Source organism: Vipera berus (genome assembly GCF_964194415.1).
Source record: "Vipera berus genome assembly, chromosome: 2".
NCBI lineage: Eukaryota > Metazoa > Chordata > Lepidosauria > Squamata > Viperidae > Vipera > Vipera berus.
Genome location: NC_138203.1, coordinates 56669405 through 56813583, shown reverse-complemented (window position 1 = coordinate 56813583; position 144179 = coordinate 56669405). Strand labels below are relative to the sequence as shown.

Below are 144179 nucleotides of genomic sequence, written 5' to 3'. Positions count from 1 at the left end.
AATGTTTCATGTGGGAATAGCAATAAGAGGAGAAGGGAAAAAAGGCCTTTGGTTCCTGTTGGTTGATTTCACCTAGGTAGGGCTCACCTGACCGCTTGGCTTGAAACAGTGGCAGAGAGTTGGGAACAGGAAATTTCAGATTGGGCAAGTTTTCTGCTGATTTGAAGAATAGGTGGGGAGTGATTCAGTTCTCCTGTATGGAAGGGCTTGAGGCAGGTAACCTACAGGTTCCAAGCAAGGAGAAGAAGAAGAAGTTGGAAGGGACCTTGGAGGTCATCTAGTCCAACCCCCTGCTCAGGCAGGAAGCCCTATACCATTTCAGACAAATGGCTGTCCAGTCTCTTCTTAAAAACTTCCAGTGTTGGAGCATTCACCACCTCTGGAGGCAGGTTGTTCCACTGGTTAGTTGTTCTAACTGTCAGGAAGTTTCTCCTTAGTTCTAGGTTGCTTCTCTCCTTGACCAGTTTCCATCCGTTGCTTCTTGTCCTGCTTTCAGGTGCTTTGGAGAATAGCTTGGCTCCCTCTTCTTTGTGGCAGCCCCTGAGATGGTATTGTTTCAGGTGGCTTTCTCTGATTGGAAACCTTCTAACAGTTGGGTTTCTGGTGTCCTTGAACCCGGGGGTATTTAGAGGACCAGGCTCAGAGAATATAAAGAACCTAAAAGTTCAGCCCTAAGCTACATAAATTCTACAGGTAGTCCTTGACTTATGACCACAATTAAGCTCAAAATTTCTGTTGCTAAGCAAGTGAGTTAAGTGAGTTTTGCCCCATTTTACGAACTTTTTGTCACCGTTAAACGGATCACTGCAGATGTTGTGAATCACAGGGTAGTTAAGTGATTCCAGCTTCCCCCATTGACTTTGCTTGACAGAAGCAGGCTGGGTAGGTTACAAATGGAGATCACATGACCCCAGGACAGTGCAACTGTCATAAATACATGCCAGTTGCTAAGTGCCTGAATTTTGATCACGTGTCCATGGGGATGCTGCAACTCTTGCGTGAAAAATGGTCATAAGTCACTTTTTTCTGTGCCATTGTAATTTCAAATGGTCACTAAATGAATGATTATAAGTCAAACACTACCGATAGTAACATTAGGTTGGCCTAATGTTCCAGAATGGTTGGCCAAGTAAATTGGGCATTTTGAGAGTTTTAGTCCAAACATTTGGAGAGAGGGGCATTAGGCTAAAAAAAATATATCTGGTTTAGAGCTACTATTGTCTTAAGAGTAGTAAGACAACACATAGCTTGTTATTAGTCTATGTCAGTGTTTCTCAGTTTGAACAACTTTAAGATGTGTGGACTTTAATTCCCACAATCCCCTAGTCAACTAGGGGGATTCTGGGAATTGAAGTCCATACATCTTAAAGTCACCAAGTTTCTGTGTATCTGTTAAGTCAGTGAGCCATAAAGTTTTCAAATCTTTTGTATGCTTCCTGTTAGGATTATGTGATTTAGAGTAGCTGCCCCCTTTTCTTACTTCTAGGCCACTTTATGAAGGTATAGCTGTGAAATACAGTTTAAAAATTGTGAAATGCTACTGGAATTCAAGTTAGCATTCTGACGTAATCTGAATCTCCTGGAGTTGAGTAGGTCACCATTTTGCATTGTGCTCATGATTCTCACTCATCATACTAATAAATCCCTGCAGTTTTGAGATTGTAAGGGCAGTATAGACCCACTGGGGTCCTCTCCTAGCTTTTGGTAGCTATGACATGGGTTTTAAATGGAAACAGATGAGGAATCCAATCTCACTAAATTTATATATGGACTGATCTGATCTATGTTTCACAGACTAACACAGCTTAGAAATCTTGCAGCTCTGTCAGTTCTGATTGGCCTGACATTTCCTGGCTTAAAACACATCAAAATAAATTTAAAAATGGATGAAAGTAAATTTGACATATATTTACACATTTAAGTGTAAATTTTCATGCAAGTTAAAAAGATTTAGTTTAATGCAGAAAGAGGGTGGAAAGAATTATACACACTTGTGAAACTATATTTTCTTAAAATACTGACTCACCAATTTTTAGGAGGAATCATAATATGCAAGAACACAATATTACAATTGTGATACAAATTGGATATAACTATTTAAATCATCTTGTTCTAGCAAATACTACCAGATACCAATACTTGGGATTGAACCAAAATCACTGGCACTATTTGCATTATATTGTTATCAAATTAATTTACCAAAAAACATTTATAGTCACATGGCATTAGCTAAATTGGACTAGATCAAATAGTATTTTTTTAAAAAAATATTTTCATTCAGAAGCAAGAGTATGCAATATTTATTTAAAATAAAGATAGAATTTTCAAAAATATTTCAATAAATAGGCAAAGAAAATTACTGAGGTTATACAACTAGTGCTTAGTATAAAGTTAATAAAGATTGAACACATCAGACAAAGATTATTAAGTTATTTTTATGATATGAAAAAGATTATAAATCTTTGAGATCAGTCCCAAAATCTCCACCATGTTGTTATTTGTAAATGCTAAAAGAGAAGAAAAAAATAAGCAGAAAAAATAATCTACTAAAAATAGTATATGTAAGTATTTGGTTTCTCTTTCTCCTTCTTTGCACTTTGATTTACAGTGTTTATAAACATAAACTTTAAATACTGTACTCTAAAAATTTATATTTGTCTTGCTGTGTGATATATATAGTATATAGGAATGGAAGCTATTTTTGCTTAAATGTAGTTATTCTTTTATTATGTATACACACTATTCATTTTGCCCTTGCTGCATATTCTCCAGGTTTAAGTTCCCAAGGCAATGTTTGTTTTCCAGCCAGTGAATACATGGGCAATTTTGTGAATAGCCAATGTGGTGCAATGATTTTTTTTTCTCCACAGTTGCCACTCAGTGAGTTAGGTTGGACTGAAAGACAATGATTGGTCCAAAGTCACACTAGAACTTGGGGGAAAAAATGAATGAAAATTCAGTGCACTCTGCTTTGGCCAGAATATAAACCAATTAAAGAAAAGAAGAAATAAAGCTATTTTAGTAGTCACGAAAAATGGCTACCATGAGAATGGTTGGGCCAGGAAGTCTGGCAGGAGTACATTGCCAGTTTGTCACATTAATTATTTATGGCAAAAATGTGCTATCCTGCTAACTAATACCAATTTTCATGCTAGTTTCATCAAATTAATAGAAAAAATATAATCAACAAATGTAAACAATGGATATTTTATGAAATTATTAAAGGAACTAATTTTTAAAAATATGATTGCCAGATAAAACGGTTGTGAAAAACAACTTGGGCTATTTAATCCACTAACATAATTTTACTAAAGGAAAAGCAGTATAAGTTACAAATCTTAACTTGCATTTTTTGTAGCTTGTTCTTCTGTTGCATTTTCCCCCCCTTAAAGCTACAAGAACTTTTGGCATAAAGACTGCTGTAGGAAACTCATTTTCTCTTACATTGCCCAATATAAATTTATTTAATCTGAAGATTAATCATTCTACATTTTAATCATCCTTTAGTAAGACTTGGTAACTTTCATGCTATCATTTCATTCTTTGTGGGTTTGCTTTACTTTTTGCTTAATAAAGAACTGGGATGCTGGAAAAAGTGCTCAGTTCCCTACTGTCAGTTCAATAAAACAGTCTAAGTGCAGTTATCTTTATCTTTGTTATGAATGATTTACTGTGTTCACATGAATTCCATCTAAATATGTATCTTCCCTTAGGAAGTTGAATGTTATGAACAGCAGATTTACAACAATCCTTAAGATGCTCTCCATGGAGTAGAGGGTGCAGACTGCCAGCGTTTCGTATAGTATAACCAGGAGCTGGCAAAAGTATATAATGTGTGAAAAACAGTAATTTATTTAGCTTACAGTTGTCTAGAATATGCAAATATTAAATTCCTAAAAAAGACAAAAATGAATTCAAGTTTTGGAGGTGGAAAAGTGTGCATTCATATTCTGGCTTGAAATAGTGGTCATTGTATTAATTATGGATCAGTATAATGGATGTAGATGTTATCCAACATATATGATCACTATCTTTCTGGGAAGACTAGCCCATGGGATCAGGCTGCTTGCCTTCTGCTAGCGTGCCATTTCTATTTTTTGAATGAATTAACTGTCCTACTGTGCAGTATCTCACTGAAGTAATCATGAGTTAAGGCTAAGCAAGTTTTCATTTAACCAAGACTTAAAAAGATTTCAGAAGATGTGCATGCAGTCCCATAGCCTGTTCCACATCATGTAACCACATGTAGGTAAGGACTGCATTTACATATTTATTGATGTTTTGTGATAACTACAGCATTTACTCCATATTAAAAATGCCAGGCCCATTCAAATAGAACATCTTCCTGGAGTAGATGTACCGATTTTTTCCGGATAGGGAAATCATAATATATGATTACTAGAAATCCCTGTGTGATGGAATGTGTGGTTGACCTTGGGGAACAGAGGAAGAAATGTTGCCTAGGAAACAATCAGACAAGAGAGGTACTAGCTCCCAGTGGCTTAACTGTCTGAGATGGAAAGTGGGACGTGTCCTAATGTACCAAGCAGTTAATAGTGGCAGTGGGAAATTTGCAATTTTAGCTTGCAAGATGCTGTTAACTTGGCCCTATAATAAAGTGGAATCCAATCATCTAGACAACCTGTGACCTTGTCATCCTTTGAGACAAAGAAGTCTGATGTGACCAGAATGAACCTTAATTTTTAGGCCAACTATATATTTTTTTCACCCCAATGCTGGATGGTCCTTTGATCAAGTCTAAGACTATATGTCATAAACAGAAAACTAATTGTAGTGGCAAACAAACTTCATTAATAAGTCAATATTTACTTACCTAAACAGATAAATATAATGAGCATGGCTGTGCAACAAAACAATGGGGGCTGAAGTGACTACCATCTTCCTGCCAACTTCCCCATTGATTTTGCTTGTGGGAAGCTGGCAGTGAGCATCGGAAATTGTGATCATGTGACCCCAGGAATACTGCAATGGCCACAACTTCGTGAATAAAACTGGTCTGAACGCCATGAAAATTTAAATTCCACAGGAGTAATGGAAACTAGATTTTTATGCATATGTAGCAGATTAGTAGTATATAGATTTCTCATGCCTATAATAATTTTTCCCTTCTCTCCTGTTCAGCACAGGAGTAGCTTTCTGCTGCCAAACAAATTTTCCCAGTTCAAGCTGATGCGTCTTTCTTAAATATATAAAACCAGCATTAACTTCCTGATATGCAAATCTTAAATGAAAAAAAAGTGAACTAGTAATGTCACAGAAGAATTAATGGAGCTATGAAACATTTCTAAAGAAAAAAGATTCTCTAGAGTTTGGAGTGGTGAACTGCACTATTCCCATTTAATTTTCATTAAAACATTAATGGTTTGATGTGACCTTATGTTTCAAGCTTACAGAATCTTATAAAAGATAAATAGGAAATTGAGCAGTGAATGTGAATGGAAAATCTCAAACTGTGAGCTTTTATTCTGTAAAAAGATCCTGTTACGCAAGTATGAGAATCAATAGTAGCTGTATTATTATGTAGTCTTAATACCCTATGTATTATGGATGCAGTAAAACATATCCCTGAAAAGCAAATGTAGCACAGCTATTCATTCCAGCTATCTATACTCCAAAGGCCCATCTAGACGATTAACAAAATTGCATTTTGCCTTTAGTGTGACATTCTAATCCTGATCTACTACCAGAAGTGTTATCTGTAGAGATGAATGAAAGTCACCACAGTAGTTCCAATCCATCATTGCTCAAGAAACATGATGTCAAAGAAATTTTTAAAAAGTAGATTAATGAAGAAATTGAATGAAAGAGACTTATGAATGAATATGCCCAACATTGAAATGTACTAAGAACAGGTTTATTTCTCCATCCTTAATATTTTGAAATTGTTAGTAGGACCAACCATCAATGTCCTATTTGCCTTTTTGAAAAAAGCTGATGATCTGTGATCATCCTCTAGATTCCTAGGAATATGTCTTTTGATTTGATCCAGGTTTTTCCCCCCTTTGGGTGTAGTGATAAGGATATTGAATTGCAAACGGGGAAACCCAGATTTAAATCTAGAATCATGGTACTCATAGGATGAGACTTTGGATGATGTGGAGTATTAGAACCATTTTATAAAGCTTTGGTAAGACAACTTACTAAGAATAAGAATACTGTCTCCTGTTTTGGTAACTATATTATAAAAAAGATGTTGAGACTCTGGAAAGAGTGCAAAAAAGAGCAACTAAGATGATTAGAGGGCTGGAGACTAAAACATGTGAAGAACAGTTGTAGGAATTGGGTATGTCTAGTGTATGTCTAGTGTGTAGTGTAGTGTAGTGTAGGGACGCGGTGGCTCAGTGGGTTAGGACGCTGAGCTTGTCGATCAGAAGGTCGGCAGTTTGGTGGGTCAAATCCCGAGTGCCGCGTAGCAGAGTGAGCGCCTGTTACTCGTCCCAGCTTCTGCCAACCTAGCAGTTCGAAAGCACATAAAAATGCAAGTAGAAAAATAGGGACCACTCCGGTGGGAAGGTAACAGCATTCTGTGCGCCTTTGGCGTCTAGTCATGCCGGCCACATGACCACGGAGACGTCCTCGGACAAGCGCTGGCTCTTTGGCTTTGAAACAGAGATGAGCACCGGCCCCTAGAGTCGGAAACGACTAGCACGCATGTGCGGGGGAACCTTTACCTTTACCTTTTTAGTGTAGTGAAAAGAAGGACTAGGGGAGACATGATAGTGGTATTACAATATTTGAGGGACTGCCACAAAGAAGAGAGGTCAACCTATTTTACAAAGCACAGAAGGCAAGAAACAATGGAAACTAATCAAGGAGAGAAGCAACCTAGAATTAAGAAGAAATTTATTTTTATTTTTTTTATTTTAATTCCATTTATATCCCGCCCTTCTCCGAAGACTCAGGGCGGCTTACAAGCTTAGAATTTCCTGATGGTGAGAACAATTAACCAGTGAAATGGCTTGCTTTCAGAAGTTGTGGGTGCTCCATGAGTGGAGTCTTTTAAGGAGCGACTGGACAGCCACTTGTCTGGAGCAAGAGGTTGGACTAGAAAACCTTGCTTGAGCAAGAGGTTGGACTAGAAAACCTTGCTTGAGCAAGAGGTTGGACTAGAAAACCTCCAAGGTCCCTTCCAAGTCAGTTATTAACTTTCTCTACTTCAACCAATCTCATGGGTGCGATCTTGTGAAGGGGATCTCTTTGAGCACTTTTCAAGAAATATAGATTATACATATAAGAAAAGACTCACCCTTGAGTCTGCTTTGCCTCAATGTTACCGTCCAATTTCACTCATCCTACGTTTGCATCTTTTTTTTTAGAAGCTGCTTGCCTGCATACAGATATTTAGTAGGTATTCACTTATTAGGTAAATGCTTCTTCAGGGTCTCAGCAATGTGAGGTCCACTCCAACACTTCATTGTAGTTTATCATCAATGCTTAGCCAGTTGCTTATAGAAACATTTAGAATTTACACCTACTTGTAAACTTTCTTTTCTTTCGAGATAGAATTCCTTCAGTTATCAATTATGCAAGCCACTGAGATCTCTTCTTAGCTCACCATATCCCTTCATCTGCTTGCATCAATATGAAGTGTTTTTGCAGCTAGAATGGAGTTGTTTTTCCTATAATTTTCATATAAAATGTTTATTTCAATTTATTTGTTGCTATGATTAATATTAAGTAGGTCCTTCAGTCCCTAGGCTTTTGGCCATCTGATTAGACAAACCTTTTTTTTTTGCAAATAATACACATTATAATGAATTTGATTTCTTCAAAGAATAATGCTTCTTTTTACTGACTGCTTACTCTTTCTGAAAAATAGCTAAAATTAGTCAAATCTATTTTTATCCATCTTAGATGTGGTCACAAGGTAATGCCATCCTGACTAATTTGTCCCTCCTTCAGATATAACAACTATGTATTTTACTCAGAGAAGGCCCATGTAAAAGTAATGATCCTCAGATTGCTCACTTGAAGTCAGCATTTCTTTGTACAGTCATCTGTAGCCTTACTTACCGTACCCTACTCTACCCTACTTTTCCAAGCCATAAAGATTCTTTTTTTTGGCTTATATTATATATTCTTATGATAATTATGAAGGAATTGGGTGGGCACCATGCTCTCTCTTAATAGATTAGAGATAAGGATGTTAGGGGGCTAGAAAATGCTTCAATACTGTTCCATATTCATGCATGTACTCAAAATATCTTGACAGAGATTCTTGGAAGTGCATAAATACACCATTCTTCCTTTTCAAGTATTTATGTATATTTGCAGAAGGAGAAGATTTATAACACTGTACCCGGTCATTGTCACAAATGTATCCTCTGAGTGTTCCTAATTCTCTGTCTCTCTCTGTCTCTCTCTGTCTCTGTCTCTGTTTGTGTGTGTGAGAAAAAGATTAATAGTTTCTCTATATGGACACCAGAAATGATAGCATTTTGATCTATTATCTTTAGCAGTGCTTTAGATCAAGAATGAGAAATAAGACTTTTGCATACTTTTTCAATAATGGAAGTAATTGCCTGACAATAATTTTAAATAATAAAAAATAATAGCATATGAATAACTGAACCTACACTTACATATATAATCCTTTGGTACATTTTTATGTACCTGGACATATGTGATACATAATTGTTTCATTGGATATTAAGGGGCAAAAATCTAAAAATAGAATCAGTTTTACTCCCACATTATAAGTGCAATATTACAATCAGTTTTTAATGGATACTTTCAAAGAATTCGTGAAAATACATGATGGGCCTGGGTGTAAGCCACGGTGGCAGAGTGGCCTGTCCTACATCTGCAGCCCCATAGAGGTGAGAGCTCTATGGGGCATGCTTCACCCAGAGTGGGTCCTGGACCACCCCCAGAAGCAGAATCACAACCCATCGTGAGAGGATGGGGAGTGGCCTGCTTCTGGGGTTCACCCAGCCAAGTGGCAGTGGTTGGATGACAGTCCAGATACCCACCTACCCGACTAGACCCTCCTTCCAATGCTCCACCCAGGGGACCGCCTTCCCAATGCTCCCCAATGCTCCCTATGCTTCTCCAATATTCTAGCATAGATCTACTCGCCCTCAGGAGTTCCCCCCTCTCCTGGGTTCGTCCTGCCTTCAATACATCAAACCTCGATGACGGGCCCGACCATTGGGCCTCTGAGAGATGGCCAGGCAGGGTCAGGGGCCTTCATCACAAGACCAACAAGAGGCCCCTGGTTAAGTTTCTTGTCAAGTTTTTTGTCGGGTTAGGGAGGGGGGCGGGAAAAGAATATGGCTGCTCGGGAAAGGCAGGCCTTCCGGCTACCATAACGCAGGCCAGGCCTACGACCAGTCGCGATGGTGAGAAACGAGGACCAGTCGCCGACAATACCCAGTGGCGTACTGACGAACATCCTATTCCCAGGATGGTGGGGAACGGCAGAAGGTGCACAAACAGAGGGCCGTATCGTCACCGGGAGTGTCATCTCCGCTCTGTACAAGCGGTGAGACGCTCCGACCCTCTGTACTTCCCCGGAGGACCCGGGAGCGAAGGTGTGCAGCCTCCTATGCTAAGGCTGGTCTACCTGAATGCCAGGTCCGTAGCTAACAAGGCTCACCTTGTTCGTGACCTAGTGAAGAGCGAGCATGCGGACCTGGCTTGCATCATGGAAACCTGGCTGGGCCCAGAGGGTGGTGTCCCTCTGGTTGACCTCTGCCCACCAGGTTTCCAGGTGCTGCACCAGCCTCGGACCCATGGGAGGGGCGGGGGAGTGGCAATTATCATCAGGGAATCCCTTAGCCCGCGAGAGACCACCGTCCCTCAGATGGTCGGGTGTGAGTCTCTCCTACTGAGATACGGCCCGGGGGCGCAGTTGGGCCTGCTGCTGGCATACCTACAACCTAATCGTGCAGCGGCAGCCCTGCCCGAGCTACTCGATGTCCTCTCAGGGTTGGTGGTTGAATTCCCAAAACTCATGGTCTTGGGCGACTTTAACCTACCGTCCCTGGGAGGATCGTCCGAACTGGCTCGGGAGTTCATGGCTTCCATGGCGGCCATGGACCTGTCGCAAATAATTTCTGGACCGACTCATGAGAGAGGCCACACCCCAGACTTGGTGTTCTTGTCTGGACGGTGGCGCGATGATATCGGTGGGGGTGCCACGACTGTTACGCCCCTGTCATGGACTGATCATCACCTCCTGCGGCTAGACTTCCCCTTTGCCACCCCCTGCCGTGGGTGCGCGGTGCCAACCAGATGGTACCGCCCTAGGCGCCTAATGGACCCTGATAGGTTCCAGGCAGCGCTTGGGGACGCACATGCACTCCCTGCTCACAACTCGGTGGATGCCTTAGTGGAAGCCTGGGAAAAGGCAGCCACGGAGGCTCTGGACCGAGTTGTACCCTTGCGGCCTCTGACCCGGCGCAGATCCCAGCGAGCCCCATGGTTCACCGCGGAGCTCCGGGAGATGAAGCGTCGGAGACGGGGCCTAGAGAGCTGTTGGAGATCCAGTCGATCCGAATCCGACCGATTGCGATTAAGAACCCTCACCAGGTCTTATCTCGCTGCGATAAGGGTGGCAAAATCCAACTACTTTTCCACCCTCATCACGTCTGCAGATAATCGCCCGGCTGCCTTGTTCAGGGTGACTCGCTCCCTACTGAACCAAGAGGTAAGAGAGGAACCCTTGCAGGGTCGAGCCGAGGAATTCGGTCAATATCTGCTGGATAAAATTGCTCGGATTCGAACCGGCCTGGACTCCAACTGGGCTGAGTTGGAAGAACAAGACATGGACAGTCTTGCCAACGTCATCTGGGAGGAATTTGATCCTGTGACTCCTAAGGAAGTGGACAGGATTATGAGGAGGTTGAGCTCCTCCACATGCTTACTGGACCCGTGCCCTTCCTGGCTGGCTTATGCAGCTTGAGAGGGGACACGAGGCTGGTTCCTGGCGGTCATCTCTGCTTCTCTGAGTGAGGGTCACTTCCCCACCGCCTTGAAGGAGGCGGTGGTGAGACCTCTCCTCAAGAAGCCCACCTTGGACCCATCCTCATTGAATAACTTTCGTCCAGTCTCCAATCTTCGCTTCCTTGCGAAGGTTGTTGAGAGCGTGGTGGCGCACCAACTTCCTCAGATCCTGGATGAAGCGGTTTATCTAGACCCGTACCAATCGGGCTTCAGGCCAGGCTACAGCACGGAGACGGCATTGGTCGCTCTGATGAATGATCTCTGGAGAGCCCGGGACAGGGGCCATTCCTCTGTCCTAGTCTTATTAGATCTCTCGGCGGCTTTCGATACCATCGACCATGGTATCTTGCTGCGACGCCTCAGGGGACTGGGAGTGGGAGGCACGGTTCTACGTTGGTTCTCCTCCTTTCTCCAGGGTCGCTCGCAGTCGGTGCTGGCAGGGGGACAGAGGTCGACCCCGAGGCCTCTCGTTTGCGGAGTCCCTCAGGGGTCGGTCCTCTCGCCTCTCCTGTTCAACATCTACATGAAACCGCTGGGTGAGATCATTCGCAGCTTTGGAGTAGGGTACCATCAGTATGCTGATGACACCCAGCTTTTCATCTCAACTCCAAACAACATCAGTGATGCCCTCGACGTGATGTCCCGCTGCCTGAAAGCGGTCCGGGAATGGATGGGGAGGAACAGGCTTCAACTGAACCCGGACAAGACTGAATGGCTGTACGTACCGGCAAGCCAGGATACTCAGAACATCCCATCCCTTAACATCGGGGACAAGTTACTACCACCTGTTGATAGGGCCCGCAACCTGGGTGTCCTCCTAGACTCGCAGCTCTCCCTGGAAGATCACATAGGAGCTGTGACCAAGGGGGCCTTCTCCCGGGTTCGACTAGTTCGCCAACTACGGCCTTATCTGGACCTGGATGCCTTACGTACAGTCACCCATGCCCTTGTGACCTCTCGCCTAGACTACTGTAACGCTCTCTACATGGGGCTGCCCTTGAGATCCACTCGGAAGCTTCAACTGGTGCAAAGTGCAGCGGCACGGACACTCTGGGGAGCCTCCCGATACTCCCATATCACACCTCTCCTCCGTGCGCTGCACTGGCTTCCAGTTGCCTTCCGTGTGAAGTTCAAGGTGCTAACAATGACATACAAAGCCCTACATGGCATGGGTCCAGACTACCTACGGGAGCACCTTCTGCCAATGTCAACACCCCACCGCCCTGTGCGCTCCCACAAAGAGGGCCTCCTCAGGGTACCACCGCTCAAGGAATGTCGACTGGTGGCGCCCAGGGGGAGGGCATTCTCAGTGGGTGCGCCAGCCCTCTGGAACTGCTTACCAACTGAAATCCGGATGGCCCCCGACCTCCGCACCTTCCGACGCGACTTAAAGACTTACCTATTCCAACAGTCCGGCCTGGCCTGATAGCTCTGACAGCTTTAATTGGGGTCCCAGTTTGTTTTGCTTTGATTATTGTTTTCAATACTGTTTCACTTTGTTGCCTGTCCTACTCTGTACACCGCCCCGAGTCCCTCAGGAGAAGGGCGGTTTATAAAAACAAATAAATAAATAAATACATTCTTAATGTGTGCAGGATTTATATGCATCTTTCCTTAAATTGCCAGGAATTATTTTTTAAAATCAGATCAGCAGATCATAGTTCTTTGTCAGGTAAATTTCCCTTGTACAGTATTTTTAAATGCAAAAAGACTCTTATTTTTTTTTAAAAAAAATATTACATTTTTAATTACTTTTTTAAAAAAATAATATTGTTTGTACACCACTTTTTTTCTGATGCAATTTTTGATCAGGGAATAGTATGGACCATCCGATACTCGAGTTGGTATCACATGAAGTATCAGGAAAATAGATAATTTCCAGAGGAACTGTGCCAGAAATATTTTGCATCCTTGACGGAGGCACACTGCTAATTTAGGATATGTCTGCTCATAATCTTAACAGCATATAATGGATCCAGGCATGCTAAAACATGTTAAGTAGACACAGTAAGTGGATTAGCTTGTTGTAAAAGAAGGAATGTGGAATTCATCTTCACGATTTCTCCATCTTCCTTAAGCCCTGAATTTCTAAAAATCTGCACTGGAGGGCTCAGTCAATCTTATGGCAAGGCATGAACCTCTAGAGTTGAGGGCTGGAGAAAGGAAAGGGGAACTAGAGTAGAAAGATTGCTTTTATAGTAAATGTCTTCTGGATTCTGTGCCTTTAAGAAATGGAAGGAATCATTTTGTTTATTGACTAGTCAATCTGAATCCCAGTCAAAATAATGCAGTTGTGAATCCTGGATCCAAATCAATTTAATACAAATATGAATTGGGATCCAAATCATTGTCATAATATGTAATTTTATAGTAATAGGAACATGTTTACCTCCTGTGTGAAAGGAAACGTCATTACATATGCATATACAACATAGAGAACTCCTTGGAGAAAGGAATTTGGGGGCAAATGTAATTTTCCTCTGATATCATGGGGAGGAGGAACAGGAAGAGCAGAATGAAGTACCATGTAAACCTGGTTCTAAGGAACTGAGTTCTAGTAACAAATATGAAGTACCATATGCCCCCCCTTATCTGCAAGCTTCGTTCTCTGTGTTGGATTTTCTACTGCACCTTATAACCACAACACTTTGGTCTTGTCAAAAGCCAAAAAGTATAGAGGTGGACAAAATGTCAGTGGCACCTTGGGAGCAATGGTCCTCTCAAAGCTGGACTATTATCCTCGTCTTTCTATACTCACAAATATCACTGGCCTTGCTCTGGTTGTTACTGAAAGCTTCCAAAATAAAGATACTACCTGACAGTAGTCAGACATTGGGCTGTTCTGTGACAGTCTGCATTTCTGTATGAGCTGCCCAAAATCCCTGTAACAATGTGACAGCAGGGGAAAAAAAATCTTCTTGATGCACCTTTAGTGGCAAATGACTGGAGGTGACATTTGCAGGTGCATAGTACCCTTCCTAAGTACCTTGCGCATTTGGTGAGAAAAAGACATGTTAAGATACATACCACCCTTCCACAACTGCCCCATACATCGTTTTATCTAAAGATGCTTTTAAGTGAATTTAAGGAGAATAAAATATATCATTCTCATCACATATTTACTGAGATAAGAAACTTCTAAAAAGGATCAATGACATTTTGCAGTGTGACAGTCCATGTGTCTTTCTCTTCTTCTATGTCGGACTTTCAGCTATATTTTTGGTAAGAAACACTTAGCTGCATGTGAAGAAATTTAACAAATGGAACTTTTTCTTGTTGTAGGGACAAAATGTCAAACAAATTTTGGGAAATTATATCTCTTTGAATCAAACTATAAATTTTGGGGACATTTATATATTTTAAAACCGGTGTAATAAGAGTGTTTTACTGGTAGAAATCATCTCTTTTGAAGTCTTTCCAACAGGATAAGTCCAATGACATTGTAGAATGTTCATTAAATCATACCATGGCAACATCCATTTTAATACCACATGTAGGTCAGATGGACATGATTCAGACCAATTCTGCTTGTTACATCACTATAATTTTAGACTGATTCAGTTTAGTTCCCCAAGTTACAAGTACTTCATCATTACAGAGACATGTCAAGGTGTGTACTTGTATAAATGATTGTACCATTGCTAGAAATTTCCTTTGTTGAGGTCAAAGCAGCAGTGTAAAATCTACTGCATTTTGAAGGAAAATATAGTTTGTGAACAAAAGCTGACAGCCTGACAGCCATTTTTCTGATGTCAGATACAATATGATCCCCAAAGGTATATTTCAGATGGCTGTGTAAAGACAGGTTTCTAACACTATCTGGAAAGTTAAGCATGAATAAAACATTTTTTGAAATTTGATCTCCGTTTCTGTTCAGGTATCAGGAGCCGATTCCAGTAAATTGTTAGTTCACGTAACTTCTGTCATCCTTAGGTTGGCAAAAGGTCATCATTCCCATTGCACTGATATTCTCACTTTACATATGAAACCAAAGAACCTAGTCAGGATAGGAGAAATTCCTGATTCACATTTTCCTTGTTTCAATTGAAGGTGGAACAGATGCAGAAAAAAATAAGTTTAATTTCTGGCATCTGTAAATAGGGGTTTAGAAATTTCGGTCTGAACAGTTTCCGCCAAACAATGTTAACAAACTAGGTTAGAACAGGAGCCATTGGAGGGAAGAATGATTGCTATTAATTTTATTTTTTTAAAGGGAATAAGAGGGAATGACAGGCAAGTAAGTAAGTAAATAAGGGTCTTCTTTTTGTTTCTGATGAATTTTGGTGGTGGAGCACTTCTGGGAAGTTCTTTGTTTTTTTGTGCCTTTGGGTTAATGTTGAATCCTAGTGACTGCCAGGATAAGTCCCTGCAATTGTCTTGGCAAGATTTCAGAAGCATTTTGCCCTTGCCTTCTTCCCCAGGCAGAGAGTGTTTGACTGGCTCTAGGTCACCCAGTTGGTTTTGTGCTTAAGGCCAGACTAGAACCCACAATCTCCAGGTTTCTAGCCTGGTGCCTTAATCTCCTCACCAAACTGGCTTTTGGGGAGTTCAGAGAATCACAATAATAGGGATGTGGGCTGAAAGAGACTTGAAGGTTATAATTTGCTCTTTCCTGTCTCAGATGTTATTTAATATATTCCCATTCCTGACCTGACCAAACTTCAACCTCCTCCCCTCCTAACAAATACTAAAGGTGACACTGTTTAATTCACCTTATCTTGACATTGCGATGAGGTTTAAATATACTTTGCAGCCAGCATGGATCCAATTCACTATGATGTCTGAAGCTGTGTTTCAGACTAAGAATTGTATATAACGTGACTGGGCTACAATATAAAGAGTAGAAAATGCCAAGCCAAAGAAAGAGTGGAAGAACTCAAAACAGATTAAATTAATTAAACTTACACAATGTGGCTAACAGTTATTAGTACATAGGGAATAACAACAGTTGTACCAATTGGCCCCATAAATGGCAACTTTCAATGGGGGCTTTGGGGGCTGTTACAGTAGGCCTAGGGAGTTCTATCTGTCCGTAGAACTTCATTATATGTACATACAGAAACAGATACATAACACTTAATGTGGATATAGAAAGTAAAACATTTTTGAGTCAATTCCTTATGACTTTACTGACCTACAGTATCCATATATTTTAATGGTGCAATATTCAGTATGGAAATGATTTCCCACTGACTTCTTCAGTGTGATTCTAAAATAAGCAGTAATTTAGAAAAATTACTTTCTTTTGCAACTTTATTGATATGCTTACGGTATTATAGGAAATGGAATAACTCCTGCAGAAAATCTGTATTAAATTTGGACCCAAAACAGGAGTCTGATAGCAACTTCTCTAAATTGATCTTAGTTTGAAAATTTAGTTAGCGTAATGGTAGATCATAGACAAGTATACGTGTTATTATACTTGTTTAATAAACTGTGGCAACTGTTAGCCTTTGACGTAACTTAGAATCAGCAGAGATTCAAGATTAGACGAAATGATTTCATGCAGTCTAGCTTTAACTCATTGATTTAAAATTAAATCATATACTAAACTATTTTATTTTGAAATTATAGAAAAATAGGTTTTTTCTGCCTTTTCTCTTGATTCATTTTCATTAGTTCTTATAGTATATTTACATAGTCTGAGACGTCCTCGGACAAGCGCTGGCTCTTCGGCTTTGAAACGGAGATGAGCACCGGCCCCTAGAGTTGGAAACGACTAGCACGCATGTGCGGGGGAACCTTTACCTTTACCTTAAGAGTTTTGAATGCAACTATTAATTGGCATCGGTTTAAAAATAGCAAACAAATACATTTAACATTTAGTCTGCTTTCCAATGCAGAATCGTCGTATCACAATATCTTCTGTAACGTGGGCAAGCTAGGAGCACTTCTTACAAGCTACAGTGTGATAACTCCATCAAAATAAACTATCTGGTCAACATATTCAGAAAAAGGAATAAAAGCAACTTTTCTAAACATACCTTATGAACACTGATTCAGTGTGGTCCATAGGGCTAAGGCAACAGACTTGATCACTTGATTTGCAGAAGCTGGGTTGAATTTTGTAATGAAAATCTGAGTCACTAGAAGAATGCTTTCGCCTCATCCTTTTAACAAGGTGAGATTGGTGTTGAAAAATAATGAATTGGTATGGCTTGCCTTTCCTTTAGCAAGTACTTGTACAGAACAAGCAGCTGCTGCTATCTGGGCTGGTTTTCTTATGCTCAGTCTAGTTCAAGCCAGAGCTTTTAAGTTAATAAGTTACTTATATAAATGACATCACCTGCATTTTACTTTCTCACTGGTAATGCGTTATTCACCTGTCTTAATAGGCGCAGAGTAAATAGTTTTATTAACTTGAATACTAAGATTTCTTTTCGCATTAAGATGTTACTGACTTTAGAACAAAATCTCTCGTCCACTCTATAATCGTCAGCTCTCCAAAAGATGTAAAATGTTGCCCTTAGCCACTAAATGATGTCTTAGTTTGTTTTAAGCAATGGTCAGTTTTGTTTCAGACGGGACACTACTGAACTCATTGATATCAATGGGATCAAAGCTATGTAGCAAGGCAGATATTTCTTATTTATCATGTTAACCCAGGATTGGAGAAAAAAATAATCTTTTTGGCTTCGGAAAATTTTCAGAACTAAGGCACAGATAAAGAGATTGGGGAGTGGATTACCTATTGTTTCAGTATTTTCTTAATTATAATGATGAAACTCATGATCATGCCTAGTTAGAGTAGGGCAAGATGTGAGGCTACTACACCTGGGGGAAATTACACCTCTGCTCCAGGTTATATCCAGAGACCTCCGACAGCCTATAGTGGTAGCACAGTACAGGTTGCTCCGAAAGCACCAGGAAAGAGATTTCCTTTCCTCGTCTATACCTGTATTGAAAGAGGAGGATGCCCTTTCATTTCCAACTAGTGAGACTGACTGCCTCTCAACCAATGCATTGTAATTGGCAGCAGGAGAGGGTGATCAGATTTTCCAAACATTGGTAGGGTGATCTTATCTGGGCTACAAGCATCTGGAGAGGCACTAGGTCAGACATGTCAAACTTGTGCCGTCACGTGACGTCGCGTGACATATCGGAGCTTTTTCGCCATTGCTGGCAATGGGGTGGGCACGGTTTCTTCATGACGCATCCGGCCCATGGGCCAGCAGTTTGACACCCTGCACTAGGTGATATCAAACAGTTTGAGTTTTCTGAAGGTCTTCACCACCACCTGTATTTTCACACCCCAGGTATAGTAGCTTGTATCCCCTATGCATCTACAATGATAGGGCTCCAGTGGTGGGATTCAGCCGGTTCGCACCACTTCGGCAGAGCCGGTAGCTAATTTTCTGTTGCCCAGGCCCAGAATGGACTTCTAGAAGCAGCATCCACACAGAGAACTGGTTGTTCACATATCTGAATCCCACCACTGTAAGGCTCTGTATATTCCAATAGCTTACCATTGTTCCAAGTTCAACCACTCCCTCCAAAACTGCAATTTGCATATACTTACTTGTTTTCTCCAGTGAAGAGTTTACTCTCCGGCTTTAGAATAATATAAACTAGGAAAAGAGCAGTGGGTTAACCAGCTCAATACAATTTGAGTAATGTCATTAAGAACAAGTGATATTTTCTCAGAGATTTCAGAGGATCTGCAAAGAATATCAGCTAATTCCCCCGCCTTCCCAAAATCACAACTAGCAGAAAAAGTGTCCTCCCATTTGATCTAGCAGAACTGCTCTTATCAGTGGGGAAAAAAAATGGCCTGATAGAGGTAACATAGAGGTAGTATGATAAAGGTGAAGGGAAGTTCTACTCCAGGGCAAATTAGCAGATACTCCAAGAAAAACACACAAGATAAATAAATATTTAATTGCACCAATTAAACAAATAGTATAACCCCAATTGCTGCTGATTATTGTACATGTCTAAATAATAAGCTTAGGCTCTTACTGCCAGAGGAAGTGATCTGGAGATTATAGGCAAATGCTCTAATTTCTCACTGCTAGGAAGGCCAAATTGCTTCCTGTGTTGTCTTCTTCTCTTTTGGGCAGAGAGTCCCATATAAATTGTTGAGTTCTAAATGACGTTAAGCAAAAAGAATTTTCAATAAATTGCATCAAGCCTAACAGTGGAAAATAAAGTAAGCTCTTGGATATGTCTTCAAAGGCAACTTTTTTTATTAGTCAACTTTTTTACTGTGATGGTTGGCCCATGTGTACTGAGACCAACTCAGTACACTGGGAAGAAGAGGTATATTTCCATAGAACAGGTAATTCCTTCATCTTTTGCTTTCTGCTGAAGTTATTCCTGTAGAATTTTCTTTTCATCTTTTTCAGACAACATCATAGCAAAAGATTTCCAGGCAAATGCAGAATGCAGTAGATTTTGAAAGTAATAATGTAATTTAATTATGCAGAAATAATATAATATACTTTTTATGCCTTATAAGGCTTCTAGGGGAATTTATAATTATTATTTTATGAATATTTTAAGTATCTGGGATACTTACATTAAGGGAACATTCTTAGTTTGTATGCAGAAATATAGGTTTTTTTAAAAAAATCTTAAAATTGGTATAAACTGATGGTTTACAAGTCTCATTAAATTTTTGAAACAGAAAGAGTGTTGTAAACATGAATATAACTCCAATATTAGTATATTTGTTTAGAGATATGTCATGCCAACACACATAAGCACATTATTTTAAGCAGATTACTATGATATTACAGAAGGAGTAATACCTAGATTTTCTTAAACTAAATTATAGCTGTCTTACTGTAAAACGGTGGGATTTTTAACTTCCCTAACCCTCAGTTTTTTCATTGGGCATATATTTTTATTTCGATTTCTGTATGACATGTTCTCATAACATGTGTGATCATGTTAAAAAAACCATTTATGGGCATCATTAGATCCATGTGAGCATTCTGACATCAAGCCATTATATTTCCTGGATTAAAGGGTGTCAAGGAAATTGTTCAGAAAAAACATAATTTGGTCCTGTCATTCACATAATGACATATATTCTGGCATAATTCCAGTCTGAAAAAAGTACATAAATATATTTCTTTGAAGTCTTAGGCAAACAGGGAAATTAATACTTTACATCAACTTATTGCCACCAAATGCCAAAAACAGGCAAGGGGAATTTATCATTATTTGAAGAACTGTGATTTCTTCAGCAATAAATATGTGTTTTAGGTTTTCTATCTTGGAACATCAGTATGTATTTGCATTCTATTTTTGAGATGGCTTCATATAAATGTAATGTTAAAAGCATTATTCAATGCGGTATCATGTAGTCAAGAGTTTAATGATGTGTTTACAAATCTCTCTCTCTCTCTCTTCTTTCTCTCTCTCTCCCCCTGTGGATATAATTTACTTGGACTTCAGTAAGGCGTTTGATAAAGTAGATCACAATCTACTACTTGATAAGATAGAAAAATGTGGGTTAGACAGCATCACCACTAGATGTATTCGTAACTGGCTGACCGGCCGTACTCAGCATGTGGTCTTCAATGGAACTGCATCTACATGGAGGGAAGTATGTAGCGTGTAATGGGGTGTCTCAAGGCTCTGTTCCAGGCCCAGTGCTCTTCAACATCTTCATCAACAAATTGGACGAGGGGATAGATGGGGAACTCATCAAATTTGCAGATGACACCAAGCTGGCAGGAATAGCCAACACTCCATTAAGATACAGGAAGATTTGGACAGACTTGAACATTGGGCGCTATCTAACAAAATGAAATTCAATGGTGAAAAAAGTAAGGTTCTACATTTAGGCAAGACAAATCAAATGTACAGGTATAGTATAGGGGGTACCTTGCTCATAGTAGTAACTGTGAGAGCGATCTTGGAGTCCTAGTGGACAATCAGTTAAATAGAAGCCAGCAGTGTGCTACAGCTGCCAAAAAAGCCAACACAGTGCTAGGCTGCATTAACAGAGGGATAGAATCAGGATCACGTGAAGTATTAATACCACTTTAGAATGCCTTGGTAAGGCCGTACTTGGAATACTGCATCCAGTTTTGGTCACCACAATGTAAAAAAGATATTGAGACTCTAGAAAGAGTACAGAGAAGAGCAATAAAGATGATTAGGGGACTGGAGGCTAAAACATATAAGGAACGGTTGCTGGAATTGGGTATGTCTAGTTTAATGAAGAGAAGGGTGAGGGGGGACATGATAGCAGTCTTCCAATATCTCAGGGGCTGCCACAAAGAAGAGGGAATCAAGCTATTCTCCAAAGCGTTTGAAGGCAGGACAAGAAGCAATGGATGGAAACTAGTCAAGGAGAGAAGCAACCTAGAACTAAGGAGAAACTTCCTGACAGAACAATTAACCAGTGGAACAACCTGCCTCCAGAAGCGGTGAATGCTCCAACACTGGAAGTTTTTAAGAAAAGATTGGACAGCCATTTGTCTGAAGTGGTATAGGGTTTCCTGCCTGAGCAGGGGGTTGGACTAGATGACCTCCAAGGTCCCTTCCAACTTTATTATTATTATTATTATTATTATTATTATTATTATTATTATTATTATTATTATTATTATTATTATTATTATTATTATTATTATTATTATTATTCTATCACTTTTTGCTGTAGATGGAAAAAATAAACTATTTATTTATTATTTATTTATTCTGTATTTGCTGATTAAAAAGGCTTCAATAAGGGAAGAAGGGAATCATGTAATATAATTTTAAAAGGGAAGGGGAGAGAATAAGTCTATTTCTAACTAGGATTGGAATTTATTTCTTTCCTTTCTATCCATGCTACGTTTTCTACTTTTTCTTTTATTTTTTCTCCTTTCTCTTGATTTTATGTCATTTCATGGTTATCTTTTACTTATATGAAAATCTCTAATAAAATTTATAAAGAAAACATCTTACATTTTAAAAAAGGCTGTCAGGTTATGGTTTCAATGGCCTATAGCAGGGGTCGGCAACCTTAAACACTTAAAGAGCCATTTGGACCCCTTTCTCAGAGAAAAGAAAACACCGGGAGCCACAAAACCCTGCTGTTTTCCCCCCCCCAGCACTCCACCGCTGCTGCTGCTTACCCCCCATCTCCCGCGCGGAGTACCCTGCCACTGCTGCTTTCTTTTTCTAACTTCCCCTGCGTGGAGTGTACCCTGCCACCAGTTTTCCCTCCTACCTCCCCTGTGTGGAGCACCCTGCTGCTGCTGCTTTTCCCTCCTACCTCCCCTGCGCCAGTGCGCCCTGCTGCCGCTTTTCCCTCCTATGTCCCCACTTGGAGCATGCCCTGTTGCCACTTTCTTCTCCTACCTCTCCTGCGCAGAGTGCCCTGCTGCTGCCACTTTTCCCTCCTACCTCCCCCATGTGGAGAGCCCTGCCACTGCGGCTTTCCCCAGCAGCAAATGTGGAGTTTGGGAGGCAGCAGCAGGGCATAGCCCAGGCATGGCCCAGCAGCAAAGCTTGTCCTTCCCACTCAAGAGGTTCCTAGAGGCTCCTCGGCTCCATCCGAGTTGAAGAAAGCAGAGGCGCAGCAGTGGGATTGCTCTCAAACAATAAGAGCCGGGTGTGCTACTTGCTCGTGTGCACCCGCTTTATTGAGAGCAATCCCGCTGCTGCGCCTCCACTTTCTTCATGTCGAATGGAGCAGAGTGGGGAGGAGAATGAGGAGGAGAAGAGTGGTGAGGCTTTGTGCCAGCCGGCCGGTCAGGTGAGGGGTAGGTCAGGTGATGGTGGCTGGCAGGCTGGGGGGATCATGACCACTGGGGGAAATCTGACAAGCCTCATGGCAGTGGAATTGGCATCTCCCCCCACCTGGCCCATTTCCATGGCTCCGTACAAGATGCTTGGCAGAAACACACACCTCACATGCCCCCGATCGGACTCACGCGACACCTTCTTTCCAGTCCTCCGTCACTTCCTCCACCGCCGTGTGCAGTCTTACAAACAAAAGAAGCTTGTGGGCAGTCCCAAAAACTTCTTTTGTTTGTGGGACTAAAAAAAAAGTTCAATCAATCAATTCCAACTTCGTGAGATCTTTTTTTTCCATGAGAAGTTGGAATTGATTGATTGAACTTTTTTTTAGGTGGCGGAGGACTGGGAGCCCCGGCGGAGGGATGAAAGAGCCGCATGTAACTCCGGAGCCGTGGGTTGCTGACCCTTGGCCTATAGAGAAAGACAAAACCTTTCAATATGTAGGCATAGCTTGGAAATAACTATTCTAAATTAAGTTCAAAATGCAATGTCTTCTCTTTTTTTCCTAAGAAGAATTCATAGTACTTAAAACCTGTGAAATTTATGTCTCTATTGGAAGTGAGATAGTGACACAGAAAATGTATCAGCACAGTTTCAAGGTCTCCAGGATCAAAGAATGCTGCATAAGAGGGCAAGGTCTCCGTTGATCTACAAAGGAATGTGTGAAGTGAACAGTCTGCCTGTATCAATCTATCAGCTTGGTAACTGAATACTGTTGAAGAGAACTTGACATAGCACAATATTTATCCATCAAATCTAATGCTTATGTCATGCTGAGAGTTATCAAGCACTATTTGGAGAAGGATGTGTCCCAGAAAATTAATAAAGGAATTTTGCAATGGATCTTGACAAATATTAGATAGCTTATATTCATTACACTTTAATACAGCCATTTTACTATTTGTATGGAGGATGAAAGATTTTTATAAATGAAGTTTCAATTTGCATTGTAAAAAAATTGAATCCAGACTGCTGAATGTACGGCTGCCTTAAATCAGTGCCATCTGGCTGGACAGGTAAGCTAGTTTTAGACTGCATTTACATATTGAACTAAAGTCACAATTTTCTTAATCATTGATTATTTTGTAAACTTCAATGGATTTATCTCATGCAATTTGCTAACCTGTAAATATTGATTTAAGAGCCGCAAAGACCAAGTTCACATTCTACAGCTAAGTCAAAATCAGACCAACTGAATTATGGTTTAGCAGATTATGTATGCATTGTCTTTGTAGCATTATAGCTAATGCTATATACCTTTTAATTATTTCCTTGAAAGTAATGCCTGTAACACAATGGGTTTTAATTCTTATGAAAGAATTATACCTTTGGAATTAGATATATGAACGTACTCTTTTACTACATTTGTAGTGGTAGTTGGTTTAACTTGCAATTTGCCTATTATCCCTCCCCCCCAATACAGCCATAAGACATGTTGGGTTGAGAGAGTGACTGACTCAAAGTCCCCCAATGAGCTTCCATGGTTTAGGATGGACTGCTTCAGCTCCTAGCCTAGAATATTAATGACTACACTTTACTGACTTTCATCTCTCCAGATGCGTTCCAAAGTTGATGAATGCTCTACAGAATTTCTGGGGGTTATGAGAGGTAACAGTGTAAAGGAAAGAAAAAGAAAAACTCATTGTGGATTTCATTTGTTCTGTGTGTCACTTGCGTGTAATAAAGCATTTCAGATCTGTAGCTGATTGCTGTCAAGTGCCTACATCATATCCTTAAGGCAAGACACGGCATTAGACCTTCGCTCGTTTCGCCGGGACCTTAAAACTTGGTTGTTTGATCTTGCTGGCCTGGACTGAGGGGGTTTTAATTTTAATTTTAATTTTAATTTTAATTTTAATTTGTTTAATTGTGGGCTAGTCTTATTTAATTCCATTTTAAAGTGTACTTATTTGTATTGTTTTAACTTGCCCTGTAAACCGCCCTGAGTCCTTCGGGAATAGGGCGGTATATAAAATCAAATAAATAAATAAATAAATAAATAAATAAATAAATAAATAAATAAATAAATAAATAAATAAATACACTCCATGGATATAATAAATAAGTAAATCAGATCCTCCTTCACTTCCTTCTTTAAGAAAGAAGAATTCTTTACTTCTGGCATCTCTGGCCCAGCTCTAGGTTAAGACCAAGCAGGCACTGATCTAGGATTGTAAACTTAGTGAGCATGAATGTTTCCCCTCTTTCCAAATAATTCCAAAAATGCAAATCTTCACATCAGCATGAGGTGGCACCATTACTGGTATGACTTAGGGATGCTATATATTCTGAAACCATGGTTATCCAACACAAGTCTTTGATTGACACAATCTATCAGATCTAAACTGCAATAATCCAGATTTTTGCACCCTAGACCTGGTAGTTAAAGATTCATATACTACATTGTGATAAAGCTTGATTTAAGTATGGTTTGCTTACCAAACCACAGTGGCTGGGTCATACATAAACCTTGAACCATGGTTCACAAACTATAATTTCTAGATTCATCCCTTACATTAAGAAGAACCTGAACCATTTAAAGCTTAGCACTAAAAAGCTCACAGCTGAGATGAAAACAGCTCCACTTCCCTTTGGAAATGCAAACTTGCTTCTACTGTTTCCTGATGCGTAAATTGCTTGTGGCGAATGAAACCATATACACAAATTGAAGCAATAGTTTATTTGTTTTACTCAGCTACAAAAATGAATCAGCCCATAAAAGCAAGAAGCCACAAGATTCTTCGAAAAATACTGCTGTTCTTAGGTATGAGAGAAGTTCATCTCTCAACAAGGTTCCAGAAAGGCTGGAACCTGGCTGGCATTTCTCTCTTAATTATTCAAGGGCTTTCTTCCTGAAATCTGAAAATTCCGATCTAAGATTGGGATCAAGAAAGACCCCAAATGAATTCGGCAGTTTGGCGGGTCGAATCCCGAGTGCCGCGTAACAGAGTGAGCGCCTGTTACTCGTCCCAGCTTCTGCCAACTTAGCAGTTCGAAAGCACGTAAAAATGCAAGTAGAAAAATAGGGACCACTCCGGTGGGAAGGTAACAGCGTTCCGTGCGCCTTTGGTGTCTAGTCATGCCGGCCACATGACCACGGAGACGTACTCGGACAAACGCTGGCTCTTCGGCTTTGAAACAGAGATGAGCACCGGCCCTTAGAGTCGGAAACGACTAGCATGCATGAACCTTTACCTTTACCTTTTTAAACCCTTTTGGTTCAAACTGAACATCCAAATATTTTTTTAAAATCTCCTACAAATTTATTGACTATATATTTCATGACTTTACCCAGTCTCCTTTTCAGCCTTCAACCAGGATTTACTCTTGAGACTTTTATAAGATTGCAAGAGGCCCAGAATCAAACTGTTCATTTGAACATTCCCTCACTATTTTTTCCTGCTGTTTTTCCCTTCTTTTGCAATATTTTTCATCTACTGATGCAGTAGCCTCATAAAATGGCATGTGGAAGGAAACTTGTATGTTGCACTTAAAAAAGCTGATTTTGTTGTTTTTTTTTACCCTGGGCTCATGCAGCTGCAATTGTGCAAACCTAGTTGACTTAAGGAGTGCAAGGAGTGTATATCCCTCCCTAGGCAAGCTGGATTATCTTTTTCCCTTTGAATATAGTGTAGTTCCTTGTGTAGCCCTTCTTGCTGTGTTAATGCTTTAGTTTGATGAATAATACGGATCCAGCTGATCGTTTCAAATGCTAAACTCTACTTTGAGCACCTGTAGTTTACTGGTAGTGAATTTATCATACCACCACCATGACAAGTTCCAACATTCTGCAGAGTATTCTGGTCCCTGTTTAAACAATTAAGCTAGGAGGAAAATAATACTATACTGCATATCCTCCAGAAATTATTTAACCCTTATTGATTTTGGCAAGAGAGCTAAGGCTCTGCTGAACTTTTCTCCATTAGAATGATGGGAACTCTAAATGGCTTAGCTTTGGCTGGACAATGTAAATTCTTTTGATTCTAGTTGAAAGCAGGGAGCCATCTGAAACTTCTGTAGCACCACAGGACAATTATGCCATCTACTGTTCTACTTTAAGAATCACATTTCATTTGGATTGCTATATTTACTAAGTAATCCCATAATTTTGCTTAGCATCAATTTAAGAACAGTCTTTATAAACCTCAAACTATAAAAAAGTTTCCTGTGGAGAGAAATGGAATCATGTAAGTATACAAGGAAAGCTAATTCAGTGAAATATAACTGGTTACATGTATGGTATGAAATATAGCATTGATCTGTATGACAAGTCATTAAGTGAGGGAGAGAAGCACATTATAGAATTACAAGGAATCTTGGAATCATTTTTTTTTAAATTTTAATTCCATTTATATCCCGCCCTTCTCCGAAGACTGAGGGCGGCTTACAAGCTTAGCAGTAGCCGTCATTCTATGTATATACCTGCTTATTAGGGCTTTCGTCACCCCCAAGCGGCATTATTACAAAGTCAGCTTAATTGCCCCCAACAATCTGGGTTCTCATTTTAATTTGATAGATTATTTAATTCCAGCCAATTTTGAAAGCCTTTAGATTAATTACAATAGTTGTGTTTATACTGATGGATACTTTTGGTCTCCACACTATAAAAAAGATGTTGAGACTCTAGAAAGAGTGCAGAGAAGAGCAACCAAGATGATTAGGGGACTGGAGGCTAAAACCTATGAAGAATGATTACAGGAAATGGGCATGGCTAGTCTAGTGAAGAGAAGGACCAGGGGAGACATGATGGCAGTGTTCCAATATTTGAGAGGCTGTCACAGAGAGGAGGGGATCAACCTATTTTCCAAAGCACCTGAAGGCCAGACAAGGAATAATGGATGGAAACTGTTCAAGGAGAGATTCAACCTAGATATAAGGAGAAATTGTCTGACAATGAGAACAATCAAATAATGGAATAGCTTGACCTCAGAGATTGTGGGAGCTTCATCACTGGAAGCTTTCAAGAAGAGACTGGACTGTCATCTGTCAGAAATGGCATAGGGTCTCCTGCTTGGGTGGGGGGTTGGACTAGATGACCTACAAAGTCCCTTCTAACTCTTGTTTTTCTATATACTCCAAATTGTTTTATTTCAGGAACAAGTGGTGTAGGGTCCATGGACATTTTCCTTGGCACCTCTCAGGCTTTCTCCTCTGTAACGTATTTTTTAAATAAAAGAAAAGAGGCCATGGAAACCTGGCACTTTGTCGTCTACAACATCAGTCCCTAGAATCATCTTTGTTTACAAGAATACTTTAGAGCAATAGGTAGATCCAGGAGTAGACATCCATAGACAATAAAACGAATGAATAACAAAAGCACAGTGCTTTTTACTATACCAAAAGCAGGATCCTACAAAGATCAGTGGCAGGGATTATGGTTGAGGCAGGCTGACAGATAATCCTTGATTTATGACTGTAATTTACTTTGGAATTATGGTTGTAAGTTGTGGCAGTCACCAAATGGGTCACCATCTGAAGATGGCACCTGATTTTATGACCTCTTTTGCAGCGGTCATTAAGTGAAACACCATAGTTTAACAATAATGAATCTGTTGTTTGCAATGGACAAAAAATATCACAAATTATGGTCACATGATCACAGAATGCTGCAAATGGTCCTAAATACAGGCTGGTTGACAGGTGCCCAAAATGTAATCATGTGACTATGGCCGGGGTGGTGGTGGAGGGGTCGATCATTGGAATGATGAATCCAAGCAATAAGTTACTCTGGGAAGGTCCATTGTAAGTTTGAACAGTTGCTAAGCAACCAGTTGTGAATCAAGGACTACCTGTATTTATCTTGTGTTTATTTATGTATGTATCTCTGTTCATGCATGTGTATTTATGTGTGAGACAGAGACTGGTTATGACAACTGGAATTTTCTGAACAGGCAAATTGCCCAATAACACATTTTACGATACCTCTACCACAAAATGTTTCCAAGTAGTCCAGATGTGCCCAACAATCCCCAAATTTGCTTATCCATATTATGTACACTTTTGCTCCTAAGATGTATGAACTATAATTGGTCACATTTAAAGGCCTGAAAATGTCTACAAACATAGTCCTGGGATTTAAGAGCTAGTCTAATTTTTGAAGCTTTAATTTGTTAATCTAATTGCTGAAAATTTTTAACCACAAATCTTAAAAGTTTTAGAATAATCATTGTGCAACGTGCATATTGGTTTACTATATATATAAACTAGCAAATACTTTATATGGTATTTTGTGCAGTCATAGCTGGTATTATCTGAGTAATAATCTGATAGGCAAAGGGTCTTTAAAAATGGTGCTGAAGTTGGTTTATAGGCATCTCTGTGCCTATGCAAGATAAGGACTCATGGACTATCCTATACTAAGAAAAAATGAACCTGTAATATGTATTAGTGAGTCTGACTGTACACTTCTTACAAGTGCAAACAAACATCAGTTCCCTTTTTAATTTGCTTCTTCCTTTCTTCATATACCATTCTGAATATACTATCCACTGAAGGTAAAGAATATTATAGCCAAATTCATACCTACATAAATAAATGAAGGAATGGAGATGAGATTCTCCTCTCTTAGAAAGGATGAATAATCCTATTTATTTAGAAGATTTCTTTTTTTTAGAATAGGGTTGCTCAGTTCAAATGATCGGGACCCTGTGCAGCATACATCAATAAAATCTAAGAAAAACAACATTACAATTAAAACCAACATCGGCAGGAACAAAATCAAAAGGACAGTTTCAGCACACCGACCCATTTGTCATCCTGGCCATGTGCCAAAGGGAAAAGCCAAGTTTTAAGAGCCTTGCTGAAGACCCAGAGGGTCTGGGCCAAGTGAATTTTTGACTGAATAGAAGTTTCCGTGTCTGCAGAGAATAGCCAAAAAAGTAATAGCAATACTAACAATAAAAGCTAGGCAGGTAAAATGGCTTAGTTAGTGATTCAGCCTCTTGGATAACCACTCTGCTTTCCATATCAAGCTTCTTGGTATAGACATGTAATTCACCTACGTATTAATCTTTATAAAACTGTCTGTTATCTTAAATTGTATGGTCCTTTGGCAAAAAGGACTGCATCTCAGTTTGTTGGGGAAAACGCCAGCGTTAAAAACGAGTACTTCTGATGCCAGAAAGTTAGCAACTAGAGACCAATGTTTCATTTTTAAACATTCCCATTTGCCTGCCCTGTAAAAAAAAAAGAAATGTAGTAGGAAGTGCCTAAAGGCAATCCAACAGAATAGAAAATTGGGAGAATGAAACTTGGATAAGGGCTTCAGATGTGAATTGTGGGGGCAGATGATCCTGAAAGACAGAGAAAAGAGTGTTAGGAAAAATATGAGTTGTTATCAAAAAGTGACCATGTTTTGCTATGACTTCTATACATCTCTGCCTTGTAGTTGGGTTCTGGGGCAAATCATTTGTCTTGTCACTTTGTATTTCTATGAAATGACTGACCTGTGGCTGGCTGCACCTACAATGACAGCCATTTGGTATTTATACATCCTGTGGTGGCTGTTTTTTTTTTAAGAAACCTGTTGCCCTTAAAAACAATAACAACATTGAAATGTACTTGCCAGCACAAAAAAATTGAAATTACACTTATGCTGAATAAAAACTGTAGGTCTTATCACTGACATTGTGGAATGTATATATAACTTTATCATTTAATTTTAGAAGATCATCAGAGATTTATAATTGACTGGACACTCTAACCTTCAATTCTATCTGCCTACCTTTGCTTTTGGGTACAAACCCCAAGTGTACCAATGTGTTACAAACACACACACCCAAAAAAACCACATTAAAGAAAACCAATACTGACGGGATAAGCTACTGTATAGAAACAGAGGGCAAAAACCACTTCCTTCTAGCACTTTTTTTATAGTCAGTAAAAAAATGTATGCAGGAAAACAACTCAGCTCAGACAGCACCAAGGCCTCCACATTAAAGACGTTCAGATGCCCCACTGAACATGATGTCACCATATAAATGTAAATGAATTGGCTATAAAATTGTTCACTAAATAGAACACAGCTGTATAATAGCAGTAAAAAAAACAAATTTAGGTGTTTTGGAGGACTGATTTATTTTTCTCAGCCTCTTTGGTTTTTCCCCCCTTATTTTCTCAAACTCTGAGGTTTTATTGTATTTTCACTGCTATTATGGACAGAATGGATGTAAAGCAGACTCGACTGAACATATTCAATAAGCTCTTAATAGCATCAGCAGATGATGCTGTTGAGTTTAGACAAAGGAAACTGAATGGATTTTTCTATTAGGTGGCTCTGGTCAATGTGGAAAACAGCCCCCCCCCATCCTGAAAATCAGTCACTGAACATCAGCTGAAAGACAGAAAATTCATAAGTTACTTGGGAGGTTCTTAAACCAAAAGATATTTAATTACATTAATCAGAACAAAATGGATCCCCCTCTCAAATAATCAACTTGGCTTAAAAAAAAGTGTGCTTCCCCCCACCTCCTTCTACTATCTCTTAGTTTGATGAGAGTTATTACTTATAACTTTAAGTTAACTAATAATCAGAGCTTTTCCCAGTGAGTCTGCAGCCCTGTGCACTGAAGCACACACCGTGACAGCTGCTTTTGCTGGAGTTCATCCTTGCTGATTTACTCCAGTCAATAATGTTTGCTCCTCTGCTGGTTAAGGACATGGCAACGATGGTCCACTCGGTGTTACAGAAGCCCCAAAGGGAAGGAGAAAAAGATCAAAAGTCCCTTCTTCTGCATTTTTATTCCAAAGCCTACTTTCAAATAGTGATTTTTGGCAGGGGTAGAGAATTGTTTCAGGCAGCTGGAGACAATTAGGTACTGGTGCTGTTAATGTTTACTTTGGACAAATCGAATGTTGCTGGACAAGTCTCACAAATAATTCAACGTTCCTCCCCTCTGTTCTGTGATGTTCTTATTTATGGGATCCTTAATTGATTCTGGGATGCTGAGAGAACGCTTCGGCAGCCAACAGAATGATTCTGAGCAGATTGAATTGTAAATAACCAGATGTTAGTGGAATTTCAGACAGAGGTCACTGTAGGAAAACACAAAAGTGCTTGCCTTTTCACTTTGTCGAGGCACTTCTTGCCGGGTGATGTCAATACCTCATTCTAATTGACGCACAATACCAAGACACTAATTTAATATTGTCTAGTAATCAAACAAAGCAGCAGGCCAGGCAGCTATTGCCGCTTTGTGTGAGAGAAATGGATTGCTTTTCTGCAAGAGCGTTGACTTGCAATCTTCAATGGGGCTGGAAGGTGGGGGGAGTGGGTAGGCAGGAAAGTATCAATAATTGACTTGGAAATTAGTGCATAGCACTAATACGAGGTGAAATAAAATGTGGGGCATTTTCAAGATACTTACAAGGTTTAAGAAGCAAAAAAGGTGATTGCTTAGAAGAGAAATGTGACAACTGTTTTGAAAAGACAGCCCTTTTCTTCTTTCAAATAGAGTTGTGTCCATCCAACCAAAACAGTGGTGGATAAAAATGTCAGATCCAATCTAAATTTTCGACTGAGTGTGACCAACCTCATCATCAACCTATCTGCCTTTCTTATTTTAGTCTCAGCTAAGCTGACACATTTTAAAAGTAAATTATTTTGGAAAAACCTAGCAATATTAGTCTTTTACTATAATGAAAACACTTAGGCTTTGGATCAATGTTTGCGTTAAAATAGAATCTTACTTATTTGTACTATTTAATTATTTAGGTTGATTATTAAATTGAAACATACAAACATGAAATCAAGACCAAACACACACTTTCAAATACTGTATATATTCTCTCACACACATACAGAATCCTTTCCATATGTATTACTACTCACTACTGAGACACATTTTATTACTGTTGCTTTATTTTCTAGATACTGAGATCCCCATCACTCAGATTCATAGACTTTTGTCACATTAATGATGCAAATAGAGATACCAGAAAAATTTTGGTAAATAAAACCCCCTAACTCAGTGTAATATCTAAACTGAACTTCAGGATCACTTATGAAAAGTGGAGTTTAAAAGACCATTTAGAAAATGTATTAAATACATATCACTCTATTTTTATGGTAAAACATCTTGCTGCCATAATAATGATTTGACATAACATTTATTCAGCTTTATTTTTAAAGACTTGCTGACAAGCCATCATATACCTAAAATTCATTGAAATTCAGGGTTAATTGCGCATCCTTTTTTCTTACGTATCTATGACTTATATGCATTTTAACCTACTTGATATTCCAAGATGTAATTCATGACTTTCAAAATCTCATCTAGATCTTAGGGATAGTAGGAATAAAAAGCTTGAGTGTGTAAACCTGGTGCAATTTTAGTCTAAATTTATTTGATCACTACTATTATTAGCAATCAATTTGTAGACCATCAAAAACTGCCTGATGACTTGTAATGATTGGGATTTGAGTTCTGTAATCTGAATTTATCTAACAAGATAATTAAACATTTCAAGCCAGTTCATTTACAGTCTGGAATGGATTATTGTTCAGAACAGGAGAGTTCTTTCATCACCATGCATGGCTGCATTTCCCCAATTTTTGTTCTACCGTGTCTTTCAAATCTCGTATCTCTGTCTTTGGCATAGCAATTAAGGCTTTAAAAAGATTTCGTTGTCCTAGGAACCAAGAGAAAGGAGAAAAGGATGAAATGCTGAATAAGGCAAAATAAGGCTATGTGATGGAGAAAAGCACTCAGAAAACTTAATTAAGCTGAGGGAACAGGCAGCTAGATAATTAAAATGAGGTTTAATTTTATACTGGATGTGTTCTGGGTTAGTTTTGCCCGAGACTAAGGGGAATGTCACATTGAGGAAAGAAAGTCCCTCCCTTTGAGCAGAGTCTCAGAGAATCCTCATTTAGGTGAAGAAACATGTCTCTTGCTTTTTCCATATAATGAAATAAAAGATGTGATGAATTTTTTTGGCTAAAATCTCTATGGCCCAGCAAGCTTCAGCCAATGAACTGGATTAAATCTCAGATACTTTCTCCTCAGATATTAATAAATCCTTCAGAGGATTCAGAAGCAACGAAGGTACTGACCAATGGTAGGGTCTTCTTGGTGATTGCACCTCAACTTTGGTCCTTCTCCTAATAATGATTTGCCTAACACTATATTTGGAGTGTAAATCAAATCTTTATTTCTTTGGATTTATAGATTTGCTTTCCCATTAACATTCTGTTACAAGTTTCAGTTTGTTTTTCTCTTTTATGAATGAAAACCACTTTTGAGAATTTGTCTGGAGGGCTAATATGTGCACTGGGATCAGAGAAGAAAGTGGTTTGGTATTATGTATTTCTGGAAATATCACTTTCTACATATAATAATCCTTTCTGGGCTGAATTATGCTAATAATGAAACATTACTCTGAACTCCTTTGCATTACCTATAAATATATTTTGCGTTGAATGCTGCATGTACTAAAAAATAAATTTGAACAGGCACATCATCAACTCTTGACAGATTGTTTGCATGTATTGATAGTATGGTGCACATTTTCCACCACGCTCTGCTACACTTAGAAACAAGCATCCTGGGAGTTAAAGTGTAAACACAATCTGTGTCACTCAGTTTATGTTCAGGGTCCTGAAATTAAGTCCTTTTCTTTCTTTCTTTTTTTAATTGGCTAATGTTTACAGACAATTAGATGTTTGAGCCACTTGCTCAACAACATAATGTCATTCCAATGGGTTGTCTTAATTGGGAATGGGATCTATAAAATGTATTTTTGCTTTGCAGTATTTAGCCTGGGATTAAAAATAAGTAAATAAATATTTAGAATGAGATAAAGTTATAAGGAGACATTTCAGTAGAATCACAACTAAAGCTGTCATGTTATAGTCTCTGATTGTTTATTCCATAACATTTTTTTTAATCACTCCAAGATCAGAAACTCTGTTCCATTCTTCGATGGGGAAATATATTGGAAGAAGCTTTCTGTTTGCTCAGTCAATTTCTGAAATTGATTCTTTCTGGCATGAAAAGGCCAATATTAAGAGAGTCCCAGAAGTGCATGCTGGCCATTGAGTATAATAATGTTTGTAGGGGGTATGTTTTCACTTCATCCAAAACATTCTTTTGCTCTGCAAGATGGAGAGTTGGTGTAAATACATTCTCTCCTATCTTTTCTTTGTTTCACTCTACTAAGAGAAAGAAGTCGCTTTAGAAACTTTGGAGATTCCATTGTTGGATTGTTGTGTGTGTGTGTGTGTGTGATATAGAATTGACATGCCCTGAGCTGAATACGTTGGTGTGAACACCTTTCGTACCCTTTTACAAGTCTACATTAATTGCTGTCAAATTATATCAAAACCAGATAAAATCCATTGAGAAGCCAGGTGAACTTTCCTGGATCTATGGCTCATTCTTGGTTAATGAACTCATTTCTCCTGCACATTCAGACCAAGGCTATGTGATTCATTTGCAGTCTAAGCACCAGGTGCTGATTTTGGCAGCAGGAGGCCTTCCTTGGTATAATGTGGCTCTATCTTGCAGCTGATCAGTTATGCATGATCACACTTCCAGTTAATTGAAAAATATCATCCTCAGTTAAAGTTTTTCTCTTGGATGCCTAGCAGTGTTAGTGAAGTCCTTGATTATTAGAGAATGAAGTGCATGGGGCAAGATCGTTCATCCTAGGGTCACTCATTTTATATGGTTTTTCTGTGGAAAGGCTTCTTTTCTGCAACATACACTTGATTGACTCCACTTTGCTGCAAATTACCTTCCCAATTAGACCAATATACTAGCAATATTATAGTTTGAGAATTATATTGCTTGCCTATTTTTTAAAATCCTCTTAAGATATAACATATCTACACATTCTTGGATTGTTCATTAATTTTGCCAATTTTGAGCCTTAAACAAACAAACTCATTCTTACAGAAATTTTATGAATATATATATATGTGTGAATACACACACACACACACACACACACAAACATATATATTCTTAATAATTTTAAAAATACGAATCCGAGGCATATTTACTTAAAGTATAAGATCTTTGAACACCGGGATGGATAAAAAACAGTCATTTATTGCTAAAAGATCATAACAAGCAATAAAAAGTAACCGTTTAAAGCATATCTACCTAATCTAAGCTTTCGCTGGTCCTCTGCCAGCATCATCAGAGAAAGCATTGAAGATTTGAAAAACTGTTGGTAAGGCCTGTTTGGTTTCGTGCTCTGCTCATTGGCCACATGATGGACCTTACTCTAGCCAATCGTGATTATTCTGACTGTCTCACATCGCTTCCCTTGCAATCCGGTCTTACTGTCCCTTTTTTTTTATCTTTCTCCTCCCTATCTGTTTTGGTTTTACTACCTTAACTGCATGATTGTTTGTCGTCTGTTCCTGTTTTTAATCGTGCAATAACTCCCGAAGATTGGAGGTGGATAGAGCAAGGGAAGAGAAGACAACGTCACGCGCACACACAAACAGATGGAGAGCACCCGGAAGACAGGAGCTTAACAGGAATGGATGGATGGACAGGCACAATGAACAGAAGAAAGCGACCATCCCAAGGCCAGGAAAATAACCAGTGAATGCGTGACCCATCGAAAGAAATACAGCAAACAGAGGATAACACAACTCATACAAAAAAGAAGATACCGATCATGCAACAACTAGCTGAGAAGACAAGGAATGATCTGAAGACAACCCCAATTGAACAGATATGGGCGAACCAAGGAAAGAGAGCGCTGCAACACACATACACACCAACACACAAAGAACGTCCAAATACAGCAAGATCAACTAAATCAGATAGTAGAAAGCAAGGGCAGCATATGAATAAACAAAAACATTGGGGTGGCTAGTCCAGGGATCAGATAAAGATCAGTGGATAAGCACTGAAAGAAAGTCATATGTTCAAGTGAATCGGGGTGGGGAGCTGTTTGCAGAAATCACAGAAGGGAGTCAAGAGGGAAACCCAGGCATAGCACAGAATGGTCAATCATAAGCAAGGAGGGTAGAGAAGGAGGACACAGAGAACAAGGAAATACAAATACCAACAGCTATGACATTGGATGAGGAACAACAAAAGAAAACAAGTTCAGTTAAGGTAGTCAAACCGAAACAGATAGGGAGGAGAAAGATAAAAAAAAGGGACAGTAAGACCGGATTGCAAGGGAAGCGATGTGAGAAAGTCAGAAACAATCACGATTGGCTAGAGCAAGGTCCATCATGTGGCCAATGAGCAGAGCACGAAACCAAACAGGCTTACCAACGGTTTTTCAAACCTTAAATGCTTTCTCTGATGACACTGGCAGAGGACTAGCGAAAGCTTAGATTAGGTAGATATGCTTTAAACCAGGAGTCAGCAACCTGAAACAGTGAAAGAGCCACTCGGAACCAGTTCCCTCACAAAAGGAAAAACTGGGAGCCGCAAAAAATGTGTGCGCATGTGCGTACATGCGCGCATGTGCAGAACAGGGTTTGACTGAAGAGTGGAGCCAAGGCAAGATATGCACCTACCCTGCATATTTGAATTGATTGGTTGAACTTTTTTAGTCTCACTTTTTTTTTTTGGACTGCACATGGCAGAAGACTGGGAGCCACAGGAGATGGCTGAAAGAGCCGCATGCGGCTCCAGAGCTGCGGGTTGAAGACCTGTGCTTTAAACGGTTACTTTTTATTGCTTATTATGATCTTTTAGCAATAAAGGACTGTTTTTTATCCATCCCGGTGTTCGAAGATTTTATAAGTATATATAAGTATACACACACACACACACACACACACACACACACACACAACTTTTCTTTCAGAGTGGGGTTATAGTACTTGGTTTTGAGAAGTGCTCAGAATTTATTTTTAAATAGATTTAAGATGCAACTCAAGAGGGTTCACAGAAGAGGTCAGGAAAATCACAATGTCAGCTGTGATTTTACAATCAAAGCCATGCACATAAAAATGAGTAGGGCTGCAATTGCACAGTTCTGGCTGTCTGTGCTTGACATTTACCCAGCCTACCCTGCTCCTACCCCATAGATTATTCTCTTCTTTTTTTAAATACGTATTTTTTAAAAAAAATCTCTACAAATGGAATTGTAATAGATAATTACTGAAGTTATACCATTAATGCTCAACATAACACCAATAAAAGAGACTAGAGTATATTGAGTGGTTTTCATGTTTTTTAAAAAGTATACGTTTTTGAGATTAATGCCAAAATACCTACTATATGATTATTATTTATAAATTATAAAAAATAACCCCAATAAGTAATGCAAGCAAATATTGATTTCTATTATATGTCAAATTTAAAGACCAACCATCTTATTTACTGAGTAACTTAATGTATGACCTTTTTCTTCTTTATAGTGCAATCGATCTGCAGTGACTATATCATAAACTTTAGAATCCATACTCTAAGTGTTTATATTCATCTTGTTGCATAATATATAATTTATAAGGAAGCCATTCTTTCTTATGATACTCTGTTTCTAAAGAAATATGTCTAAGAATGCCCTTTCATTTATCAATAATTTTTGCTTAAATAAAAATCTGTTTCAGGCTAAATAGATAACTAGACAATGGTTCTGAAATCTGGATGGTCTGACCATAATTTTTAAAAAGTTTTCAATTGATCATATCTTTTTGCTTAATATTGGATTATTATTATTTGGATTTGGTTTGCTTCCCCATTTTATTCTCTTTACTAACCAGAGAATCTGATGACTAAACCAAGCTCACTTGATGAATTTTTGACAGAGAGAAACTTGATTAGATATTTATTTTTAAAGCGTGATTTATATTTAATTATTTTAATAATATATTTAAATATTGTAAGACTCAAAGAGTGTTTTGGAGTGTGTGGGACATAATAAATTAAATAATAGAATACTGTACTATTACTACTACTACTACTACTACTTTTAGCAGGACTAAAAATATCTTACATTCAGATGCTTATTTATGTAATTTAGGAGACTGCTGAACTCCCTAAGGCTATTTTAAATAACTCACCTTTCTTTTTTTTTAAAATCTTCTATTTTTATGTGATCATGAGGACTGGAAACATATCAAATAAAATAAAGTTCTGCATATGTGAAAATGTACTCAAACATAAAAAAACTGTCTGTAAAAAGTGAAATTTAGGTGTGGATGAAATGACTCTAATCTAACAGAGATAGATGATTAATCAGGTTTCATGTAAATCAAATCTCTGGTGAATCATTTTAAAGGCAACTAAAAATAACCAGCAACACTCTTGTCAAATAACCCTGGCATTTGCATTAGGCAAAAGAAAAGCTTTTAGTGAGAATCACTGACTCATGAGTCATGTTGCTTACTAAGACATCACTTGGTTTTTGCCCTACAATTAATTAAAACACAAGATAACATAATGTTTTGTTTTAATGCTTAAACTATGTTGTCATGAAAGGAGGATAGAATAGGAAGATCAAAATATCTAGAAAACTTCAGCACGTTATAGAAAAGTTCTATGGATATTTTGGTAATTCATTAGAGAAGAAACCTCCAACTTACAAAATAAGGCAACGATAAATAAACTTATTTGAGAATGCTGAACAACTACATTGCTAATGCATAACAATATAGTGTATGCTAACCTAGATGCATCCATGTTCATACATAAAGAGTTAAAGAATTCTACATCCCACTCAAATTAAAGCCATGCTTCCAATCTGGCTGTGCTATTGGACCAACATTTCCACGACCATTTAATAAATATAAATGCCATTTAATAATAAATTCAATCATGATCCATGATTGAAGCCAAAACCTAAATTCAAGTAGAGTGCTTGGTGGTCTGTATTTCCCTAGAAAAGTTCAAGAATTTATTTCCAAGGCACCAAGAATGCAAATTAGATAATTTCGCTGTGGTCAATTCCAGACAACCAATTGTCAATTAAATTGCCCTGTCTACCAGTAGTCTTTCTAGATGAGTGGGTCAACTTATTCTCCAAACCACTTAAAGGCAGAATAAGAAGCAAGGAATGGAAACTAACCAAGGAGAAAAGCAACCTAGAACAAAGGACAAATTTCTTGACAGTTAATTAATTAATCAGTGGTATGTCTTGCCTCCAGAAGTTGTGGATGCTCCAACACTGGAGGTTTTTAAGGAGAGATTGGACATCCATTTGTCTGAAATTGTATAGTGTTTCCTACTGGAGCAGGAGGTTGGACAAGAAGACCTCCAAGGTCCCTTCTATTCTGTTCTATTTGTAATACAATGTATATGTCCTCCCAATTAAGTTTCTCCCAAGAGGAAAAGTCTTTTTTTTTTAAAAAAAGTTAACATTTTGTTGCTAGCATTCCTATTTACATACAGATTTTTGCACTGTGTGGGGACAGCCTTTGGATGCAATACTTCCAAAAATTGGCTTCAGTGTTTAGCTTAACCAGTTCATGTTTAATCAGGACAAAAAGACTATTGCTTCTGATGTATTGGTATTTGGACAAGGATTATTTAGATCTGATCTTGCTTCACTGCCACCATAATATCACGAATAAAGATGTCAGGGCCTGCCTCTCCAATTCTGCTGCTATATCACCATGACAATGAAAGTAGTGTGTCCAAAACATTTGTCTGTATTGTTTACAACTTTTGCATCCATGTGGAAGGGATGCTATAGCAAGTAGTTTTATTTTTGTTCATAACAAATAGTTGGAAGGATACTCCAATGTTTTCAGAAAAAAATATTGATTGATATCCTTTGCTACATTTCTAAACTTGCTAATACAATTTTGTCTGGTTATGTTGCAGCATTTGGATATCTGAAGTACAAAAGAAATATAAAAAGTTCAAAGGTTGTGGCTGCAGTGGTTTTTATGGTGCTTTAAAAATCTCTTTGACCAAAGTGACTGAAGGATCAAGGAAATGAGAATGTACATCTTGGAAACAATGCCTATCAGCTAATTTTCCAGGTTTTTAAAACCACAGTGTAAATCTATCCTCAGATGCAGTGTCATTATTTCATGGGGCTATTGACATTATATTCCTTTTGCCTGACTGGACAGACCACTTGTCCTTGACCTCCAAGGTTCCTTCCAACTCTATTATTATTATTATTATTAAATCTTATCATACATAATAATTAGGAAGTGTACTTAACTTTTTACCATTATACTTAATGTCCATAATGCATTCTCTTTGTAGATTTGTGCGAGATGGCTGTGCTCTCCTGGACAAGGTGCCTTGTACCATAGAGATGACTGCTATTTAGCTTGTCAAGTTGGTATGATGACTTTATGTTGCTTTGTTAGAGGTATTCTTCTAGCCCAGGAGTGTCAAACTGCCCGCCCGCGGGCCGTACATGTCATCTGTAAGCTGTGCCCACCCCATTGCCGGCAATGGCATAACTGTCATGATACATTGCACAACGTCATGTGATGTCATGTGTTTGACGTGTCTGCTCTAGCCCTTGCACTGGAAACACTTCAAGACTCTTCTGTGTAGAAGTATAGCCCATGGACAGAGCTCTAGTCTGATTTCTAAAAGAAGTAGAACACAACGGGGCAGCTTCTTTTGACTTTTTAGAAGCAGAGTTGCATTGCTTCATCAGCCCGTTCATCAAAATAAAGCACTTTTGGAAGCTTCATACAGGCCTGTATCTTCAGCATCCTGTAAAGAAAGTGCCAGAGAACTTGTAGCAATATAATAACAAAAAGTAGAACATATAACTAGAGTTCTATATATCTCGTTATAAATCTGAAGTAAGCCCTGTGAAATCAACATATTTTTGCTACTTCACAAACTCCACTGAGGAGGGGAATTCAGTCGGCATTAAAGAGAAAATGTTAGGATTGTTAGACAATATATTCTGCTATGACATTTATGGCCCCAGCGAACCATTTCAGTGCACTGCAGTAATTAAAAACTCATTTCACGGAAGCATATTATTCCTTGATTCACAATTATTGTGTCTTTCAAGAGCCTCCAGGACCCAAACGTTATGAAAACATGACACTTCCTTTATTTGCATGATTCCTAACAAATCTTCAAAGGAGCTGTAAAATCTTTCTGAAACAGACTGATAAGAATCATGAAAAAAAAGAGTTGATACAAGCATTTTAAATGAAAATAATTAGGCCACAGTGGATGCTTTCAAAGATTTAAGAGTCATGCAAATATATGAGTACATTCCCTCTACCATTAACTAGCATGCCAGAGCCATATATTTAGGAGTGAAACTCTACCTTCATTAAAATCTCAAAATCCTAGATTTGTGAAGATTGTTTCATATTTTTCCCCTTGCTGATTAAAGCCTATGATCTATTTTCAGTCATGTGATTTCTAAAAATATATAACTCAATGATCCTGGTATAATGTGCTCAAGCAAACTTGTTGATTCTGGTGCAATTTATCCATAGTTGACTTTCTGAATCATTAAAGGCATAAATAGGCTCTGGTTTTTTTTTGCTTGCTTGTCAGCGTAAGTACTATATTAACTTATTTTAGCATGGTTAGCTATAGAAATTTCTCAGCGGATTATTTTTATCGGGTCTCATAACAGTTGTTGGACAGAACAAGCTGGGAGCCATGGCAGTATAGTTGGATGGTTCAGATCTGGGGAGACGCAGGTTCAAATATGAAGCATACCAGTGAACTCACAGTGTGACTTTAGGCAAGCCATTCTTGTTCAGCTGCACTTACAATATTTCACAGGCTGCTGTTGTTGAGATAAAATTAGCTAAGTGCTGCTTTGATTTCTCAGAGTAAAGGCAGGATAAATTGCCTGTGTAACGTTGATTACAATTAGGTCTTTGTTTAGGTCTAATCCTTCTTTCCTTATTCAAGATGCACAGAACAACAATTTACGCCTTAAGAATGTCTTTGGAAACAGAATGTTGACAGCAAGTATTGTTAGTGCTGTAAGGTAATCCAGCAAGAACCGCAACCAGGAATACTAACTCTATTGTAAAGTTTCATTACTAGAATCCTGCAAGTCTGAAATTATTTCTCCCCACCTTTCCATTTATGCTCTGAAAAACTAGGGATGGCTCCCTTCTGAAACATTTCACACACTTTCCCACCTTCTGCAAGCTATCCTTTACCTTATCCTTTGCCCAGTTTGCAGCTCTTCCTCCGATTGCCCAAGATCATTCCCATGTATTATTAAATCATTTTTGCAAAATATACTGCGCAAGATATTTGCTAACTATCACCAAGGTCATGAAGCACCTATGTACCAGAAGTCAATCTAGTAATACTCGTCTATGAGCCGTGGTGACACAGTGGTTAGAATGCTGTACTGCAGGCTACTTCTGCTGACTGCTGGCTGCCTGCAGTTTGGCGGTTCGATTCTTACTGGCTCAAGGTTGATTCAGCCTTCCATCCTTCAGTAAGATGAGGACCCAGATTGTTGGGGGCAATAGGCTGACTCTGTAAACCGCTTAGAGAGGGCTGTAAAGCACTATGAAGCAGTATATAAGTCTAAGTGCTATTGCTATGTCACTTTCATGCTCTTTAATATTTCAGCTTACCCTTTTGTTTCTTTTCTCTCCTCTGGTGAGTAGACATCTGAACAACCTTCCAATATTGTTAGAAAATGTGTGAAGTCTTATATACAGTGTCAGAACACAGACAGCAAAGTTTCCACAAAAGAAATCAAGAACACGATCAGTCGATTTCTAGCTACTTTAGCAGAACATATTCTATAAGCACAGACACATATTCATTCACTATAAAAGGATGTATAGTAGATATGAAGAGATAAAAAGAGAACATCCTTTTCCTCTGGTCAGATGGAATAAAGAAAATGGGAGATATTTTTTTTTAAAAATAATTTTTATTAAAAAAATTTATATAGGTAACAAATATATTCAAAGAAAGAAAAGTATTGTAAACTAAATGTGAAAAAGAAAAAAAGGAACAGAAAATAAGATAGAAAAAAGAACAGAAACATAAATATGTATGAATGTGTGTGTTTGTGTGTGTGAGTGTGTATGGCTTATGATCTTCCTCTCAGCAGTTATAATTCTAATCAAACTTCTCTCTCTATGATTTCAGCACAATTCTCTTCTTTCTAATTATCAAAACTGTAAGTCAAAACCATTTTATTTCTTATACACAAAGTCTATAAGGGGAGAATGGGAGATTCGAGAGAGCCCTTATGGGATAATCTCAGCTTTTCTATTGCTACATTTCCATCTTTTATGAATAATTGTATCAGTGCTGATTCTCAAAAGCTTTCACACTTTATTTTGACTTTGTACCTCTCTGACTTGTTTTGACTGATCAGTTCCTTTCTCAAAGAAATAAGCCTTTGCTTACCATGCAATCAGAATGGATAGGTGTTTCCTTTAGTATTTATAAAGAGTAGAAATACTATATTCAGAAAATTCAAGTATATATTTTCTCTCAAAGTGATGAAATATTGTATCTCATTGTAGGATACAGAAACATGCTTTAAAATAAAACACAAAAAATAAGGTTAACTGCAATCAGGACATCTGGCAGACCTTAAGAAAAGGTTTTTAGGAACATTAGTGTTGGGACTTATAGAAAATGTGCTAAGTAGTGGATATTTTAGTACATTTTTGTGCATGAAGGAAAAAGGCCCAGACTCTATGAAGACATGATCACTTGGTAAATTTGAATATCTGAATCAAATGTGTTCCAGAATTTATGTATAAATGTTACACAATAAATCTATCTGTGTACTGCCTAGACTTTATATTTGTTTATTTATTCAATTTAAATAGCTACCCACTCGACACATGACTCAGGGTGGCACACATTACCAATAAATAACAAGAAATTCATACAAAACAAAATAGAAGACCATTAATAAAACACAGATACACAAAATTTCAGGAAAAAAAATCAAATCAGAGACATCTGACATTGGGAAAATAACCAGGCCTTGAGAGCTTACTATTACAAATGACAATAGCAAAGAGATAGAAGGCATCTCCTGGTGTCTGCCATATAACATTGCCTAAGTGATGGGACCTGGAGCATGCTAATTCCCTCAGACTAGCAGAAACAATAATAGAGAAACAATCTTGTAACTTGTAACTTGACCCTACACTATGGAAAGCTTTATAGATCAGAATCAGCATCTTGAATTACAGCCAGAGGTTCAGTAGTAAGCAATATTCCTCATGGAGTAGGGGTACTCTATGGGCATTAAAAGACACACCTATATTTACCTATGGCATTGCTTTTTCTCCTAACTGCAGCTTTTGAGTAGGCATCAAGAGCAGCCCAATGTAGACTACATTGTAGCAATCCAATTGTGAGCTGGCTATGGCATGAGTCACCAAGTAATGTACAAGTTGTAGCTGTATAAAGGGCCTTGGAGCTATAGTGCCACCTGCTCTTTGATCATGAACTTTAGGAGGATCCCCAGATGACACACTTGGGCAGTGCAATCCTATTTAGAACTAAAGATGGAAAGTCTCTGGATCCAGATGGAGCCCACTTCCACAACCACTTGATCTTATGAGAGTATATTCTGAGCCTCTTCTCCTTCATCCAGGTATCTACAGACACAGAGACAGAACCTTGAAGGTACAATTTGAAGGGGAGAGGATTAGATGTATAACTGATCATCATCAGCATACTGTAGACATCTAAACCCAAACCAATGGATGATCTCACCCAATGGTCCCATGTAAATAAGAGCAGAGAGCAAACTGAATCCAGAAACACTTTGGAAACAAGAAATTAGATTAGATTTCTCCCATACCTTCAAGATCAACTGGTCCTTTGAATAGAAGACTTACAAAGAGATATATAAAAGACAAACATGTTTACAATCTTCTTATGGATTATTTGCACTGCAAATATTCATCATGTTTGGGATCAGAAAATCATATCCCAATGATGTTTGTGGTTAGAGCAAAAGAGCAACTTCTTTAAGAGAAGGTGAAATTTCAACCATCCAGATTCTGCAGGGTTTGGGTGATTTAATTAGGTAACATGCATATTTAACTTAACAAGCTTAAGTCAGAACAGTTGAATCAAACTTTCTCAAGCAATGGCAAGTAATTTATAACTTAATGGCTGTGTAGACGGGATTTTTTTAGATGCAGTGTGTGTTTTATTTTAAAATGTGCTAAGATTATATTTTATTTGAAGCTACCCTGCTCTTTCTGTTGAGGCTTAGGACTTTCTACTCTCAGAACATAATAGAACCCAATATTTTTATATGTGTAGTATAATCATGTGCAATCATCAAAGTACCATGCATACTAGATGAGACATTTTTGAAAATTCCAATAAATCTAGTTCTCTGATATACACTTTTTGAGTTTATCTCTGTAGTGTTTGAAATGAACCATGAGTAATACTTTATGTCAGAGGTTCCCAAACTTTCTCAGTTCCCAGCAGCCTTAGTGTCTCCATAATGTTTCACAGCACTCTATGGCATACAGTTTGGGAACCACAAAACAGAAACAGTGAACTCACAGGGGTGCCATGGGATAGTTTAAATTTTTGAAACATAGCAGTCCTAAGCTAGTAGTTAGCACAGTGTCTGACAGATGTTGAGTACTGCTGCGTTTTCTTGAAAATTTAAAATATCCCCGGGGCACTGTGGTGCATGCTGCTCTGTGCTCTTGTATTCAGAATTCTGTTCAGTTAACTGTAATTCTAATCTTTCCAAAGAAATAGCTGTGCCAGTTCTTGGTGATAACAAAAAGCAAAAAAATATACCGGTAGAATATTTTGATATTCAGACTTTCTCTTTCAAGTAAAGAGAACTAGGAGAAAATTTCACTGAAGCTCATGTACAAGCCAAACTGATGTAAAAAGACCTACCTACAAATATCTGTTGTGTACCGAGGGATGCTTACTTTGTCATATCCTGAAGGGAGAGGTTTCTTGTTGCTCAATGTATAAAATTGTTGCTTTAATGTATAAGCTTCATATAAGTCTCCATCCTGCTTTTCCCTTTTGTGGCTTTTAAATCTGGTGACATGCTGGCACTTAGAACAGCCAGAGCAAATCTGAAAAGTGCCATAAAAGGTGCAAAGCAAGCCCACTGCCAGAAAATTCAAAACTTTTTTCAGGACTCAACAAACACCAGGTGAATGTGGCAAGGGATCCAGGCCATTACGGATTGCAAGGTGAATCCATCAAGATGTGAGGACGACACAGACTTTCGAAACAAACTGAATACATTTTTGGTAGATTTGAGGCATCAAATATAGCTGCTGTTACATCAGCTATAAAAGTATTATGCAGTGCATAGTTGGTTAATTTTCTTCTAGGGATTATCATATTGTGCTGCCACCATGTGGTCGTTTGGGAACTACAATATGTTCTGTTATGTTATTCTGTTTAGTCAATCCCTCCCATTTTGTGATGTACTTCCTCCTTCTTGTTAACCTTGAATATCGTATCACTTCCTGGACACCATTACATGTAGTCTGCTCTCATGGTAGGACCATTACTGTCTTTGACCTTGAAATACCATCCATTTCATCATCTGCCACACCTTGTTGTCTGCTGTAAACTTCTCTGCATGCAATAAAGATCTTAGTGGATGACAAAAAGGTATTTTATGAGTTCAGCTATCTGGTAAAGACTGTCAGCAGTGATTATATCTACTTATACAGGCCAGGCACTGGGGATATATCAGCAAGGGGATATATCACTATACAACAGTTGGAGTCAGAATAAATAGTACTCCTGCTAGGAAAGCTGTGCCCCATCCTGATGAGCAAGTGCAAGCTTTGATGTCACCTCTGTCCATAAAACACTGCAGAAAGTTAACATTCAGAAACATCCCTGGACATGTCTTCAGGGAATGCGCAGATGAGCTGGCTTGTGTTCTCACAGATATTTTCAATCTCTCATTGCAGCAGGCAGTGGTCCCATCGTGTTTTAAGATGGCCATCATCTTACCAGTGCCAAAAAATTCCACAATTACAGGCCTTAATGATTACCGTCCAGTTGCACAGACATCCACCATTATGAAATGCTTTGAGAAGCTGATAAAGGAGATTATTGTATCTAGCCTCCTGCCAGCATTTGATCTGCTTCAGTTTGCCTACCAACCAAATCGCTCTACGGAGGATGCTATTTCTTCTGTTCTCCATCTGAGCTTGAAGCACTTAGAGGAAAGAAATACGTGCATTTGTTGTTTGTCGACTTCAGTTTGGCATTTAACACAATCATTCCCCAGCATCTAGTAGACAAACTGGGCCTTTTAGGCTTAAACACTCCTTTGTGCAACTGGATTCTTGATTTTCTTACCAACAGGCCCCAATATGTGCGGGTTGGAACAAATACCTCTAATATCATTTTCTTGAGCACAGGTTCTCCTCAGGGCTGCATCTTAAGTCTGCTGCTGTTCACCCTGTTGACCCATTACTGTAGTGTTAGGTTTACCACCAACCATATTGTGAAGTTCGCAGATGATACAACAGTAATGGGCCTTATTCATGATGACAAGGTGAAAGCTTATTGCCAGGAGGTTGAGGGGTTGGTGAACTGGTGTAAGGAAAACAGCCTAGTTTTAAATACCAGAAAAACCAAAGAGATCAATGTCGATTTCAGAAAAGGCAGGCACAGCCACACTTCTCTGTGCATTAATGATTCACCTGTAGAGATGGTTACCAGCATCAAATTACTGGGTGTGCAGCTAACGAGTAGGCTGGCTTGGTTGCTCAAGTGAGAAACTGGTGAAGCGGGCACAGCAGCACCTGCATTTTCTGCATTGCATGAGAAAAGCACATCTTCCTTCCCCTGTCCTGACCAGTTTCTACAGGGGGATGATCAAGAGCATCCTATCATACAGCATCACAGTCTGGTTTGGAAACATCACTGCTTCAGACAGGAAGGTGGTGCAGAGAGTGGTGAGAATGGCCGAAAAGATCATTGGCAGTTCCCTCCCTCCCATCCAGGACATAGCACAGAAGCGTTGCTTGAGCAGGGTCCGTAAGCTTATCTGGGAGACTACACATCCTCTTCAAAACCTGTTTTCCTTGTTACCTTCTGGGAGGAGGCTTTGTGGTAGCCATAGCAGAACATCCAGATTCAGCCATAGATTCATTGCATACAGCATTAACCTTGTGAACTCTCAAGCTTCCTCCTTCCGTTATATATTCAAGATGAACAGTATTTAATATTTATTTGTTATGTATATGTATTTATTTATTTATTTATTTATTTATTTTATTACATTTATATACCGCCCTTTCCTGAAGGACTCAGGGCGGTTTACAGGGTGATTAAAAAACCAAGATACAAAAGTTAAAAACAAATTTTAAAAAATTATATTTGTCCCTGCATAAATAAAACCCCAGTTAAAATAAGATTAATCCTCAGCCTGGGCCAGAGAGCTTGAAGAGCCAGGTCTTCAGGCCCCGGCGGAATGAACGGAGGTTGAGGGCAGTCCTCAGCTCCACTGGCAGCTGGTTCCAAAGGGCAGGTGCCCCCACTGAGAAGGCCCTATCCCTGGGTGTTACCCGCCGGCAATCTCTTACCGGTGGCACCCTGAGAAGACCCTCCCTGTGGGAGCGCACTGGACGAAGGGAACTTGATGCCGGCAGCAGGTGTTCCCTCAGATATCCCGGACCCAAGCCATTTAGGGCTTTATAGGTCATTACCAGCACCTTGAATCTCACCCGGAGGGCAACCGGAAGCCAATGCAGCTCGCGGAGTAGAGGTGTTACATGGGAGTATCGGGAAACCCCCATCACAACTCGCGCGGCTGCATTCTGCACCAGCTGAAGCCTCCGAGTGGTCCTCAAGGGCAGCCCCATATAGAGAGCATTGCAGTAGTCTAAACGGGAGGTCACAAGCGCATGAGTGACTGTGTGTAGGGCATCTCGGTCCAGATAGGGTCGCAACTGGCGCACCAGGCGAACCTGGGCAAAAGCCCCCCCTGGTCACGGCTCCTATATGGTCTTCAAAATTGAGTCGTGAATTCAGGAGGATGCCCAAGTTGCGAGCCCTATCAATGGGGGGTAACACCTCACCCCCATCGTTAGAGATGGAACAGTCTGGTTGACCCGAGATGCCGATATGCACAGCCACTCAGTCTTGGCGGGATTGAGACGAAGCCTGTTTCTCCCCATCCAGACCTGGACCGCCTCCAGGCACCGGGACATCACGGCGAGGGCATCGCTGGGTTGGTTTGGGGTGGAAAGAAAAAGTTGGGTATCATCAGCGTACTGATGATACCCCACCCCGAAACCACGAATGATCTCACCCAGCGGCTTCATATAGATGTTGAACAGGAGGGGCGAGAGAACCGACCCCTGAGGAACTCCACAAATGAGAGGCCTCGGGGCGGATCTCTTCCCTCCCATCAACACAGACTGAGAACGGCCCAGGAGATAGGAGAACCACCGTAAAACGGTGCCTCCCACTCCCAACCCCCTGAGACGCCGCAGTAAGATACCATGGTTGATGGTATCAAAAGCCGCTGAGAGATCTAATAGGACCAGGACAGAGGAACAACCCCTGTCCCGAGCCCTCCAGAGATCATTCACCAGCGCGACCAATGCCGTCTCCGTGCTGTATCTGGGCCTGAAACCCGATTGGTATGGGTCCAGATAATCAGTTTCCTCCAGGAACAGAGGAAGCTGATGCGCCACCACACTCTCAACAACCTTCGCCAAAAAGCGAAGGTTGGAGACTGGACGATAGTTATTTAAAACAGCCGGGTCCAGGGAAGGCTTCTTGAGGAGGGGTCTCACCACCGCCTCCTTCAAGGCAGCAGGGAAGACACCCTCCTTCAAAGAAGCAGTTATTACTGCGTGGAACCAGCCTCGTGTCCCCTCCCGGGCCGCATAAGCTAGCCAGGAGGGGCATGGATCCAACAAACATGTGGTGGTGCTCAGCCTCCCCATGATCCTGTCCACATCATCAGGGGAAACATGATCGAACTCAGTCCAGATAACATGCTCAAGACCGTCCGATTCCTCCACATCAGACTCTGCCCAGTCAGAGTCCAGGCCGGTCCGGATCTGAGCGATTTTGTCCGCCAGATGATGACTAAACTCCTCGGCTCGTCCCCATAAGGGTATCCTCCCTCACCTCCTGATTAAGGAGGGAGCGAGTTACCCTAAACAGGGCAGCCGGGCGATTATCTGCGGACGCGATAAGGGCAGCAAAGTAGTTAGACTTTGCCGTCCTTATCGCTGCAAGATAAGACCTGTAGGGATGTGGGTCTATACATATAGTATGTTTAGATGTGTGTCATGTATGTGTTTCACTCTGAGAGTGGGCAACTAAATTTCATTTTTGATGTGTGCTGTTGTGCCCACAATAAAAAAATGACAATAAAGGTTATCTTATCTTATCTTTTCTGTTGGCCAGCCAACATGAAAATGAGATGAATGGATGTGTGACTGAATGGAAATGAAATGCACATTAACTGGGAGAGGATCCATTAATCTTTTCCTAGATGAGGCATTACATGCTTTTCTTTGCATTGGCCAGACTATCTCCTGATTATATCAAAAAGGGTAACTCTATGGCCTTTTCTATCTGAGAAAGAAAAACAGTTGCTTATCCTTATCTTCACAGTCTTTCAGATCATCAATTTCAAGAGTTCTCATTAAAGTCATTTCTGAGTATTGCTCAATGTACGTAGATAATACCTACAATTTCTCCGTGCCTCTCCTGAGCAAAATCTGGGAGCAATGGGACAATTTTCCTTTGTGATTGAATATCTGCGTTTGTACTCATGGATATAGAAAAGGAACTTACCCATAAGGAACGATTATGCTTGTGTGTGTCCAAGCATGTGTGCTTATTTGTGTAATGAATATTTTAATTATGTCACAGTTCAGAGAATAGCGCATAACTGCTTTGTTTTTAGAAAGGGCCAAGATCCACAGCTAGTAGACCTGTTCTCTTATTGCATTTTATGGAAAGGCTAAGGGATATCTGCTCTGTATTGAATTAGATCCTGCAGTGCTTCACTAATGCTGTTAAGCGATTACAGTAAACAGCAGGGGTAACACAAGCATTCCATCTTTGTATTTGATGTCTCTGCCAGGCAAAAGCATCCAGTCCACTCTCATCTTTTCCTTCCCTCCTTTACATGGCTTTTTAAAATGGGATCAGAAAACAATAGCTTAAACTGGGTAAAAAGAATTAAATTAACTGGAACAAAAATAGTAAACTGGAACCTGTTTTTTGTTTTAGTTCCAGATTACACGTTGCAGTACATTGATCAATAATGAAAGCCACATGTTTTTCCTGAGGTGTTTTTTCCCCTTCTGAGACTGAATTCAGATAACAAGCTTTTACTTATTTTATTCACTTCATGCAGCCTTCTTTAGGGCTTATATGACATGCTGGGTACATGATATGAAATTGGATTGCTTCTACTAATAGACACATGGAGGCCAATAGTAGAGGAATAAAACAATTTTTATGTAGATGTAAATGTTGTTCAAATTGTACATTTTAAAACTCATTCATCCTTTGGACAGTTAACTAATGGAAAAAGCCAACTGGGGTCATCTGAGAGTGTGGTGGCGCATCAGCTCCCTCTGTTCCTGGAGGAAACTGATTATCTGGACCCGTACCAATCGGGCTTCAGGCCCGGACACAGCATGGAGACGGCATTGGTCGCGCTGGTGAATGATCTCTGGAGGGCTAGGGACAGGGGTTGTTCCTCTGTCCTGGTCCTATTAGATCTCTCAGCGGCTTTCGATACCATCGACCATGGTATCCTGCTGCGGCGTCTCAGGGGGTTGGGAGTGGGAGGCACCGTTTTACGGTGGTTCTCCTCCTACCTCCAGGGCCGCTCGCAGTCGGTGTTGACAGGAGGGCAGAGATCCGCCCCGAGGTCTCTTATTTGTGGAGTCCCTCAGGGGTCGGTTCTCTCGCCTCTCCTGTTCAACATCTATATGAAGCCGCTGGGCGAGATCATTCGTGGTTTTGGGGTGGGGTATCACCAGTACGCTGATGATACCCAACTTTTTCTTTCCACCCCGAACCAACCCAGTGATGCCCTCTCCGTGATGTCCCGGTGCCTGGAGGCGGTTCAGGTCTGGATGGGGAGAAACAGGCTTCGTCTCAATCCCGCCAAGACTGAGTGGCTGTGCATATCGGCGTCTCGGGTCAACCAGACTGTTCCACCTCTAACGATGGGGGGTGAGGTGTTACCCCCCGTTGATAGGGCTCGCAACTTGGGCGTCCTCCTGGATTCACGGCTCAATTTTGAAGATCACATAGGAGCCGTGACCAGGGGGGCTTTTGCACAGGTTCGCCTGGTGCGCCAGTTGCGTCCCTATCTGGACCGAGACGCCCTACGCACAGTCACTCATGCGCTTGTGACCTCCCGTTTGGACTACTGTAACGCTCTCTACATGGGGCTGCCCTTGAAGACCACTCGGAGGCTTCAACTGGTGCAGAATGCGGCCGCGCGAGTTGTAATGGGGGTTTCCCGATACTCCCATGTAACACCTCTACTCCGCGAGCTGCATTGGCTTCCGGTTGCCCTCCGGGTGAAATTCAAGGTGCTGGTTATTACCTATAAAGCCCTACATGGCCTGGGTCCGGGTTATTTGAGGGAACACCTGCTGCCGGCATCAAACGCCCTTCGCCCAGTGCGCTCCCACAGGGAGGGTCTGCTCAGGGTTCCGCCGGTGAGAGATTGCCGGCGGGTGACACCCAGGGATAGGGCCTTCTCAGTGGGAGCGCCTGCCCTCTGGAACCAGCTGCCGGTGGAGTTGAGGACTGCTCCCGACCTCCGATCATTCCGCCGGGGCCTGAAGACCTGGCTCTTTGAGCTCTCGGGCCCAGGCTGAGGAGAAAATTTTAATTTGGGGTTTTTAATGTACAGGGTGAATTTAATACTTTTTAACTGGTTTTAACTTTTGTATGTTTTGATTTTTAATTCCCTGTAAACCGCCCTGAGTCCTCAGGGAAAGGGCGGTATACAAATGCAACTAAATAAATAAATAAATAAATAAATCTGAACAGCTGACTGGATTTTAGGGTTGGGAATCACACCATACAGTATAATATGGAAATGCATTATTATGCAAAGCTATTCTAAATTTGTTGTTTTCACTTAAAGAAAATAATTCCCCCCGAGGTGAAATGGTAGCATTTTTTTTTGTTTTTTCTGCTTATATTTTTGTTCATTCTTAATACTTTTTTATATTTTGCAGAAATATAATGGATTAAAAAATATCTCCAGGAACCTTTATTGCAACCTGCGGGTTTTCTTGTTTATTTTGAAAAGCTTTTTTCCGGTGAGAACACGAAGTAATTTTTTCTTTTCACTAGAATTCCTACTCCCCTCCTCCTTCCCCTCTTCCACTAGGTTTCCCTCTCTTCTTCTTCCATTGTTTGCAGATATCCAAAAAGATAAAGCGATGATTAAAAATGCTGATCATGACCATCTGCGTGTGTGCCCTGTACACTGTCGGTCTGCTGTTGGCTATCAAAGCTGTATCATCAATGTTCTTTGAAGACTAAGCAGGTTGGACATGCAATTTAGATGAAAAACAATTACTTTGTGTTAGCTTGCTTTTGGCAAGAGTAGTGGGGCTCGTCTGGGAGATGGAAACAAAAGTCACTCTTCATCTTCATGAATTTCAAATGAGGGGAAAAGAGAGAAAGCAGGCAGAGTGTCATCTGCCAGGAGTCATTCCATATCACCTTCCCCTAACTAGCTGCTTCCTCAGAGGAATACGCTTTGCCTCTGTCACAGGCTGCAGGGGAAGAGCATTTATTTCATCTTCTGGAAGACAGATAATGCTAATCATTTTATCATAAGAATATTTTAGTAGTCACCTTTGTCAGGGTATTTACATTTTAAAAGGCAACCACAACTGGGACTAAATTCATCATTCAAAAGCAAAAGGTTTTTGTTCAACTCTGAGTGCTCAAATGTCACATTTATAAAAACACAGAAGCTGGTTTGGGGCGAACTAGAGGGTAAACCCGAGTGGGGTGGGGAGGCAGTGTAGGAAGGAAGCCTTCTTTGTGGACATTAGTAGTTCTTTATTTTGTTTGTTTTCTTTGTTGTTTCCTTAAAAGGCATCACCTTTCAAAAGACTATTTGCTCCAGCTAGCCAACTAGCTAGCACTAAACACTAAATCTTTTCTGAAGTTGGACCATGTTGCAGAGGAACAGGTGTTAGGTATACACCTGTCCGGCCACCTGATTGGCCCAACCGCGTGGCAGGAATCCCTGGACACTGGGTTGGGTGACCAGGGCTAGCGCGGGAGATCTGAGCCTATGGGTTGGCCAGCGCCAGGTACGCCTGGCATATATATACAGGCAACGGGGCAGGTAAGGCCAGTTCAGCCACGTGTACCTCAATAAACAGTTAACCGCAGTCCGCCTCCGCGTGATCACTCGCCCGACCGGACCAGACACAACAGCCTACGAAATAACATTTCTCCATAACATAAGGATATTTTGTACACTGAATATAGGACAAGAGCAATTATAATTTCATTATGGATTGCTTCAGCAATATGTACAGATCAGCATAAGATAGGTTTTGCAGAAGATACAGAGTTCAGAAGAGATATACTGCTGTGGATTCAGCCAAATGTTCGAACCTCCCCCCCAGTTAGTTGTTGAAACCAGTACCCTATAGGGCACTTTGTCAGGAACCTCATTGTTTTTCATCAACAATAAAGTCATTGGGGATATGCCACACTTTGCACTAACCTATTGGGTCCACTACAGTGAAGCATAGTCAAAACAGAGTCTCCAGTGCTATTACAGACAGAGCCAACATTTGCCTTATCAGAAACACACTAGTGGTTTTCCTTAACCTATTCATAAACTTTCTTGCAGCTTGAATTCCTTTCAGTATTACTGTTCCATCTGCCTGTGTAAGATGTACATCTTTAAAACTTTGACCCACTCACCAAACAAATATTGTTATTTCTGTGTGAATAGCTTTGATTCTACCAGTGTTGGCAGGCAATTTCAGCTCTTTGTGTGGCTTTTTGTCTTCCTACTTTGCTATCTTCACCTTGTTTCAAAAACAGCTACAATACAGGCTATAAATCTCTATTGTGCTATGATTCTGGGATTGGCCAAAGAGCTCAGTGCTTTTAGACACAATGAAGGGTTAGTGAATATGTAGTGTGAATAGGTTTCTGCATTTCCACCTATTTAGCTCAACGAAAAGGATCAGTATGCAGGGGCCTCTTCAATAAATAATTGCTTCTGGGTTTCCGAGGAAATACATATACATTTAATCTTAGTACAAGGAGCTTACAGCAGAGAACCTAAGAAACCACTAATAAATGGAAGGCAGGAATGGGAGGAGGAGCTTTGAAGGATTTTTTCTAATGTGCCAGTTTTTTGTAACTTTTTAATAATATTGATTAGTGAACTGCATTGCAGAATTCATGGAAGTGTGTATTTCAAAGAATAATTAAATAAGTTTGAAATAAGTTTGTATCACTTGTCATTTAAATGAATCTCCCTTCCCTTCCCTTCTGAATAGCAGCAGTCAGAAACTAAATGATCAGATCTCTAGATTGAGTGATTACTTTGTAATAGATACTCATGTTGAGCACAATTAGTTGAAATTAAGACTCTTGTGACTCATTGTTTTCTGCAGAGAGAATGAAAAAAAAACCAACAATCTGTGGCTCCCTTTCAATTCAATAGGATAAAAATTGTTTAATTGGGCCATCCTGACAATTAGATGTATCAAATATATCGGCAAAAGGGTGCTACATCATTAACATTGGCTTCTTTCCTGCCAGGAAGAACCCACATTAAAAACCTGTTTTGCTATTTTAAGCTGTGACAATATATATCAAGGTAAAGAACTTTTTCTTGTGCAAGTAGAAAAAAAATCCATAAGATATTCAGCACAAAAACAAAGTTTAGGTGTTTTTTTTTTTAAAAATGGTCCTGGACTTGTGCCTTAAGAATGTTCTGCAGGAAAATGGACTCCCACATATGTTTTCCACATCTTAATTGCAGTTTCCATAAAACATTTTCACAAGAACATTTGCTATTTCTGTGATTGGAAACATCTTAAACTATAGTCTTAAATTCTAAAAGAGAGAAGGCATTTTTAATTTTAAGGAGTCAAATGATTGGATCTGTTGTGATATTACTTACAAAAGCTGTCCTTTGACAGAAAAATATTTTTGTAATACAAGGCTTGGGTTTTTTGGGGGGTGGGGCATACTCAAAATGTCCACAAAGACTTCGTAATTCAATGGCAGAAATAATTAGAATTAGCCCAGTTCCTGTCTTGGATCTCCTTTCCTTTTTCCCTTCCTGCTTTTCCTGGATATTTTGAATTTTAAATGAAGCCTTATTTTAACACAGCACATGTGTCTTATATTGTAATAGAAGTAGCTGAAAAGAAGCAGTTGCATAAATGGTTGATGGAAATTGATTTGACTCTCACTGATGGTAGGTAAACTGAATTAGAGTTACTCTGGGTTCAGATTATATGATAAACTGCACGAAGTCAAAATCAGTTTGGAAACTACTTGACTTTTAGCAGCCTCCATGGAGTAAAAGGCTGTAGGGATCAGTAGGTAAGAAGAAAGCTAGCCTTACTCTTATAATATAAACAATGGTTTACCTTTATCATGAATGGGTTCATGCATTATACTCAACCATAAACCTGCTCATTATGCCTTAGCATAGCATAGAATGGAACTAGATCACATAGATCACTTGGGATATGGCTTACTGAGACACTTCATTACAGATCCTACAGCACGGTTGTCAACTTTGCCACATCACATGACGTGTTGCGATGTATCGTGGCTTTTTTTTGCATTGCCGGAGAGGGGGTGGGTGCGGCCTCTATATGATGCAACCGGCCCGTGGGTTGGCAGTTTGACACCCCTGTCCTACAGCAATGATAATATCAGAATAACAGGCTAACAGAGTTGAAGGGACCTTGGAGGTCTTTTAGTTCAACCCCTGTTCAAGCAGGAGACATTTTGACACGAAGAGGATCCTCCACAAAGAAGAGGCAAGGCCCATGGGCGCTGACAAGGGTGTTGCCCATTAATCAGCAAAGAGTCCCTGCCAGGCACTAAAACAATGTGATGCACTTTTTCATCTTTACTCTTTAGAAGTATGTTGCCATCTCACATTATGAATTTGCTGTAAAGAGCTATTTTGCTGCTTAAAATGAAATGCCTAAGAAAGGAAAGAAAACATAGCTTCAACAAATTTACAGAAAAGCTAGAACACCCGACGGCTTTCCATATTTGGAATTCATCCATTGCAGTGCTTTTTTTGTAAAAGAAAAAGGTGCCGGAACTCACACATGTCATACAACCCTCCTTGCCTACCATACAAGGTTCCATCCAAAAAAGGTGCCGGAACTCCGTTCTGAGCGTTCTATGAGAAAGAAAGCCCTGATCCATTGTATCTACACATCATTTCATATGATGCTTTTTGTGTGAGCCAGTGCATCGCAAATATCTCAAAAGTGGTAGATTGCAGTAAATAGTAATGTAAGTAACAATATACAAGATAGTTTGGATAGAGATCCTTCAGTTCCATCTGTGACATGCTGGCCAAAATGTTTCCGAATACTACCCTTGCAATCACAAGGGAACATTATTTTTGGTACAGTACTATCACAATCCTTTTCTATCTTATTAAAAAATCACTACAACCACCATCCTATTTTATTTCCTTCCTTCCTTCCTTTTTTCATAACACGTATAAACTTAAATTATGCCATTTAGCATTGAAGTAATGTTTGATCATGTTGGAAATTTTTTTTACATCATTTACTAGATGGCTCTTACTTTCAAACTACTACATTTTATTCATCTGAAATTATTTTAACAAAACATGAGCTTGAGAAGATTGTTAAAGCAATCTTCAAGCCTTCCTATTGATCTCAGACCTTCCCATTTACAGCAGTACTTTTATAAATTTATTTATTTATTTATTTATTAGTTTTTATAAACCGCCCTTCTCCCGAGGGACTCGGGGCGGTGTACAGAGGAAGGAAGGTATACAGATCGAACAATAAAAATAATAAGAAACACTAATGAACACAAACTGGGACCCCAATTAACGCTATCATGCCAGGCCAGCCTGCTGAAACAGGAAAGTTTTTAAGTCGCGACGGAAGGTACGGAGGTCAGGGGCCATCCGGATTTCTGTTGGTAAGGTGTTCCAGAGGGCTGGCGCACCCACTGAGAATGCCCTCCCCCTGGGGGCCACCAGCCGACATTCCTTGAGCGGTGGCACCCTGAGGAGGCCCTCTCTGTGGGAGCGCACAGGACGGTGGGGTGCTGACATCGGCAGAAGGTGCTCCCGAAGGTAGTCCGGACCCATGCCATGTAGGGCTTTGTAAGTCATCGTTAGCACCTTGAACTTCACACGGAAGGCAGCCGGAAGCCAGTGCAGCGCACGGAGGAGAGGTGTGATATGGGAGTATCGGGAGGCTCCCAAGAGTGTCCGTGCCGCCGCACTTTGCACCAGTTGAAGCTTCCGAGTGGATCTCAAGGGCAGCCCCATGTAGAGAGCGTTACAATAGTCTAGGCGAGATGTCACAAGGGCATGGGTGACTGTACGTAAGGAATCCAGGTCCAGATAAGGCCGTAGTTGGCGAATTAGTCGAACCCGGGAGAAGGCCCCCTTGGTCACAGCTCCAATGTGGTCTTCCAGGGAGAGCTGCGAGTCTAGGAGGACACCCAGGTTGCGGGCCCTATCAACAGGGGGAAGTAACTTGTCCCCAATGTTAAGCAGTGGGACGTTCTGAATCTCCTGGTTTCCCGGTACGTACAGCCATTCAGTCTTGTCCGGGTTCAGTTGAAGCCTGTTTCTCCCCATCCATTCCCGGACTGCTTTCAGGCAGCGGGACATCACGTCTAGGGCATCACTGATATTGTTTGGAGTTGAGATAAAAAGCTGGGTGTCATCAGCATACTGATGGTACCCTACTCCAAAAACTGCGAATGATCTCACCCAGCGGTTTCATGTAGATGTTGAACAGGAGAGGCGAGAGGACCGACCCCTGAGGGACTCCGCAAGCGAGAGGCCTCGGGGTCGACCTCTGTCCCCCTGTCAGCACCGACTGCGAGCGACCCTGGAGAAAGGAGGAGAACCAACGCAGAACCGTGCCTCCCACTCCCAGTCCCCTGAGGCGTCGCAGCAAGATACCATGGTCGATGGTATCGAAAGCCGCCGAGAGGTCTAATAAGACTAGGACAGAGGAATGGCCCCTGTCCCGGGCTCTCCAGAGATCATTCATCAGAGCGACCAATGCCGTCTCCGTGCTGTAGCCCGGCCTGAAACCCGATTGGTACGGGTCTAGATAAACCGCTTCATCCAGGATCTGAGGAAGTTGGTGCGCCACCACGCTCTCAACAACCTTCGCAAGGAAGCGAAGATTGGAGACTGGACGAAAGTTATTCAAAGAGGATGGGTCCAAGGTGGGCTTCTTGAGGAGAGGTCTCACCACCGCCTCCTTCAAGGCGGTGGGGAAGTGACCCTCACTCAGAGAAGCAGAGATGACCGCTAGGAACCAGCCTCGTGTCGCCTCTCGAGCTGCATAGGCCAGCCAGGAAGGGCACGGGTCCAGTAAGCATGTGGAGGAGCTTAACCTTCTCATAATCCTGTCCACTTCCTTAGGAGTTACAGGATCAAATGTTGCTTAGGCCTCAATAATTTCATAATTGACTCTAAATAGAACTGGGCCTGGATTGCACCAAGCTTAATTTGTAAGAGAAAGAGTAGTAATTAGCAACTGAGAAGGAAAACATGAAGGAGCAAATGAGAAGACTACAGGCTGGAAGCTTTCCTATTTAGGAATCATATAAGAGAGAAAAGCCTACTTTCTATTAGAAGCATTCTATTCATATACATGTAATCCTCAACTTACTAATAAAGGACAACATTTGTAGCTCAGGGTTGACATGAGGGGTCCTTGGTGCTCTCTAAGCTTGCTTGGTTTTTTTGCAGATGTTTCATTACCCAAACCAGGAACATCATCAGTAGCACTGATGAGGTTACCTAGTTTGGGTAATGAAGAAAACAAGCAAACTCAGAGAGCTTTGCTACAGCAAGATTTGAGTGGTTGGTTTCCATGGTAAAACATGGATGATTCTATAATTCTACCAATCGCCATATTATATATGGTGCTTCAAGCACAGAACACATTTGACATTTTATTTGATTGCCAGTTATATGTTGCAATAAGAATGAGATACTCGCTTCCGGTGGCGACGCGACGTCGAAAGACAGCCGTTTTCGGGCTGCCCGCTCCGCAGCTGTGTTTTTCCATCGTAAACAGCGCCGATCAGCTGTTTAGATGGATTTGAAGCCCCCTCCTCGGGAGAAGAGGAGGGGGTGAGGCCCCAGGTAGGGGTTGAGCTCTCCGGGGCCGCCTGAGCTGAGAGTTTGGGCGGCTGAAGGATGAGCCCCCCCGAAGCCTGGGTTGCTCCGAGCTGCGCAGCGCCTCTGCTCTGGGATTCTTGGAGCAGAGCCAGGCGTTAGCAACCACCCCTGCCAAAAGGAAATACTTTTGATTATCAAGATGCAGGCAGAGCGGTACAGGAGGTCAAGGTGAAGTGGACTCTTTATTTTTACTCTCTAGCTCAATGGATTTTATAGCTTTAAAGTGAAAGTGCGTAATAAGTGAAAGTGGGGGAAGATGGCGGCTAAAACTTCTAAAGCTCTTCGGAATGCGGGGTCTTCCCTGGTGCAAGAGACCTCACTGCAAGCTTTGCTTCCTCCTGCATCTCCCTCGGTATTGACGCTTAAGGATTTACAAGACGCTCTTGGAAAGCATGCACAACTGATGTCTGATATGATGGATGAAAAGTTGAAAAAGCTGGAGGAGAAATTGGAGGAGAAAATGGAGAAATTGGAGAAGAAGATGGAAGAGAAGCTGAGAGCAATGAGGGTGGACATCTTGTCTAAGGTTGAATCCGTAGCTGAATGTGTGCTACAGCTGGATATAAAAGTGGAGGATCTCAGTCAAAAGAACTCTATATTAGAAGCAAAGGTATTAGAAAATGAAAATATAAGGGATAAAATGGACGAAGAATTGAGCCTTGTTCAGTATAATCAGATGCAGTATGCTATTAGAATTAGGGGTTTAAAGGAGAATGGTAAAGAAGATTTAAAGCAGCTGATTTCTGAGGCTCTGGAAGGGGTACTGGGCCAGTCAGCATCTGAAATTGAGGGAAATATGGACAAAGTTTTTCGTGTAAATTCATGGATTGCAAGACAGAGGAAGTTACCCAGAGATGTGGTGGTCTATTTTACAAAGAGAGTAATTAGAGATGAAGTCATTCAAGCTGCTTATGATACTAATTTGGTAGTGGCTGAGCAAGAAGTTTTGGTTTTAAAAGAGATCCCTCCGAAGATCCTAAGGAGAAGGAAAGATTTTGCATTTCTAGTACAGGAACTTAAGAAACGTGATATTAAGTTTAGATGGGAGATTCCAGTTGGGTTGGTGGCGACGCACGAAGGTAAAAGACATCGTTTGGTTACTGTGGCTCAGGCACGTGATTTTTATAGTAATGTGTTAAAAGCAACCCCCCTATCATTTTTGGAAGCTGCAAAAGGATACGGTGTGGGAAAGTTTCAAGATGTTGCAGATAGACAGACAGAGGACAATGGTGTTGGAGGGGATCAAGCCACAGTCTCATCGGTTGCTGCAGGAGGCCAGAAGATGACACGTGCCGCCCTAAGAAGAGCGAGACGAGAGCAAGAGCAAGACCAGCAGAAAGTTATGGAATCTTCAAAGTGTGCTTACAGTGAAGATGTAGGAGGAGAGCGGGCTAAAGAAGTTTTGGGGGTCATGACAGAGGTGCTCCAAATGTTTTGGGGCGTTAAGATTGCTGATTAAATTTTTAGATTAGAATGTCAATGGAGTAAAATTATTATAGAGGAGAAAGAAAGTTTTTTTTCCTCTTTTTTAATATTTTACACAATTTAAGATTGATGTTATTTGCTTGCTAGAAAAGTATATTAGGGTTATGGACTTAAACTATGTGTTGAACTAAGAGTGGGTATGTAAGCTCCTAATTAACAACAAGTTGTCTTAGAGATTGCCTAATTTTTTTTATATATATTCTTTTTATTTGAACTTTTATTTGAACTTAAGGATGATTTGGAACTGTGAGACATTTGGCGTGATACATGCAAGAACTATTTTTGATTATAGTTTAGTTTGGTCGGAGATTATTAAGATTAACAGATATAAGCGCTTTTGGTGCGTAACTGAGAATTTGTTTGGAAATTAGAGAAAGGTGGGAGAATGCAAATAGCAGGTGAAAGTTTTTTTTTCTTTTCCTTTTTTTTTGAAATTAATATGAATAAGGACTGGGATTAAGAAAATTTATTTTGAGTAAAGATCTTTTTCTGTTTTCCTCTTTTTCTTTTCTACTTTATTTGTAATATTAATATTGTTTGTACTCATTTTATATGAGCTAGAGAGAGATAGAATTTATAGTTTATTGTTGATAACATAGGGGTGTTTATGTTTGTTTTTTGATTTTATGCCCTGTATTTAGCTCTGGGAAGTTGGGGGGGGGAGGAGGGAGTGGGGGAGAGGGATAGGGGTGGGGGAGGGGGGGATTAAAGTCAAAATGTATTGTAAAACTTTTTAAATAAAAAAAAAGAATGAGATACTGAAAACCATTACTTACATTATTGGGGCCTCAATAATAGACTGTCCTACTTTTTCCAGAGCCCTAATATATATTTGATAAATTTAAATACTGGAATCCCAGGTGTAGACATTTAAAATCAGTAAAAAATAAAATGGTGAACTCTGGGATATAAGAAAAAAGTTTTCTTTATTGCTGAGCTTTCGTCAACTAGCTGTTGACATCATCAGAGCAAGGGCTGAATGATAAGGGAGCCGGTACATACACTTATATGACAGTTATAACAGTCAGGGTGTGGAATGTAAAAATGGCATGCTCATAACATGCTCGCTCTCATATAGTCACGGTGGTTCTAGCTTCAATGTAAAAGCCAGTCTCTGGTTGAGATTCAAAAGGTGCGACTTTTGAATCTCAACCCGAGACTGGTTTTTACATCAAAGCTGGAACCACCGTGACTATATGTGAGTGAGCATGTTATGAGCATGCCATTTTTACATTCCACACCTTGACCGTTATAACTGTCCTATAAGTGTATGTACCGGCTCCCTTATCATATCCAGCAGAAATGCCCATACTGCTCAACAGAGAGCTTATTTTATAGAACATCTTAGGATAAGATGCACTGGTGTCATCTGAATATATTTTATCCTGTGTTCGGTAGATTTGCACCCATTTTATTTTTATAAGCTGACATTATGTTGTGCCTTGATGTGGTCAGTCAACTAATCAATCAACTAATAATGAACTAGCATATTCATGACAAATATGCCCATTGCCTCACAAAAAAGGCAATCGCTTGAAAATATCACAATGTAACAAAATTATCCCACACTTAAATCTTCTTCAAAAGTGTGTTTTACTTATAGAAAAATATGTACAGTATTTTCCTTGGAACCATGTAATGCTTTATTCTAAGGGGGAAATACCCTTAACTTACAATATTACTTTGTTCCTATTTCTAGGTTACTGGGATATGGTGGTTCAGTAAGAAGGGAGAGAAATTGAAATATTGCTTACTCTGCAGACCTTCTAGATTTGCCATGATGTTTCTGAGGAAGGCTTTTCTACAGATGTTTGATGTTGGCTTAAGGGAGCTATATTACATTCTTTTTGAGGTTAGAGCAGGACAAGAGTTCTCTACTAAGGCTATTCTGGCTTTAAAATTTGGATAGGGAAAAATTGTCTTTTTTTGGATGTGGAATTCTCTATGGATATATGTGAACTAGAAACATTTTTGTATGAATTACTTGGAGGACCATTTCATACTTTCTTTCAAAGCATTTTGTGTCATATTCTACTTTGCTCTTCAACATACTGCAGCTTTCCAAAGTTGGTTCTAAAACAGTTTTAATATTTTTGATTTTCATACATTGCATGCAGTGTTATATTGCAGCAATAGGTTCTTCAGGTTTATTTGAATTGTAATTCTGATCTTTCACGGTTATGAAAGCTAAGAGACTGAGTTGAACAACATCTGGAGGACACAGGTTGTCCATTCCTATTATTCATGCACAATGTATTGAAGAAGCAGAAGAAAATCAATCTGCCTGTTAAAGACCCAGGCATCTGCTAAGATGAGAAGAATAAAATAGGTACTGGCTGAGCAGTTCATAGCTCAGAAATACCTTTAAAGCCTTCTGGCAGTAGAATAATGTCCTCAGATAATGCCTAAAATAATGTCACCAGACAACAGCTAGAAAAAAATAGGGTAGGACATTTTAAATTAAAACTGCAGATCCAATTTGTAATGCATGTACAGTAATGTTGGAGAAGAATGTTGATATAAGCAATTGTTTTGGAGGTTGTCAGATTCTGGATGGGAAGGAATAGATTCAGATGCAATTCTAGCATCATAGCATCTTTGGTTTTTGATTTGGTGGTGCTCGTTAATGGCGGAAAAACACAACTTGGGGTCCTCTTGACTTCACCACTCTGCTTTGTTGTTGTTAGTTGCGAAGTCGTGTCCGACCCATCGTGACCCTATGGACAATGTTCCTCCAGGCCTTCCTGTCCTCTACCATCTTCTGGAGTCCATTTAAGCTCACGCCTACTGCTTCAGTGACTCCATCCAGCCACCTCATTCTCTGTCATCCCCTTCTTCTATTGCCCTCAATCTTTCCCAGCATTAGGCTCTTCTCCAGTGAGTCCTTCCTTCTCATTAGGTGGCCAAAGTATTTGAGTTTTAGCTTCAGGATCTGGCCTTCTAAAGAGCAGTCAGGGTTGATCTCCTCTAGGACTGACCGGTTTGATCGCTTTGCAGTCCAAGGGACTCGCAGGAGTCTTCTCCAGCACCATAGTTCAAAGGCTTCAATTCTTTGGCGCTCAGCCTTTCTTATGGTCCAGCTTTCACTGCCATACATTGCAACTGGGAAGACCATAGCCTTGACTATACGCACTTTTGTTGACAGGGTGATGTCTCTGCTTTTTAGTGTGCTGTCTAGATTTGCCATGGCTTTCCTCCCCAGGAGCAAGCGTCTTTTAATTTCTTGGCTACAGTCCCCATCTGCAGTGATCTTGGAGCCCAGGAAAATAAAATCTGTCACTACCTCCATTTCTTCCCCATCTATTTGCCAGGAATTGAGAGGGCCAGATGCCATGATCTTGGTTTTCTTAATGTTTAGTTTCAACCCAAGTTTTGCGCTCTCCTTCTTCACTCGCAACAAGAGGCTCTTTAGTTCCTCTTCACTTTCTGCCATTAGAGTGGTATCATCTGCATATCTTAGGTTGTTGATGTTTCTTCCAGCAATCTTAATTCCAACTTTTGATTCATCTAGCCCTGCCTTTCTCATGATGTGCTCTGCATATAAGTTAAATAGGCAAGGCGACAGTATACAGCCTTGCCGGACTCCTTTCCCAATTTTGAACCAATCAGTGGTTCCGTGTCCAGTTCTCACTGTTGCTTCTTGGCCTGCATATAGGTTTCTCAAGAGACAAATAAGATGGTCTGGTATGCCCATCTCTTTAAGGACTTGCCACAGTTTGTTATGATCCACACAATCAAAGGCTTCAGCATAGTCAATGAAGCAGAAGTAGATGTTTTTCTGGAACTCTCTAGCTTTCTCCATGATCCAGCGTATGTTAGCAATTTGATCTCTAGTTCCTCTGCCTCTTCGAAATCCTGCCTGTACTTCTGGTAGTTCTCGATCCACATACTGCTGGAGTCTAGCTTTTAGAATTTTAAGCATAACTTTACTAGCATGAGAAATGAGTGCAATGGTGCAATAGTTTGAACATTCTTTGGCACTGCCTTTCTTTGGAATTGGAATGTAAACTGATCTTTTCCAATCCTGTGGCCACTGTTGAGTTTTCCAAATTTGCTGGCAAATTGAGTGTAGCACTTTTACTGCATCGTCTTTTAAGATTTTGAATAGCTCAGCTGGAATACTGTCACCTCCACTAGCTTTGTTGTTGCTCAGCTTTTCTAAGGCCCACTTCACTTCACATTCTAGGATGTCTGGCTCGAGGTCAGTGACCAACTCATTGTGATTATCAGGGACATTAAGCTCATTCTTGTATAGTTCTTCTGTGTAATAATAGGTATTTAATAATAGGTAAAAGCTATGTTCAGGAAGGCCATTGCTCAGCCTCACACGGTATGGTATGCCAACTGCAGCCTTGATAGCCCAGGGGATATTGAACATGGAGTGATCCTGAATGAATTACTCTAATTCACATTTAAGATGCTCTTGAGGGTCACCTGGAAACTTTACAATGTAAATTACAGAGGCCATACACTCACTGAATAGTCTTTCTACTGCCATGTTACATCATGAAAAGAATGAAATTTATTTTAATGAAAAGAAGGACTAGGGGTGACATGATAGCATTGTTCCAATATCTGAGGGACTGCCACAAAGTAGAGGGGGGTAAACCTATTCTCCAAAGCATCTGAAGGCAGGACAAGAAGCAATGGGTGGAAACATATCCAGGGCACATCCAACCTAGAACTAAGGAGAAATTTCCTGACAGTGAGAATAATTAATCAGTGGAATGATTTGCCCCCAGAAGTTGTGAGTGCTCCAACTCTGGAGGTTTTTAAGAAGGCATTGGACAACCATTTACCTGAAATGTACAGGGTTTCCTGCCTGAAGGGGGGGTTGGACTAGAAAAGCTCCAAGTTCCTTTCCAATTCTGTTATTATCATCACTGTAGGATCTGCACTGATTACCAATATCTTCCTAAATGCAATTCAACATTCCAGTTAACACTGTAGTAGCCCATATGGCTAAAGACTAGGGTGTCCTCAGCTTCTGCAATCCAGAGCAGAGAGTATTCCTGATGAAGGTTCCCTTCTCTTGATGTACTTGATATCAGGGATGTGTGAAAGTTAGCATCCTCCTGGGAGGCTCTGTTCATCTGGAAGAGCTTGCCATTTTTAGGGGTTTTAGACATTCATAAAACCTTTAGGATTTAAGAACTGTGGAATACTTGACAATTGGAATGAAATGATTACAATTAAAGTTAATTGAACTATAACTGTAATTATATATTGTGTTATCTTAATGTATATGTTCTATTATTTTATTGTTGTATTTGGTTCTGACTGTTCTCCAGAACACCACTTAAAATTGTTTGACTGCAGTAGTCCATAAATCCATAAATAAATAAAAACAAGAAATTCTGTGTATTAGATAGCATACAGATCATTTTAATAAATATCAAAATAATAAAATGACACTTGTACTATATCAGACATGTCAAACTCGCGACATCACGTGATGTCGCGAGACATATCGGGATTGTTTGCCATTGCCGGCAATGAGGTGGGCGTGGCTTCCGGATGATGCATCCGGCCCACGGGCTGGCAGTTTGACACCCCTGTACTACATGGACATCAATGTTAAAAAAGCAGCTAATGGCCTTTAGTTCTATTTTGTAGTTTGGTTGATCACCTGGATACTTTTGAGTCAACAGAATTATGGAAATGGAAGTCTTACATAGCAGTTTCTGATAAATCTGCAGAATACTTAGAATGAAAAAAAGCAAGTGAACACTTTACAGCCCACAGGATTATAAAGAAAAAAAAAGCCTGACTCATTTCTTATCTTGCTATTTCCTCCTTAGGCTCAGTAAATAATTCCTTCATTTACTAGTGCTTTCCAGAATCCTTTAGTTTTTTTCCTGAACTGCAATATGCAATATCTATGAGTTGTAATTCATGGTAGGTGTTTTAAATCCCTACTTTGCTCCTATTCTGACATGAAGTAGTGAAATGAGTAATGCAAATGACAGTTGAAGTCTCTAGCAAATGTGGAGCTTTTGAAGAGTTTCCTCTAAAGGTGTAATAACTTTACCCTTTTAGCTAACCTAGATTTTGGGGAAAAGAAAAAAGAGAAATGACTTGACACATATTCCAGGTGTGCTAAAAAATGTCACGGGCAAATATTTTTAATTATAAATGGAACATGACCTTGGAAAATTCTTTAAAAGATTGAGAAAAGCTAGTATTTTTTAAAAAACTAGTTGTTTTTATACATACAGTAGCTCAAAAGCAGTGACCCAAACTCCTATTATTAGGCCAAATTACCTGAACATTATTTTGTGTATCTCTCACATGTGTTTTTGCATTAATTAAACAGCTGTCTTTTTTAATTCCATCTTTCTTTCAAGTGGCAATCGTTGGACCAGTACATTTTCTTTGCTTGAATGAAGAATAGATTCTTTTACTCTCTTAATCATTCTCATTGCCAGGAAATTACTGAATTTACTACTAATGAAAAACTCTGTGTCCTAACAAATGTCTCTTAATTAGACATGATTTAAGTTACCATGACTTTTTGCATCTTTTGACATTCCAAGAGGCATTCCACTTTTAATAGTAACTGAAACATGTCATTTATTCATTACGTATTCACCCGTTTCTATTGCAAAATTCAATAGTCACAGCTGTTACCAGTTAAAATCCAAAATATTATAATGTCCAAGCCTAATACCAATATACCAGGTCATATCTGAACCTAAGAGATTATTTGGCTCAAAGTCATTGCCAAAACTACAACCTCCCCCCACACCTAACCAATTTGTATCAATGTTATGCAAAGCGAAGGGCAATTATGCTGTCAAAAATGGGCAAGGTACATAAAATAACATGTACATTGCACAAAATTAGCTGTGCTTTGTTGGGTGTGCTGTATAATAGCAAAATATTACTCTGGTCATAAATAAGCTATATTTGACTTCAAAAGCTATAGAATGTAGCCTGTGGTTTACACACACACACACACACACACACACACACACACAGAGAGAGAGAGAGAGAGAGAGAGAGAGAGAGAGAGAGAGAGAGAGAGAGAGAGAGAGAGAGAGAGAGAGAGAGAGCTGTACCATGGCATTATGCAAGTGTATTGTTTACGTATCCACTTGCTTGTGATATTGTAATGCTTCACCAAGTTATTCTGCAGATAGTCGGGTACCTGGAAGATTTAATACCATCTCCACAATCAAAGGCATAGTCCATGAATATGGAATATTATAAACTCTCTAGTTATAGGGTATCCTAACAGAATCTTGAAAGACTGACAGTTTCCCCTCTGCCCTCTTTTATACCAAACAGAATCAAGACAGGGTAGTCTTGAGTTTCCTTTCCTTTCCTTTCTCTTTGTCAGGGCTGAGATAGAATGCTGTTCCATTTCTTGTTCAAAATTATCTGTATACTCTGTACTCTTCAACAGTCAGATTACAGTTGCAGATGAGTATTGCTCCTTGATGGTTACTACTATTGTGGGATGTCCTCAAGTTTATCCCAGAACAAATGTGGGATATTCCCCACATGTAGTAAACCTCACTACTCTATCATTAATATTGTAAAAATCAACATAATTATGATTGTTTCATCTCACTGTATCAAAATAGTATATATGTTTCTCAGGTATTGTCTATATAAAAGTGGGATACAAACAAGCAAACAAATAAATATAGGTTTATGACTTAGAATTGTCTGCATTATTTATGTCATATAGTACTGCCATTTTTAGAACCAGTTTTTTTGTCACTACTATTTCAGAATTTAAATATTTGCTAATGTGTGCCTACTGTCATCTATTATCTAGATCAGGGGTCCCCAATCTATGGGCCATGGCCTGGGATTGGACCATGGGCTCTTGGCCAGTGGGCTGTGAAAATGGCTATCCAGTGCGTGCACACGTGGCCCTGTTTGTACATGCGTGTGGGTATGAACAGAGACACTAGCATGGGATGAGTGTCCGTGGCCTGTTTGCACATGTGCAAATGGGGCCATTAGCCACCGTGGGGATGCACGGCCATTCATGCATGCACACGGCACCAGCACATGCTATATGAGCAAATGGGGCCTCTAGTGCCGTGCCAGTGTGTGTGAGCCCATGCACGATCATGCACACACCAATTATGAACCTGCTCTCCTTTCTGGAAAGGTTGGAGCCCAGAAAGGTTGGAGACCTCTGATCTAGACAGCTAAGAACACTTGGAAACATTTTATTAAAACTTTAGCTAGTCTAAAGAGGTTATGATTTATGGACCTTTTAATCATATATAGAAAATTCAGGCTGTATATGATTTTGTGATTTTTGTAAACAAGTCGTTTTTATTTTATTTTGAAGTTCCGACATGACCTTGTCTTATTTAATCTTAATCTTCTAATTTTGTATAGGTATTTGATCCTGTTACTGAAATTTTGAGGTCTTATGCAAACTGTTCGAGCAGCATTAAAACTTTTACTTTTAAAGAACCCATAAAACACATGGACATAAAGGTTCTTTGTTGCTAGAATAAACTAGTACTGTACATGAAGATAGGTTCTGTTTTTAACAATAACATGTTCTTGAATTTATAGATTTTTTTTCATTAGAATATGATGAGAGGGTGTACTACATATGTTTACTGTTTATTCCTTTGTGATTGTTAGTTGATGGGATTAACCAGTGCTTTTTTTGTAAGAAAAAAGGTGCCGGAACTTGCATCTTGTTAATCTTTTATTTACCTTTCACACGTAGTCAATCACTGTACACACACCCACACACATCAGTTGTGTAACAAAACATAATGGTCGCTGCCTACAGTAAGCACTCAACGCACGACCACATGACCAATCACAAGCCAAGCAGTGCCACAAGTTGAGCAGCTGGACGAAGTATGCATGCACTGGACTGGACACACAAGAAGCCTGCATGCACCATTTTAATGATTTTGCTGCTGACCTGCTATGCCTGACAGGCCGATTCAAGTACACATGGACCAAACATCAAATTTTCAAAAGTTACTTTTAAAATTTGGAAAATCCGTAAAAAAAACATGCCGGAACTCTGTTCTATGACAAAAAAAGCACTGGGATTAACCCATGTGTGTGTGTGTGTGTATGTGTGTGTGTGTATATGTGTGTGTGTGTGTGTGTATGTGTGTGTGTATGTATGTATGTGTGTATGTATATATATATTTGACATAGTATCTTTATTCACCTCTGTTCCTCAGAACCCAACAGGACTACATCCAGTTACTAGGTTTTGCCTTCAAACTTGTTTTACTTTTAATAATACCATATATGAACAGGTAAAAGGTACACTCATGGGATCTCCCATATCAAGCATCATTGCTGAAGCTGTTTTACAGGAACAAGTGGTAATGTCTGATTACTGACCCAGATTTTGGGTCAGATATGTTGATGACACCTTTGCAGTCATCAAATGATGTGACACCACCAAATTTTTACAAAAGCTTAACTCATTTCATCCGAACATCCAGTTCACAGCAGAGGAGGAGAACAATAACACCCTACCTTTCCTGGATGTAATGGTTCACTGCCATCTAGATGGCAACCTTTCAACCTCAGTTTACTGTAAAACCACACACACCTGCACTATCTAAGCAACCATGCCATTTCACATAAGACCAGCTGCATAAGAACACTATTTAAGAGGGTCAAAACACACTGCAGCACAGAGATAGCTAAAACCAAGGAGAAATCGTATCTCCACCACATATGCAAGCAAAATGGCTATCCATCCAGCTTTATCCGATGATGTTGCAAAGATAATGCACCATGTTCACCAACTACCACAACTTGGGCAGCCATCCCATACATTAATGGAGTGCTAGAATTCTTGGACTATATAACATCGTCGCACACAGACCCAATCAAACCTTACGTTCCAAGTTAATGCACTTCAAAGAACCATTACCCACAGGAGACTTATCATCTGTTATCTACAAAATCAGCTGTAACAAATGGCATTGCAACTATGTTGGGGAAACATCCAAACGACTCAAAACCACAATACACGAACATGTGTTAGCAGTCAAAAGACAAGAACAATGTTCCCAGGTGTGGGCCCACATGGCTGAACATGGCCACACCTTTGATTTCAAAGGAGCAAAAGTCATCTCTCAAGACCCTACTAAAGGTGGCCGTCTATTAAAAGAGGCTTGGCTGTCTGACCACCACTCAATCAACAGACATATTAACTTATTACCACCATATCAAACTCTAAGGAGACATTTACAACAACACAAAATATCTAAACGTTTCAATACAATCCACAAAGACACAAAAACACTACCCCACCCACCTGTCAAACACCATATCAACATAACAGATGAGTTTAATTCAACACAATCCATTCCAGTTGATCTAAATGGGAGACAAAATTCTAAGACAACCATGATGGTTTGCATAACTAATATACCATCTGACATTCCTGCACATAAAAATGCCACTTCTGACTACAACACCCAAGACACAAATCCAACAACATCACTAAACAACCACATGCAACAAAACAAGCACACACAACACCCAAACAACAACAGAGTATTGAGACTATGACCAAAACTGACTCTCACAACAAAACCTGTCTCACCATATACGATGAAACAAGAAATGGCAGTCCAGATTACACATCCCACAAAATCACTTACAGCTGACAAACATAACACTTGCCTTCATACAAACACACCAAGTGACCATGCACAACAGGACGGGCACGTGCAGCAACCTCACACCAAAAGCACTTTGAGATCTGAAAAACCAAATCATGAAATGGAGCCTATCTTACAGCAACCAGGTAAGGAGGTATGAGGACGAGCAAGTTACTTACATGTCCCATGAGGACATCTGCTTTCTTCCACAAAAGAACCAGGCCCACGGCAACTGCACGCGAGGGAACAAGACAACCTTCCTGACTCCACATCGCACGAAGAACCTACCAGTCAGTGCACGACTGTGCGTGGCGTGACAAGGCTTACGCGCCAAACAGCTGATAGGTGCAACTTTTGAATCTCAACCAGAGACCGGCTTTTGCAGCGAAGCCAGAACCACTGTGGTCGTATGTTAGAGAGCATGTCATGAGCATGCCATATTCACGTTCCACACCTTGACCCTTATAACTGCCATGTAAGTGTATGCATGGGCTCCCTTATCATTCAGCCCTTGCTCTGATGATGTCAACAGCTAGTTGATGAAAGCTCAGCAATAAAGAAGGCTTTTTTCTTTTTTTTTTTTAATTGAAAAGTTTTAACATACATTTTCTCTTTAACAGTCCCCCCTCCCCCTCCCCTCTCCCTCCCTCCCTACCCCTCCCCCCCTCCCCCCCCCGACTTCCCAGAGCTAAGTACAAGGTATAAAAACAAAAAAAAACAATCATAAACATCCATATGCTAACAACCATAAACTCTAAAATCTATCACTCTCTGGCTCATATAGGATAATACAAACACTATTAATATTAATTATATATAGAGAAGACAAGAAAAAAAAAGAAAAAGAAAAGGAAGACTTATTCAAATGCTACATGAAACTTTTTAGTCCTATATTTGTTCTGGATATACTCAATCCATTTTCTCCATTCCATAATATAACGTTCTTGCGAGTGATCTTTCAAATAAGCCGAAATCTTTGCCATCTCTGCCAGGTCAGAAACCTTTAAAATCCATTCTTCTATGGTCGGCAGTTCCTCTTTCTTCCAATACTGACCTATTAAGAGTCTTGCTGCCGTAATTAAATTCAACATCAGCTTAGTGTCCACAACCGTAGCATCTGTAATTATTCCCAACAAGAAAAGTTGCGGACAAAACTTTATCCTTTGCTTGAAAATCTTCTGCATATTCCACCAAATTTTAATCCAGAAGGCCTTAACCTTTTTGCAAGTCCACCATACGTGAAAATATGTTGCATCTTCATCACCACACCTCCAACATTTTGGCTGATAATTCGGATACATACTTGCAAGCTTTTTAGGATCTAGATGCCATCTATAAAACATTTTATAAAAGTTCTCTCTTAAATTTTGAGCTTGTGTAAATTTTACGTTCCTCACCCAAATCTTTTCCCACGTATCCATTGTAATAACTTCTTGGATGTTCTGGGCCCATTTTACCATACAGTCCTTAACAAGTTCTGTTTCTGAGTCAATCTCTATCAATGCAAGATATATCCGTTTAATATGTGCTGGTCCCTGATTTCTAATTTGCTTTATCAGATTTTCATCAGTCATTGTAAAGCCAATTTTCTGGTCTTCTTTCCACCTGGCCCGTAGCTGAATATATTGAAACCAAGTTTGAACAATCTCTTCATCTCGCAAGAGGCTATATGGTTTCAAACACCAGACATTTCTTTCCAAGCTTAAAATCTCTTTATACGTAGTCACATCATGTTTAAAACCAACATTTATATTTTCTATTGCGTGTTTTGGAATTGCCCACAATGGTATCTTACAGTCTAACTTATGTCTATACTTCTTCCAAACTCTCAGCAATGCCTGTCTTAAAATATGCACTCTAAACACATTATCTACCTTCTTATCATACAACAAATATGCATGCCAGCCAAACAGCAAATCATGGCCCTCAAGATTTAATAATCTCTCTTGTGTCAAATTAATCCAATCACTTATACCTGCTAACGCAGCAGCTTCATAATATAATTTAAGATTAGGCATTTTAAGACCACCTCTTTCACGAGTATCCTGCATAATCTTAAATTTAACTCGTGGCCTTTTCCCTGCCCAGACAAATTTGTTGATACCTCTCTGCCATTCCTCCAAATTAGAATCTTTCTTAAGAACCGGTATCATTTGAAATAAAAATAAAAATTTAGGCAGGACATTCATTTTCACTGCTGCGATTCGCCCCAACAACGACAATTGCAGTTTTTCCCAACTCTCCATTTCTTTTTGGATTTTTCCCCATAATTTTTCATAGTTATTTTTATATAGTTTTGTATTAGAGGGCGACAAAAGCACCCCCAAATATTTGACCCTTTTAACAATCTCAAATCCAGTTAACCCTTCTAAAAGGGCCTTTTGCGATGCTGTCATATTTTTAGCCAGAATTTTAGTTTTTTGTACATTAACTTTAAATCCAGAAACCTTCCCATATTGCATTATTATCTCCATCAGGTCCACAACAGAACTCTTCGGCTGGGTCACTGTAACAACCAGATCGTCTGCGAACGCTCTCAATCTATAATCCTGATCTCTAATTTGTATACCCTTAATTCTTTCCGAGTTCCGTATTTTTACCAGTAATATCTCCAATGTTAACACAAATAACAAAGGCGATAACGGGCACCCTTGTTTTGTACCCTTCTCGATATTACATGCTTCTGACAAGCTATTATTAACTATTATTCGGGCTGTTTGTTTTTGATATAATGCCCTAATTGGTTGCGAAAATTTATCCCCAAAATTCATTTTATCTAAAACTTTCATCAAAAATTGCCAGTTCAATTGATCAAAGGCTTTTTCAGCATCTAAAAAAATTAGCGCCGCAGGGATCTGGTTGTTCCTTTCCAAAAATTCCAACACATCAACTATATGCCTCACGTTATTTTTCATTTGCCTACCACTAATAAACCCAGTTTGATCCCCATGAATCACCTGTTGCAGAACCCTCATCAATCTATTAGCCAACACCTTAGCAAATATCTTATAATCTGTATTTAATAGTGATATCGGTCTGTAGTTTTTTACTTGAGTAACATCTTGGTCTTCCTTCGGAATCAAAGAAATAAAAGCAGTTCTCCAAGACGGAGGCACCTTTCCCCCTCTCTGGATTATCTGGAACAATTCCTTTAACGGTTTTATCATCTCTAATTGTAAATTTTTATAGTAGGCCGCAGTCAGACCATCTGTACCTGGCGCTTTATCCACCTTCAACTCCTTAATTGCTGTAAGTATTTCTTCTTCTGTAATCAGTTGATTAATCTCCTCTTTTTGTACTTGCGTAAGAGCCGGAATGCTAGCATTCTCCAAATATACATCAATGTCTTTTTCGTTAATCTTCTCCTTAGCATATAATTTAGAATAAAAATCCACAAAGGCTTCCTTAATAAGATCCTGTTGAAACACTACCTTTCCCTTATATTCAATTTTGTCTATATTAGAAGCCCTCTGCTTTTTCCTTAGTCTATAAGCTAACCATCTACCTGGCTTATTAGCGTTGCAAAAAGTGTTATGCCTGGCAAACCGCAAATTGGTAGCCACCTGGTCAGCCATTAATTTATCAAATTGTCCTCTTAATAACTTAATAACCTCCTTAGTCTTCACATCCAATGGATTCAGAATCAAGGCATTCTCTTTTTCCTTAATTTCATTCTCCAATTCTTTCCTTCTAGCTTCCAAAGTACGTCTGTGTCTATTATTCATATATATCAACACCCCTCTCATATAGGCCTTGCTAGCATCCCAAACCATGTCCATAGAAGTATCCTTATTCATATTAATTTCAAAAAAATCCTTCATTCGCTGTTTACACTCTTCCACATTTTTCTGATTTCTAAACAAGTTCTCATTTACGCGCCACGAGCGCCTATCTCTATTGTCCTTATTAATCTCTAACCATACTGGACTATGGTCAGAAATAGCTCTTGCACAAATCTTTACCTTCTTAATCCTAGAAAAAAATCGTTAGTCAACAAAATGAAGTCAATCCTGGAAAAAGATTGATGTCTATCAGAAAAAAAAGTATAATCCTTTTCATGCGGGTGTGTGTCACGCCAAATGTCTCGCAATTCCAAATCATCCTTCATTTCAAAAAAAGATTTAGGCAGTCTAGCATGACACGGAACACGCTTAAAAAAACCAGCCTTATCCATCTGTACGTCCAAAACACCATTCCAGTCCCCCATAAAAATAAACGATTTGTAATCCAACTGAGTAAGCTTTGTATGAAGTAAGCTAAAAAAGTCAGCTTGTTGTTGTTGTTGATTAGGAGCATACAGTCCAACTAAAAGCGTTTTTTTGCCTTCTAACAACAAATCTATCATTACATATCTTCCATACTTATCTGCTTCAATTAAGTCCGCTGTTAAAGCACTTTTAACATAGACAACCACTCCGTTTTTCTTATTCATTGCAGAGGCGACAAATTGCGTACCCAACCTTGAGTTCAATAAAAACTTTTGGTCCATAGCCCTAATATGCGTTTCTTGCAAGCATATAACATCAATCTTAAATTGTTTTAAATATTGAAAAACTTTCTTTCTCTTCTGAGGCGAGTTTAGTCCATTAACGTTCCAGGTTAGAAATTTAGTCACCATGCTTGTCATCCCGAAGCTGTTGGAGCACATCTTTAATAGCCCCTCTGTCGCCTTTGGGCCGCGCTCCTCCCACTGCCTCGCTATAAGTACGCTTTGAAATTTCCATAAACTTCTGCTGGTCTTGTTCTTTTATTTGTTTTGCTCTTTTTAAAGCAGCACGCGTCACCCTCAGCTCTCCAACATCAGCCAACGAAGTTATAGTTTGATCCCCTCCAGCACCATTCTCCTCTGTCTGTCCATCTTCTTCTCCAGATCCCTTTGCCGCTTCCAGAAGTGATAGTGGGGTTGCTTTTAAAACATTATTGTAGAAATCATGCGCCTGTGTCACAGTAACCAGACGGTATCTTTTACCTTCATGCATCGCCACCAATCCAACTGGGATCTCCCATCTGAACCTTATATCACGTTGCTTAAGTTCCTGCACAAGAAATGCAAAGTCCTTTCTTCTCCTTAAAATCTTTGGAGGAATTTCCTTTAAAACCAAAACTTCTTGGTCAGCAACCATTACTTTAGTATCATAGGCGGCTTGAATAACTTCATCTCTAGTTTCTCTCTTTGCAAAATAAACCACCACATCTCTAGGTAGCTTTCTCTGTCTAGCAATCCATGAATTTACACGAAAAACTTTATCCATGCATCCCTTTATTTCAGATGCTGGCTGACCCAATACTGCTTCCAGAGCTTCAGAAATCAGCTGCTTTAGGTCTTCCTTAATATTTTCTTTTAAGCCTCTGATTCTAACAGCATACTGCATCTGATGAAACTGAACAAGACTTAATTCTCTGTCCATTTTATCTCTTAACTCTTCATTCTCCAATACCTTTACTTCTAATATAGCATTTTTTTGAGTCAAATCTTCCACTTTTTCTTCCAAACCTTGCACACATTCAGCCACACTTTCCACTGTAGACAAAATGTCTACCCTCATCGCACTGAATTTCTCTTCCATCCTCTCTTCTATCCTCTCCTCCATTTTCTCCAATTTCTCCTCCACCTTTGCCAATTTATCACCCAGTGTTTCTAAAATTACCTGGGCATGTTTTTCAAGAGCATCTTGTAAATCCTTCGATGTCAATGCAGCAGGAGGAAGCAAGGCTTGCAACGATGTCTGTTGCACCGGGGAAGTTCCAGCACTCCGAAGAGTTTTTGAGGGAGGTTTGGCCGCCATCTTTTTACTTTTACTTATTACGCACTTTCACTTTAAGTTTAAAAAGTCCATTAAGCTAGAGAGTAAAAATAAAAGTCCTCTTCACCTCTTCCTCCTGTACCGCTCTGCCTGCTCCTTTTATTCCAGGGTCTTTCCTTCTGGCAGGGGTGGTCGCAAACGCCTGGCTCTGCTCCAAGAATCCCGGAGCAGAGACGCTGAACAGCTGGGAGCAACCCAGGCTACGGGGGAGTTCAATCCTTCAGCCGCCCAAGCTTTAAGCTCAGGCGGCCCCGGAGAACTCAACCCCTACCTGGGGCCTCTCCCCCTCCTCTTCTCCCGAGGAGGGGGCTTCAAATTCACCCGAACAGCTGATCGGTGCTGTTTCGGGTGAAAACAACACAGCTGAGCAGCGGGCAGCCCGAAACGGCTGTCTCCGGCGCCGCGCCGGCACCGGAAGTCCAGAAGGCTTTTTTCTTATATCTACCTCAATATGTGTGTGTGTGTGTGTGTGTGTGTGTGTACACACACACACATTGAGGTAGAGTAGGTAAAATGGCAAGTCAATAAAACCAGTTGTTTCAGATTATATTTTTGTCCGATTATGTTTTTCTCCCAGGCTCAAGCTAAAAACAAACCATCTGGAGCTTATAACATTTTTGAGCTCAAGAATGTCATTTCATAAAGGATGAAGAAGGACTTAAGAAGAGCAAAATAAGACCTAATGACCATTGGGATATTAAGCAATAAAAATAAGTGATTTTTCTTTCTTACTTGAAACAAAAAGTTTAAAAAACAAAGATTATTTTTTGGGGTGCCTAGCAGTCAATGAAAGTGACAAGAATTAACTATAATAAGTGTGTTAAAATAAATAGGATAACAGGCATGTCCTGTGAGCAGATAAAAAAGACATACCTTTGATAATGTCAAGGATACATTTTGTAATTCATTTTTGGATTAATATAAAATATTATTTTTCTATCCCGAAGAATAGATTTATAGACTGTGCTTCAGTATAACTGCAAGAATAAGTAGCCAGTGTTAGAAACTGAACTAGAATTCATATTATTTTCTATTGGAATTCCTATTCAGGTCAGGATGTAATGCGTATTAAAGGCTTAATATCTAAAATACGGATATGCAACATGATTTGTTTTAGGCTTCAGTTCCTCCATCTCCTTATCACTGGCCTTGCTCACTGAGAGTGATGGGAGCTGAGGTCAAAAACATTAGTATGAAACTAGGATCCGTGCTTCAAGCTGCTTTTTTCTGTGACACAGATTTTGAAAGCACAACTCTTTCTAAGAAAAGCCTGGACTGGCTCAATAACTAGATTTTGAAAATAAAAACTGTTCCTTATAAGAACAATTCTTGCTCTCAGCACTTAAGCGGGGTTTGAAAGTAATACTTTGTTCTGTGTGAGAAAACCCCTTGCCTTTGGTGCTTAAACAGTTTTTTGAAAAGAAATCTTTGTTCTGAATAAGAACATCCATTGCCTTCAGCACTTAAGGAGATTGTGAAAAGAAAATACTGTGTTCTAGAGAAAAGCCCACAGTGCTTCTTACCTACAGTGTTTGCAATCACCAGCCAAATCCTAGACTGTACAGTACTGTTCTTTCTGGGACCTGGTAGCTAGCACTTTTGGAAATATCTGCTGTTATTTCCAGCCCACTCTTCCTAACAACTCTTGTCCCTTGTTATATCTGTGTCCCTGAGAAGAACAGCAAGCCAAGCCACACTGGGATTCAGTTCATATTAGAGCCCCACCCGGATGTTCTCCAGACTGGTTATGCATAGGGTGCAACGGGGCTGGTTGCTCAATGTCCACCTATCTTATCAATCACATCTGTGAAGCACAGATTATAGCTAGTGTTTAGGGCAGATCTCTTTACTCAGTTTACATGAGGATTTGGGCTGCTAAAAAGAAGAACAAATTTTGTGACGGAATTAATAACTCCAAAATACTGCATGGAATGCATATGTATTTTATAAGGTAAAGGTAAAGGTTCCCCCACACATGCGTGCTAGTCGTTTCCGACTCTAGGGGCCAGTGCTCATCTCTGTTTCAAAGCTGAAGAGCCAGCGCTTGTTGGAGGACGTCTCCGTGGTCATGTGGCCGGTATGACTAGATGCCAAAGGCGCACGGAACGCTGTTACCTTCCCACCATAGTGGTCCCTATTTTTCTACTTGCATTTTTACGTGCTTTCGAACTGCTAGGTTGGCAGAAGCTGGGACGAGTAACAGGTGCTCACTCTGTTACACGGCACTCGGGATTCGACCCACCAAACTGCCGACCTTCTGATCGACAAGCTCAGCGTCCTAACCCACTGAGCCACCGCGTCCCTACAGTGTATTTTATAACACAGGATTATTTTCCAGCAAGTATACTTGTGGGAAAATATGTAAAATACAATTCTATTGAAACACAAATGTTTCTTCTACCTGTTTAAAACATTATACATTACTTAAAAAAAGAATCAGGCAGAATATTGAACAAATATATGCAAGGCTCACATAGAAATTGATTGCTCTATAGGTCAGCTTTCTCTTATATGAAGGACAAAACTTTGATGCCATCTGCTGATAGTGTAAATATTTGATTTCTGCCCAGTTCATAACATACACATTAGTTGACTTTTGAGAGTCTTGCACAAATAAAAGATATAGGAAGTTCCATGAAATCCACTTTTGGAATACCACAAATGTTTACCAATCATCCAGATTAGGGTCTCCATATGTTAAAAACAGAACAACGTATTTTGCATCACTCATATATTTTTCCATCCATCATACATGGTGAGTAAAACTACATTCAACAAGCATTATAGATATCTTCTCTTCCATTGCTTTATAAAGGACTCCCTAAAACTCTCAGTCTTAAGAAAAGATTCCACTGGAAAAAAATGTTAATGTATCACCAGTGTGTTATTGTTCTTTGATTGGTCTTGCCATGTCCTCTCTCTTTTCTTTTAATGCCAAAATGAACAAAATTAAAGTAGGCTCCCTATCCTGAACAACACTGAAGATCTGTAGAAATATGTTTGACTGGTTTGGATTTTGTAACAGCAGTTTCCAGGAAGACAACTGGGAAATGCTATTTAACTCATGTCCTGCTTAGTTAATAGTTGTCTGCCAGTCAAAATCCAAATCCAGTTTGAGACTTGAAAGTGGCATGATTCAATTTCAGTTGCAGATTTGAGGTTTGAAGGAAACAAGATTAGATTTGCCCGAATCTACAATTTCATTCCCAAAAAAGTTTGAATCATGGGCTACAAAGAACATTAAAAACATAAATAGCTGTTTTCATTTTTTTTGTTCGCACAATAGGATAAAAATAAGGTAATTGGTCTTTTAGAAGACAACATCATGAACAAGTTATAATAATGCATAATGTATTTATTTACAATTTAGAAGGCCACCCAAACTGCAGTGACTCTGGGTAACATTACAAATGAAAAACAAAGCTGCAATACACTGAACAGATAAAACAACTAAAGGCTAGCCATAAACAGGGCAAACAAGCATAATAAAAGCATACTAAACATAATCCAGACCAGCTTCTATCCCAAGTGCTTTTCAACCTCACAACCATCTCTAAAATTCTCCCAGCCACTCCTTGTGGAAAACTTGCATAAGACAATTAAGTCCACTTCTCTCTTTTTCTTAGCAGACATATTAGCAAGGTTAACCTTTTCTAAGAATGACAAAATATGCGTTGCTCATGCAGCATAATTTTAAAAATAATTCTGAGAAGTGGGTATGTTATTACCATGGTATTTATTATTACACTATTGTATTAAAATATTTAATGTATTTTTGTTTGTACATTGCTTTCCAAGCTCCCTTCCTTCATAATGAAATAGAATCAGATCTAACACCACCAACCAAAACACCTTACATTAGTTTGTATTATATGTAATAAACAAGGGCAAACATGTTATTTTCATCAAGCACTGAAGAAGACTCAGTACAAAACAAAACTGAGATAAATAAGTAGCTGAAACAAAACTGAGATGCACTTTTGTTTTTTGAAAAATGTTTTGGAGAGAATGGAAAGAATGAAATGGGAGAAGAACTGCCAACAAACTGAGTACAGACACTAATAAGACTATAGAGTAGGTCAAATAATTTTAAGAATTAAGGAAGGATGATATAAAATACAGATTGGAAAAAATGGAGGCTCATACACAAAAAAAACACAATTAGATTTAAAAAGAATAGTAGTCTCTCTCTCTCTCTCTCCCTCCCCCTTCTCTCTTAGGCAAGCCTGTGGAAATGGATTTTTTTCAGACAGGCTAATATTTACCAGCTGATCTGATAGGATAGGTTTGTGGAAATAGTAAAACATATCAGCAAGATATTTGGCCTATGACCAGAGACTCCATCACATCCCTCAGCGTATCCTTTCAGCTTTTCTCATTCACTCATGCAATCGCATTTGAGACTCTGCAAGTCTGTAAATGGTCATATATCTAAATTCCCTTTGACTCTTTCCAAAGTAACCTGAAGGCCCATGATTCAGTTCAGTGCCTCAAATGTTTCCAAAGATTAAATTCACACAAACAATTCTACTGTATCTTGTTCCAACTGAATGATTCCTTTGAAGCTTTGAACATGTTTATAGCTAAGCCTTGGTCCGATTTAACTGAGCTCATATTTTATAGGTTGAGAAGATAACTATTTGACAGGGGTCAGTTTTTTTACAAATTTTTTTTAACAATGATATTGCAGTAGTTTTTCTCCTGTAGTATTTTATTATCAGTGCACCCATGTGAGACATAATGCTAATGGCTTTGTAAAAAATACCTCATCTAATGAGCATCAGTGAAGATTTGAATGATCTTTCTGTTTTTCATGTTGCTGTTTTTTGTGTGGAGAGACAGGTTCTTAGCGATCAGGTTTCAGTGAAATTATAATATGTAACTGCTATCAATCAATAACAAAAAGGAAAGAGATTACATTTAATTCAATGTCCTATTAAACATAAAGAGTCCCTTGAGTCTAACCTGATCACGGACACGTATTAGGCACTGCGTGTTTCTTGCTACTCTATGCATATCTCTCAATAAAATGCTAAAGCATGAGGGACAGTGTTTAGTAGAAGTGGAAGCTGCCAGCTTTAACCAGATGGATACTGCAGATTTATTTTTCTCTGTCTTGCTTCATTAGGTAAGGGCTTCATATTAGCCCCTGATGTGGAGGTTTTTTCCTGCAAAATTAAAAGAAACATTTTTAAGGCATATATATATATAATGTTCACATTGTGTGTGCACAAAACCTTCTGATTGCTAAAGTGGTTAGTTTACATACCATGTTTCCCTGAAAATAAGACCAGGTCTTTTTTTATTTTTGCCTCCAAAAGAGGCACCAGATCTTACAGTATTTTGGGGGGGTGTCTTTTATATGCATCTCCGGCACTGACAGCCCTGCCCAGCTGGTCCACTTCTTCTGTGGCCAAATGAGCAGCTGCATTCTGGCCTGCATTTCGTAGTCAGGCCTTTCCAGGAGACCACTGCAGCTGAGAACCAAGCTATAGATTCAATCCATAGCTCGGTTCTCGGCTGCAGGGGCCTTCTGGAATGGCCTATGACTGGGAAATGCAGGCCTGACTGCAGAAGATGCTGCAGAAGAAGTGGGCCAGCAAGGAAAGGCCTGGCTGAAAAGTAAGTGGGTATAGGGTGCGTGAGGTAGCTCCATCCCCAGCCCCACCCTAGCTTGTTTTTTAGGTGTGTGCCTTGCCCCAAAACTAGGGCTTATTTTTGGTGTAGGGCTTATATTAGGCCCAACCCCAAAAATCAAGCTAGGGCTTATTTTCATGGTAGGCCTTACTTTTGGGGAAACCAGTACTAGTGCAGTTTTTGAAATCAGTATACATCCAGAACCCAGCATTTTTCTGAACACAGCACTTTTCCATGTAAATTGCTTATTCTGCATGGAAGAAACTAATCTGAAGAGTTGCTGGTTAAGTGACTCTCTAAGCCCATGTAGGTTATGCTGGCAGTAGGAGAAGCTTGTCAGCAGCAGAGCGAAAAGATAGCAAAGGGTCAGCTGGGGTAGCAGAGTACAAGGTGGCAGGAGAATAAAAGGGGCAGTTGTGAAAAAGGAGGGTGTTATGTATTGAGATAAGTTTATTGTAAACTGTGTTTGCAACGGTTAACAGCCGTTATGGTTAAACTCAAGACAGCTTGTCTCTGGAGTTGTTACTTTGCATTTTAAGGTGGGAAGTTACTGTTTAATCTCATTGGCTGCCAACTGCCAATAAAGATGTGACTGTTTCACCATTCTGCCTCATTAATGTCTCACCGAACCAAGAACTTAACAGTGGCAATGAAGGCAGGATGTGCTGCTCAAAGAGAAGACAGAAGTCACTAGGGGGCGAGACCAGCACCTGAGCCTGGCAGGAACTATGTTCCCCCCCTCGGTCTGCCAGCAATTCATGCTGGAGACTACCATGCCCTGAGGATCCATCCTAGGGTTAGCACAGCAGCACAAGACATTGTGAGGACAATGAAAACTCACCATGGCCAAAGTTGGAAAATTGGCAGAATTCAACATGGCGCATCCTGAGAGGTGGAGTTCCTACATCTCCCATGTTGAGAATTATCTGCATGCTAATCAGGTTAGCAAAGATGGCTTGAAGGTCTCCTATGCGTATGCGGCCCAGCTACAATCGATATAGCCGAGAACCTGGTCGCCCCGGCTACACTTGAGTCAGTTGCCTACACAGAACTTAAGAAGAAGTTCAAAGACCATTTTGAGCTGAAACTCTCTGTAATTGCGTGGCGGCATGCATTTGAGCAGCAGGAGCAGCAGCCCGGAAAGTCTGCCGCCGAGTTCATAGCCACCCTTCACCAGGCATCCTGGTTATGCAACTTTACAGATCTCGAAGAAAGACTGAGAGACCGACTACTGTAGTCTGCGGATTGAGGAATTGAGATCTCCAACAGAAATTATTTGCAAAAGAGACTCTTTCAATCCAAGAAGCCCTGAAGGAAGTGATGGCTGACGAAGCAGCTGGAGGAGCCAACAAGTCTTTATGGCCCTACAAGAACACTCCCAGCACAGAAACCATCCACTATGAGGAGGCTGAAAGATCAGAAGAGTCTGACATGGGCCTTGAGGTCGATCGGCTCCAGAAGAAGCCAGAGAGGAACCAGTGGCCACTTGAGAAGGCAGTTCCCTTTACTTGATGTGCAGGCTGTGGAGGTCATCATAGAAGCTTGGAGTGCAGGTTCCACACAGCATCATGCCAGGCATGTGGCAAGCAAGGCCACATTGCCGCTCTCTGCAGAGGTCACCAGCAGGACATACTGCAAGAAGAAGTATTCAGGAAAGGTACCGTGGCTCCCGGGCAACATAGAGTCAGCTATTGCTCCAGCCGAAGGAGTGTCTTCAGAACTGGTGCCCATTGTCCCCTTAAAGAGAAGCTTAGGCCAAAGGTCAAACTTCAGGGAGTTCCATGTAACATGGAACTGGACATTGGGTCAGCCCTATCTATAGTTCCCAAGGAACTTTTAATCATATCTGCAGTCACAGAGGCAAACAAATAAAACTTAGGCTGTCAAACCTGTTGCTGACGGACTTCCAAAACTCCTGCGTAGCTGTTAAAGGAGAAGCTCATGGTGCAGTTCAAGGGGTTTGAGGGTCCATTGGACGTCGTGGTTGTCGAGGGCCATCACAAAGCCTCATCGGTTTAGATTGGTTTGATGCCTTGGGCATCCAAGTAACTGGCATTCACAAAACATTAGCAGTGGACCTGTCAGCAGTTTGCCAAGAGTTTGCTGATGTGTTCACGCCGAACTTAGGAAAATACAAGGGGCGTCCAATTGCCCTCCACCTTGATCCTACCGTAACCCCAATACGGATCAAGCCTCGTCAAGTGCCTTTTGCTCTCAAGCCCAAAATCGATGCAGAGCTAGACAAGCTGGTGCAACAGGGGATGTTACAGCCAGTAGATAGTGGGGTGTGGGAGACCCCCATAGTCATGCCACTTAAGGCCAATGGTGAGGTGCACATATGCACAGATTATAAGTGCACTATTAACAGAGCACTTCAACAACATGCATATCCGGTGCCTGTTGTCAGCCACATTTTGGCGTCACTACAGGGAGGTCGTGTATTCACCAAGTTAGACTTGGCGCAGGCCTACCAGAAACTGCCTGTGGATGATGCCATGGCAGAAGCTCAAACTATTGTCACCCCAGAGGAGCTTTCAAGGTCAGGCACCTACAGTTCGGGGTCAGTGTAGCCCAATGGCTGTTTCAGGGAGTGATGGAGCGTACACTCAAGAACATTCCAGGTGTGTACTCATACTTCGATGATGTCCTCATAGCTGGGGAGTCAGAGGAGATTCTGGCTGAACTGCTCAAAGCCGTCCTTCAGCATTTCCACAAAGCAGGGCTGAAGTTTATAAAAGAAAAGTGCAAGATCGGGGTACATTCAACAGAATTCCTCGGGTTCCACATAGATGCTGCAGGCATTCATCCGGCGTATTCTAAGCTCAAAGCAATTCAGCAGGCTCCCAGTCTGGAGTCTAAGGGGGAGCTTCAGGCCTTTTTGGACTTCTGAATTTTTATCATGCTTTCCTCCCACACAAGGCCGCAGTGGCAGAGGCGTTATGCCGGCTCTTGGACAAACAGGCAAAGTGGCAGTGGACGAATGTCCACGAGAAAAGCTTCTCGGCAGTCAAATCACTGCTGTCTTCAAACTCAGTACTCACCCATTTTCAGGAAAAGCTGCCTCTCTGCATCACTTGTGATGTATCACCATACGGGGTAGGGGCCGTGTTGAGTCATTTGATGGCTGACGGGAGTTAAGCTCCCATCGCTTATTACTGTAGGACAATCATGGCGAACCTTTTAGAGACTGAGTGCCCAAACTGCAACCCAAAACCCAATTATATATCGTCGGGTGCCAGGTGGGCATGGCCCATTGGGTGGGTGTGGCCAATTGGGTGGCATGGCCCATTGGGTGGGTGTGGTTGCGGTGTTAATGGCAGACAGGGTGTGACTAAAAAGTTCAATCAATTCCAACTTTGCGACATCTTTTTTTCCCCACGAGAAGTTGAAATTGATTGATTGAACCTTTTTTTTTGTACACGGCGGTGGAGGCCTAAAGCTAAAAAGTTCCATCAATCAATTCCAACTTTGTGAGATTTTTTTTCCCATGAGAAGTTGAAATTGACTGAACCTTTTTTTTTACACACGGTGGCGGAGGCCTAAATCGAAAAGATTTTATAAAACTCAGCTGAAGGCCTAGGACTGGGGCGATGGCGCGTATGCCCACAGAGGGGGCTCTGCGTGCCACCTGTGGCACACATCCCATAGGTTCATCACCATGCACTTAGGGTTAGACTTAGGTCACCATGAACTCATAGAGCAAAAAGGACATCACCAACAAACTCGGAGTGCTTGGGTATGGTTAGGAGGGCATGGTCAGACATCACCTTTTTTTTTTGCACATGGTGACGAAGATCTAAATTGAAAAAGTTTTAGAAAACCCAGCTGAAGGCCTAGGATTGGGGCAATGGTGCATGTGCCAAGAGAGAGGGCTCTGGGTGCCACCTGTGGCACGCGTGCCATAGGTTCACCACAACGGCTCTAGGACACTGTCTTCAGCGGAACGCAATTATGCGCAAAGAGACAAGGAGGCAGTGGCTATAGTGGCCCATGTTAAGAAGTTTCATGAATACTTGTATGGTCACCAGTTCACGGTTGTCATGGACCACAAGCCATTTCTAGGGTTATTCCCGATGAACAGACACCTTAGATCTTATCCCCAGGAATGTTGAGGTGGTCTATTTTCCTCTCTGCTTATAATTACTCTCTGGTTTACAAACCTGGCAAAGAAATTGGCCATACAGATTGCCTCAGCAGGCTTCCCCTGCTACTTTTGGAGCCAGATCCTGCTCCGGCTGCTTGCACCCTGGGTGTCCAGGATTTGCCGGAGTCTCCCCTTCATGCTGGGGATGTAGCTGCAGAAACAGCCACTGACAAAACGCTTACTTGCGTTTTGAACTGGGTGTACACGGGATGGCTTGAAAAATGTCTGGGGCCAAACTTTCAGAGTTTTTACACGAGACAGGATGAGCTTTCTGCACATAAGGGGTGCATCCTTTGGGGCAGTTGGGTCATAGTCCTGAGCTCTTTGAGGCCCAGGGTTTTAGAGTCTCTGCATGAGGGACACCTGGGAATAATCCAGATAAAGGCACTCACAAGGAGATACCTTTGGTGGCATGGGCTGGCTAAAGATATTGAGGCTCACGTCATAGCTGTTTCACATGCCATCAATCAAGGGCAGAAATGCTGCAAGCCCCTGTCCACTGATGGGAAGCCACACATGCTCTGTGGTCAAGAATTCACATTGATTTTGCTGAGCCCTTTCAGGGACAACTGTTCCTAGTGGTGGTGGATAGCCACTCTAAATGGTTAGAGGTCGCACCAGTCCCAAATATGACTATTGCCAGGACCATCCAGGAACTGCACAGGATCTTTGCAATACACAGTGTACCAGACATGCTAGTTTCAGACAATGGGGCTCAGTTTACTGCTACAGAATTCTAGTCTTTCCTGAGGGCTAACCTGATAAGGCATGCCACTTTGGACCCCTTTCACCCAGCCTCGAATGGCCAAGTGGAGCAAATGTTCCATACGACCAAAGACTTCTTAAAGAGGATCGTAACCAGTGATTGGCAGCACAGGCTAGCAGATTTCTTACTTTTCCAATGCACAATGCCCTGCACTTCAACAGGCAGAAGTCCAGCCAAACTGAGATGGGGAAGGCACTTAATTGCCTCTGACACTGCACAGCCAAAAGCACCATGACACTTACAAGTTGATGACCAGGTCCAGGAAAACTGTGGGTGGTAGCAGTGTTTGGTAAGGTGTCAGGGACACTTTACTATGAAGTGGTCCTGGAAGATGGCAGAGTGTTTCAGAGGCACATTGACTAGCTGGCCAGAGGCTAGTGAACCAACCACTGGCAAAAGACTCATTTCATAGCCAACCCCAGGGGAGATTCGACAATGCCCCGTCTTCAGAGCCTGCAATTACTGGTGAGACTCTCAGCCATGGAGAGGGGGAACTATCGGCAGGCAATTCAACCCTGCTCGCACAGACTGCTCCCATTGAGTGGAACCAGAAACCAGCAACTGGCACTGATTGCCAGCTCAACACAGACTGTACCACAAATGGACTTTGGCTCGGGTCTACCAGAACAGGCCAGCCAAAGAGACTTGGGTAGATCTGAAGCAATCAGTTCTTAAGCCCCTGGTCTATTCAGTCCAGCAGGCGAATGGGTAGACTGGGAATTTCCAGCGGCTCTGAGACACTTGGAGTGACAGCAAAAACCACCAACTTATTTAAAAGACTATGTACATTGTTTAAGATTTGCACCATCTAGGGGTAAGGGGTGTTATATATTGAGATACATTGCTTGTAAACTGTGTTTACAACAGTTAACTGTCAGTATGGTTAAACTCCAGACAGCTTACCTCCGGAGTTGTTACTTTGCATTTTAAGGTGAGAGGTTGCTGTTTAATCTCATTGGCTGCGGCAGCCTGGGTAAATAGAAGCTGGGCAGCATTTGGAGCTGCTTCTGTAGTGTTGAATAAAGATGTTACCGTTTCACCATTCTGCCTCATTAATGTCTCACCGAACCAAGAACTTAACAGAGGGCATTCAACCAAAAAGCAAAATTATTCCTCCACTATCAGTGAAATTCTAGGTTCTATTAACAGAAGTATTGTGTGAAGATAAGAGAAGTCAGCATTGCTTTCTATTCTGCTGGGTGAAGTGTCATCTAGAACATCCAGTTCTGGCTATCACATGTTATGAAGAAGATTGACATAAACAGGTACCAAAATAATATGAGGGCTTGAAGGAAAAACACAGCAGGAATAGTTAGAGATGTAGGAGATGTTTATCTTGGAGAAGAGAAGACTGCATGGAGGCATAATAGATGTCCTCAAGCATCTGAAACACTGTCATATAAAAGATGGGGCAAAATTATTCAATGATGCTCCAGAAGACAGGACAAGAAACAATGGGTTTAAATTATAAGGCAGTAGAATTGCAAGGCAAAATTCTTAACAGTAACAGCATGGGAAGTGGTGTATTCTCCACTCCAGGTGTTTAAACAGAAGCTGGATGGCCATTGGTCAGAATCTGGAGAATCTGTAATACTGTAGTGAATTTCTGCACTGGTTTTCAGTAAGTGATCCCTAGTGTATCTTCCACCAGTCATGGTCTGTGATTCTATCAGAAGGAGCCAAAAGCCAATAGGTTGTTTGGGTAGGCCAGCAAGAAAATGGAATAATTTAGAACAAAACACAGACTTGTTTAGGAGTTTATGAAAAATAGCTCTACCCTGAGGACATTAGCAGAAAACACAGCTTTTCTTTTAAGTAACTTGGACTGAAGGACTGATTTACTTTTAAATGCCCTAACATCATTGGAAAAGACTCCGATGTTGGGAAAGATTGAAAGCAAAAGGAGGGCAGAGACGGTTAGATAGTATCATTGAGGCAATGAACATGAATTTGGACACATTCCTGGAGACAGTGGAGGACAGGGGGGCATGGTGTGCTATGATCCATGGGATCACAAAAAGTCAGACACGACTTAGGGGCTGAACAAAAAAAGACCTAGCATAAGACACTTACATTGGATTCCAAAGATTGTGTATTTTTGAGCACCATGAAATAAAAATGACAATGTTCCAAAAGTGCTTTTTCAAGAAGAAACTGGACTTTTGAGTGCAAATGACCAGCTGTCTGCAAGGAATATAAATCCTCAGAGCTGAAGAAGCTTCTTGAATGAGAAGCAAAACATCTTCAAAGAAAAACAAGAAAGTCCAGTTGCCCTTTGAAAGAGCACTTTTGGGACAACTAGGACCTGGATGATTGAGAATCTCCACAGACAAAAAAGGACATTTTTTAAAAAAATGATAATTTTAGTCATTTTGTTTTTAATTAAGGTCTTTACATATTGCTCAGACGCAGGGAAAAGTAAAAGGCATCAGTTCTTGTATAATTTAGAGAATTATAGCCAGTGTAGGGCTTGCATGTTGCACTATTTGTGAAAGAACTGATAACACCTCTCTTTCAACATTCATTTCACAGACTCACAAACAGCAGTCAGATTCTACATATAGGCTGCTATCACTATTTAAACACATCTTATTTCAAGATCATGTAAAAGAGCATAGTCAAAGCTATTAGCATTAAGAACTCACACTGAAAAGCTTGACTATTGTGCAAACATTTCCATTACTGCAGTTAACTGACGTTTTTCCATTAGCGAGCAAAGTTGTAGCCGGTGATCACCCTTAGCAAGGCAGTAATTTTATGGATTTATTCTATGTGTTGTAAATATTATTCCATATCTTTGCCCCTTAATGCATTTTCAGTTCTTCAAAATCAATGCACAATATCACATTATGGTGTGATTGGATCTGTTTTCAGCTAGGAATTTCCTGCTAACAGTTTTTGGGTAAGCTGCCAAGATTTAATTCCCTAATAATATTAGAAAGATGACATGTTTATTCATTGTTAGTTTGGGCTCCTATCCTTCAGGTTACTATTCACGTTTACTAGGACTGCACAGAAAGGCACAGGGTGCTTGATTTCAACAAAACTGATTTTCAAAGCAGCTTGGCTCCAAACTCCATATATCTTACATTGATTTGCTTTGTCTGTTTCTGGGACATCCTCCAGCAGTTGCAAAACCATTCTGTATGTACAGAAACCTCTTCAAATAATTGGATTATCAACTAAGGCCTCATTCATAGTCATTCATGCCTCTGTGGTCCCCAGATTGGTCTACTGCAATGTATTTCATACCGGGCTGCCCGTTACACACCACATGCCATCCTAGTGCTCTGTAAATTACATTGGCTTCTTGCATGCTTCTGGGTGAAATTTAAGATGCTGTTTGTCACTTTTAAAGCCATGCATGGCTTACAACTGGATTTTTTATAGGACCATGTCTCTCTAATTGTTTTTAACTTATCCTATTTGATCTGCTAGGAATCATGTTCTGGGTACCATTGGATAGGAAGTATTGGCTGGCAGGACCCAGAAGCAGAGCCTTTTCTTCTGTGGCATCCATCTTTGGATCATTGTCCCAATATAATCAGATTAGCCCCATCCATCTTGATCTGTCATAATGACCTTGAAAACTTGGCTTTGTACTCATGCTTGGGGCATTAGTATTAGTGTCTGTCTTCTGGTTGTCTGTCTTCTGGATGATAGGTTAGATCACGGGTCGGTAACCCGCAGCTCTGGAGCTGCATGCGGCTCTTTCAGCCTTCTCCTGCGGCTCCCAGTTTGGAGAGAGAGAGAGAATGAGAGAGAGAGGGGCACTTGCATTTCCCTTCTCTCTCTCTCTCTCTCTCTCTCTCTCTCTCTCTCTCTCTCTCTCTCTCTCTCTCTCTCTCTCTCTCGCTCATGCTGTTCTCCGAGAAGCTGAACAAGCTTATTGGGTGGGGCTCCTGCCTTTGCTGCGTCTCCACAGGAAGCAAGAAGCAGGAAGCAGCAGAAAGCAGGGCAGGAGAGCCAGCCCAATAAGAATGTGTGTCAGCTTCTCTGGGAACAGTGTGAAGTCAGCTTGCCAGATGAGCAGAAGATCGGAGAGAGGGAGAGAGAGGGGGGGAGAGGGAGAGAGAGAGGGAGAGGGAGAGAGAGAGGGAGAGGGAGGGAGGGAGGGAAAGAAAGAGAGAGAAAGAGAACTCATGGACAGCAGCCTCTATTTCTTTTTAATTAAACTCTTCAATCAACTCCCCCCCCTCACATGTGAGTGCACGTGTGCATTTTGCGGCTCCCAGTGTTTTTTTCCTCTGGGAAACAGGTCCAAGTGGCTCTTTGAGTGTTTAAGTTTGCCGACCCCTGAGTTAGATTATGCCTGGCTGCTACATGTTTTTATTAATTTGTTTTTTATAGTGTGCATTTTATGTATTTGTTTTATTGTAAGTGGCCTAGAGTCATGCAAAACTGGGATGGGCAGCTTTGAAATCAAATAAGTGAACAAACCGAGAGTGTTATCTACATTATACCAAGACTGTTTCTCTATCTCAAACCTTTACCCTTCCACTTATGTCTTAAAAATGGGGAATGAAGAGTGGCTTTTGGCAGCTTTGCCTATGTTTCCATTGCTATGGCACACTGTTCTCCCCTGGGTGGTGGATATACCTAGCAATTGGACATGGAAGCAAGGCTAATCTCATAAGAACAGGGGTGGAAGAAAGGTGGCATTTCCATATGATGACATATATCATAGATTTGCACCGAAGCAATTGGGGATCAGATGGGGTGTGGCAGCAGGGGGAATTTTTGATTACTGAAGACATTTGTAAAGTTCCCATTCCATAATATGTACCGTATTGGAAGAAGGCTGCCTCACAATGTACAAAATAAATATTGTATAAAACCAAAATAAATAAAAACAGCATATAATGCACCATATTTAAAAATAGCACAAAAACATACCATCTGATCACAGGAAGATCTCATCTGCCTGGATCAGCTGCGGCTGCATTGGCTCTCGAAGGTGAAAAGTTTTGAGAGGGATATTAAGGGATATAGGCTACATGATCAGAAAAGTTTTAATGTGTTTGAGCAACGGAGTGGAACTAAGGCAACATATGACCGACAATCTTTACTGGCATGGCGAGTTTCTAGCTGTTTCAGAACTGTTGGTGAGACTGTTAAAAGTCATTGGCGCTGTTTGAAATTGTTCTTGCTGGCCCAGCAACAGATTCTACTGCAAATTAGGGCTGTTTCCAAAGGAGGCAAAGGAGGAGAGGTCCTGGGTCTTATGGAGCAAAGGAACTGGATGAGGCTGTCGGCAGGCCCAGAGGAAGGGAGAGAGGCTTTTGGAGGAGCTGGAGGTGGCAGCAGCATGCTCCAGGGGCGAAAAGGAGTGAGGCCCCTTTAAAGAAAAGGTGGAAGAGACAGGATCAGAAAAAAAGGAGGCGTGGTTGTGGTGCAGGAATACAAGCTAATTTGAGGGCTAATCCACATGGAGCTCCATTTCCATCTGTCCTGTTTGCCATGTTCGCTCTCTAGAGACTAAAATGGATGATCTGAAACTTAAACTGGACACAAACAAGGAGTGTATATCGGAGGTAGTGACTTGAGAGCTGTATGCAACAAAATTTCATTTTGATGTATGCCAATTGGTGTACATTCAAAGTGACAATAAAGTTGTTGTTGTTGTTGTTGTTGTTGTTGTTATTATTATTATTATTATTATTATTATTATTATTATTATTATTATTATTATTATTATTGATCATCGCACAGTCAGCCAGATGTTCAGACTGGATTTGGCATTTTTGTCTACTTATTGAGTCCTTACCAAGGACTGGGATAGGCAGAAGTGGATGTTTGATGGTATTACAGATATTGTTGCAGGATGGAAGCAGTTCCTAGTAAGGCCGCCTTTTGCAATTGACTAATGGCGAATTTGTCATTGACAATGGTGTTCAAGTGGTGCTCCAGTTGTTTTGGGATTGCACCCAAGGCGCCTATTACTATTGGTACTACCCTTGCTTGCCTTTGCCACAGTCTTTCTATTTCTGTTTGTAGGCACTGCCACATCCACTATCCAGACTTTTTTTGTCTTTCTTATCGACAATTCTTAAGTCTGGGGTGTTATGTGGCAGGTACTTGTCTGTTTGAATTCTAAAGTTCCAGAGCACTTTAACATTTTCATTTTCTATGACTTTCTCTATGGTCCCACCAGTTCTTGCTTGCAGGCAAATATTTCTTGCAGATCTTCCAATGCACCATTGTTGCTACTTTGCCACGCCACTGCTTGTAGTCTGTGTGATCTTCTTGCAGCAGCTTACCAGGTGGTCCACTGTTTCTTCAGCTTCTTTGCATAGGCGGGACTTACTGTCTGTTGCTGTCTTCTCAATTTTGACTTTGTATGCATTTGTCCTTAAGGCTTGGTCTTGTGCAGCCAAAATTAGTCCCTCGGTCTCTTTCTTCAACTTTCCTGCTCTTAGCCATTGCCAGGTCTTGTTATTATCTGCTTTCTCAGCTATTTTTTAATGTACTGGCCATGTAGTGCTTTGTCTTCCCATGCCTCTATTCTGTTCTTCATTTGGTCTTTCTTGTAGGCCAGTTTGGTCTCTCCGGTAGTCAGTAAGCCTTCCTGATATACTAATTTCAGTGCATCTTCATCATTGTCCTTCAGATATTCTTCCAAAGCCATTTTTTCTTCTTCAACCATCTGATGTACTTGCATTATTATTATTATTATTATTATTATTATTATTATTATTATTATTATTATTATTATTATTATTATTATTATTATTATTATTATTATTATTATTATTATTATTATTATTATTATCTGCCATCCTAATCCAGCATACAAGGAAAAGCCAGGTTTGTTTGAAATGAGCTGATCCACTAGGATATAAAGTATTTTACACAGGCAATTTGTATCAATTTGACCCTTAAAAAGGAAGAATCACATTGCTTCTGTGATACAAAGCACTGTGGTAAGATGATTCCTAGCTGCTTCACACGGGCCTAGTCACTTTTGCTGGACTTTAGCCACCAATTTTAGAATTCCAAATTCCTATACAGGTAGTTCTCAACTTACAACTATTTGCTTAGCAACTGTTTGAAGTTACAACAGCACTGAATACAGTGACTTACAACCAGTCCTCACACTCACGACTATCTCAGCATCCCCATGACTATATGACAAAATTTAGACACTTGCCAACTGGCATGCATTTATGACATTTGCAATGTCCTGGGGTCATGTCATCACCATCTGTGAACATTCCAGCTGTTTCTACAAGTAAAATCAATGGAGGGGAGCCAGATTTGCTTAACAACTACACAGTTCATTTAATTCATTTAACAACTGCAGCAAGGTTGTAAAATTTGGTGCAACTCAACAACCATCTTGCTTAGCAGTGGAAATTCTGATTCCAAGAGTGGTCATAAGAATAGAATAGAATAGAATAGAATAGAATAGAATAGAATAGAATAGAATAGAATAGAATAGAATAGAATAGAATAGAATAGAATAGAATCAGTTGGAAGGGACCTTAGAAGTCTTCTAGTACAATCCCCTACTCAGGCAGGAAACCCTATACCATTTCAGACAAATGGTTGTCCAATCTCCTCTTAAAAACTTCCAGTGTTGGAACATTCACAACTTCTGGAGGCAAGTCGTTCCACTGATTAATTGTTCTAACTGGCAGGAAATTTCATTTTAGTTCTAGGTTGCTTTTCTCCTTGATTACTTTCCATCCATTGCATCTTATCCTGCCCTCAGGTGCTTTGGAGAATAATGTCACTCCCTTTTCTTTGTGGCAACCCCTGAGATATTGGAACACTGCTATCAAGTCATCCCTAGTCCTTCTCTTCGTTAAGAGCCATGGTGGCACAGTGGTTAGAATGCAGTTCTGCAGGCTGCTTCTGCTGACTGCCAGCTGCTAGCAATTGGCAGTTTGAGTCTCACCAGCTCAAGATTGACTCAGTCTTCCATTCTTCCAAGGTGGATAAAATGAGGAGCCAGATTGTTGGAGGCAATAGGCTGACTCTGTAAACCACTTAGAGAGAAATGTAAAGCACTGTGAAGTGGTATATAATTTTAACTGCTAATGCTAATTAAACTAAAGGTAAAAGGTAAAGGTTCCCCCGCACATGCGTGCTAGTCGTTTCCGACTCTAGGGGGCGGTGCTCATCTCCGATTCAAAGCCGAAGAGCCAGCGCTTGTCCGAGGACGTCTCCGTGGTCATGTGGCCAGCATGACTAGACGCCAAAGGCGCACGGAACGCTGTTACCTTCCCACCGTAGTGGTCCCTATTTTTCTACTTGCATTTTTTTTACGTGCTTTCGAACTGCTAGGTTGGCAGAAGCTGGGACGAGTAACAGGCGCTCACTCTGTTATGCAGCACTCGGGATTCGACCCGCCAAACTGCCGACCTTCCGATCGACAAGCTCAGCATCCTAACCCACTGAGCCACCGCGTCCCTAATTAAACTAGACATACCCAATTCCAGCAACCCATAAGTCAAGAACTACCTGTATTGACTTTCAACCTCAATGCATAACAATTCACCTGTTTCAAAGATCAAGCTCACTACTCTAGAACAAAAGAAAGGAATTAACTTTTCTTCATCAGCCCTCAGTTCCTACTAACATTCGGTGCAGTTGTGCACTCAGATTCTTATTTAGGAGCAGTTGTGGAAGTGTTTAAATGTTCCAAGTCCTCTTTGTTTCTAATATATAGCAAGAGTTAACATTTGATGTATGTTGCAGACTGAGGCAGTTCGCAAAGATACATTGATTTATTCAAGAACTAATAGATCTCTTCTGAACAGACATGTAAAAAAAAAAGCTTAGGGCAGGAGAAAAGTCAAATAAAAACAACAACCCAAAACATTTATTATATACATTTAATAGACAATGTGTGCTATCTGTTTTCATCAAAGCCTTTGAGAATTCTTAGAAAATATCTAGCAATAATCTGTCTGCCTTAGCACAAACTTGCTCATCTTGAGACAGGGATACCTCTTCATTTGTAAGCAGCAGTAGAATGAAATATGTCTCTTCTGTTGTTTCCAGCAATATTTTCATTAAAAGTCTATTATCCATTCATCCAAGAGAGCTTTGTGTTTATCTCACAGGCAGAAAAGAACCACTCAGCAGCTTTTCTGCTTGTCATCCTGGTTTTAAAAACAGAATTTACGACCTTGTTTTTCTCTTTGGCATTGTCCACATGCAGCTGGCTTTGCAGATGTTTTCTGAGTAAGGGCAGACTATGACTTTTTAAGACCTTACAAATGTCAGCTATATTACAGCCTTATATATTCTTGTAGATTGGAAGGCTGCAAAATGCATCTGTCTCATAGCACATTCTCTTCCATTTCCTGGGTCACTCAATGCTATTCTAAGAGAAAAAGTGATTTCCTGGCAATAAATGTAACACAGATGTCCCCAAATGCACATATATACGTGCCCTGCTTGCAGCCTGTTTACAGAACTTGGATTTCAGAGAATTATAGCATGGGATCTTTTCCAATGGAAGACAAAGGCTTAGCCCAGTTACAGTAACATTGCACTAATTCAAATGAACAAAGACACCAGAGAATTTTAATTACAAACGCTGCTGAAACCTTGTTGAATTGACACATTTGCTGCCTGAGGTGGAGTGACAAATGGCATTCCCTACATATTCCAGACAGGGCATGCTCACAGCAAAGTCTTTTGGAAAATCATTTAATTAAGGATTACTTTCCTCAGACTTGGCATCTGTTATTTTTAATTATATTATCATAATAATTCTAAATTCCTTCTAAAAGAATGCTTTTCTAGACAGAAGGTTTGGATAGAAAGGTTTAAAATGTATTATCTCTCCTTAAGATTACAAACACTCACGCATGCACACTTAAGCAGTACCAATAGAGTGTTTGGCTTATGTAATAAACTAAAAAAAGGAAAAAAAAAGAAAAATAGAACAGGTAGTCCTTGACTTATGACCACAATTGACCCCAAATTTTTTGTTGCTAGGTGAGACATTTATTAAGTCAACGTTGCCCCATTTTATGACCTTTCTTGCCACAGTTGTTAAGTGAATCACTGCAATTGTTAAGTTAGTATCATGGTTGTTAATTGAATCTGGTTTTCCCACTGACTTTTATTTATTTATTTAGTTATATTTATATACCGCCCTTTCCCTGAGGACTCAGGGCGGTTTACAGGGAATTAAAAAATCCATCATACAAAAGTTAAAACCGAATTAAAAAATATTAAATTGACTTTGCTTATCAGAAGGTCACAAAAGGTGATTACGTGATCCCAGGATATGGCAGTCATCATAAATATATGCCAGTTGCCAAGCATATGAATTTTGATCACATGACCACAGGGATGCTGCAATGGTTGTAAGTGTGAAAAATGGACATAAGTCACTTTTTTCAATGCCATTGTAACTTTGAATGGTCACTAAATGAACTGTTATAAGTCAAGGACTATCTATATGCTTTTTCTGCAAGTCCCATGATGCCAAAATGTCCTCCAAGTGCATTTCCCAATTGCAAGCAATATTGCTATAGGAGAAAAATAAAGACACTTTTTGTGTTAATATTTCTTCGCATTCCTGCTTTTAAGAGTAGCCTTTCTATTTACTTCAGCAAGAAGAGTGGAGAGAATATTTCCCCTAAAAATCAAGAAGGAGGAAAAGCCTTCTAATGCACTGATGATTTTTTTTTAAAAAAAGAAACAAAACACTTTTTTCAGTACACTGAGACACATTTTCTTTTGGCTTTGACAGCAGAACATGCAGCTAGACGTTGATAAGCAAGGAATCTTCTGCCAGAAAGCTGTCTGTTTCATTAATAAGAATGAATGAAGTAAGAATAAGTAAGAGTGAAGCAATAAAGGGCATAACGCAAGCTGCCCTTTGTTGCTTCAAAATTGTGTGCGAGAAATTTATATTAATTTCCTTTATGCGATAAAAATTAGTACCTGAGATGGTGCACTCTGTCTTGTATTATTGGAGGTAAGTGTTTTTTCCTCAGACTTCCTGAGCCAGCCTAGAGTTGCTAATTAGGCTTTTACAGACACCAAACGTATATAGAGTCTGAACTTCTCATGGGGGTACATCATGCCATGGAGTGAAGAAATTATGGAAAGCTGAGAAGGTGAGATCCCTGCAGTCTGTTCACACCAGCCCAGCACAGTGTAGCATAATGTCTATTGTCAATAGCAGGGGCATCCAATCTTGGTAACACTAAGACCTTTGGACTTCAACTCCCAGAATACTCCAACCAGTTGGCTGCGGCATTCTGGAAGTTGAAGTCCACAAGTTTTAACATTGTCAAGATTGGACACCCCTGGTCTATAGAGACAAGTATGTATTGCAGGATCCAATCTGGGTCGGTCACTGGGAACAAACGTTTTGTCTTCTGAGCATTTGGATTAGGGCTGGAGCCCATCTTCAGGGAACTTTTCTCTTGCCTTCAGACTGTGACTGACCTAGTGGCTGACCCGGATTGGATCCTGCAACATTATCCCGGGACACTTCATTCACAATTACTATAGACCTTACATTCAAGTTACTAATGAATCTTAAAACTTTAGATTATTTTAATAGCACAGAGAATTTGTATTTGCTAAACTCTAATTTGTTAAATTCTGTCTTTGGAGGTAGAAAAAATTGGCTACAGTGAAGATACATTTTTTCCCCTCCACTCAGTCTGAAGAACATTTCTACATGGGTTGTTTTTTTGCTATGGAATTTGAAGTTTGAGATGTTTGCTCAGCTAGGAATTTTGAACCTTATGATTGCTTTAAAATGGTAAAGGTTTTAATGTGATAATGAAGCACTGAAGCAGCTTCTCTGTTTTCCTGTGCCCTGATTTTGTTCTTGTGTTCCTGAAATCTTTTTTCTCAGTATGAAACTGAAGCAATGCATAGCTCTTAGCTATAGGGCAATTTGATAAGACTTTCATGGATGATAGGCAAATACCTGTTGCTAATAAAGTTTAGGAAAATGAAAGATCCCCCACACAAGGATTTGCTCATTTCAAACAGCCATACCTTACAATTACCAGCCATATGCCTAAAGGCAACATGCTTTTTTCTTCTTCATAGATTTCCCTGCAAGACTTCGGTAGTAAAAAAAGAGATATCCTTTGCATCTGGAGAGATTCTACTAAAGTTTCTATCCTTTATAAGAAATCTGGTAAAATTTCATATTCAAACATAGGTGAAAACACTCTTTTGAGCAATGAAAATAATAGTTATAAGCCCTTATTGTTTGTAGGGGAAGGATCCATAAAGTCCTGCCCTTTTCAGGTCACTCTTATAATACAGGTAAAAAGGGGCAGGACTTCAGTTGTGAGAGCATAGCCACTATCTTGACTTTTGTGACCAAACTGGATGCAGTGGTTGTTTCTGGTAGTTTTATAACATATTCCCAAATAGTTACATTCATACTTTAATGTTCTTGTATGTAACATTCATTTATTTTATCTGAAGCTTGTCATTTTGAAAGGGATGTTTTGAATTAATTCTTCCTTGCTAGAGATATAGATTCACAGAGTGTGCTATCACTTGCCTTGGATTTGATATGACAGATATATATTTAATGCAAAGCAAAACACAAAATATATGCTGCACTTCCATTGAGTGCACTGTAACTGTGCTCAAGCAGAGCGAATTGTATTAACAACTTGTTATTGTTAAAATGTCAAGAATCTTTTCTTTCCACTTTGAAGGATCATTTCTCTGTTCAGTGTATTTGGCTTTGCTTATCGCTGCTGACATGGAAAGAGAAATGTAATCTTACGTGAAATATTCTGGGTTTTTTTCCTTCCGTGAACAGGGGAATTATTCTTTTAGATGAGCTGAAGAAATAGTTACAGAGTTGTCACATTGAATGCACTATGAACAGAAATAACATAGTTTACTGAATCTCTCTCTCCCCCACACACAGACCCACACTCACATCTACATCCATATCTGTTTTGATATATATCTATAAAGATCTCTTTCTATAAGTACATAGTATATTAGAAGTATTATGAGAGCCAGTTTGGTGTACAGTTAATGTATCAGGTTAGAAACTGGACGACTGTGGGTTCTAGTTCCACCCTAGGCACAAGGCTACCTGGGTGATTTTATATTAGTCCCTCTCTCTTAGCCCTGTGAAGAAGACAATGGCAAATCACTTCAAAATCCTTGCCAAGAAAAATGCATGGACTAATCCAGGCAGTTACAGAAGTCAATTCTGACTCAAAGGAACAAAAAAGAGAGGGAAAAAAAACGTATATTAGGGAGATATCATTTTCTTCCTTGTAAATAAATCCACAATGATCAAAAATAAAAACAATTGATTTAAACAGTAATATATCTTTGTACCAATATGTGATCTTTATATATTTATTTTATCTATTAATTCTTACTGAAACCTCAGTAAGTACATAAGAAAAGTTTTGCTGGGTCAAACCAAGGCTTCTAATCTAGCATTTGTGTTATCCCTGAGCTAGTTAGATATAGTTCTGTAGACATGAGAAAGGTATCTTTCTTCCACTGTAGTACACTAGCAGCTGACAGAATAGAACAGAATAGAGCTGGAAGGGACCTTGGAGGTCTTCTAGTCCAGCCCCCTGCTCAAGCAGGAGAACCTATACTATCTCAGACAGATGATTGTCTAGTCTCTTCTTAAAAATTTCCAGTGATGGAGTGCCCACGATTTCTGGAGGCAAACTGTTCCACTGGTTGATATTTAAGATAACCTTCCTGTGAATCAGTAGGTAAACACCCATCAAGCCAGTGGTAGTTTAAACTTCCATAAAGTTGCCTTTGATTAATTATGTGTCATCCACTTGGTGTCAACTCTTCATGACAGTCTGGCCCCAAAACGTGTCGTTCAGGTATTCCAATATCTTCATTGTCAGTTCTAAGGCTGGTTGTTGTATCTGTTGAGCCGAGTTTGGATTAAAACTGAATCCCATTTTTACTTAATAAAAATGTTCCTTGGCTTTTATTACTAGAGCTTACAGATCTTGATATTTCTAAGACTGCCTAGGTAAGGTGCATGTGACTGTATGTAAGAGTGGAACTATGACATAAACTGTAACTATTGAACTTAGGCTGAATGCAAAATCCAATCATTATGTGTAGATACAGAATATAAGAAACTTAGGACAAAGTAGTACTGTGATCAATATCCACTTTGTCTGACATTTTCTACTTTGCCTGACATTTTCTAATTAAAAGTGCAAAAGTAATAGGAATTGTGATTGCAATTGCAGAGGAGCAGTGGGCTAATGCCTCCTTAAGTAACACCAGCTGCCTGCAATTAGTGCAGGTTCGCATCCCACCAGGCTCAAGGTTGACTCAGCCTTCCATCCTTCCGAGGTAGGTAAAATGAGGACCCAGATTGTTGGGGGCAATTAAGCTGACTTTGTAATAATGCCGCTTGGGTGTGTGTGTGTGTGTGTGAAAGCCCTAATAAGCAGGCATATACATAGAATGAAGGCTACTGCTAAGCTTGTAAGCCGCCCTGAGTCTTCGGAGAAGGGCGGGATATAAATGGAATTAAAATAAAAAATAAATAAATATGATCATTCTCTTCCTATTGTAGTTTTCATGAAAATTGATGATTGCCATTTGCCCTAGGAAAGATGCTTCAGTTGATGCTGATGGAAGAGCACATTTGTGAGAAAATCAAAGCTGGCAACTTTTATTGGAACTATAAAACTCCACTCCACTCGTGCATTATACTTTAACTTGTGGCTGCTTTTGAAATGTTTATTTGGAGTATAATGACAGTAAATGTAAACATATGTCATTTGGTCTACAGGATATTTTCTTAGCTCTAAACTCTGAAATCCAGATGGAGGTTGTTAAAGTGGGCTTGGGATGACACCTTGATAATTCAGCCAAAGCACAGTCTTAAAATGGAATGTGGAAAGCTAGGCTAGATATGTCTAGAACTGGGAAAACTATTGATGAGCTCATTTTTGAAAACCCGCCACTAATGCTGATTTGTCTCATTCTGCATTACTTTGTCTGGGGTCTTAGGTGGATTGTGAAATCTGAGCCCTATGTTTTATGGTCTCATTAATTAAATTTGCTATTTCCTTAACATTCATTGTTAAAACTAAGACCAAACAGATTTGATCATCCAGCCAACTTTCTGCATAATGTCTAGCCTAATGAAGAGTTTGAGAATATCCCCAAGCTTGCTCAGTGTTAGTGCAATCCTGTGCATTTTCATTTGAATTAAGTTTTTCTGAATGTTGTGGAACCTACAGTATGCATGAGTAAACATGCATAATGTCAAATGGCAAATTATAAAGAGGGCAGATAGGTGTCATGATTTGAAAAGTACTTTGTCTTTAATATGGAATCTCATTTTTAAAAAAAATTGGGCAAAAGCTACTCAAAGAAAGTTAGGCATCTTAAATCATTATTTTGGTATGCTAGCCAGGAACATAACAGTAATTCATTTTTATGGTTTTGTTCCAGCAAGCCAAATCAAATTCAAAGTGATGTTGTCATCAAAAAGTCTATTTGGATCTAAGATAGATGAAATGTTTTATTTTAATTAAAACCATTCCTCTTAGTGCCATAAATAAATATACTACTTTATATTCCATCAGTAAGAAAAATTGGCCTGTAAAGTTGACAGCTACGAAGCTTTCTTTTTTCAAGAGGTAGAAAAAATAATGCAGCTGCAGTAGATCAAAAGTATCTGCCTACATTCTGCCTACATTTTGCCTTAATTTCTTTACCATTGATAATAAATTTCACATGGCTATTAGGCAAGAATTTGGGATCTTTAAATTTGCAGGATTTTTATATGTATACTCATATCCTTTTCAAATATTAAAAATATTACAATAACTATAGAGGACTGAATTGTTCAGGAACTGGTTTAAAGCCTTTTTTTGCAGAAAATCTGTTCATTTATGAAACTTAGTGTATAAGTTAATGGGAAGCTGGGGAATTCAGGGTTAACTTGTGTGTAGCTAAGCAGCTTTGAATTAGATCTTCTCAGTATATCCAGGAGCTATGTCAGTCTCTTAACATATTGGAAAGTATTGCACTACACAATCCGTAGCATAGAAGAATTTTTTTCCCTGTTGCTTATAAATATCCCTGCAACAAACATTTTCAGTTATAACACAAAATGGACTATAGATCTGTAAACTGGGGTTGGGGAAGGAGAATTTCTTGAATGCCTCCATCACACTATAGCAGCCAGGGGTAAATTATTCAATAGAACAACTCATGATGCAAGCCAAACAACAACGAACATCTCTATGAATACCTTTGTGTGGGAAAGCCAGATGTACAGTATGCATTAGATTGGCATACAATACATGAGATTGGAAATCAAGAAATTGTGCTAAGTCATCAGGACCTGATCCTATAAATCTTCAGTCATAGTTATTCTTTCTTTAGACCATCTATTCTAGGAGGTAGTTCTAGATGTATTTTTGGTTCAGATTAGTAAATATTAAATATTCTCTATTTCAGCATGTTTCAAGTTTCTTGCATGGATAAATCAGCCTAGATCCCAGCTCTTCAAATTTTAGGAAGCTGCTAGGTAGATTATATAAATAAAATGGAAGACTGCTTTTTAAAGATAGTCTGGAGGCATCAATAGGTAGGAATGCCATTGATGGCTAGCAGGATGATAATCGTCTGCCAATTTTATGTCAAACTGATGGATTATGAGTTCATGTATAGATTCAGTTCAAAATGCTGTATTTCAACTTTGAAATCTATATACTTTATCCTGGTATCAGTTTCTCTGAAGAATTACTGGTTTTCATATGAGATGATGAACTTTGCTTACTTTTGTTGTAGAATCCCCCTGAAGCTAGCTCAACTAGTATAGGATGAAAGACTCTTTCAATTGCAAAACCTAAATTATAATGCAACCTACCTTAGAGCAGTCTATCTGTCCTCTTGTTTTTTATTTAATTAGCACCATCTCTAATTAGCAGACTTTAAAGTAGCCTATATCTATTATTATTTTATTATTTATTTTATTTCTAATTACTTTTGCAATTATTTTAAAATATTTATAATTTGGGTTGAGATGACATTTACCTATATAGCAGGGTACAGATTTTATAGCGTAAAATAAATAATCAGACTCATAAAAACTCTCAATGGTTAAAGATTTTTTTTGGCATGGTTTAATAGTAAATGTAAACTTATTTGGACATCTGGTTATTTTGTTAATACCCAGAAGTCTGATGGCACATTTAAAAAAGTTATAATTGGCCAAATCAGGGAGGGACAATTAATCAGTATGACTATTGGTAGCAAAAATGGGACTGTACTTTAACATCATCCAAAGATACATGAAGTGTTATTTGGAGATAGAGGTAAAAAGAGAAAGAGTTGTGTCTTTCACTCAATGATGGAGGATACTTTTGTGTCACAAATACTGAAAAAAATACTACCAATTTTATGAGTTTCTAAAAAAGAGTGGGCACCATCATTTATTTTCCATTAGGAAATGATCCTAAGGAATTGACAAATGCTATGGTGTGTAGTATATCACATACAGGCTAATGTATGCAGAGGGGAATAAAATTTATTTCTGAAATCACTCTCCTGCCCAACAAATGTAATAATTCCTGGCTATCTACTTTTACATAATTTCTAGCTAATATGACATTTTCTAATGCATTTGGTTAGAGAAGGATGCCAATGTTGCTCTTCAGTGAAAAGTTAATATGTCTGTTGTTTTATAAAACTGTTTATGTACTCTTGGAAAATTACTGTCTGTATTTGTTCTATTTTTGGACTATAAAGGTTACATGTACAAAGTCCTGGATCCAATTATCCTTCATCTTTAAGGACAAACTCTTCTGTATTTTTTTTCCTGGTGGCTGGAAGCAGTGTTCATCAACATCTTGCAGGGGCATAAATTATGTAGCACATATCAATTATTCTTCAATATAACCCAAAATATATGGAATCAGAATCTATTTTCTTAATTTGGTCTTATACATGCAAAATATCTTCCCTGATTATGAGCCATTTCAATGAAACAAATTGTTCTGGTTTCCTGTCTTTCCCAAGAGCACTTCTAAATACCTGATTAAAAGTTTATTAACTATATATTTCTTTACATCAGTGTTTTGCAATAAGCCTTATTTATCAGCTCCATTTTATAGTTAATGGATTGGAAATGGGTTGTTTTTCTAGTAATTGGAAAACTAATGCCCAAAAATGGAAGATTTAAAAAAATTGGATAATTGGCCAACTCTGAGATAGCTTGGTAAACAATAATTATTTTTATAATGATGTAATTTTAGACTTTTAGAAGCCAGATGTTTTTCTTACCAACAAAAGAATAAAAAATGGAGTAGTAATGAAATAGAATTCCTAAAGAGCAGAGGTCACTTCCATTTTCAGACACCATGTACAATTCCATGACATATCCCAACAATTTGCAATATATTTTAAATTGTGTTTCATTTATTTATTTATTTATTTATTTATTTATTTATTTATTTATTTATTTATTTATTTATTTATTTATTTATTTATTTATTTATTTATTTTTGGGACTTATATGCTGCCCTATCTCCCGAAGGACTCAGGGCGGCTAACAACAATAAAATACAACAATACAAAAGTTAAAAAGAATTAAATTAACAGCCCCAATAGAATAAATTAAAATTGGAGTTAAAAATTAAAAAACATTTTAAAATCCCTGTCGTCAGTCCAGGTCAGCCTGATGGAAAAGAAGTGTTTTAAGGCCGTGGCAAAAGGACCGGAGATCCGGGGCCATCCGGAGCTCAAGGGGAAGTTGGTTCCATAGGGCTGGTACTCCCATAGAGAAGGCCCTCCCCCTGGGGGTCACCAGCCGACATTGTCTAGCCGACGGTACCCTGAGGAGGCCCTCTCTGTTCCCGGCAGCAGACGGTCCTGCAAATATCCCGGGCCTAAGCCATATAGGGCTTTAAAGGTAAGTACCAGCACCTTAAATCTCACCGGGAGGACAACTGGTAACCAATGCAGCTCACGCAGGAGGGGTGTAATATGGGAGTATCAGGATGCTCCCATCACTACCCACGCGGCCGCATTCTGCACCAGCTGGAGCCTCCGGGTGGTCTTCAAGGGCAGCCCCATGTAGAGAGCATTGCAGTAATCTATATGGGAGGTAACAAGTGCATGAGTGACCATACGTAGGGCATCTCGGTCCAGATAGGGGCGCAACTGGCACACCAGGTGAACCTGGGCAAATGCCCCCCTGGCCACGACTCCAATATGATTTTCAAAACTGAGTCGTGAATCCAGGAGGATGCCTAAATTGTGTGTTCTATCAATGGGAGGTAACACCTCTACTCCCATAACCAAAGATGGAACCTCTTGGACTAAACGAGATGCCAATATGTAAAGCCACTCAGTCTTGGCCGGGTTGAGCCAGAGCCTGTTCTTCCCCATCCAAATCCATACCGCTTCCAGGCAACGGGACATCACATTGAGGGCATCACTGGGTTGGTTCGGGGTGGAGATGAAAAGCTGGGTATCATCAGCATATTTTTATTTAATTTATTTAATTTATTTAATTTAATTTTTATACCGCCCTTCTCCCGAAGGACTCAGGGCGGTGTACAGGGCAATACAATAAAATACAATATATAAAAATTAAAAAAATATTAAATACAACAGCCCAATTCAATAAATTAATACAAAGCATTAAAATACCCCTAAACCCATCAGACCAGGCCGGCTTGTTCAAATAAATATGCTTTTAGGTCACGTCGGAAGGAGCGAAGGTCGGGAGCCGTCCGGAGCTCCACCGGTAAACAGTTCCAATGGTCTGGCGTGTCCACAGAGAACGCCCTCCCCCTGGGGGCCGCCAGTCGACACTCTTTGACCGACGGCACCCTAAGGAGGCCCTCTCTGTGGGAGCGCACTGGACGAAGGGAAGTTGATGCCGGCAGCAGGTGCTCCTGTAAGTAACCTGGACCCATGCCATTTAGGGCTTTATAGGTCGTAACCAGCACCTTGAATCTTACCCGGAGGGCAACCGGAAGCCAATGCAGCTTACGGAGTAGAGGTGTTACATGGGAGTATCGGGAAGCCTCCACCACCACTTGCACGGCTGCATTCTGCACCAGCTGGAGCCTCTGAGTAGTACTCAAGGGCAGCCCCATGTAGAGAGCATTGCAGTAGTCCAAACGGGAGGTCACGAGTGCATGAGTGACTGTGCTCAAGGCATCCCGGTCTAGATAGGGCCACAACTGATGCACCAGGCGAACCTGGGCGAAGGCCCCCCTAGTCACAGCTCCTATATGATCATCCAAGGAGAGCTGTGAATCTAGGAGGACACCCAAGTTGCGAGCCCTATCTACGGGGGGTAATATCTCACCCCCCATAATTAACGATGGAATATTCTGAATTTCCCAAGATATTGATGATACCTCACCCCGAAATCATGGATGATCTCACCCAGCGGCTTCATATAGATGTTGAACAGGAGGGGCGAGAGTACCGACCCCTGAGGCACCCCACGACTTTTCTTCCTGCTAAGGTCATGTGGAATGTAGAAACTAAAGCTGAGGGATTTATACCTCCCATAGTGTTCTGGAAATGCCTTCCTCAACCTGGGCATCTTGAGATATGTGGACTTCAACTTCTAGGTTTGCCAGTAATGACCTTGCCGATTAAGAAATTGTAGCAATTGAATTCCACTCATTTGGAGCGTATCCTGATTGAGAAAATTGTAGAAAGGAGTGGAATGAACTTAATGGTGACTTAACTGGCTTTTTCCTCTCCTGAAGGACTAAGATCTTAAGGATTTCCTGATAAAATTGATAAAATCAATCATCCCCAAATGGGAGTTACATTCTTATGGTATGACTTACTCTTTTACCCCCCCAGCCTTCCACATCCTGAATCTGTTCTGGAATCCCCTCACCATTTGACACAAATGTTGAATAGATTGGAAGGAAATAAAAGGTAACAACTCTTTCCAATTTCATTGATAGAAACCATTCACCTTCAAACCCTGGTATTGGCTTTCCACCAGTAGCTTCACAAAAATGCCAGCTCAACTTTATTGTAAATGTCAGTGGTCACCATCTTTCCAAAAATCCACACTCTTGTTCTTCCCACTTTACACAATCATTCTTTACTTAATGGCTTGAAATTTCCATCATATGGCTTATGCTGTCCTTGACAAGCTGCAGTTGCTGATAGAACATGGCCTTGGCCTCAAAATTAATTATCACAGAAATACGCTGTCACAGGTTGATAAAAATGTATCTGTTTCAACTATCTAGCACATGGGCATCAAACTCGCCACGTCATGTGATGTGTCATGAAGTATTGCTACTATTTTGGCATTGCCAGAGCTGGGGTGGGCGCGGCTTCTGCATGATGCAACCAGCCCATGGGCCGGCAGTTTAAGACCCCTGATCTAGCATCTATCTAGCCATTCTCCATTACGTTACTTTGCAATTAATGGATTCTGTTTATTCTGTATTGTTTTTGCACATTTAAATGTGTCATCTATTCCTAATAGGCTTTAATACAAGGAATTATCTTTTCTGCAAGTTGCTTCCCTTTGTATTTGCCAGCCTGTGCTGTTCATTCAAGTTTTCCAGTAAATTATTTTCTCCATATTATGTTATGTATTGTAATTGTTCTGTTATTTTTTTTAAAAAAGTTAGGCTTAGCTTATTCCATTCATCATCTGACAGATCTGCCTGGAATGAGTTGCCATTCTCTGCTCATTAGCATAGTTTTCTTCTGCACAGTTTTTAATGATATTTGTCTTGTTAGCTCCATGTAACATGAGCTGCAAAATCTTGTGGCTAAGATATATATATATATATACACACACACATGCACACATGGAAAGAAAGAAAGCGAGAGATTAATTAGTCCAAATATTTTGTTGATAAAGGAAATATGCATATTTCAGATTGCTGAATAATTACACTGAAGTTCACAGAGTAAATATGATGACAGAAATGAAAAGTGACAAAAATGCTCTGGTGATAAAATTTGTGCAGCAGGATTGTGATTTTCTCTAGTTTAATCTCCAGTGACATTTTTTTTAACCCATTTAAAGTTTAGCTTCCAGTTTTGCAGGATGTGCACTAAGCCCTGAAAGTTATACAGAATTATTTTGAAATCAGACAACCCCCATATCTAAACAAACATATAAGCAAACAAATCTGTTTGGATAATATCATTCTTGTCTGCTCTCCTTTTCTGTGACCTTTATACAACATTCTCTTTAGATCAGGACATCAGCACTTAAAAGTACAACACTTAGACCAAGAGGATTGGATTCTATGAGAAAAAAAATGGAAAAACTAGTTTTTATTTGGGTCATTTCTTCCATAATGGCTTCACTCTGTGGAGAAACTACTTTATGTGTGTAGTGTATAGGGCAGACATGTCAAACACAAGGCCTGGGGGCCGGATCCGGCCCACAAAGTGGTTTCATGTGGCCCGCGAAGCCATCCTGGAAACAGTGAGGGAACGGGTCCCACTGCCTTGGCCCTGGCCCAGAGACCCTCCTTCTGCCAGAGACCCTCAGATCTGTCCCACTCCTGCCCAGGTCCCCATAGGCACCCTTGATGCGAACGATATATTGCTGGCCATGCCCACCCAGTAGGCCATATGCACTCTAGCCACGCCCACCCAGTAGGCCACGCCCACCCGGTCCCCTGAGGGCAACTGCAATGCTGATGCGGCCCTCAATGAAATTGAGTTTGACACCCCTGGTATAGGGAAAGCAGTATTTATTATCAATTGCAAAACACTCTCCTTTTGGTAACAAAATATAGATTTGAAATTTAATATAAAATTAAAGTATAAAATTACTTCCTGATTGCTGTGCCAGAACATTTCTAATGGTATACCTCATAAATGCTAGTAGATATAATTTTCCTAGAGATTGCTGAACACTTCAGAAGATTTGATGCAGTCAAGGATGGAGTTCATTTGCTGCAGTCTCTGTAGCAACCAAGGAAAGCCAAACATGAACATGCATTTTTTGTCAGCCAGTACAGAAGGGAGGAGGACAGTAGTAATTTATTCAGGAACCATGATATGCCATCCATCTGTTGCTCTGTTGTACTTATTGAAATTGTTACATGACATCAGTGGGAGGCCATATTCCATGCACTGCCAAGAGTTTATGAGTTATATAGTCTTTCTGATTTGGTCTTGGGGGACTCTCAGAAAGTAAGTATTGGGGCAGTGCCTGTAACCAAAATGAATGCAATGAAGGCATGTTGTTTTGCAGAGATGCTTTGCTTTAAAGCATCTTCTCAAACCTGCTTCAGAGTGATTTCAAGTGATTGTGTTGCTTTGCCTCCTTCTGCACTGGATCTCTTTTTCTTACAGAGCTCAGGTGGGAGGAGAATGAGTGCCTCAGGAGAAGTCTGAGAAGAACCTTCTCCCTAGCATGCATGCATGCATCCATTCATCCACCCATCCAATTTCTTAGTTGTCATACTCACTAAGGCAACTCTTAGAGGTGTATAGAAAAATAGGAATTAAGAACAGAAATACAAAACAGAATTAAAATGTATACATCAAATATATTGGAAAACAATAAAACCTATAGAAATGTTATAATTTTTTTCCATAAAGATGTTACTTGGTAGCATTACAAAGCCAAGTATTTATGACTCTTCTGAAGGCCATCAAGTCAGGTCCATCATTTCCAGGGGGATGCTGTTCTATAGGGGATGGATAACTATGGAGTTCTTGCAATATGCATCATAGAAACCCATCTTGAAATGTCTGTGGTGCTATTGAGGGATTTCCAAGTTGAGTGACTTCAGCAAATACTGCCATCAATCCACAATGTGTATTGAAGCTGCACCAAGTAAAATCACAAAAGCTTTGCTGAGCAGTTAGAAGAAGGGTAATGTTCCTAGTGCTCCTTAAAGTATTGTCCAGCACAGCACAATAAGTTCAATGTTCAATGAGGAGGTGAATGGTCATCTCTAGTATTTGTCACAAACTTGATGTGTTCTACAACACTGTGGCCTCCTCCTGACCACATTGGAAAAGAGGTTAGTATTACATCTTCAGTGTTTTTAACACCTTAGGTGCATCTATCAGAAGGAAAACAGTGGCACATACCTGCTGGATGCCAAAACTCTGGGCCTTCTGGTCTCCCTCTGAGCAAAGTGGCTTCACTTAAAAGGCTCTGGCAAATACAGTGGAGGAGGAGGTAAATGCTATCACCTCTGTGGTTGAAACCTTTGGCAAATGCTACGTAGACTCTAAAAGTACCAGATCAGATGGTTCCAGCACCAATATGAGTACCTCTAACACAGGCAGCACATAGTCCCAAAGATAGCCTGAAAGCCAACTGGGAGCCTTCTTCTGTAGCATTGACTCAGAGCAAAATGAGGTCACTTGAATTTATCACCTTGATGAATTAAGTGGCCTCTTTGGCAAGACAGATCACTCTGTCCATGATCCAAACTGTTTTATGTAAGTGATGCAACCTCATTTGGTGTATTTGATTAGACTTACATTATATTTTGAACAATTAATTCTCAAAAGATCTAATATGTCATGGGAAGATAGCATATTTGTTTTTAACCCCAGTATTTTGAGACCTACACCCACACACAAACACACAAAAATTATTGTATTATTTTTCAAGAGCTGATAAAGCTTTCCTAAATATTTCTAAAGTCACTCTATTAACTTTATCTTCTTCTGAAAACTTTGGGACCAAACCATCTAGCTTTTGGCCCATCTGGCATAGAAACTGTTTCTGTGGCTTAAAGACAAAAAATTATAATTGCTAATAAAAGAAGGCCACCAGCATTGCTTCAGTGGTCTTCTAAACTTGCATTGGGTGTGGAAAAAGAGGGATAGTGCCGTGGCATTGGAGAATTTTGATATAAACAGGAATGATTTGTGAAGTCTTGATTAAGTGTGAGAACGATCATCATCTTTTACTCTTACCTAATGTCCTTTTAGAACAAAGCCTAAAGATTAACTCAGTGATATCATAATACCACCAAACAGCCCTCACGCCTGTGCCAATATGAACTCTGTGTCTCCAAAGTGACTTTATAATATAGAAGACTTAAACATTCAGACTTATATTCCCAGAGATGCCATTTTGTTCAGAAGGTCTATGTCTTCTGTCGGATGAAATATTTTTCTCTGGTAATTGTAAGTCGAAATAAAATACTTTAGAGCATGCTTTCAAATTTTTATAGCTACTTCTAAGCAACAGTTATCTGTACAAAACCCTCTAAAGTATAATGATACATGAGCAAGGCACTTCAGTTAGTTTTTAATTATAATGGAAGGTGAAGTAATAGCTCACCAACAAAGGAATGTACCCTCAACAATTTGTTCCAACTCAGTGAGGCCAAATGAACCTTGAAAATGAGCTAAAAGCATTTTTAGAATGTTCTGTTTTCCTTTTCAAAGGAACAGATAATGCCCATAGCCAAGAATAACCACAATTTTGACATTCTTCTTCCCCATGTATATTTTGTAGGTTATGCAGAAATAAAAGGTATTAGGTAACCATGCTACTGAATTTAAGAGCTAGTTGATCTGCAAGGTATATTTGGTATGTTCATAATTTGTTAGCTTTGGTTTATATTCATAGTATTCATGTTTAAATACTTCAGACCAAATCAATTATATTTTCTGTGTGCAGTCTTCATAGTGGGTGTATGATTTTTTTTTTACTAAGTTTAAAGTAATCTGCTGATTTAGTAACTCTTTATTTTAATGCCTTTAGGAATAAAAGACATTAATCTACATAAGAAAATGTAGCTTCTGTTCTTTTCTTTCAAAAAGGAGCCACAGCTGAGCTATCATTTTATTATTTTATCATTTATTTACTCCTCATTCTCTCACCATTTATTATTAGACTGAACCTAGCTTTCCATCTATAGGACATTTAAGTTGGCTAACAATAAAATATAAAATATCTGTCCCAAATGTTTGTGAGGGTGGTTGTTATTTCCTGGGAGGGAGGCTTAGGAGGAAACCTGACATTGATTGAGTACCAGGATTGTGTAGTATATATCTGTTGTAAATAGTTGTTATGAGCAGTTTCACTGTAAATAGTAACAAAGCATAAAAGCCTCTATTGTCTCGTTTTTCTGTGTCGATGGCCAATCTTGAAAAACAAAATATACCTCAGTTCAAAAACAGCCTCATCACACTTTGACACATTCTCTACACTGCCTTTGTAAGCAGACAAGAACATACTCCTACCCCAAGGAGGGAAGATTTCCTAAGTCAGATTCCAAGCTGGAAAGAGGTAAGGCCAGCCAGAAGGAAGAAGATGAGGAGGTTGAGGAACCCATGGAAACAAGATATGACTTCACATAGAGGAATTTCTAGGCACCTTACAAGAGAGAGAAAAAATTGTGGCATTTTTGTCTGCAATTTCATCTAATATTTTCCAACACTTTCTTCGGAATATAATGAATCATTGTGCATTACTTGTTGTTATTTTCATGAATATATACATTTTGAAAGAGATTTTCTTTAATATGTATCTTAACAAGGTACATGGCAAAGTTCAGATATGTGCTATTAGTTAAAAATCCAAACTGGGATAAATTTATGCTCATATGTGAAACAAATACATTTCTATGTTATCTCTAATTAGAATTTGAGACTTAAGGATTAAATATAGGAATTATTAAAGATACTTTGTTTTCTAATTTGTTTTCACCAATGTCATACAATCCATAGCACTAGATTACATAACTTGATATAAAAACAGGCAATTAAAAACACATATTTTCCCCAACTTTGATTGTTTTTTAATTGGTTTTGGAGGCCATATTGATTCCAAAATGACTCTTTTTTAAAATTTATTTCCCTCCCCATTTCTTCCACAAACGTCAACAAATATACCGCAATATATAGATACATACACGTAGGTTTGGGTGCTGCCCGTCCATTTCCCCTTTCACTGTATCCACCCTCCTTCTCTCTCTTCCCTCTTCTCTACTTTCTTTTTCCCTTTCTCCTTTCTTTCCTACTTCTCTCTTCTTCCTCTCCTCTCCTCTTTCCCTCACCACTCCCCTCCCGTTTCTCCCCACTTCTCCTCCTCTTTTCCTCTAACCTTCCTACTTCCTTCCCGCTCCTCTACTCTCTTCCCTCTCTCCTCTCCTTTCTTCCCTCCCATTCCTCTTCCGATACAATTCAGGGGTAATGTCCGAGCAGCTCCTCTCCTTGGATTTTCAACATCTATATTAACTATGATAACATTAATTTTCTATTACATCAATATTTCTATAAATCTGACCTTCTCGGTATTTACTTCTATAAATTTTTATACTATCTCCAGTTATGCAACACTGTGTCACCTGGGTCTCCCTCCTTATCTCCTCATTTTTCTTCCATCTAAATTAGTGTTAGCCGTCTTTTAAGCCTATTCTCTTTTTCACCCACTCGTAAATTTTCCCCCAAATTTCATAATACTCTGACTCTGTCTTATCTTTAATTATCATGGTTAATCTATTCATTTCCACACATTCCATTATTTTATTTATTTATTATTTATTAATTCGGTTTATATACCACCCTACTCCCAAAGGACTCAGGGTGGTTTACAAGGCAAAATTTAAAAACAATACAATATAAAATTAAAATAAAATAAAATTAAGTCTAGCCGCAAAAAATTAAAATCACAATTTAAAAACATTAAAACCCTCAGTCCAGACCAGATAGCTCAAAGAGCCAGGAGGAGCTTTCAGTGCCTTCCAGTTTTCTGCAAACACAATCCTAGCTGCAGTGGTTATATGAATAATCAAATATGTGTTCTCTTTACTATATTTCTCTGGTAAAATACTCAACAGGAATATTTCTGGTTAGTTCTATACGTTGTTGTATCATCTTTTCTATCCATGATCTGATTATGTTCCAATAGGTTTTAGCTTCTGCACACTTCCACCACATATGATAGAAAGAGCCTGGTATTTCCTGTTCTGAACCAGCCTGCTACCGGCCTTGCAATAAGGCAAACCCCTGTTCAAACAGTAGAGACTGGAGAGCGTCTGAGGCTGCAAAGCGTCTGCCAAGATTTATTACTCAAACACCAGAACAAGAAACAAAAACACTGGAACTTGAATCCTCAAACGGAAGGGTTGCTTTCAGCAACCAGCCCTTCCCCAAACACTCCTTTTATTTAGAGATCAGGGTGTGGCCTCCCTGTGCCTCCTCCCGAGGAGTCCCACAGCCTTTCTCTGTTTGGTCCTGCTCGACTGCCTCCTGCGTCGGGCGTCCTTGAACAGGGCCAGCTGTGGGTCATCATCCTCCGCACTATCGGGCTCACGCAGCTGAGAAGAGGGCCCCGGCTGGGGGCTCTGCGAAGCCTCCAAACCATCATCAGCCGGTTCGTCTTCCACACACTCCTCCTCCCCCTCATCTGAGTCATCCGACACATCTGAGCCGGCTGCCGGACCCACAGGCTGGCCCTGAGTCACAACATTTCCAACATTTCATAGATCTGTCCTTAAACATTTTAGCTAGTCTTTCTGGAGACATATGCCATCTGTAGAACATCTTATACATATTTTCTTTATATGCTGTCACCATTGTCAAGTTTATAGTTTCTTTCCCATAATTGCTGCCATCTATCGTGAGCGCCTGTTACTCGTCCCAGCTTCTGCCAACCTAGCAGTTCAAAAGCACGTAAAAAGGCAAATAGAAAAATAGGGACCACTACGGTGGGAAGGTAACAGCGTTCCGTGCGCCTTTGGCTTCTAGTCATGCCGGCCACATGACCACGGAGACGTCCTCGGACAAGCGCTGGCTCTTCGGCTTTGAAACGGAGATGAGCACCGGCCCCTAGAGTTGGAAACGACTAGCACACATGTGCGGGGGAATCTTTACCTTTACCTTATCAAATTCAATCGTATATCCAAAATTTTTTGACCATTTTATCATTGACTCCTTAACTTGTTCCTCCACTAATTCCCTATATAATAAGTAGCTATACATTTTTAAATCCATTTTTCTTCAGTTCCCGTAAGTATTTCATCTAACTCTGTTCTCCCCAAATTAAAACCATCTATTTTAGCATCTTTTTCATACTAGATTGTATTTGTGTTCTCATGTACCAATTCATCTTTATTCCTTGTTCCTCTAATTGTTGTTTGGTTTTCAGCTTCCCCATGTCTGTTAGTAGGTCTTTATATCTTATAATGTTTCCCATGTTAAACATATTGGGGTGTATTAACGCTTCCATAGTTGAGAGCCAATCTGGAATCCTCAAGTAATGCTTCCTCTTTATTTTCTCCCAAACCATCAATAAAGAATTCCTGATATGATGTCTCTGGAAATAGCTGTGTATTCTATTTTTCCCATACCATATAAATGCATGCCATCCCAACTGTAAGTCATGTCCCTCTAATGTCAATAATCTAGTGTTCCTCAGTAAAATCCATTCTCTCGTCCATGACATTACTGCAGCCTGGTAATATTATTCCCAATTAGGTAAGCTAAACCCACCTCTGAGTCTTGCATCCTATAACATTTTTAAATTAATTCTTTCCTTTTTCCCCTGCCAAATATATTTCAAAATTGTTTTGTTTAGCCCCTCAAAATATTTCTTTTCCAATCTTATTGGTATTGTTGAAAACAAAAACAACAATCGTGGTAATAAATTCATTTTGATTATTGCAATCCTACCCATTAATGATAGTTGTACTTTTTCCATTTATCCAAATCTACTTCAATTTGTCTTTTCAATTTATAATAGTTATCTTCTTTAATTGTTATACATCTTGCTGTCAGATGAATCCCCAGATATTTTACCTTCTTTACAATCTGTATCTTTAACTTTCCCATCAATTCTTTTTTTTTGTTTTTCAGTAATATTTTTCACTAACATTTTTGTTTTATCTTTATTAATCTTCAAACCTGCTACCTCACCATATTTTTCTATTTGTTCTATTAATACAGCTGCTGTCTCTAGTGGCTCCTCCAAGATAAATACTAGATCATCTGCGAAAGCTTGTAGCTTATATTCTTCTCTCTTAACTTTCATACCTTTTATATCCTTATTCTGTCTCATAATTCTATTTAGTATCTCTAGTGTCAATACAAAAAATAATGGGGATAAAGGGCATCCCTGCCTTGTTCCCTTCAATGAAGGGCCTTCATAATATTAATCTTTTCAGTCATATCTCCATTAATCATTATTTTGTCTATTTGCTTATTGTAGATTGCTTTAATTACATTTATAAATTTCTCCCCAAAATCCATAATCTGTAGTTGTCTTATCATGAATTACCAATTCACGTTATCGAATGCTTTCTGTGCATCCAAAATTATCAATGCCATCTGTTTTTCGGGATGTGTTTCATAGTATTCTAGTGTGTTTAATATAATTCGCATATTGTCTCTAATCTGTCTTTTGGGCAGGAACCCATTTTGATCCAAATGTATAAATTCATTTAGGAGCTTTTTAAGTCTTTCGGCCATGATTGATGCGAATATTTTATAGTCCACATTCAGCAAGGAAATCAGTCTATAGTTCTTTATTTTTTGTATTTCTGTTTCTTCCTTTGGTATGAGGGAAATAAGTGCTTCCGACCACGAATCTGGTATCTTAGCTTCAGAGAGGAGTTCATTATAGAGCTCCAGCATTAAATTGCCTAACAGTTCCTGCAATGTTCCATATAGTTCCGCTGGTAGCCCGTCTGGTCCTGGTGTTTTGCCATTCTTTTGTTTTTTAATTGCTTCTGTTAATGCCATCATTGTTATTTTCTCTTCTAGTAGCTTTTTAAATTTCTCTGGTACTTTAGGTATCTCTGTTTTTTCCAAGAATTGTTTTATCCTGTCATCTTAAACTGCTTGTTGCTTATATAAATTCTCATAATATTCCTAAGCTATTTTTTTCTTTTCTTCATTCCGGTGTTGTAAAGTCCCCTCGGCATCTTCCAGTTGTTTAATCCATCTCTTCTCTTTCTCCTTTTTAATTTTATTTGTCAACCATCTCCCTGGTTTGTTTGCATGTTCAAAAAAGGTTTGTTTAGCTGCCTTTATTTTCATTGCCACTTCTTCATTTTCTATTAAGTTCATTTTATGCTTGTTCCCCCTTCATGGATTACTGCCTTGTCGTGGCGAAGGGGCTTGCGTAATTCAATGAAGCTATGCCGTGCTATGCCAACATACGCTGGATCATGGAGAAAGCTAGGGAGTTCCAGAAAAACATCTACTTCTGCTTCATTGACTATGCTAAAGCCTTTGATTGTGTGGATCATAACAAACTGTGGCAAGTTCTTAAAGAGATGGGAGTACCAGACCATCTTATTTGTCTCTTGAGAAAACTATATGCGGGTCAAGAAGCAACAGTGAGAACTGGACATGGAACCACTGATTGGTTCAAAATTGGGAAAGGAGTCCGGCAAGGCTGTATACTGTTGCCCTGCCTATTTAACTTATATGCAGAGCACATCATGAGAAAGGCAGGGTTAGATGAATCAAAAGTTGGAATTAAGATTGCCGGAAGAAATATCAACAACCTAAGATACGCAGATGATACCACTCTAATGGCAGAAAGTGAAGAAGAACTAAAGAGCCTCTTGTTGCGGGTGAAGAAGGAGAGTGCAAAACTTGGGTTGAAACTTAACATTAAGAAAACCAAGATCATGGCATCTGGCCCTCTCAATTCCTGGCAAATAGATGGGGAAGAAATGGAGGTAGTGACAGATTTTATTTTCCTGGGCTCCAAGATCACTGCAGATGGGGACTGTAGCCAAGAAATTAAAAGACGCTTGCTCCTGGGGAGGAAAGCCATGGCAAATCTAGACAGCACACTAAAAAGCAGAGACATCACCCTGTCAACAAAAGTGCGTATAGTCAAGGCTATGGTCTTCCCAGTTGCAATGTATGGCAGTGAAAGTTGGACCATAAGAAAGGCTGAGCGCCAAAGAATTGAGGCCTTTGAACTATGGTGCTGGAGAAGACTCCTGCGAGTCCCTTGGACTGCAAGGCGATCAAACTGGTCAGTCCTAGAGGAGATCAACCCTGACTGCTCTTTAGAAGGCCAGATCCTGAAGCTAAAACTCAAATACTTTGGCCACCTAATGAGAAGGAAGGACTCACTGGAGAAGAGCCTAATGCTGGGAAAGATCGAGGGCAATAGAAGAAGGGGACGACAGAGAATGAGGTGGCTGGATGGAGTCACTGAAGCAGTAGGCGTGAACTTAAATGGACTCCAGAAGATGGTAGAGGACAGGAAGGCCTGGAGGAATGTTGTCCATAGGGTCGCGATGGGTCGGACACGACTTCGCAGCTAACAACAACAACAACATGCTTGTTCAACTCCATTAAATTTTTTATCTTTTTGTTTTGTGTATCTTTCTGTAATTCTTTCTCAAGAGTTTTATATTCTTCCTCCAGATTTTCCCTAATTTGTCTTTTCTGTTTATTCTTTTTCCCCATATAAGATATAGCAAGTCCTCTCATGTACGCTTTCGCTGTATCCCAGACATTTTGAAGTGAGGTATCTTCTTTTTTGTTTTCCTTGAAGAAGAAAGTCATTTCTTTTTCCATATATGGCTGGAAGTCTTTTTCATTCAATACAGTTTGATTTAATGTCCATCTTGTTCTCTTTTTTTGTCCTTTCCATATAATTGTCACTGGGTTGTGGTCCGCCCATGTGTTTGTTTCTATGTTTATATTTTGTGTACTTGTAAATAAGTAAATAAGTCTATTGATGTCCATATCATATTCATTCTCGACCAGGACAGGTGTCTGTTAGAATAGAATGTATATTGCTTCTTTTCCAGATATTTTTCTCTCCAAACATCTAATATATTTAATTCATCCACCATATTATGAAAAGATTTTGGAAGTGTTCTCGTTAGGATCTTGCTTTTTTTGTCGTATTATAATCCAGCCTGGCCTTTACGATAGCATTAAAATCTCCAATCATACATATGCTTTCGTATTCGAATTCTATTATTTTCTGGTGTAATTTTGAATAGAAATTTTCTTGGTTTTCATTTGGGGTGTAAATCGCTACCAGTAAAGTTTTTTTACAATTCATAATTACTTCCACCATTAAAATTTGCCCTTCTTCATCTCAATATATCAATGTAGTTTGTATTGCTTTTTGAATATATAATACCACACCTCTTTTACTCTGATCTGCAAGTGAGGTATATAATTCTCCCAATTTTGGATATTCTAGTAGATTTTTATGTTGTTTCTTAATATGAACTTCTTGTAAGCTAAGTATGTCCATTTTTAATTTCCCCAATTTATTTAGTGTTCTTTTTCTTTTTATAGCTGAATTTAGTCCATTTACGTTTATCGAAATTGCTTTTATCTCTTCTTCCATGATTGTTTATTATTCATGTCTTACAATTTAAAACAAAAAACAATACCTTGGTTATAAAAGTGTTTTGTGGGCTTAACAGCACACTATGACACATGTGTACTCAAAAATAGCCCCCATAGACCCCCTTGCTGATCCACAGCCCAAATTGTCAACGTTCCCCTTGTGCCTGCCCAACATTGTATTTACCACCACTGAATTTCCACCTCTGTATACCTCATGTATAACAATGTCAAGGAACTGTTTCTCTCTCCTCTGCTTCTTCTTTGCATGTTGTATCTATTATGAGTTGGGGGCATTTCTGGGTACTTTTTCTTCTCTCTGCTTTTTGGTTTGGTTCTTCTATTGTTCCGCCATCCCCAATGTTGACTCTTCCAAGGTACAGCCAACCCTTGCCACTAATGCATTCTCTTCTCTGGTGATTCTGTATGCTACCTTCTCCAGTACTGTCTTCTTCAACTTTCATCTGCTGAAAGCTTGTAGGTTCTTTGTCCCTTCCAAAAGGAAAACAAGGAGAGACTGCAGCTCCTTATTTTTTCAGTAGAGGGAGATAGAAGCTCCATTTTATATCCTTTCCTACTATTTATTTTAAAATACTTGCCCCTAACAGGAAGCATCTCACTTCTTGCCTTTGTCCCTCTGTCTCCACCCTCAGCTTTAAATTAATAGAGGAGACTGGAAGATCCTTTATTTATGAATGAAAAAGATGTAGCTACTTTTAAAAATGTTGCTATTACATTTTCAACATGTAAAATGAAACTTAAAAAGGAAAACAGTACAGAACAAAATGTAAATGTAAACCATCACATAACAACAAAATAATACTTAAAAGGAAATAAGATTCCAAGTAAAAATCATTTGAAATGGAACACTTGAAAGGCTGCCCAAAGCTGGTGGGGAAGGGGCTGTAGATATTTCTGAACATTTCATTTTCTCCTTGTACAAGCAGTTCAGGGACTCTGTAAGAGATATTTGAATAGAATAACAAGCATTGATTCCCGAATCTTCAAAACACCACTATGGAGGGATTGTGACATCACTCATCTTCCAGGAAAACAAAGCAAGTATTTTGCTGCATGCACCCAAGGCATCCCAGAGGGAATATTTTCAAACTGAAAAATCTGGCTGCCCTATCCTGCTTCAGTTCTACTATGTTGATTGAAAGTAAGACTTTGCATGCAGTATAAAACCTATTATGTATTCCCAGCTTGGGAGGCAGTGAAAAGATAATTGTCTGAGATTGCCACAGTGTTGTTGTTGAAAGCATAACCCTGAAAAAGAATAGCCATGGTCGATTAGGACAAAGTGTCAGCTTGAGATGATTCACCATGCTGCTTTTGCAAAGATGACAACTGGAAAATATGCCACAGCTGAATAAGAAGGATTCATTACATCTAAAAGTAGCAATAATTGAAGCAACTATCAGTTTTACACACTGAAATAGCAGAATATGGATTTTATTTCTTTGCTGAGATTGATTAACGGTTTTGGCAAATGCAATTTGTTATTTAGAAATGCTCTGTACATTTAAATGAATTGCAATTTCACATTATCTGGTGCTACTCTGTCTGGATGGCAAGAACCTAGGTAATCATTAAATGGCATAAAAGACATAAAAGCTGTTCCTTGTGGCATTGTGAAACCAATCTCTGTTTACCATCTAAACTACTCCTATCTTGTACTCATGCTACTTTGACTCTAACCTGGTTTAAGAAAATCCTGTTCATCTATTTAATTTTGCAACATATTTAATTCAGACTGTGGGCTTCCACATTTTCCTGTTGGACAATCCCCCTGCTGCTATGCTCTCCCATCTTTCTTTTCCAGGAAAGTGGTGCCAGTTTGTTTATTTCCCATGGGCAGATCTTGCTATACAAATGTATTTTTATCTCTATGTGTACAAACACACAAACAAAGTTACATTTATGTAAGCAGATTTAAAGCTTTAAAATGCAGATGCAGGAAGATACAACCAGCAGTTTAGAAAAATTCCATTCTTACTATAGGGTTCTTATAAATTCTATGTATCCCTTTAGCAGCACTATGAAAACAACATTGCGAAAGTTGTCAATTTGAAACAGAACAGACTTCTTTTTTATTATAATTTTCTCCATGCCTTTTTGTTTTTAAAGTCCAGGCATTTACTTTTTTTAACCATTTTTCCAATCATCTGAAGTAGACGGACTCTACCTCCAGTTCCCAACTAGTCCAAATTAACTATGCTAATATACCGTTAGTAGAAAAAGATCATTCTTAATTTTGGATGACTGAATTGGAAAGCTGACTGATAAGGATTGCACCAGAAACTCATGCTCTTCAATTAGTCTCAAGTATTAATTCATTTTAGTGTCTATGAGAGACTCTTGCAAGTGTACATTTCTGTAGGTTCACATGCATCTGACTACCATAAGTTTTAAATAATTAGACAGTGAATGTTTTGCAAGAAATTGCAAAGGCAGAGTGGTATTTGCAAATCTGTAGGATGGAGGAAAGATGAAACTGAATTTGCAACAGAGTGAATATAACTCAATTCAGAAAGTCCCCAGTTAATTTCCTAATTGTGAAAGACTATACAAAGGATTTGTTTTCTGATAGCCTTTTGTTGTATTTTTCATTGGAGGTGCTACGAAGTACATGTACATCTGAGTATAAGAAAATATCAAATTAGAGGGAAGAAAGGAACGAAGGAATGAAGGAAAGAACGAAGGAAGGAAGGAAATACATATATGTAAGTATTCCTCTTCCTTTTATCTCTTTGCTCAAAACGATCACCTAGAGTTGAATTTGGTTCTGACATATATTTTACTGGGTTTGCAAAATGCATGCTTAATATCGTGATATTGATAAATGGGGAAAAACATGAGGGAGACTTTGAATTTTTTTTATTGTGGTTTTAGACTACAATTTGGTACTAGATTTACTTAAAACCCTTTTTATACTAATCTAAACCTTTTATAAACAAAATAACTGGAGCTACTGATGTGTTGGTAAGTATTCAGTTGTAATTCAAGTCTCTGGCTTGGCTTGCCTTGCAGGGAGGACACTCACTTAGTTACCTAAATACACATACACATTTTATTTCCATAAACTAAAAAGCTCCAAATAACCCACTGAATTTCTATGCCACTCTCCAAGTTGAAGGGAGGTTTACAAACAGCACAGCTAAACAATGTCTCTTACCTCTGTTTTCAGCTTAAATTAAAGAAAGAAATGTGGATATTATTATTTCATTAGGAATCAGTCCAACTGGCAATCACAATGTTATAGTCAATTGTCGAACCCCAGGAGGCAGAGTTGGTAAATACAATGAACACCAGGAGCAAGATCTTACTGGAATCACTCCATATGGACTGCAAAACCAGTAATCTCCTAAAGAATGTAAAAGTTGTGTTCCCACACACAGGATGAACATATTCAATACATATTGAACACCCCATGTAATATTAAAGCCAGTGGTATGAAAAAGACTTCCTGTGCTGAATTTCACATTGGATGCCTTTTACATTCAGAACTTATTTTACATTAAAAATCAATACTGAACTGGGTACCATGTTGCTGTACTGTAGGACTTTACTCTGCAAATGAGATAACCAAATAACCTTTTCTATATAGAAGAATTTTTATGGTAAGGCCAAGGCTAGTTTGAATTATTTCCAATATGTTAAATTCTACAGAGAAACAGCTTTTTGTATAGGGTGCTTGGAGAGGAAAAGTGTTCTGTCATGCAGCATCCCCAAACTGTAGCTTGAAAAGATGTGTTTCACAAAACGTTTTTATAATTTCATTCAGCTGATGGTATAACTAGTGCCTTTATTTATTCCCACCCCGCAGAAGGTTGACCACAGGTATCATTTGTCTGAATGAACATAGCAATCCTGCTGTTTGCATGGCTCAGTCAGAAAGAGAAGTGTTTTATAAAGAAATGAGTTATGCTTTGCATGCATGAACAATTTTTGATTTCTGTTGAGTACTACAGATATCTGTATTCAGAAGCCACATCTTTTTATTATATCAGTGCCTGCCAAGAACATTGTACATTCTGAGTCATAAACTGGAATATACAGCGGGACTAACACTATGAGTAGAGCCAAAAATATTTAGCATCTGGCATAATACTAGAATGATTAAAATAGCAACTAATGGTTTGTGGATCTGTTTTCCTGCTATTTTCAGAAAGCTTGAGATATCCCTTGAGGTTTTGTTAGTGCTTTGATCTCTTCTGAGAGAAAGCCACAAGTATATGTGTGTCTTTCATTCTCTGTGTATATGTTTAGTAGGTTTTGGGAAATTAGGACAGCAGTTGTATTTTGTTGCTGGCATACTGATACTGCTGCATCAGTATGAATTAAAAAAAAGAATAACAAGTCTGTAATGAAAAGGTTTGAAAAATTACTGTGGGAGCATATATTTAAGGAAGTTCTATTCATCTATTTTCACCAAAAAGAGAGAAAGAGATTTATTTTGTTCACTTTTTCTTATTTTCTTAATTATTAGCACTACCAGCAATGGGAACTTACTATTCACCATTAGAAGGGTCCAATTCTTTCGTGTTTGGGAGGACTTATTTCATCTCTGCCCTTGGAATGCCCTCTTGTCTTTAGAATGTTTGCCAAGGATACATTCCCTCAGCTTAATTGAAACCACTTGTTCTCCCAATTAGATTTAGGCCAAACAAATTATCAGCACAAGAGAGCCTCATGTTAGTATTTCTTTTTGATAACTTATTTCAAGAGAGCTAGGGTTGAGAATATTTCCCTAATTTGGCTGACTGTCTAAGGCCTACTTTTCAAAGAGTGTTTTCCTTATAACCCTATGATTCCTAGTTGTTTTGAGGATAAAAGTTACAAATGTGCTGCATACAGGGTGGAAAGAGGAAACAAGAGTGTTAAATGTATATTTTCAGATATGGATCTACTTTGGGCATATAGCTTGAATAATTGCAACTGTAATTTAAAGCATAACTTTTATTTGTCTCATGATGTGATTGATCTTTTGTGCTATAAGGATATCTCAAGGTCTATTATCAATCTTTGAAGAATAATATATATACAGAATATTCTGTGATAATCTTTCATATAAAGCATTTAAAATTTTTAAGCCCCAGCATAATAAGAAAACACCCATAATTGTACTTTTTAAAAGTTTATTTTTCCAGGACATAATTTCTACATCCAGAAATGATGAACACAAAGAAAAATCCTTGGTGCACGAGAGTGCAAAAACTATTCTTTGAGATACTTTATAAATTTCCTGAACAGTTATTTTAAGAAACCAATTTCAGCAGGGCTTTGAGTGTGAACTGCAGTGAGAGATTGCCTATAACCCTGGCAAGAGACACTCAATCACAAAATAGGCAGGCGGGTTTGAAAAGGCAGATATTATAAAATGGCTGGATGTTTTAGGTTGCTCATAGTTAGTCACTAAAGCTGGCCTTCAATAGTCTCATAAGGCTTGGTGACAGACAGTAATCTAATCTGGCCTCCTATTTGTTCTTTGTTCTTATCGACTAAAAGCAACTCCATCTTCCAGCTGGCTGAGCTGTGTGCTATTTAAGCGAGGAACATGGCATTCCATCTTGTTGACACCAAGGCAGCAGAGATGTTTTTAATCACCACCGTGTAGAGGCGGACAAATGCAGCCAATGATTTTTCATGATGATACACTCAGATTTCAAGTAAACAGTCTGTAAGTAAAATCAGTTAACTTCTCACCCTTTTCTCTCACACACAAACACATACAGAAAATGGGAATAGCCTTGCCACAGATCTCTTTCTATAAAGAGATTGTTTATAATTGTAAAATGTCACTGAATGCTGTCTGCTGTTTCGGAACATTCCACAACTAAATAGAGAAGGCATCTGTTCATGACTGAAGTAACCTGGTGAAACGTTTTATTTGTAAATTACAATTATGTCTTATTTATGTTGCAACAGATAGATACTTTGGAATGTGTCATAAAATTCCTGACATAAATCAAGTATAGATCAACATAAAATATCATCAGAAATATTTGTGGAGGAAAAGCTCAAGGAAGTTACAAAGAAAACACACAAAGTTTTCATAGGGCTAGGGTTATATTTTTGAAGATAAAATACATATCTTTCAATTTGTGGTAAATTCTGAAAAGAATAATATACTTTGCTAAGTGTCACAAGAATTGTACTTGTTTTTACAGTGTTCAGCTTGGCTCCTGGTATGTTTTTCCTTTGCTTTTAGGACCACCAGGTAGTTTCTCATCTTATCATTCATGGCTTTAGTTTGAGAGCCACAAATTTTTCCTTTGTCAGCAGATACAGTATTTACTTAGTTACAAATACTGGTTAAGGAATATATCCTGCCATTCATTAAAGCTTCCACGACTATTTTATGAAATGGGGAAATCAATATATAAACAATTTAAAATAACTACATTGGAGAAAAAGAGACCCACCCACCACCTAAAAAGAAAAAAAAAATCTTTCTCTATCCCAGGAGAGACATTCCTACAAAATGAGATCTGCAACATAGAAGAGCCACTGGTGGAAGTACTTGGAAGAAAGTGAGTGGTGCTGATTTTGTAAACGCATTTATTCTGATTATTTTCTTTCTTCTTCAGTGCCTCACAATAAACCTCTTTTTCCTTGTACTCACAACCTAAGCAGCAGCATAATAACACTTGAAAATCTGATAGGAAATTACAGAGTGTCACGTGCACATCCTATTTGGGGAAAACCACAACAGAGTTTCAGAAAATACTCATGACCTGGAACAAGACACACACATAAATTTAGTCTTCTTATTTTTAGGGAAATTTCACACCCATTTGGGAAGGGTCTCTCTATAATAGAATTATTTTTTGGCATGTTTGCCATTTCCCATGTTCCGAGGTAATTGGATTTGGTTTTCTACATTACCGAAAGAAGCCAAGTTATTTAGTATTAGAATAATTTTTATTAAGAGTTTTCAAACCAAACTAATTCTTTAGAAAGGCAGAAGACTACAATATCAAACAGACTTAAAGGTACAGTACTCTAAATTGAAATGCTTTGTCTCAGTCCATATTCTAAATAACTGTGCATAAGATCATAGCTTGAAATCTGTACTACTTTGTATATTCGTTTGTCAAGGCTAGGTGTCAATTCAATTTAAACTGAAATTAAATTAACACTGGTGGTTTTTTCTTTTGTTTTTTCAAGTTTTGAATTTGACTCTCAAAGACATTCATTTGATAGTAAATTGTTCATATTTACCAAGGCCAATTTCTGAGAGAAAGAAAAAACCATGAACTTTACTTTCCCTAACCTCCAACACCTATTCACTGCATAAATTATTCTCTTTGAAATGTCCAACTCTTTTTTCCTGAGAGAAAAATGTCACTCAAACTTTGTAGGTTGTAGCCTTAACATCCAACTGTTTGCTGAAGTCCAGCCAATTTTTGCTATAAGTAAATGTCACAAACTAAAATGAAATATGAAAATGGTGGATTTTTCTTGTCTTTTTGATTATTTATTTTTAATCAGTAAAAATGTCAGCAAGAGGGAGAAGAAGTGAGTATTTCATTGGAGCAAGGTGTTCTTAAACGTTAAAGTTACTAATAGTCCATTGTAACATTCTGCCCTTTTCAAGGGGATAAAAAGAGATTCTTAAGCCAACACAGCTGGTCTGACTTCATCCGCATAGTTGTAAATCTCTTGGAGGAATGCTCATTTTTGTGTCTGCTTTGGTGTGTGTTGATGCATGATTGCCAGTATGCAAGTGAGACCTCAGACTGGGACAAATGAAAACTGAGCAGGGAGGAATCTTTATTCTGTTTTCTTTTACAGATTAGTGGTATGCCTTCCATCTCCTTAAATCATAGCCTTCTACTTCAATTTTGCTACAAAACATTTTTATAACACTTAAAAAATTCAACTGTTGTAACACATCCAATGGATAAAAATCATTCTGTATTTTGGATAACTGACTGGGAACTCTGACAACGACTTCATTTGGTGGTTGGGAAGGACTAAAGCTAGTAAGAAGTACAATATGTTGTAACTGAATGAAGAGAAAATGTTTTTGTTGGTCTTTCCAGCATACGTTTCCCCCCCAAAATATGTGTGTTAGTCATAATCCAGCATCAACACTGGATTTTTTTTACCATAAACATGACACATACTGTAATAAGGGGGTAGAAGAGTAGAAAAAGCTATAGTTGCCACCAAATTACACGTACAATTTTTGAGGGAAAGGCTCTTCTGGAGATATTTCAGAGGATTTTTTTTTCAAAAAGCCAAGTTTGCAGGTGAGACCATAAAATTAAAGCTCCACCCCTTTTTATGCATACACAATGCATGTCCTACTTCAATCATGCTTCAGTCATGCAATTTGACCCCCATACTCCTAGTGTTGTTTCCAACTTCCATCACTCTCAGCTGAACATAATGTTAAGAGTAATGAACAGTGTTGTTTGAGGAACAGTTTAGCTGTTCTTGGATTTAGAATTATTAAAAGGGTTTTTTGTCCACTTTGAATGGGAGATTCAGTGATTGAGTTGTAGATGTTCTGGCTACAAAAAAGGTAATCTACTATTTCTTTTAGCCCCCATTTAGCATTACCACTGATATGAATACAGTTCAAAATTTCAGCATGACTTTAGCCCAATTCTAGAAAATTGGTATGAGGTTGAAGAAATGTATTGTACAGAAGAGCTCACTTAAAACTACCATATATCATTTTGCCTTATCATTTGCATATTTAATATGCATTATAATTATGTACAGATGCACTATTTTATTTTTAGAAGCAAAAAAAACAGACTTTTTTTTTGCTCTAGAACCCACCATCCCATTATTTCACAGTCTCAGCAGCATTTGATCTTACGTATTTTCTGTTCTGTTAATTTAGCAGCCTCTTCAGTAAGTTATAAGAACATATGAACCATATTGAAAAGGTATAAGAGACAGGAAATTGCAATGAGAACTTTGTCCAGAAAGGGAATGATGACTGCTGGGCCCGAAAGGATGACTCATTAAAATAGGTAGGAGACTAGAATGATGGTCCCTGGTGGGCAAGGACAAGCCAAAATCGGAATAATAGGCAATTGAGATGAAATGACAACTATGGGACCAGAATGGTGATTTCTAAGAGCAGAAAGATGGGCCTTTGGAAACTGAGAAGCCATCATTCTAGTGCCGCTCTTGTTGACCTATGTCCAGGAGCCCTTGCTTCAATCCCATGTTTACATGTCTGCCTCAAAAGTCATCCTAAGTCCCTGCTGACTTCTTTGGGGTGGGTGTGGGGTGGGTTTCAAGCTATTCAGGTTGTTTCTTGATTACTGTATTGTAAAAAGAAATAGTGGCTTTTATATATATATATATATATATATATATATATATATATATATATATATATATATATATATATATATATATATATATATATATATATATATATATATATATATATATATATATATATATATATATATATATATATATATATATATATATATATATATATATATATATATATATATATACATACCGTATTTTTCGGACCATAAGACGCACCTGACCATAAGACGCACCCAGTTTTTAGAGCAGGAAAACAAGAAAAAAAAAAATTCTGAACCAAATAGTACCAGTATACTAAAACAGGGCTTTTCAACCTTTTCATCCATTGTACCACTTTTAGGACAAGGCAATGTCACCCAGCAACGTGTCAAAAACTTGACCCCCCCAAAAAAGGAAAAAAATGATAAAGTACAGGTAGTCCTCGACTTACAATGATTCACTTAGTGACCGTTCAAAGTTACGACAATGAAAAAAGTGACTTATGACCATTTTTCACACTTATGACCGTTGCAGCATCCCCATGGTTATGTGATTTACATTCAGATGCTTGGCAATCGATTCATATTTATGATGGTCACATTGTTCCAGGGTCATGTGATTGCCTTTTGCAACCTTCTGACAAGCAAAGTTAGTGGGGAAACCAGATTCACTTAACAATCATGTTACTAATTTAATTTCTCTCTCTCCTTCTCTTTCTCTCCCTCTCTCCCCCTCCCTCTTTCTTTCTCCTCTCCTTCTTTCTCTCTCTCCCTTTCCTTCTTTCCCTATTTTTCTCTTTCCCTCTATTTCTCCCTCTTTCTCTCTCTCCCTGTTTCCTTCCCTTTCTTTCTCCTTCTCCCTCTCTATTTTTCTCTTTCCCTCTATTTCTCCCTCTTCCTCTATTTCCCTCCCTCTTTCTTTCTCTCCCTCTTTCTCTCTCTCCCTTTCTTTCTCTCCCTCTTTCTCTCTCTCCCTCTATTTCCCTCGCTTTCTTTCTCCTTCTCTCTCTCCCTCTTTCTCTCCCTCTCTATTTTTCTCTTTCCCTCTATTTCTCCCTCTTCCTCTGTTTCCCTCCCTCTATCTTTCTCCTTCTCTCTCTCTCCCTTTCTCCCTTTCTCTCTCTCTATTTTTCTCTTTCTCTTTCTCCCTCTCCCTCCCTCCCTCTCCCATTGTCCCTTCCTTCTTTCCTTCTTTCTTCCTTCCCTCCCTCTTTGTCCTTCCCTCTCCGCGTTAGAGCAGTACCTACGGAGGCAGCCCTGCAGCCCGGCTTTCTCTTGCAGAAGGCAGGCTGAAACGGAGCAAGGAATGCAAATTGCCCGATCTCGCGCTTCTGCAATCTCCTCTGCTCGGTTTCAGTTTCTCTTTGCTACAAGACAAAGCAGGCTGAAACGGAGCGAGGGAATCTCCCTTGCTTTGTTTCAGCCTGCTTTCTCTTGTAGCAAAGAGAAGCTGAAACCGAGCAGAGATCGCAGGAGCGCGAGATTGGGCAATTCACATTCCTTGCTCCGTTTCAGCCTGCCTTCTGCAAGAGAAAGCCAGGCCGCAGGGAGATTGCAGGAGCCAATTGTAATCTCCCTTGCTTTCACTTGCGGAGGTTGGGGCTGGCCATACCTTCGGACCATAAGACGCACCCTTGTTTTCCCCCCCACTTTGGGGGGAAAAAAGTGCGTCTTATGGTCTGAAAAATACGGTATATATATATATATATATATATATATATATATATATATATATATATATATATATATATATATATATATATATATATATATATATATATATATATATATATATATATATATATATATATATATATATATATATATATATATATATATATATATATATATATATATATATATATATATATATATATATATATATATATATATATATATATATATATATATATATATATGTTTTCTGACGTTTTCGCTGGTGTTTGTATGTGGATCTTTGGTCATTCGGGTTTTTCCCCGCGTAGAATTGAAGGTGTAGGAGCAACGTTTCGACAGAATCCCATCTGTCATCCTCAGGCTGGTGGCTTCAGCTTCCTTCTTCTATCTATATGCAAATTATTCAAATTGCTAATAAAGAATTTGGGAGGCTAAGATGATCATTTCGAACTCTTTATGTTCTCATCAGTTAGTCATACCCTTTATCTGAGATTCGAACCTGGGCTGATTATATATCAGGCAGTGTTTTAACTTCCTGAGCCACGGGTTCTTTCTCTCTTTTATTAGCTGGAAGGCAAGGCAAATGTATGTTTAAGTATTTGTCAAGGCTTTTTGAATGGACCTTGCTAATTAACTCTTTCATTCCTGTTTTGGCCCGACTCAGGGCTTATCCACAGGACATAGTCAACTTATGACAGCTCATTATTTGTGCAAATTATTCAAATTGCTAATAAAGAATTTGGGAGGCTAAGATGATCATTTCGAACTCTTTATGTTCTCATCAGTTAGTCATACCCTTTATCTGAGATTCGAACCTGGGCTGATTATATATCAGGCAGTGTTTTAACTTCCTGAGCCACGGGTTCTTTCTCTCTTTTATTAGCTGGAAGGCAAGGCAATCGGGCCAAAACAGGAATGAAAGAGTCCATTCAAAAAGCCTTGACAAATACTTAAACATATATATATATATATATATATATATATATATATATATATATATATATATATATATATATATATATATATATATATATATGTAGATCTAGAGTCTCGGGTTTCTTCCCGCGTTCCTTTCATCTTCAGAAAGTTATGGCGACGTTTCGACGAAATCCCATCCGTCATCATCAGGCCGGAGTGTTTCTCCTGCTGCTACCAGGAGCAATGTGTGGTCTGGCTGTTCCTTTCTTTCCAACTGCCGGTGGGGCTGTGTTCTGACTGGGAGGAGGCGTGGCTGCTTTCTGATTGGGTGGGGTGTCCTCCGGCTGGGTGGAGGCGTGGTTGTCTTCTGATTGAGTGGAGGCGTGGCTGTCTTCTGATTGGGTGGGTGCGTGGCTGTCCCCTGATTGGTTGGAGGCGTGGCCGTCCTCCGACTGGGTGGGGTGTGTTCCGAATGGGTGGGGTTCTTTGTTGTGATGTAATATCCTGAGTGTTGTGATTTGGTTTCAACTTCGCTGTTGCACCAAAGAAAATTCCCACAGAAACCATCATATGTGGAGTTGAAACCAGCTTAACTAAACTCAATGCAGATGAAGTAGACCAAGTCAGACATGAAGTCACCCACATCCTATGCACAAGCAAACCACCCAAAAGCAACCTAACAAAAGAAGAACAAGTAGCATTGCAAAACCTAAGAAAAGACAACAGCATAATCATACTACCAGCAGATAAAGGCAATGCTACAGTGGTAATGGACACATCAGACTATGAAGAGAAACTGTCCAACTTACTCAAAGAAACTACATACAAACCTATAGATACAGATCCCACAACCTATCTAGAAAAGACCACCAAGAAAAAGATAAAATCAACTTCTATAAGCCAAGAAACCCAACAAACAATCATTCCTAGGGAGAAGTCATCCAGATGCCCAAAACTATATGGCCTCCCCAAAATACACAAAGATGGAATCCCACTAAGACCCATAGTAAGTTCTATAGGCTCACCACTACAGAACTTAGCTAAATACCTAGCAAAACAATTACAACCTCATGCAGAAATGGCAGCTTCATATGTCCAAAACTCATACCACTTTATAGAATTAGTGAAAAATCTACAGATAGACCAAAAAGACTTGCTAGTCAGCTTCGATGTGGTATCACTATTCACCCAGGTGCCAGTCCAAGAAGCTCTATCAACAATAAGAAGCAAATACCAACCACCAAACCATATTATAGAACTAGCAGAACACTGCTTATCAAACACATACTTCATACACAGAGGCCAGAGATACAAACAAATAGAAGGCGCACCAATGGGATCCCCTCTATCACCAGTTATCGCCAACCTTTTCATGGAAGAATTTGAAACTAACGCTCTGGAAAAGACTACAAACAAACCAAAACTGTGGCTCAGATATGTGGATGACACCTTCGTGATCTGGCCCCACGGAAAAAAAGAGCTAGAAAACTTCCTAACACACCTGAACAGCCTACATCCCAAAATAAAATTCACCATGGAGATTGAAACAAACAACCAGTTACCTTTCCTGGATGTACTTATATACAAAAAACAAAACGGCACCCTAGGACACACAGTCTACCGAAAGAAAACACACACCAACCGTTACCTCAATGCGCAATCACATCATCACCCAGCACAAATAAATTCAGTAGCCAAAACACTAATAACAAGAACCAGACGCCTTGCAGATGAAACACATATACAAACAGAACTACACACCCTGACAGACATATTGACAGCAAACAAGTTCCAAAAAAACAAAATCACCAACATGATTCAGCAGGGGACTCCGAAACAGAAAAACATCCAAGAAGAAGAACAGAACAACGGACGAGCCATCTTGCCCTACATAAAAGGAACAACCGACAGAATCAGTAAAGTACTACGCAAACATAACATCAAAACCGCATTTAACACTGACAGAAAGATATCAACCATCCTGAGAAATCCCAAAGACAAAATAGAACTGGAAAACCAGGGCATATACCAAATCCCATGCGCTTCCTGTCCAGCAACATACATCGGACAGACTAACAGAAGAATAGAGGTACGTGTAGAAGAACATAAGAACTCAGTACAGAAGAAAGATCACACATCCTCACTGGTACAACACATAAACACTACGGGACACAACATCAATTTTGAAGGTACAAAAACAATCGCCAAAATAGAACATCTCAATAGCAGAATAATCAGAGAAGCCATTGAAATAGAAAAACACCCAGACAGTATGAACAAGCGAGATGACACCTCCCGCCTACATGCCATTTGGAAACCAGCATTGATAGAGAAACGAATTTCAGCAAATAAGGATTTAAAAAACCAACAAACAACCCCAAATGCCACCAGCCCCAGCAAGACTCATCCACACCCAGAACAAAAACTCTCCCACACAGAAGACAGAACAAGTCAAGCAAAAGGGCCATCACCCATGCAGAAGAACGCACACACGAACCTGACTGACCCATACCAGAGATACATAGCAGGTCCTCGAACTCGGAGCCAAACCAAAGCTCTAGAGGCCACTACACAGCCCACTCCTCAGGACACCAAATCACAACACTCAGGATATTACATCACAACAAAGAACCCCACCCATTCGGAACACACCCCACCCAGTCGGAGGACGGCCACGCCTCCAACCAATCAGGGGACAGCCATGCACCCACCCAATCAGAAGACAGCCACGCCTCCACTCAATCAGAAGACAACCACGCCTCCACCCAGCCGGAGGACACCCCCACCCAATCAGAAAGCAGCCACGCCTCCTCCCAGTCAGAACACAGCCCCACCGGCAGTTGGAAAGAAAGGAACAGCCAGACCACACATTGCTCCTGGTAGCAGCAGGAGAAACACTCTGGCCTGATGATGACGGATGGGATTTCGTCGAAACGTCGCCATAACTTTCTGAAGATGAAAGGAATGCGGGAAGAAACCCGAGACTCTAGATCTACACATACAGACACCCGCGAGAATCTACGAAAACAAATATATATATATATATATATATATATATATATATATATATATATATATATATATATATATATATATATATATATATATATATATATATATATATATAAAAGAATTGGGCTCTTCTTCTAATTGTACCTTCCAAACTTGGAGTGGCTATAAAATAATTTGTGGCTTAGCACAAGTGTCCACATAAATTAGACACATTTATCTATGTTACCTAGGGCTATGATGTGTGTTCTTTAGAAAAAGAGAGAAATACTAGATGACATTAAAACATTCGACTTTTCTTTTACTCTTTGCTACCATCTAGTAGTGGTCTGAAGTTTTGCATCTCAATTGCTTAATATATAACATTTAAATGTTTAATAAATGCTTCTGTTTATGAAACCTATTTGTAATGGTGTTGTGAAAAGGTTATTTACATTACTTATTAAGTTACTTATTGCTATCTGACCAAATGATATCTACATGTATTTAAACACTACTGATTTTATTTAAAAAAGGGAACTACTCCAAATTTATTTCAAAATGGGCATAGTCAATTAACTGAATACATTTTCATACACAGTGTCAGTTGCTATACTATGTGTGAAATTCCATATTGGCCAATTCATTTCAGCTCACCAACAGCTTTTTTGGAATAACACTGAAAGTGATTATTCACTCTAGCCCCACTATTATTCAACTTTTATAAAAAAGTTGCATGGCGTTTTAATAAAAATAGAGAAACATTCCTAAGGTAACTAAAAACATAGTTTAGTATTTTTGCATGCCAGTTATAACCCCATATTATCTTATTTTGTTTTAAGGCTGTAAAAAGCATTAAAGGTATCAAATTGGGTGATTTGATTTGAACAGGTGATTTGATCAATTTGACCTTTTGCTTTAGAATTAAACTTTAGCACAGAACTACAATATCTAAACCCAAAGGTATTAACACACAGTATTCTATGATTCTGTCTTAGCTGGACAGTAGAAGGAGACAATTAATTAGAGGCCACAATTAGGCACCCTGGAAGATGTGGAACTGACTTCTATTGAAAGGACAAAGATGACTTACAGGTGGGCATTATTATATCTGCCTCCAAAACCATTGAGGGAATGTTTGGAACAGAACACTTCAATCTATAGATTAAAGACATATTATTTTATCACTGGTGATGTTTTCTCGTAACTTTGTGGAAGCTGAAAGTGGGCAGAAATGCTGCAGTGATTTAAATCTGTATGTTAAAAGTACAAGAAAGCTTCTCATACATTTCATTTTTAGCCAGTGTTGTAATAAACAAATTCTCACAAGTGATCCAATGGAAGATAGACCCTCAGATGCAAAAAGCTCATTTGGTACTATAGTTTTAATCACTGCAAATTAGAATCTTTTTTTTTTACTAATAACTATGCAGTGAAAATGGCTTCATCAAAACCTACCATAATTGTACTAAATGCCAAAGGAATTTATCTGTATCTGTGTGGTGAAAAATTAGAAACAAGAATCTTTAATTTACACTAATTATCCATAAAATAACAGAGGTCTCATCATTTGGGTTCTTATTGATCTGGTACTTGAAGAAAAATATGTCTTTGTGGGTGATTCCTGGTTTTGCAATAAAATTAAATCAGGCAGTGCAAAATAATAGAAAACATGATTTTCCAGTGTTCTTGCTAACCATTGGGTACTCCAAAACTGGTGGGGCATGCATACTACAATGTGATTTAGAAAACATGAATATCACCTCTCTGTTCTTTTCTAAAACAGCCAAAATTTTCTTCAAGCCTTGAAATTCAATTGTGTCTTATATTCCACACATACCCAGTTACAACTGATCATAGATAAGAGCGTAGAAGCCTGAGTTTGTCTGAGCCTTTAATGCCTATTGCTAAGATCAGATTTAAAATCTGGCATTTACTTAGTATATAAATTTGAAAGATGCATCTAATGAATTCAGCTTCCTTTTGTATCCTATTCCATCTGACAGAGCCTAGGAACGGATCTTCGTAGGTTGTAATGCTCATCCCTTGGAAAGTTAGCTCCTTAGATTAGATTGCCCTGACCCAGCTGGTCTTCTGTAAGGCTTTAAAGTCTTGCCTTTGTCTCTGGGCCCTAGAGTCAGGAGGTGTAGCTCAGCCCATGCAATGGTTATATTGATTTGTGTTGGCACTTCTATTTTTACCTTGGCCAAATGATTGTTACATGATTTATAGTGTTTTTAATAGTAGTTAGCCATCTACTCATGAATTGAGTCGGATGGCCAAATAAATTGAAATAGTAAATAAATGAATTCATTAAGTTTATTTTAAATGTTACAAATAATTCTATGTAAATGGGTTTAGTGACAAAATGTTGACCATATATTTAAGAAAAAATAGAACTGCTACATTAGTTTCAATAATAAAAGCAGTTCTGTTTTGTTTTAGTTAATATATTTCAAACTGGCTCTATTCTGTTTCTCTACTGTAAATTAAATAGGGATCTTTTGTTAATTCCCAATGCTCTCATATTGTCTTTATATTGCATATAAAAAAAGAAAATGAGACATTTTAAAAAAACTCAACAACCCAAGAATGTAACAATCAAAATCAAAGCAAAAGAATGGAAAAAAAAACCAAGAATGTAAAAACCAAACAAAAGAAGCTGTTACCTGCATTTCTTTGCCGTGTAAAATAGTTTAGGACAGTGTTTCAAACATTTAGCTTCACTGAGCTTAAGGTCATCTTTTATAATAAAGTGAACAAAGAATGCTGTGGGATATGCATAATAGATCACAATCGACTCATCAGGTGTCTGGAGTACAGCTATGAAAGAGATTTATAAACAATGCTGTTGTTGGAAAGTACAGCAAGTGGCAACCCACAGCTAACCTTGGCTGATATAAATAACAATGACCATCTTAAGCAAGACTAGACTTAATTAGTACTTAGATAGAAGATCGAACCAAATCCTAGGGCTATAAGATAGATCTGAAAATGAAAAAGAAAACATTTTGGAAGAAGACAATGGGAATCATTTTCTAAGAAAATTGCCTGGATAATTTTGTATAGTCAGCAGAATTGAAGGGAATCTTTCCCTCTTTTTTTATGGTTAAAGGGTATGGGTGGAAAGCAAGAAGATAGTAGGTACAATTATAAGATGAAAAAAATAAAGATGGAATTAATTTAGAAGTAACTAAATATCAAGCAGTAGTTAGCTCTGTTCAGACATGTTAGAAAGCTACTTCTTATAATATGACAATTCATCCCAGTTTGTATCCAACCATAGTATCTTCCTTACCTTTGCAGTCATAAGAAACATTGCAGGCAAAACCCAAGGCAACTGGACCTTCTTGGTTTTTTCCTTGAAAACATTTTGCTTCTTATCCAAGAATCTTCTTTAGTTCTTCTTCAGGAAAAACCCAAAAAAGTCCAGTTGCCTTTTGAAAAGCACCTTTGGGACAGCCATGACCTGGATGATTGAGAATCTCCATAGAGTTCACAGAGGAAATGTGGTAACTTCATAAAGAGTTACTTACAGGACTGATTGGGATGAAAGAAGCCATACCAATTCACTGCCTCCTAGCTTGTTGCTAGAAATTTGGCAGAAATTGTTTTCACTCTTTTTTGAGCCTTATAAAGATAGTAAGATTTTGAATTCTGACAAATATTGCTTCCTTCATCAGAAAATGCATATGATGACATATTTTTGGTAAAAATGGAAAGAGTAGAGAGAGGAATATTCATTTGTAGATCTTCCTTGTGGTGATATACTGGATTATAATTCTGAGATACACAGCATGCTACTTCAGCTGCTTTAGTGCACTGAGCATTTAAGTGTAGAAAAAAATAGAGAAATTCATCATAATTTTTGTATAAGCAAATCACTATGGGTGATCTGAACATCTAAGAAAAATTGAAGCATAGATGCCTAGCGAAATACGGACTTTTTGGAAAATTGACTCAGTTTGTGATTCAAAGGATACATGGTAAAATGTACTGAGGGAAAACATGCTCAAAACTAAATTTAAAAACACAAAAGATTGCACTGTTCAAAAGCAATGTGTACATTTAAATAACTCACAATTCATTTAAAGAACTCACAACTCACAAAAATGCTGTGATTATTAATGGGGACTTTTAAAATTCAGGCATCTAAATGGGCAGAGCTAGCATGCTGGATAAAATTAACTTTTGGTGAAAATGAAAAGAGTGGAATCATTCATCACTGCACTCTTCAGTTTGAATTTTTTAACACTTATTCTGTTAACGAGATGAAAGTGAATGAATGAACCTAACATTCAGCAGAAGGCCCTAAAGAAGTGAAAATACAATATTTATGCTGAAGCTATAAGATTTGAAACCTTTTTAGTGCATACTGAGTTCTTGATGTGAGCAGCTTTGCATGCCAACATCAAACCTTGCAAAGTCTTGTGATACTGAAAAACAAATTCGATAGGCACTGTGAGTAGAGTGGACACAGTGAATACACTAATGAAACAATCTATCAATGCTTTCTCAATAGGAAGGTCAACTATGCTCAGTGGACTGACACCTAGCTAAGTGTGTATGGAATTTAAGCCTAATGGGTTTTTAAACATTACATTCCGCCCCTGTGCTCAAGCTTTAGAACAATAGTAACTTCCAGTTAGTAACTAATATATGAAAGCTGATAAGGAAATGGCCTTATCAAGCAGGAAACTGTTGCTGTTGTTCATAATTAATGGTGATCTTTTAAAAGTGTGCCTTGTCAGTTCCCACAAAATGAAGCATTTGTTCCCATTTATGGGCAAGGAATTTGGATGAATAGGGTTCTGTTGTACTACCAACTACACTGGCACTATTTATAGAGACTATATAAAGCTTGGGTTTATGGTCTGCTGCTCCGCTGTATCTCACAGACCATGCACAGGCTTGTAAAATGGACAGACTCCCCCCCACCTTTTTTTAGTTTATCTGGCAGCTTTGCATATCATGCTGGTCTTTCACAGCCAGGCCTAACTTATTTACGTCATATTTAACAATGTGCAGTTCTTCATTTCCCAATAAATGTAAACAGGCAGCAAATTGGAAATACAAGCTCAAGAGATACAGGTGGATGTTATCATGTAAACATTGCTAGACTTTCTGAAATTACAATTATGACACCCCTGGATGATCTCTGATCCTACCACATTATGCTGTGACAGATGTATATTTTAGTGATTTCTCTTGTGATGTTTGCTTTTGCTTCCTTGTCAGCTTTAATAATAAAGCAACTGGACAGACTAAATTGAAATTATTTATCTTCCATGGCTGTTATACTCAAAGCATGCTGTCATAGTAACAAGTTCAGCTTCCTCCAATGATATTGTCAAACACAATAGACTGGAGCTGTTTGAAATCACATCACGTCTTAAAATGTCACTTTTAGCAATCTTCCCTCTTCCCCCACACCAAATCATATGCAACTGATCCTTTGTTGCTTCTCTAAGTCCTTTTCTTTCCAACTGTGTATTAATCAAGGAAGTTACTAAACAGTGACCCATAGCTTCCTCATTAGGATGATCCTTGGTTCCAAAGAATTAGAAGGATAATTGACTCTCATGCTCTCTTCTTCTTTTTTTCCAAAGACACTTTGGAAAAATGTTAATGTCAAGTTTAATGATGTCTACTGTTTGACAGTTTTATTCCATGAGCCTATCCAGGAAACAACATTTCTATATAGCTATGCTCTCCATGAAAGTGAAGTGAGAAAATCATTACCAGTAGTGATCATGACAAAACTAAGTCATTCAAACATCACCTATAATTGTTCATTGCGAATGGATCCTACTAAGTGGGAAAACACTCCTCTGGGTGTTCCTATAACCAGGAAAGGCACCAGTATATGCACAGATGCCTCTTTTGTCATTTCTATGCAGATACTGGAAAATGCTGGAACAGGCTTTGGCATATGTATGACTTATAAAATTGCTAACACAATAATGTAAATATATATTAGTCTGTGCAGGGCTGGCCAGATATATTTTTTTTAAACCCTAGGTATTGTCTGCTGCAGGGTTGGTGTGTGTCCAGAACAATCATAAGAATTTACCTTGGATAATAAAATAGACTAGGATAGTATTTTTTAACCTTGACAACTTTAAGATAGGTGGACTTCAACTTCCAGAGTTCCCCGCCAGTATGAAGTTCATCCATCTTAAAGTTGCCAAGATTGAGAAACACTGGGCTAAGATGAAGTAGCAAAAGAATGTGGATGCTTGGGGAGCACAGCAGCCAGCCCCAGGATTATTGATTAAATAGCAACAAAGGACATTCTAACTCTTTTGATATCTAGTGAAGGCTAATCTTTGAAGCCCATAATTGATAGTCCTACTATCGGCACAACTTGCTGATCCATTTTCACCCCTAAGAAAGAGCTCCAAGCCATTGCTGTTCCTACTTGTCTCCTGATAGCGATTGTGTGTGCAAGCCTCAGGGACCACAAGAGGTCTGCTTTTTTTAATGTAGTTACTAGCTCTTTAATTAATGTTGGGATGGGAGCCCTATCAGGTGGATTTTCTTTGGGATCTCCAAAGAGTCTTCTTAAGCACCTGTACTAATAATGTGTACATTCTCATTTAGATT

General features: G+C 39.3%; 1 protein-coding gene across 1 annotated transcript in view; it reads right to left on the bottom strand.

Moving 5' to 3' along the window:
• GRAMD2B (GRAM domain containing 2B) overlaps positions 1-177 on the bottom strand; it is a 45706-nt gene extending 45529 nt beyond the window's left edge. Inside the window, exon 1 of the mRNA XM_081320284.1 lies at positions 1-177. This exon is cut by the window's left edge and continues 1109 nt beyond it. The gene's annotated coding sequence lies outside the window, so the exon portion shown is untranslated.
• Between the last annotated feature and the right edge of the window lie 144002 nt (positions 178-144179).